General features: G+C 47.3%; 3 protein-coding genes across 6 annotated transcripts in view; 1 reads left to right on the top strand and 2 right to left on the bottom strand.

The window, feature by feature from the left end:
• Window positions 1-1,950: 1,950 nt before the first annotated feature.
• Window positions 1,951-76,289, bottom strand: Glt1d1 (glycosyltransferase 1 domain containing 1). 2 transcript variants are annotated; one of them, NM_001431732.1, is given in 12 exon segments: window positions 1,951-4,428; window positions 18,160-18,258; window positions 21,435-21,555; window positions 22,416-22,459; window positions 33,311-33,360; window positions 34,416-34,511; window positions 45,801-45,857; window positions 47,851-47,887; window positions 55,945-55,996; window positions 59,035-59,140; window positions 64,589-64,737; window positions 75,941-76,289. In NM_001431732.1, coding segments are annotated over 12 exon segments (1,041 nt in total). In that variant the 5' UTR covers window positions 76,009-76,289; the 3' UTR covers window positions 1,951-4,266.
• On the top strand, window positions 75,361-108,422 carry Slc15a4 (solute carrier family 15 member 4). Of its 3 annotated transcripts, none has more exons than XM_087577689.1 (8): window positions 75,361-75,452; window positions 96,748-97,037; window positions 99,971-100,139; window positions 100,504-100,581; window positions 100,842-101,010; window positions 102,853-103,008; window positions 104,194-104,352; window positions 107,285-108,422. In XM_087577689.1, the coding sequence occupies exons 2-8, from the start codon at window positions 96,979-96,981 to the stop codon at window positions 107,431-107,433; spliced, it is 939 nt and encodes a 312-aa protein (XP_087433815.1). In that variant the 5' UTR covers window positions 75,361-75,452; window positions 96,748-96,978; the 3' UTR covers window positions 107,434-108,422.
• Window positions 108,423-140,615: 32,193 nt separating this feature from the next.
• Window positions 140,616-143,884, bottom strand: part of Tmem132c (transmembrane protein 132C) — a 328,815-nt gene continuing 325,546 nt past the window's right edge. The window contains 1 exon segment of the mRNA NM_001431836.1: window positions 140,616-143,457. Coding sequence (NP_001418765.1) covers window positions 142,270-143,457 — 1,188 coding nt within the window. The 3' untranslated portion in view covers window positions 140,616-142,269.

The raw sequence follows: 143,884 nt of genomic DNA on the forward strand, positions 1-143,884 counted from the left end.
GTCAGGTCGCATGGTTATTTCTTGTTTACCTGTTTGTACAAAGTATTTTTTTGATTCTGTTTTCATGGTTTTAACTACAGACGCATAAACCGAGTTTGTTCCATATAAGAGACTTAACCTCTCATCAATTGGAGACTCCCCCTTCAGTGCCAATCACAGCCCAGCTTTTCTCAGAATGGCCTCACTTTCTATAAGACACTGGTCTCTGGGCCAGCAACAACACTCAACAGGTAAAAGTGCTTCTTCTCATGCAAGCCTGCCGACATGAGTTCAATCCCCAGAACCAACTCCCAAAAGTCATCCTCTGACCTCCATACACACAGAGTGGCATGTCAGCCTACACTCAACACATCCACACATCACACACGACGACAATAAATAAAGTTAAGTTTTTAAAAGATCCTGGCCCTTTGCTGGACACAGTAGTATATGCAAGTGGATCTCTGAGTTCAAGGCCTGCCTGGTCTACCTAGCAAGTTCCAGCCTAGCCAGGACCATATAGTAAGACCCCTCATCTAAAAACAGATCCTGTGTCCTGTTTAGACAGTGTGGGCTGGCAGTGGTCATCTTGGCTGTTCTGTGGATCTTTAAAGATCTTTAAGCTCTGGGCTTCTGCAGTACCCACCATGAGAAGCCAGTTAAGAACATAAACTGTATGAAGTCAGGCAGGGTTGGGGGCTATTGTTTTGAGTGGCTGTCATTGGGTTGAGCGCTTTCCCAGTATTTTAGTCCCTCTTGGGACCACTGATGCTCTAAAGCAGTAGTTCTCAACCAGTAGGTCTTGACCTCCTTTGGGGGTTGAATGATCCTTTCATAGGGTTAGCATACCGGATAGCCTGCATATCAGATGTTTACATTACGATTTTTAACAGTAGCAAAATTGCAGGTACGAAGTAGCAATGAAAAGAATTTTATGGTCAGAGGTCACCAGGACAAGAACTGTATGTATTAAAGGGTCACAGCAGTAGGAAGGTTGAGGACCACTGCTCTAAAGGGGTGCAAGGGGGACTGGCGATTTAATGACAGAGTGGAAGAGTGGAGGTGTTGCCAAGGTGTTCACTGGAAACGTGCCCCCGCAGTTTGAATATTTTGCGGAATGGGATGGGGTGCTTTTTGAGAAAGACTCATATATCCCATGCTGGCACTGAACCTTCCTCTGTAGCCAATTTTGACCTTGAATCCCTGACCCCAACCCCCTTCCCACCTACCCTCCCACTTCCTCCAAGTCCTGGAATTACAGTTGTGATCCACTCGTTGGAATCCCAGTTCTCAGTGGCGATGGGAGGTGGGGCCAATGGAGAAGCACTTGGGGCCACCCCTTAAGAAGATGCCAGACCTAGGAAAAGGGGGTCCTCTCAGAAGTGGGTTTCTTACAAAAGCTTTAGTTTAACTCCCCTCATATATTGTTTTCTGTATCTCCAGCTCAGTTCTACTTTTCCATCACGAGCCCATTCATTTCTGGGCCTTATGCATTAACTGACCTGCTGTGCTCGGATAGGGAGCTGTGGATAAATGAGAGGGAGGCAGATTCAGTCACAAGGAGCCTTTCCAGGGAGGTCATGCAGCAACCCCAAGCATTTCTGTTAAAGGTAAGATACTTCCCTATGTAACATTTGCAAACCTCCCTCCTGGGCCCACGTGGAGAAAGTGTCCCCCACACAGAGAGGCCTGCAGCAGTCTACCCTATAGGCTCACTTGAAAGGACAGCTGCAGTGTGCTGCTCTGAGGAGGTGGAATCTTTAAGAGATTGGTCTTTGGGTCATTATCTGCACTTGAGGTGGCTTCCGGGATGACTGCCTCCTCTTTCACTTTTAGTTCCCAGACGTGAAGGGAGCGGTTTTACTCTGCCAAACAGTCCTGTAGAAATGCTTCTTTGCATGGGCTCAGAGCAATGGAGCCTGATAGCTTATTTCTCCGCCGCCAGTGAAATGAGCCAATTCAAGCCAGATTAGATTATATTAAAGGCAGGTTTATTGGGAAGCTGCTCTCCCTGGTGGGCTAGTTCACTGGCCCCAAGAATCAAGGCCAGGGAAGATGCAATGGGAAAAGGAGTGGGGGGTGGGGCAGGGAAGGAGAGAGAAAGAGAGAAGGGGGTGGGCGTGAGGAGAGACTAAGTTGTTTGGTATAAGGAGGAGTCTCTGAGGGGAAGGGCAGCACCCCATTCCCTCACCGCGGGCTGGAAAGTTCAGGGTTGGGGGCAGGGTGTGCCAGGTAGGGAGTGAGGGATGCTGGGAGAACCTGGAGGCCAGATCTGCTTTGATATGTAAAATATGCACCTTAGTCCCTTGCCCTGGGGTAGGATACCAAACAGAGCCAACCAGTACAGACTAGCACTTCGAAACTGTTTGCTGAAACTGCTGCTCTTTATCTGTTCCTCAAGTGTCTAGCATGGGAAAGGAAAGGTGTCACACTTCAATATAAATTCCTGTTGAACCCCTCTGATCAGACATTCAAGTACTGTATTTGTTTTCTTAAGGGACCATGTTGGGGGAGGGGCTGCTCCTCACAAGAGGTGATTCTGGGATAAATAAACAGCTTTAAAAAAAAATATATATATATATATATATGGCAGATGGTAACGTGCTTTATTAGTTAAGAACCCCTGCTTCCCCAAAGTGCATTTGCAGATGTAGCTTAGTGATGCTGGCAGAGTAGTTAGGCAGTGATGTCATCCCCAGGCAAAGGAGGGGCAAGCATTTCAGAGCATCCCGCTCTTGTAAACAAACGTGACACCTGACCTTTGAATCCTCTACACACCTCTCCGGAGGTGGGTTTGAACTCTGGGCTCAGAAGAGCTGCTCTGGAGATTCAGGCCTCCTTACTCAACCTCCCCTCCCACCTACTTCCCCTTCTTGTGCCCAGAGAGGTAAGACCCCAGCTCAGTTCGGGCTAAGGAAATGGACACATTTCTCATTGCGCAATGCATCCGGATTGCTGCTGCCTCCGCTGGAGCCTTCATGAAAGTGACGGTGCTGGAGGTGAGGTACAGACTAGAAAGCCGAGAATTGCATCCTATAGAATCGAGCTCTGATTTCATCCCTGAAGTTCTGGTTTACAAAGTTTGCCTCCTTCCAGCCTGCTTCTCTTAAAAGGAGATGCTTGCTACTGCTAAGAAAAGCAAAAGGCCCAGATGTGCCTCTGAGTTGGAGCAAATATGATCTGGATTCGGACTCCTCCTCCGTTTCCTCCAGAGCCTGATACTTTCTATGCACGTGTAGCTCTTGGCTGCATTCTTCTTCCCTCCTCCTCCAAGCTGCTTGCTTTAGCACAGGTGGCTATTCCGCATCCTGCTCACAGTAGCACAGCCTTGTTGAAATTCAAGGAAGGGGCCACTGGAGGTACGGAGCGCTGTTGTAGGGAGATCTCATCAAAAGATATCCCCTAAAGCTGACCTCCCATACCCCAGTGACCTCTTGTCACAGTCTTGGATACCACCGTTGCCTGGAGTCTTCAAGTCAAAACTCATCCTCAATTCCCTAGCAGTCATAGGGAAGAACGCCTACACTGAATTCAAGGTTCCAGCCTCCATTGTGGGGGCCATCCAATCATCGTCCAGGCTCCTTGTGATGTCATACTGGTGGGCAGGGCCTATTTTGGAAAGCTTGCTAGGTTCTCCTGTGCACCAGTGAAAAGCAAGGCAACCTGATACAACCTAGCTACAGCCTGTCCAGAGCTTGTTAGCGTGCCAGCCACAGCTTGCCTCCCCTCCCCTCACCCCTGCCGCCGCTCTCATGCCCATCAGGATCCCGCGGTGGCCTGCAGATCAAGATCATATCAAAACTGTTGCCGGTTCCACTCCATTGACAATCCTGCCCTTTTTGTTTCTTCTTTGTGAAGGCAGGGGAAGGGTCTGCTCTGTGGTTGCTTATAAATAAGCCTCCACAAGGTGTAAAAGCAGTTCTTGGAACACTCCTCCTAAGGCCCCTGAGATACACCTCCATCTCCTGCACTGAGCTGCAAACACTTCTGGGACTGAGCCATAAGAACTTTCAGCAGTGAGCCTACAAGTCCACTGAGGACTGATCTGTAAGCACCTCTGGGACTGAGCTACAAGCACTCTCAGAAGTGAGCTATAAGTCCGTCCAGAACTGAGCTGTAAGCACAGCAGAACTGTCTGCCACACAGGAGGAGAGTTGGGGGTGGATGTGTTCCTGCAGACTCTAGGGTCCCAGTAGTCCAGGACTGGGTCCCATTTCGTGGCATCTACCCAGAGCTGAGCACTTGACAGTTACTGGGACAGATGTGGCGAGCACAGACTTCCATCACTTAATCCTCCGAGCACGCCTCCAGCTTCCCAATGAGGCGCTGGTAGGTGTCTCTTTCCACCTGCCAGGAGTGATGTGTCCTCACGTATTCCCTTCCGTTGGTCACGATTTCCTTCTCCAGTGCGGGATCGCTAACCAGTCTCTTTGCCAACTGAATAAACTCCTGAAAAACAGGAAGTGGATGAGAAACACATGAGTGATGGGTGGAAGGGGGAACCCTGGAGAAACACACTTTTGGGGGGCGGGGATCAGAGTAATGCAAGCATTGGGATGAAGAAACACTGTATATGTCAGTCAGGTGGCAAGATGGCTCAGTGGGTAAAGGTGCTTGCCACCGTGCTTAACTGAGTTGGATCCCCAGGACCCACATGGCGGAAAGTTGGGTCCTACAAGTTGTCATTTGACCTCCGTGTGTGGTACGTTCACATACACACACACACACCAGGGCATGACATGTCCACAACCATGTATTCACACTATTTTTGTCACAGCTTTGCAGTGACCTGTACTTACAACGTGCACAAACACACATCCCCTCAGATCTGTGCCCATAGCCACCTGCTGAGAACGTCCACCGGGAAACCGTGGAGCTGTCGATCATGCCCCTCCCCAGTCTTCCCTAGTCCAATGAGAGTCATCTCTTGGCCTCTCTCTGCAGTGGGCGGTGGTTACGCAGAGACTGGCACATTGGTCACAGTGAAAATATAAGTGATTCAGCCTTCTGTGGGATGTGTTCACCACACCCTCCGGGCTCAGGGAACACCATGTGGGCTGTTAAGATGGGAATAGCTGGAGGAAGGGGTACAGGGCTGTGGAAGGGTGCAGCTGTGGTCCACCTGCAGAAGACTGGGCCCAGTGATATCCTGTCATGGATTAAGGAGCCAATCACTGCCCCCTAGACCGGCAGTCCGGTCCCCGACAGATCACCCCTTCCTGACAATCTGTAATTGGCTCATGGTTGATAGGGGGTAGAGTGTCCCGATTAGATCTGTATTGATCAACGTCACATCTTTTTGGGTGAGACCCTCAGTTGAGAAAATGCTTCCATAGCCCGAGGGCAAGTTTATCAAGCATTTTATAATAGTAATGATAATATTAAGAACAAAAACTTGATGTGAGAAGGCCCAGCCCACTGTTGGGTGGTCCACCCCTGGGCAGGTAGTCCTGAGTGTTATAAGAAAGCAGGCTGAGCAAGTCATGGAGATCAAACCTGGAAGCAGCTTTTATCCGTGGTCTCCGGTCTCTGCTTCAGTTCTCACCCCCAAGTTCCCGCCCTGTTTGAGTTCCTGGCTTCCCTGACAATAAACTGTTGTTTGGTTGGGAGTCCCTGGCTTGCCCTGCTCCCAGACTGGTCCAGCAAGCTTCATCCCTCCCTCTAGATCCAACCCTGCCCACTTGAGAGCCTGGGAGTGGAAAGGGCCACAAAAAGCTGCATTCCTGACAGCTGTCCCAACCCCCCCTCACACAAAGTCACCAGCCAGCAACATCCCCCATCCCCGACACAGGCATGAGCTCAGCATGTGGCAGACATCATTTTCCCTCCCCAGCGACACCCCTCCAATCCCAATCCCACCAACATCCCCCTCCTCCACGCTCACCCCCTGGGACTGGTGAACTCACGAGGAGCCCATTCCCAAATACCCACCCCCCTTTTTGCTTTTAATTTGGCTGAATTAGCTTCTTCAGGGGAGCAAAAAAGCCTATCAACTGTGATCAGGATTTAGAAGCCAAATGAATCCTCTCTTCCCCAAGTTGGTTTTGGTTCTGATGTTACTATTATTTTTTTTAATCACAGCAATGAAAGTTGAAGTAAGAAAGATACTTTCTTTCAGTAATGTAGCCACCAGTAACCAAGACACAGGGAGAAGCGGCAGAGGGAGGGGCGGGTGGGGGAGGGGTAGGTGGGGAGGGGCGGGAGAGCGAGAGAAAACGGACTCAAAGGGAAGAGAATTAACAGGAGAGACAAGAGAGGGTAAGAGGGGAAGCAGGATGTCCAAATACATTAAATATGTATAAGTCATAACAAAACACGTATTATAAATAATATACTGTAGGAGGAGGTTCTGTCACTAACCTCATTTCCCCAATTGGCTCTTGATTTGTCAATAAAGAAGGCCAGGGGCCGGGGTTGGGGATTTAGCTCAGTGGTAGAGCGCTTGCCTAGCAAGCGGAAGGCCCTGGGTTCGGTCCCCAGCTCCGAAAAAAAGAAAAAAGAAAAAAAAAAAAAAAAAAAAAAGAAGGCCAGGGGCCAATTGCTAGGTGGAGGGAGTTTATAGGCGGGACTTCCAGGTCCTAGCGGAGAAGCGACCAGGGGGCGGGGACCGGGGTAGGGGCAGCAAGGCCTTAGACCTCCGCTATGGGCAGGTGGCCAAAGATGTTAGGCAGGGACTGAGTGGAACAGGCCACTAAGAATAGGTCAGGAAGAGAAACAGAGATAATAAATTGGTAAGGGCACACCTTTTAGGACAGGAGTTATCTGAGCCCAGCAATTGTGCCAGGGAAGGCAAGCTACAAAGTTACAAGTTGTGTGTGTGTGTGTGTGTGTGTGTGTGTGTGTGTCTTTTATCGGCGGATTCAAGGGTCTTGGGTTAGGGCTGGAAGTGGCTGATTCTAGAGCTAAGCTTTGAAAAACTACATGCAACAATATATGAATTATTATATTTAATATTATACATTTGATGTAGAATATTTAATATTATATGTAACATAAATATAACATTAATATTATACTTGATATTAATAATCACTTTCTTTGCAGTGACCCGGGAGTTACGATTTCTTCCGTTTTTTTTTTTTTTTTTTTTTTTTTTTTTTTGGTTCTTTTTTTCGGAGCTGGGGACCGAACCCAGGGCCTTGCGCTTCCTAGGTAAGCGCTCTACCACTGAGCTAAATCCCCAGCCCCTGATTTCTTCCGTTTTTTATTGCCACAGGTAGAGACCCTCGGCTCATACGCTGGGTCCAGATAAGCTCTTTACACCACAGGCAATGAATGCCTGGTGCAGAAGGAAGCTTTGGGACTTGGGGTCAATTCTGTGTTCCAGTTCTGCACCACTTCTCTCTGCTGCGTGGTTACCATAATGCTAGTTACCACCTCTGAGTTCACACTGACCACCTGTTGTAAGGGTCCATGATTCACTGAAGAATGATACCCCTGACTCGAATAGTATGTAAACACAAAGAGTGTTTTATTCTGCAGAAGTCCAGCATGCTGGGGTCTCCCATTACTAAGATAGAAACAACTTTGCAGTACCGATTTAAAACACATTAGGGGGATTCTGGGGTCCAGAACTGTTACCAGGATGTAGGGCCTGGAAACTGTTGCCAAGAAATCCCGGAACAGGTGAGCTTTATGTTACTCTATCTCTAGGCATTCCAGAACCATTAGGTGGGGTGGGGGGGAGGGGAGAGAACTGCTGCTGAGGAAGTCTGGAAACTGTTACTGACCCCATTGTCCTTGCCTCGGGCCAGGTGGTGGGGCAGCTTCTGAGGCCTGGACTTGCCTGAAATTACCTGGTTCTTGGAAACAGAGATTTAGGCCTAGTCTCCTTAACTGCCAATTTGAAGCCTGTCATGGAGTCAGCCTAGCCCTCTCACTGTGAATGAGCAAAGGCCGCTGCCCCCTCAGGTCATATGCACCCGGCAGGAGAAGGTCCTGGGTTTTGTTTTCTTGCCTCTGCTTTTGTAGCTTCCCTTCAGACCACATGCGCGTTATTAATTGGTGCGTCGGGAGCCTCCTGCTGACCAGTACTTAATTTCAAAGCCTCTCATAATTAGAAAAATTAAGATGTATTCTGACATCAAAGCTTGTTTAGGGAGAGAGCAGAGCATTCATTTTTCATTAAGCTTGCAAGGAATGCTGAGCCAGGAGGCTTGGGTTTAAGTTCAGACACTCTCCCCTTCCTCAGGGAGACAGTGAGGCTTGCAGATGGGACTCAACTGTCAGCCAGAACAGTGGTGGCAGTTACTACAGGGTCTCATGCTGACAGGGCTGGGGCAATGGCTTGCCTTGCAAACCTGAGGACCCTAGCACCCACTGGAAAGGGCTTCCATGTGGCTACACACATGTGTAGTCTCTTGGCACCAGGGAGGCAGAGACAGGGGGATTCCTGGGACTAAATGGCTAGCCAGCCTAGCTTCCTTGTGAATCCAAACCCATGAGAGACCCTGTCATAACAAAACAAACAAGCAAGAGGAAGAGCGGCTAATGTCCTCTGGCCTCCACAGGGCACCCCACCACCCACATGTGTACCTGTGCCCACAACATCTGAAAACATATACACGCGCACACGCACTCACTCACATGCTTACGCATGCACACAGGTAAGACTCTGACTCTCATGCACGAACTCATACACAATTACCATTATAACCTTACTCTGTCAGGTTGAGTAAATGCCAACCAGGAAACAGCACCTGAGATTAACACAACACACAGCACTTTCCCATCAAGAGAGAACAGCCACATATCCTCAAAATTATTGTTAATTAAATGCTGAATGCCTTTTATAGCTGGCAGTATAAATAGCAACATTTATGTGGGTGGGATTTTATTTTTATGTATTATGTACACATTTTCTAGTAAACCGCTGTTCTTTTCACCGTAAAAACGTAACATATTTATTTCCACCACGTGGCAGAACAGCATTCATATTAAAATTGTTCGACGAGCTAAGCACTCGAGAATATTACTTTACGATGCTGTCCGTATCTGTGATTTATCTGATGTGGAAGACTGGGCTAAAGCCAGGGTCCTTGCTTACTATCACCGCAGGACTCAGGATAATTTTAGAACAAAATCCTGAGTGATGGTGGATAGGCTCTGATAAAGCACCCAACTTATTTATTTATTCATTTATTTATTTTCTTAGCAGTGAAGTCTTGAAGAAGAGGATTTGAAGCAAGAAAGATCCGAGTTAGATATCAGATGTACCTTATGGCTGGCTTAATGAATGACCACTGGGAAAGAGGGGAAAGGAAAGAAGAGAAATAGCCTGACACCCCCCACATACACATGAAAGGAAGGAAGGAAGGAAGGAAGGAGGGAGGGAAGGAAGGAAGGAGGGAGGGAAGGAAGGAAGAAGGGGGAAGAGAAAGGGGGAAGAGGGAAGAGGGAAAGGGAAGGAAGAAATTCCGTGGTTCTGCAGTGACTATCTACTGAGTCTGGATACTGTCCCCGTGAGTGGCTAAGCCACTTGCCACCCACTTGTTCCTGGTCAAGGACTGTCTATAAAGTCAACAGCCACCCGTTCCTCGTCCTCTTATACAAGGGTCTTTGCTATGTAGCTCCTGTTAGAGTCGAGGCTCACTCCCCAGACCCCAAAACTGCAGGAGACACATGGTCTTGCTTTCCTCAGTGTGGTATGTCAGGTGGGGTGTTGTTTTGATTTGTAGGCAAAGCTTTGAAGAAGGAAACTTCAGTAAATTTTAGAAGTAAAGTCTAGGTTTTTTTTGGGCTTTTCTCTCTACAAGTCACCTTGAAAAATGACACGAAAACTTACTTGGGGCAGTCTCACTGAGGATGAGACTCCAAGAACAGAACTGTAAGGCCACTGCAAGAGGAAAGCCATCCTGGACGACCTAGCCCCAGCTTGGCTATAACACAACCATTGTTGGGCTGGCCCCAGCTAGACCAGCAGAAGTGCCCACAGGGGAATCCGCCATGAATACTCAGGACTGAAGGCCAGAACTTACTTCTTCCTCTTTGATGAAAGAACCAGCTTTTAATGTAATGTGGTCTGAGGAAAAGATTTCAGTGAATGACCCTGTTTGTCTATATTGACTGTTGGTATTCTGTCTAAGCTCCACCCCCACAGTTGCCTGGCAACAGCTATGGGTGCCTGACTATAAAGGGAGCTGCTTCCTCCCTCCTCTACCTCTTACTCCTCTCTAACCCCTTACTCTTCACTGCTCTTGTGCCCTCTTTGTCCCTGTTCCTTCTCTCCCCATCTCCCCTCCCCCCTCTATTCCCCCCATGTGCCCATGTCTGGCCTTTCCTCTCTCCTACTCTTCTTCTCTCATTAAACCTTTCCACATGGAACCATGTTGGCTTGGTGTACATTGTCCAGGTGCGGGCAGAGATTTTCTACCCCAACACTGACTATGGTGCTGTGGGGCGAGCCCAACATAGTCCCTTGACTGAAGAACAGAGAAAACCCAAGACTTACTCCCAACCAACAACTGGCAGAGGTCTGGAGCCATGACAAAGATTAGGGGTTATGGCAGGGGACAGAAGCTATGATGTCTGCGATTGGCCCATACTCCATGGCTTCACATGAGTCCAGACTATGTGTGTAACATCAGAATGCATGTCTGTAACCTACCACAGGCCACTATACCAGACAGACCTAGAGAGTAAAGGTTTCAGGGAGATGTCTGTGGAATGCACACACTAAATGGGGGTTGATTTACTGTCAGCCAGCCTGGAACGATCACAGGTCCCACAGAGCTGTCACTACAGAGCATGCCAGAGTGCTGACTTATGCAGGTCAAGTGGCCTTGAGGGAGGGGCTTTCTCTAGGACGAATGATTCCCCCCTTGAAAGCCACTGACGGAGATCAGTAAAAGGCAGAGAAGGTACCCACACCAAGGCAATGAGAATAAAAACCATGCACAGGGGGGCTGGGGATTTAGCTCAGTGGTAGAGCGCTTGCCTAGGAAGCGCAAGGCCCTGGGTTCAGTCCCCAGCTCCGAAAAAAAGAACCAAAAAAAAAAAAAAAATGCACGGAAACACGGGTCTTCAGAGAGCTCAGAAGTCAACAAGCATGGATACCTATAACTCAGCCTTACGAAAGCCACATGCCTCCCATCCCACAGTGAGTAGCCAGTGGGGAAGGGGCGTTCTCAGTAAGTCCCTCAGAAACACAAAGGACACAGCCAACTAACAAAATGAAGGTCCAGACCAAAGCTACCTCCTGGGCTGCAGGTGTGCAGAGCCTTGCTCAGACAACTGCAAAAAGTTGTTTGTCTTTTTTAAAAGTGATACAAACGACCATTGTTTTCAGACAAGTAAGGAACTGTTCCCAGAGTTTACTCTCTTTCTTTGTCACCCTCTATTTTGTTGGAGACTATATCCTTTCTTTCTTAAAAGAAGAAAAAAGTAACATTTAAAATGTATTCTTTGAAAGTCTTCTATATGTATCTAAAGCATCACAATCCTATATACTCCCCCCTTCCAGCCCTCAACACATCTTCCCAGATTCATCTCCTTCTGAAAGAAAGAAAGGAAAAAGGAAGGAAGGAAGGAAGGAAGGGAGGGAGGGAGGAAGGAAGGAAAGAAGGAAGAAAAGAAAGAAAGAAAGAAAGAAAGAAAGAAAGAAAGAAAGAAAGAAAGAAACAAACCACTGAAATTATTAGCAAATGAGTTAGGGTCATCCCCTGGGTTATGACCAACCCTACCAATAGCCACACCCTCCCTTGGAGTCCCTGCCCCTCTTGATCTTGTGCGGGTCTTTAGGTCACCAAGTGTGGTGGCTTGAACGAGAAATGTCCCCGGCATTGTCTTAGGCATTGGAGCACACGGTCCCCAGTTGGTGGTGCTGTTTCAGGAAGGTTTAGGTGGGGGGAAAGCAGACTACTGGGAGGCGGCTTTGAGATTACAGCCACTTTTAATTTGCCTTCTGCTTTGTGACTGCAGCCAAGGATGTAAGCTCTCAGCTTTCTGCTTCTGCCCTCTGTGCCGGCGCTATCTATACCATTATGGACACTAAGCCTTTAGAACTGTGAGCACATCGATAAGTAAGTAAATAATTGGTTGAGGTGTTTTAGCACAGCAACGGGAATGCAACTAAGATGTATATATCTGTTGCAAGCTCCTGGGCAAAGACCATGTCCTGCCCAGCAGACAGCGTTCCACAGCGCCGCTCCTCCTCATCTTCCGGCCCTGTATCCAGGAGCTTGGGACTGAGGAGGAGGCCGCTTGGCTCGTTCCCAGATGATTAAAAGAAGACATGAAGACCACAGTTCAGCTGCTATGGCGGGAACCCAGCTGTTAACCAGGGCCAAGGAGAGAGCTCTCCTGCAGAGGAGCTAGCCTGGGAATGGCGCTCTGTGCAGAGACCAAGCCCCTGTGGGCCACAACCAGTGAGTCTGGAAAAAGGAGGATGTGGTGGGTGCTATGCAGGGGCCCCAGCACAGCCTAGCACATATATCACTCCCTATCCAAGATGGGAAGCACGGAGGGTTCTCAGTCGTGTGACTAATCTCCATTATTTCAAACGGGTTCCTTTGCTCGGGACCAAGAAAGGCATGGAGTAACTGCTGAGATAAACAGCCCTAGGAGGACCAGGGGCTGCCTTGCAGAGACGGACACGGTAGGTACTGAGCTCAGCTCTGTCATCAAGACAGAACCTATAGTAAGTGGGGGCAGCCGGAAACACAAAGAGAGGCACCAGGCAGGTAACCGAGCCTGCTTACAGCTCCCACCTTCTCCCCCAGCATTACCCTTCCAGGGACAGCCCAAGGGCGTCCTCTAAGGGACACCTGAGACACCCGATGACTTCTAGGGTGCTGACCAGCCAGCACCTTCTTTACAGTGAACTCCACGGAGCAGCACTGTTCTCCTCTGATTCAGCCCAGGGCAAGGATTCCATTAGATCTGCTACACACCTGGGTACCAAAGCTGTCCATACACCTTTGTGCTTGCAGAGGGATCCTGCAGTGGGATTGGTTGAGCCCTCATAGGGTACACGTAGATGTAAATGCAAGGTCCTGAAAGGATTAGGGAAGGAAGGAAAAAGAACCCTTCCCTTTCTGTCCCTCTGGGCCACAGTTGGCCCCTTCCCTGAGTCGCAAGTCCATCCCTAACCCATCTTTGTTTCTGCAACAATGAAGAGGCAAGTTTTCAAGTCAGCAGGCGACTGTGCAGAAGACACCATGGAGGTCACTAAAGACACCATGCACCTTCTCCCCCTTGGGTTTTGGGAGAATTCTTGGCAAGCAGGATTCTCCTGATGTGGCCCTCAATGCCTTGGTATTCGGGCCTGCACCAAGCCCAGGAGATGCTGAGGTCCAGGCTGGAGCTCACCCCAGGTGCAGCGTCCATGTTTCCTGAGGCATGAGCCCCATCTGGTGGCCCTTTCTATCCAGCCACATTCATCAAGCCCAGGTTCCATGGGTCACTAGGGGCTTCGCCTCTGCCAGGCTGTGCCATCTGTCTCCAGCAAAGGGAGGCTGTGGGCCTCAGACAGGAAAGGTCCCTTCTCCTGATGAACCAGGATGAATAAAGGCTGAGAGAATTCACTTTCGTGGAGGGGAGGTGTTAGGTGAGAAAGTACAGAAATCCTCCTGAAAGGAGAGCAGAAGAGAGGGAGGAAAAAGGAGGCAGAGTGGGAGGGAGGGAGGGGGAAGGGAGGAGGGACAGAGTCACAGAGACAGGAGAGGAGGTAAGTGCAGCTATCAACATTTGTGTGTGTGTACATATTTGCATAAGTGTATGCCTGCATGCATGATAGCTTGTATGCATGTATGCATGCATGTGTGGGTGCATGTATGTACATGTACATGTATGTGTGCATGTATACATGTGTGTGCCTATGCATGTGCATAGCCATTTCTGCAACTCTCACTTGGGCTGGACCTTGCAGGGCCTCAGACCAAGGAGCACAGACCCACTCTCTCAATCTTCTCATGGTAATGTGTCAACCAGGACTCATAGGGCTAACTCTGCATGGTGCCTGTACACTGCACAGACAGGCTGGGCCGGATTCTTCTGAGGAACCCAGCTGAGGTCCAGGAGCCCTCTGTCCAGCACTGCAGTCCTGGCCTACTCTTCTGGGGCCTGTGAACATCCAAATGTACAAGGACAGGGAACTGGATGCTTGGTGATTGTTAAACTAACTTGTGGGATTATTTTGACACTTTTTTTTTTTTTTAAAAACATGAAGTCAGAGAAGTTGCAGAAGTTGGTTCTCTCCTCCCATCATTTAGGTCCCAGGAGATAATATTCAAATCTTCAGGCTCAGGGCTAAGTGCCTTTACCTTTGAGCGATCTTCTTGCTGGCTCTAAATTTAAATGTGAAATCTCTCTAGATTCTCTAGATTTAAAATCTTCTTCAAAGCAATTGGCATGGCATCTGCTATTTCCAAAAGGAAGAGCCTTACCTCCATCTTCTGGATGAAAGAGCAGTGGACAACAGAGAGTGCCTACAAGCCACTGTGGATTTCAAATGGGAGCAAGACCCCTGAGGACCGCCACCTTCCAGGTGGGACGTAAGTTTGAGCATGGCATTTCCCAGAGTATCTTGCTTTCTCCAGACACAATCAAAGCCATCCCTGACCAAAGAAAAAGATGTCTTTAAGGAAGACCTAAGCCTTGAGAAGGGGATGCAGCTCAGTAAATAGATGGCCTGGTTGGACTAAGTCTGATCCTCAGTACCGCGCTCACTCAGTGTGTCCGTGGCCATCAGTAATCACAGCATTGGGAAGATGGGGGTGGGGTGGGCAGGAGGATCAGGCATTCAAGGTCATGCTTGGCTGTATAGAGAGTTTGAAGACAGCCTGGACTACATAGACATTGTGCAGACAGATAGACAGACAGGTCTTTTTAAAAACATAAGCTGAGGATCTCACACACTTTCGGGGGGGGGTGGGGGGGGGACACGCAGAGGCAGGAGGATCTCTGAGCTTAAGGCCAGCCTGGTCTACAAAGTGAGTTCCAAGATAGCCAGGGCTACACAAGAAAACCCTATCTCAGAGAGAGAGAGAGAGGGAGGGAGAGAGGAAGAGGAAGAAGAAGGAGGAGGAGGAGGAGGAGGAGGAGGAGGAGGAGGAGGAGGAGGAGGAGAAGGAGAAGGAGGAGAAGGAGAAGGAGAAGAAGAAAACATAAGATATGTCATGTTGGGGGTTGGGGATTTAGCTCAGTGGTAGAGCGCTTGCCTAAGAAGCACAAGGCCCTGGGTTCAGTCCCCAGCTCCAGAAAAAAGAACAACAACAAAAAAAAAAATGTCATGTTGGTCGCTAAGGATAGGAGCTCGAATACAACATGACATTTATAAACATTAGCCACCCCTACCATTAGCATCCCCCTGTTTATTTCTCTACAGTTGTTTAAAGAACAAAAAGAAAACCTTCTGGCAGAGCAGCTTGAGCCGCCCTTGAAGAACCCAACCCGGGCAGCATATGAATTCTCGGTTTCTATTAAATGTCATATAGATCTTAATTTCGAAGCTATAAAACTAAGCTATAAAAACACCTAGGAAAGTCACTGGACTCCTTCCCCTTTCTTAAATGGAGAAATAACCAGATTGTTGAGGTAATGAGAAATCAATGCCGAGCTGGTTCGGGAAGCTTTGTTTAAATAGAAATTTCCCAGAAGCGAAGTGTACAAAACCCGAGATTATTCTGTCCCTACAGTGAAATATGTTTAGTCATCAACTCTCTACATAAAAAAAAAAATAGACATAGGCATAGATATGGGATATAAAATATAGAGATAATATTAGATAGATATACCTCTCCACTAGATATAGAGAGATATTACATATCAGATAGATGGAGACATGTATATAGATATATAGATATAGACTTAGAGAGAAAGGGAGAGGTAACTGAAGATGATTCAGCCAACTCTCCTTTTTTTTTTTTTTTTTTTTTTTTTTTTTTTTTTAGTTCTTTTTTTCGGAGCTGGGGACCGAACCCAGGGCCTTGTGCTTCCTAGGTAAGCGCTCTACCACTGAGCTAAATCCCCAGCCCCCAACTCTCCTTTTAAGACCCCCAAACACACGCCTCATGCCGCTTAGCTTTTGTCACCTGGGAAGAGGCAACTCTCAATAAAGGAACTGTCGCCATCTGATTGTCCTGCGGACATCTCTGTAAACATTTTTCTTAGTTGTTGATTGATGTGGAGGTTGCAGCCCACTCTGGGTGGTGCTACTCCTAGGCAAAGGAGTTCTGGGTTGTATAAGAAAGCAGGCTGAGCAAGCCAGCAAGCCAGCAAGCATTGATCCTGCTAAGTTACTGCCCTTAATTCCCTCGGTGATGAACTATGACCCGGATGCATAAGCCTCATAAAACCTTTTCCTCCCCAAGTTGCTTTTGGTCATGGCGTTTACCACAGTAATAGAAAACGAACACAACCCTTTCCTTCCAGATTGTTTTCTACGTTCCTGTCATGGGGGTGAGTGTACAAGTTCTGGCTTTCACCATTCATTGTCCAAGAATAAATGCTAGAGAACCTCAGAATGCAGAGGCCCAAGTCCTGAAAGTGGGTGGGCACCAAATCTCCATTTCTCAGTAGCAGACTTCACTTTAAAGGGTTGAGCCCTCGAAAGGGGACCTGAGGAGAAGGTTAGAGACAGACAAGTGGCAACCAATAAGCAAATAAAGGTTGAGCAATCCGTACCACTCGGCTGTCACCGAGGAAGAACTTGAACTCCTCATCCTCCCGAGTGCCAGATTTATCGTCACACAGTGCCATCTCCAGTTTCAGGCAACGCCGGTGCCTGAATCCAGAGCTTCATGCATGCCAGGCTGGCACTCTGCCAACCTAGCCTCCTCCCAGCATCTAAAGTGGTCCTCTTTCTGATGGCCAACACGGCCATGTTCTTCAGTCTCCACACCCAGGCATGTTGCATGATCCACAGGTTTCCCTCATCGTCGTCCTCCTCCTCCCTTACATGGTCCCGGGACAAATTCAATTTTTGTAGTCTGCAAACCAAGACCCCCCTTTCTTTGCTGACCGTCCACCGAGCTCCCAGACTCGGCCCAAGGTTCCTGGCCATGCACCCCCAGCCCCTTGCACAGGTCCTACCCTCCCAATCTCTCTGAACACTTCGGTCTTTTATCTCCAGCCCTACACGGGAAAACCAGGTTTTTTTATGTTCTCAATTAAGGAATAACAGCGAACGCAGAATGAGTAACTATATTTAGCCCGACTTCAAAGAGCATTTATGCTTACACATTATTTATGTGCTATGCATCGCATATGCATATTTTAACCCCCAAAGCCGGTGGTCTGACAGGACAGTTCTTCTTAATAAATGAAGTGCTGGTTCTCATACATATTTGAATGCGTATTTGAAATCGCTCTTGCTTTCCCTGCATCCAAATCTAAGTGCCGTGGTTGATTAAAACAATGCCAGCCCGGAGTTCCTTAAAGCTTGCATTATTTGTTTTTAGAGCAACGCCTCCCAGCATACGCTGGGTACGTGCGACATCCGTGTCTCGCGCGCTGTTTCGGAGTGCGAAGAATCGCAACTCTGCCCGCACAGAACCAGGAAGGGCTGCTGTTCTAAACATCCTTCGGTAAAGCCAATGTGAAAATGGTGGGTCGACACACATCTGCGAGTAAGTTCTAAGTTCTGTCGTGTCGGGGGTGGAGAGCTGGGGCTGTCTCTGTGACTCAGGGGCTGGGAGTCACCTGAGAGGACCTGAACATGAGAGAGACAGGGAGCTATGCCTCCAATCCCCAGAATACACCATGTCACAAGGCATCAGGTGGCTAAAGGACCCTTCTCTTCTGCTCCAACCTGCCCCCAGACAACTACTTAGCAGAATACTAATCGACAAAGTCCTTGTGTGTTTTTTGTTTGTTTGTTTCCGTGGGGTTAGTTATGCTTTGTTTTAGACCTTGTTCTAGACAAGGTCTCAGGTAGCTCAGGCTAGTCTCAAACTAGCTATATAGCAGAAGTTGACCTTAAACTTTGATCCTCCTGAATGCTGTGTGACAGGTGTACACCACCATGCACGCCAAGTGAATTTTTATCCAGCTGAGCTAAAATCCTCAGGTCAGAAGTTTCTTGAAAATTCTAGATGCTGCATGTCCCTTCAGGGTGAGAACAGAATCCACAGAGCATGCTGGACAGCTCTACCTCCATCAGGAACCCCAAATTCATGAACGTTCTTCACACAGACAGAACTCACACCAATGAGGCAAACACGGGGAAAGGACTCTCTTTACCTGAGGGTTTGAAAACAGCAGTCCTGTGACTCCATGCTCTACCACAGCCGAGTTCCCAGGGATGTTCCTGGCTAGCACGGGAACTTCTAAATCCATTGCCTGTGAAGACGGGAGGAGTGAGGATGAGAGTAAAACCAGGCGAGGGGGCCGGAAGACGGCTTAGGTGGTAAAGTGCTTGCTCTGCAAACATCAGGAAGGACCTGAATACAGTCTCCTGGGACTCAAATTAAAAGCAAAAACTTAACCAAACATGGTGATATGTACCTGTCATCTCAATACTGGGGATGTGGTGGGGGACACCAAGCCACGGGGATCCCTGGGACTTACTGGCTAGCCAGTCTAGCCTTCTTGTCAGGCTCCAGGTTATGAAAGACCCTATCTCAAAAACTAAGGTGGACAGGGCCCAAGAGATGGCTCAGGGGTCTTGTAGGGAATTAGGGTTTGGTTCCCAGCAACCAAGCGGAATGACAGTTTGCAATCACCCATGACTTTAGATCCGGGGTGCCAGCGCCCTCTCCAGGTCACCATAGACACTCCCACACACATGCACATACCCTGACACATGTGCACATTCCCCCACATAGATAGACACACACACACAAGCGTTCATACTTTAAAATAAAAATAAATCCCTTTTTAAAAAATGGCAAATCCGGAGCACAGACAAGCTCTGAGAACATGAACACATTGAGAAGTTGGTCCTGATAACGCTGTAGCTGGCAAAGCCGCGCGCTAGACAGTGTTTGGAAATAGACGTGCTTGCGTTCAGAGCAAATTCACAGAGCAAGCGGGGAAAGACGGAGGAGGGGCTGAGCCTGGCACTGGGGGACAGACACATGAAATGTCAGGACACGAGACACATAGCTTCCCTTTACCAAAACAGACTCACCTGGCCTCCCTAGTCTAAATCAACCTTCTCTTATGGGGCGGACAGAACCTCTCTCTCATGCTCCTTAATATCCCCATGGCCTGCCCCCCACCCTTATTAGAGCTGCCTGGGGTTTATAGAAACAGTCTGGTGGGGGGGGTGGAGGTTGGGAGGAGGCAGTGAAATAAAGTTTCTCTGTGCTTTAGCTGTCCTGGAACTCTCTCTGTAGACCAGGGTGGCCTCGAACTCAGAGCTCCACCTGCCCCTGCCTCCACACTGCTGGGATTAAAGCTGTGTGCCACATTTCACCTGCCTGAACAGTCTTTATCTTCCGTGGCACAAAGAACACAGCTGCTGGCACCCGCACCCCATAAAAAAAAAAGAATAGCCAGGCTTCACAGATGCATAGGTTACCTGCAGGTGTGGCTTGTGAAGCTTGGGTCAGACTGCCCTATCTCTATTCTCAGAGAAGGATTGGCTGCGACTTTGTGGCATAGGTGACCCCCGAGTGATCACTGCTAGTATGGGAGAACGACTTGACCTGAAGGTGTTCATACATACTCACAGAACCGAGCAGAGAGGTTTGGGTGAGTTTGGTCAGTTCTATGCAAAGACCACCCAGCCCCTTGCAAAATTCCTCACGTCCATCCGGCAGCTTGCACATCCCAAATAAATGCCCTTAGCAAGTCTTTCCAGTTCTGACACTTGAAAAACAGCTTTGGCTTTGCCAAAGAATAAGCAATGGTCCTGCCCCATGCCCCCACATAAAATCAGTCTATCCCCCCCACACGCATACACACACTTTGGCACCCAAACGGCATAAGTGTTTTAAAACTCTCTTACAGGGTCCTTCAGGGTTCTTCGATCACTGGAGCTAACATGACTGGCTATGGTCATGCAATTCTCCTTCTTGCTTTTAGCTTTATTTACATCATAGCTCTTCTTCTACCCAGGTCCCAAAACCTGGGGACCTGGTTTTGTCTTCGTGTTGACTACACTGGGAAAGTGAAGGCAGCCCTTTAGACCCTTTGTGTGTGGAGAGGTATGTGCGGATGTGTAGAAGACAGGGGATAACTTGGAGTGGCCATTCTCAAACTGTCCACCTTGTTTTTTGAGACTAGGTCTCTCACTGGCCTCGGGCTCCCAGACCCGGGGGGTCAGCCGTCTCCCCTCTCGGCCTTCCCCATCCCTGAGATTACACTCATAAAGCAATCATGCCTGGATGTTCTTGAGGGTCCTGGGCATTGGACTCAGCACAGCAAACACTGAACTGACTGAGCCATCTCTCCATCACCCTCCTTTATGGCAATTCTATTGGGGGTGGGGGTGGATGGCATGGTTCAAGTCCACAGTATGCTTGAATGGGAGAGGCCTGTCGGATCTTTAGCAATAAGCACCCGGTTGCTGTGCGTCCAGCTGACATTTGCTCTTGACACGTTTTTGGTGAGAAGTGTGTATCTTAGCCAATGGGCTTTTGTACTTGCCCGCTCAAGAAAATCGGATTCATAAAGGCCAAAAGTTCACTTCCTGGGCCAGTGATGGGCATGTGTTCTGTGATTAACACGCTGGCCATCTGAAGGGATTCTGAAAAGGGATGCTTACCACTCCTCCTAAAATCAACTTCATTCAGAGCCGTCTCCCAAAGGTTATTTTGCCTTCTCAAAGGCAGGCCACATGGACACTTCAAGAATTGCTAACAGCTGCCTTTCCTCTGAGGCAAGCCGAGTGCCACAGCAGTTACTCCACAAAGAAAGCTGGGTGTGCTGCTCAGAAAAACACTCAGCAGACTTCAGGCCCTTGACCTTTTCTTAAGAAATAGGAGTGAGGGGGTTGGGGATTTAGCTCAGTGGTAGAGCGCTTGCCTAGCAAGCGCAAGGCCCTGGGTTCGGTCCTCAGCTCCGAAAAACAAACACACACACACACACACACACAAAAAAAAAAAAAAAAAAAAAAAAAAAAAAAGAAAGAAAGAAAAAAAGAAAAAAAAGAAATAGGAGTGAGGAGGGAAATGTGTATTTACACATAGAAGAACAATTGGGCACCTTCTCTACACTGGTTTGAAAGTTAGTCGCTGGGGAGCAATGAACTTCCCCAGTAGCTGGGACTGAGCACCCAACCGAGGCTGACAGTTATCACAGAGTAGAGCTGGCTTCTTTGATGGACACGAAGATGACACAAGGCCATGTCACGCATTTTCAGAGCGATTGATGAAAATTCACACTCGCACCAGGGTATCTAGATGTCCTCTTCTGGTATCCATTGGCAACTGCACTCACTTATATGTACTCCCACACAGACACAAGTGCATACGCGTAACTTAAAATTTTTGAAATAATTCTTTTTAAGAAAAATGGAGAAGAGCAAGAGAAATCTGGTACCACATCCTGGGCATTCGAGCTGCAGTTACCTCCAAGATGGCGGCTGACATTCCCTCGGAGACTGAGCTGTTGACCAGCGCAAAGCAGCTCTTCACCACTGCATGCAGATCTTCCTGGCACATCTCTCGGATCAGTCGCACCCCTGACGCCCTGAAAAGAGCAGAGGTAGCACGGCTGTTTCAGACCCTCCTCATAGTCTCCCACGATTTTATGTGACCAATTAAGACCTAACTTGTATATCGACTGAAACTGGGTCCTTTGTTCCTGGTAGGAAAAAAAAGATGCAATTTAGACGGATACGCCGATCCGTCATTTCCAAAGAGACTATAGCAGTCTGCACCTTCATCAGCCAGACACGAGTAAGTCCCTTCGTTCTTCCAAATCCTTGTTAAGATTTATTTAGGTGTATCTGTGTTTGGCTAAACGTGCGTATGTGTACCGTATGACTGCATTGCATGGGGCATGCAGATCCCCTGGAACTGGAATTGCAGGTGACTGTGAGCCATCTTGTGGGTGCTGGGAACTGAACCCGGGCCCTCCAAGAGCAGTCAATGCTCTTAACCAACTGAGCCATCTCTCCAGTCCCCAAATCTTCGTTATTTTAAACAATTACATTTTTCCCCAATGTCATCAGCTAAAAAAATAATCGTCTTCAAGTGATCATCACTAAGTCAGTTATGGAGGCAAGCCCCTAGGGACTGTCATATAAGAGGCTTCCAGTTCCACTTCAGCCTGGGATATGCGGCAAGACCCTTACCTAGAAACAAAGTGCTTTGCTCTGGCCTTTCCCCCAGATGACTAGGGAGATACATTTCGAGTGCGGCCATTTATTGACCTCCATCTTGGAACCCAAAACATGACCTTGCAAGGTCACAGAGAACATTCTAGGAGGCTGCACTTGCAACCTGCTTAGAGCAGCGTCTGGGATTGGTAAGCTGGGACTCCTGAACTGCTCGCTGTGCCATGCAGGATTCCTAGTGTGCAAGATACCGCCTGCCCGGTACTCTTACCTCCTTACCCGGTCTTTCACTTCCCTTGTAAATACTGGATCTACCTGGAAAAAAGAGGGACAAAAAACACATAAAATGTCTGACCCTTGGGCTGGCACATGGCTCAGCTTGCTACAAAAGTGTGAGAGGACCTAGACTCGACCCCAGAAACTCACATGGTTGAAGAAGCAAACTGACTCCCAAATGGATTGTCCTCTGCCTTCATATATGCACCATGGCTTACACACACACACACACACACACACACACACACACACACACACAATTATTTTTAAAAATCCGACTCTCCAGCTGGGATGGGTTGGAAGTGGGATGGGGTGGGGTAGAGCAACTGTTATGCACAAAGCCCTAGGTTCAGTCCCCCAACACTGCATAAACCAGATGTGATAATGCAAGCCTCAACACTTGGACAGAGACAAAAGAATCATGAGTTCAAGGCCATCTTCTGCTGTGTGGCAAGCTCCAGGCCAGCCTGGGATATTTGAAAGACTTTGTCTGGGGCTGGGGTAAACCTGACCTAAATCTAAGACCTCAAAATGGGAATCCTACGAGGATCAGAGCCCACCCAATAGTTCGGAAAGGAAGAATAGATGAGAAACAGAGGAACACCCTAAGTCCAGCCCTTATACAAGGAAGATAAGAGAAGGGGGCGGGGTCTGTGTATGCCACGCCCTGTGGGCGTTGAGCCCAGGCAAACCCCAGGGCTTCAAAGGACAGTGGAGAGTGCCTACAGACAGGACAAGTTAACTGTCCAATCCTTCCTTCAGGGAAAGACTTGCTTTCTTTAACGATGCCAATGGAATCTGTCATAAAAAGCAATCAAAGAAGTGAGTGGGAAGCCTTTTCGTCACAGCAGCCCATGGAACTGAAGCTGGCTCTTAGGAGCCTTCTCAGAAGCACAGTTTTAAAACGAAGGGCATGCCCTTCAGCTGATGAATAATGAAACGTGTTTATCCATGTGAGTATTATTCAGACACAAAGAGAAAGGACTACATTATGGAGTAACATAGGCGGATCCAGAAAACATTCTGCTAGGCTAGGCTTGGCGGCGCACACCTGTGATACAGCATTGGGGGTGGAGGTAAGTGGATCGGAAGTTCAAGGTCGTGCTTGGCTACATACAGAGTTCAAGGTCAGTTCCCTTCCTTGAGGCGGAAGAGTTCTTCATCAAACTCCTTTGAACTCACCACAAACTCTTCTCCGAGATGAGGGAAGAAGCTTCTAACAGGCTACCTCTGACTGACTAAAACTCTGTCAGATTGGTTCCTGGGTGTCTCTCCTGCCTGACTACTATTATCAACCGTGAATACGATTTTCAAACAATTGGAAAATGCTTTCTTCAACACAAAATTCTAGTGTCAGCAAGCTAAAGATGGCTCAGTGGGTAAAGAGGCTTGCTGTCAAGCTTGACCCAAGTTGCATCTCCAGGACTCACATGCACCGTGGCACACTTGCCTCCTCCAAAATAAGTAAATAAATGTAATTAAAATCAGGGGCCAGGAATGATGGGTGGCATTCACCTTTAATCCCAATACCCTCGGGGAGGGGGCGGGGGCCCCCCCGGGGGTGGTGGTGGTAGGCAAGTGGATCTCTTGTAAGATTGGCCAGCCTGGTCTACGTATCGAGTCATCTGGAGATGCACAATGAGATTGTGATTCAAGAAAAAAAGAAAGAAAAGAAAACTTGTTTTAGGAGGAACGGAGAGAGGGCTCAATGCCATCTGCATGCACACACACACACAAATAAAAATATAAATACATTTTTAAAACGTAATTTTTTTTTTAAAAGCCTAGACCTTGCTTCAAAGACACAGCAAGCATGTGAACTGAGCTCAGGAATTCCGGAGGCTAGCAGTCCCTCCTGACTGTGGCTCCAGTCAGGCTGCAAAGAAAGTAGAATCAATTCCTGTTCTCATTTACGCCTTGCCAATAGCCATCATGAATTACAAGCTCACTGGCTAGCTGAAAGCAAGTGCGGAACAGCTAGCTTTGTAATGCCAGGTGATATAAGCCTTTGTCTAGAAACTCTGTTTCGCTTTCTTCTGACAGGAAGCGCTCTGTGCTGGGCCTTGAATCCTTCAGACTGCTAGGATGCCTGCTCAAGGACTGATGGTGTTGGGCTTACTGGCATCCCCGGGACCACTATGTGGCTGGAAATTTGTGGGGCTACGTTATATCAAACATGAATGCATAAGAATTTGTAATTCTCCCTAGAAAGATCTATGCAAAGAGGAGCTCACAGCTGTGAACAAAGAAATGCTACTGTTGTAACTGTTTATAATTAATACTCGGTAGCCACCTAAGCCAGAAGAACCTGTGCTAAGCCTTTCAAAGCCTTTAACTTAGTACTAGCAACAATGTCCTTACTAAACACTTCTATACAGGAAGACTCAAAGAGGTTGTACAACTTCACCAGAGTCCCAGTGTTCTAGTCTGGGCAGGCTGGAAGGCAAGCTCTCTTGGTTCTTAGTTTCATCAGATAACTCCTAGAAAGTTCAAGGGACAGAGGTTGAAGAGATGGCCCAGTTGGTAAAGTGTTTGCCTTGTAAGCATAAAGACCGGAGTTCAATCCCCAGAGCCCACATTTTAAAAATCTAAGTGTCAGGGCTGCAGAGATGGCTCAGGGATTTAATAGAACTTGATGCTTTTGCAGAGGGTCAGGTTCCCAACATCCATGCTGGGCAACTCAAAACCATCATTTGTAACTGCGGTTGCATGGGATCTGACACCATCTTCTGGCCTCCAGGAGCACCTACACTCAAGTGGTGTGTGTGTGTGTGTGTGTGTGTGTGTGTGTGTGTGTGTGTGTGTAAGTATAAACATGAATATATATATTCAGGCACACACCCATACATGTAAAATAAATAATTTAAACAAGGTATTACAGTGCATGCTCATATTTCCAGCTTGAAGGAAAGGAGTTGAACCTTCCTGGAGTCAGCAGCCCTGGAACAATGACAAACCCCATCTCAAAACAACGAGGACAAAAGCAGTAGATGGTCCTCCACAGGAAACTTCACCCATATGCAGTGAGCACATGTACACAAAACGCATATACAGACACGCATGTCCACATGCATGCAGACTATAAAATCCCTTCCTGCCACTCTTCCTCGCTCTTCTCCCTCTGACCATCCTGTGTCTCAGTCTCTAGGAGTGATCATCCTCCAGGATGCAGCTGGTGTCCTACCTTTCACTCTCCCTGACTGTCCTGGCCAGAAGCAGCACCCTCACCCAACACTCCTGCCTGCTACCTGCCACACCATCTATGAGAGATAACTCCACTTCTCTTTCCACTGTGCCGTGGTCTCCTTCCCTGCCTCTCATGCAGTGACTAGAACAGTCCTGTGCATGACAACTCTCTTTTTACTTCCCACCCTGAGGCCTCGTGCTCAAAATATTAAGCAACCAGGTCCCAGCACAACCCTAGCATATTACAATGTAAAAGTCAACCCTCCAATGGAAGCTCCATTCTGGGCTGGCAAGATGGCTCAATGGGCAAAGGTGCTTGCCACCAAGCACAATGACTTAAGTTTGTTCCTGGGGATACACCTCCCACCCCAACCTGGGATACTGTAGGAAAGAACCTTCCTGCAAGTTGTCCTTTGATCTCTAGACACATGCATCATGTTTTGTGCGAGCACACACACACACACACACAGATTTTCAAAATGGAAAACCTTTCACTCTACATGTTAATTTTCACCTTAAAATTTTCCATGGGTTTGTTTCTGCCAGCCCATCCTCTTTTTGTCTTTATTAGCATGCACTGGCTCTCAAGATGAACTATCTGGGGAAAGATAATTTGTCAAGGATCCAAGTCGAGTTCCGAGATGGCTGGAATACAAAGCCGGAATGTAGTAGCTAAGGAATGAAGAGCGAGTCTTAAGATGAAGCTACAGTTGACGCTGGCTTTCTCTGGCTTTCCTTTCCACATCAGTTCATTTCAAATCTCTTAGTGAAGCCGAGTGGAACAAAACACAAGATAAAGAGGAAAGGAGGAGTGGATGTTTTTATTTAATGAAATTTTTAAGGGGGGGGGGGGGAAGCTTTGAAAACAACAAGAGAAAAATTCTCATTTCCTCCTTCCAAGCTTGTTTATTTCCTAACAAAAGATATTGTTTCAACTCTAGGGCTTAGGGGAAATAATCTTTACTATAAGAAGGTACTGGGGAAGTCATTAGGCTGTCATGCCCAAAGCAAACGTTCCCCTTCCCCCGCCTCCAGCACGCCTCATCAAAGTGCTGGGAAAGGTACTGTACGAGATGCCCCGTGAGCAGGAACAAGTGCTTCTCTCAAACAGAGGAACTGAGAGATCAAAGGAGCAGTAATAATAACAACAATAATAAAAAAAAAAAAAAAAAAACCAAGCTGAATTCAGAGCATCCTGTAGCTAGATAGAACAGGATCTGGGCAGTCAAGAGCAGAAGGGAACATTGGCTTTAATGACCCCTATGCTTTCAGTATTCCCAGGACACTCCCCCAAGGACAGGAAGTACTCACTTTCACTAATAGCAAACCAGGAAGCTGGTACTCCTGTCTTAATCATTCCTACTTTGTGGATGGGGAAGCTGAGGCATGTGGTTACAAGCAGTCAGGTAACTATCACCAAAGTCAATGAAGGGTATACTACCCTTCAGACAAGTCACACGATCCAGCTTTTCTCACAACACAGAGGCAGGTCTGGCCCAGAGAGGGGGCAGAGTTAACCGACAGGCCATCAGGTGATGGTAGTGAGACCTCAGTAAGCACCAGGCACTCATGTGCTGCACATCCATAACTCAGGTCAAAGACTCATATATATAAAATAAACCTTAAAAACAAAATGTGTGTATACATAGCCAGTTAGGGATTTTGTTCTATTTTGTGACTTGCTGTTCAGCCCCGCATCTCATCCTGCTCCTGGTCGTTCTCCCTTCTCCCCACTGAACAGGGTCTGGTGAGTGGCCTCACAGGACAGTCCTTTCCCTATTAGAGGACACCCTAACATCATCTTCCTGAACCTGGAACAACAGCAGGTCTTTTTTTTTTTTTTTTTTTTTTTTTTTAAAGATTTATTTTTTTTATTATATATAAGTACACTGTAGCTGTCTTCAGATACACCAGAAGAGGGCATCAGATCTCTTTACAGATGGTTGTGAGCCACCATGTGGTTGCTGGGAATTGAACTCATGACCTCTGGAAGAGCAGTCGGGTGCTCTTAACTGCTGAGCCATCTCTCCAGCCCACAACAGCAGGTCTTAAAGGCAAAGTGGCAGGGACTTTTTTTTTTTAATCTCAGGCACCCAGTCTTGAGTGACAGTTGTCCCAATGAGCTGTCTCGTGCTCATTTCCAGGCATTTCAGTGTTCCCAGTAATTCCTCGTTGAGCTCTTAAGATGTCCTCTCACACAGGCTTTGGGCTAGGAACCTTTTTGTTTGTTTGTTCTGATGTTCTCTCACTGGCATATCAGTGACTCTACACAGTGTCTTCACCAGAGACTAACACTACTAACACTCCTTCCAGTAGTCCTACAGGTACCTGAGGAGAGGTTGAGAGTCTCTCAGAAACTCTAGCAGAAGGACCAGTCCTTTCTGTGAGGTTTTAAAATGGCAGGTCTCTGGTGCCTGGGATTTCTGGGACAGAAAAGTCAGCAGCGATTCATTCTGGCAACGCTGACACCTTCTAGAAAGTGGGGTCGGCACTCGGAAACTTCCTACCGGAAGGAGTCAGAGGTAGTCGCTGCTGAACATCGCAGTGACTCCGCAGTAACCGGCAGGCTGGATTCTGCTTCACCGGGTCTTGATCTAGCCAAGTTGATACAATTTTGCAACAAGCCATAGGACATGACCCGGAAAAGCTAAGTAAGCTTGTGGAGCATCCCACTTGAGTGCTATTTGAGCCTCGAGCTCTGCAGAAAGTAAGAAATGGACTAGAAGAAAAGTACAGTCATATCAGGATCTAGACAGGAAGATTCAGGAGGGTGGGGGTGGGCATTGATGCGCTGTATGCTTTGGCCATTAAAATAAGAATTTTAATGTGTCCTGACACATGGGCCTGGGAGCCCTTGATACCACGGAAAACACTCAAAGTCAAGTACAAAGTGGCTTAAGGCTCCTCCTTGTTAACAAAGTTTAACAGGATAAACTGAGCACAGGGGGCACGAGCGTTACAGATGTGTAGAGGTTTGGGAATGGCAAAGAATGAGTTTGGGGGCTGGAGCAATAACTCAGTGGTTAAGAGCACTGACTACTCTTCCAGAGGTCCTGAGTTCAAATCCCAGCAACCGCATAGTGGCTCACAACTATCTGTATGTAATGAGATCTGATGCCCTCTTCTGGTGTGTCTGAAGACAGCTACGGTGTGCTTATATAGAATAAATGAATAAATCTTTAAAAAAATATGTTTTTTATTGAGAGGTCAGAAAAGCGTATCTGAGGACCTGGACCCAAGCCAGTAACATCATCACTGCAGAATCTCATCTCAAGTGAAGCAACCAACCAGGCAGGCCTTGGGAGGAAGAGCCACTGACCTGCCTCCATCAGATTGGCATCTGGACAAGTCTGTGAGGCATTTTCCTGATTGTTGATTCACGTGGGGGAGGCCTTGCCCACTGTGGGCGGCGTCATCCCTAGGTGGGCAGTCCTGGGTTGTATAAGAAAACAAACTGAGCAAGCCGGGAAGTGGGAAACCTCGGTCCTCCATGGCTGCTGGTCCTACTTCAGTTTCTGCACCGTTATGCCCTGGCTCCCCTTCGTGATGGACTGTGTGAACTGTAAGTCAAATGATCCCTTTCCCCTCTAGGTTGATTTTGGTTATGGTGTTCATCTCAGCAACAGAAAACAAACAAGGGCTGGAATCAGAGAGCTGCATCTTGCTGGCCTTTTCCCCCCCCTTTGGTGGGAGGATTGTAGAAGGATTTGGGAGCTTTGGGTTGAAGGAGCCATTGAGTATTGAGGATTTGCTGGGCTGCCGTTGTGGGAGGTTGGAGATAAGGCTGAGAAAAGCATAGATGATGGAGACCCGGCTTCCAGGTACCTGAGGAGAGGTTGAGAGTCTCTCAGAAACTCTACCAGAAGGACCAGTCCTTCCTGTGAGGTTTTAAAATGGCAAGTCTCTGGTGTCTGGGATTTCTGGGACAGAAAAGTCAGCAGCGATTCATTCTGGCAATGCTGACACCTTCTAGAAGGTGGGGTCGGCACTCGGAAACTGTGATCCCGGAGGCCGCGGCTGCAGCTCGAGCTGGCAGTCAAACTGAGTAAGGTGTGGAGAGCTTCCCCTATGGTCCTGGTTTGAGGGTGTAGGGGACTTATGAGGACAACCTGTGGCAGGGCTGAGTCCCTTCGGAGAGTCAGGAGGCCATTGGTGGAGGTATAGCCTCAGCTATTGAGGCTTTAGGCTTGAAGGGTCATGGAGAGAATCTGAGGTTTGATACCATAAGGCAGGGTCAGAATCCCCAAAACAGCGTTCCTCATCCTGTGGGTTGAGACCACTTGGGGTTGGGAGGCGTCAAATGACTCTTTCATAGGGGTCCCTTATAACCATTGGAAAATACAGATGTTTACATTATGGTTCATAACAGTAGCAAAATTAGTTATGAAGTAGCAATGAAGAGAATGTTATGGCTGGGGATCACCACGGCAGGAGGAACTGTATTAACCCGTCACAGCATTAGGAAGGATGAGAACCACAGTCCTAAAACAGAAACCAGGGTTGGGGTTTTAGCTCAGTGGTAGAGCGCTTGCCTAGCAAGCACAAGGCCCTGGGTTCGGTCCTCAGCTCCGGGGGAAAAAAAAACCACAGAGACTAGGAAGAAAGGATTGGTGAAGGCGCAGTGGTGACCTCAGGACTGAGGGATCTATGGAGAGAGAGAGGGTTGGAAGGAAGAGGAGGGGAATGGAGTGGGGGGTACTTGGCAATGAGAGAGACCACCAGTAAGGGTGAATGAAGCCTTAAATGCAGGAGAGACCCCAGAATATGGAAGATGCCAGACAACAGACTGACCACATAGGGACAGTGGCAGGTGGGGGGGGGGGTGGCTCACCCGAGTATGCAGGTCAGGCTGTATGGCTGCCCTGACAGAACCTAGAGCTGGGACTGCTTGAACGCCTTAGAGCCTGTTTCCATGAGGGTCCCAGGTGCTGGACAATGAATGAACTGGAGTTGGAGTTTGATTTCACTCTGCTCTGATGCTAACTGTGCCCTGGTTCCTCCCGCCTAAAATGACAAGTGTGTAACTTGTTTGGAATTTGGCAGGAAGCCACAGCTAAGAGGCTTAGATATTTTAAAGAGACTTTGAACTTTTAAAGTGTTGGAATTTATTTTTTAAGACTGCGTTTAAGACATTTTTCTAATGTCTGTCATATTATGCATTATATCATGGGATTAACACAAGATCTCGTGACACTGTGGCCTCTGACATGATCGCACAGTTTTTGTATGTGTATATAATGTATATTTTAAATCTGTTTTATATGTCTGGCTGCTCACGTATTGTGGGGCAACGTTTGGGAATTGGTTTTTTTCTTCCATTATGTGGATCCCTGGGATTGAACTTGGGCCATGAGGCTTAACAGCAAGCACCTTTACCCACTGAGCCCTTTTACCAGCCCCTCCCCTCTTGGTTGTCTTTATTAGCAGCAGCTTGCCCTCATCAAGGAGGTAAACATGATTATTTCCAAAGTCTGGGAGAATGCAGAGAACAGCTGTGCATGCTGGGAAGGCCCATAGGGCACTAAAACAAGACAAATAGATGAGACTCTGAGAAACTAAAAAGCAGTCACTAGACTGTGGGACGTGTTTCCGAAGGAGCGAGTGAACACTACAAGGCCAGCCGCTCGATGAATGGGATGATGGGGAATCTGGTTGCTTCCGATTAAAGCATTTCCTCCTGGGTGGAGGCTTGGGGGAGACACAAGAAAGCCACTAGACTCACTGGGCCTCCTGAGGTCGCAGAAGCAGGGAAGCACTTGCTAGGGAAGAGGGGACTCTTTAATGGAGCTGCCTGCAAGTTGGGCAGGAGGCCCCAGGGGTGTATCATCACCCAGGCTTGGGGCTGGGGAGGTGGATGATGTATCTGGCTACCTTTGAGACCTCCATGCTATCGTCACCAATAATCTCATTGATTCACCAAGATGGACTCATATACATTAGTTTCCTTGGTCTCCGTCAGGATGTCTGTTAGCAAACACTCCCAGCTTGCCTGTTACCATCTGGCCAAACAAACCAAAGTGGGGGTGGGGCGGTGGCTCATACTGCACAGGTGAGAATTCCACTCAGCACCACAGATGATGCATCTGTCTCTGCTCACCCGGGCGCTCCTTCGATGTGCTATCATATCACTTGGGTGACCTACAAACTTAGCAGGGAGTTGCAGAGGTAAGAGATCAGGACCAGGGCATTAGCAGGCTGGGTATCCCCTGAGGTGTGCTTCCTAGTTCATAGGTGGTGGCCTCTTGCTGTGTCCATTCACAAGGAAAAAGGGAAGGTAACTCCCTGGGGCTTTTATTTGGACCCTGATCACATTGATGAGGGCTCCCTTCATCCCCTGGATCCAGTCCCCTCCCAGAGGCCTCATCTCGTCTCATTGTAAGAAAGGGTTTTAGCAGAGGAGTTTAGAGGGTACAGACACAGAGCGGAAAGCCTGGAACAGAAGCCACATGAAGCCTGCAGCTAGGAGCACAGAGGACACTTTGTTTTCCAAACCACTTGGGGCAAACGAAATCATTATTTTTGGACCATTCATAGAGTGTGACTTATGTCCTGACTTAGATAAACTTTTGTCTTTTATATTTTAAAATAAGTTCCTCTTTACACGACCCACTGGTTTTCCCATAAGAATTATCTAGTTATCCTTTGCCATAGTAAATTAGTTTGAATTAATTGTAATCTTTACAGTAAATCAGCCATGTAAGAGATCAGCAGATATAATCTTTAACTTTGGTCTGAACTCATTCTCCCTTCCCCTCCCCCTCCGACTCCCCCTCTCTGCGAACATGCATGTGAGCACATGTCACCCACATGGTTTTGGGAAGTGACTCCAAGGCCCTGCACATACGAGTTTGGGAAATGCTCCACCACTGAGATACAACCCAGACGGTTTTCATTTGTTAAACATATTTTACATGCATACATGTTTTGCACGCATGTATGCATGTGCACCACACGTACACATTGCCTAAAGAACCTGAGGGCATTGAACGACCCCTTGGAACTGGAGTTATAAGTGGTTGCGAGCTGCCATTTGGGTGCAGGGAACCAAACCCAGGTAGCTAGTGCTTTTTAACAGCTGGGCCATCTCTCCGACCCCTTACTTTTTTTTCATACTTTTCATTTTCTAAAAAAGGCAAATTATCTGCCAAAGGAAAGAGCTTAGCAATAGCGGTGCTTACCACCATGCCTGACACCCGAGTTCAATCCCTGGGACCTACCCAACAGAAAGAGTCCTGAAGGTTGTTCTCTGACTTCCATGTGTGTATGATACATGAACACATACACACGCACACCCTGCCGTGTGCACATAGCACAAAAGAGCAAACTTACTTTAGTTTCTTAAAGAGAAAGGGAATATACTCCAGGTATAGAACATGCTTTATATGTCAACAGAAGAGATGCTGGAGAGATGGCTCTGCGGTTAGAGTGCAGATTGTTCTTGCAAAGAACCTGAGCTCCATTCTAAGCACCCACATTGGGCACCTGACAACCACTTGTGAATCCAGGTGTAGGAGATCAGTGCCCTCTGCTGGTCCAAGTAGAAACTGCATATGCGCGCACACATGCGCTCGCTCACTCGCGCTTGTGCGCTCTCTCTCTCTCTCTCTCTCTCTCTCTCTCTCTCTCTCTCTCTCTCTCTCTCTCTCTCAAGCAAAGTCAAGATAAAACAGCCATCAGATAGGCATTCGCAGCCCATGAACTCACCTCAGGACCTACAATCACCATGTAAACATTGGGTGTTTCTTGATGCCATTCTTGGGAAGGAAAAGAAAAGAAGAAAAAAAAAATACTTAGAATGGAGTGAGCGTGGCTTCAAGCCACAGCTGGGAAAACAGTTCAGCTTAACTACAAATTACTCCACGGTGAGTTTTGTCCTCTTGGCTCATTTAGCATTCATTCACGCTAGCCAGGATGCGTTTCATTTATTTAGAGCGCCTCTATGTGGCATTTTACTTAAAGCATTGTTTCTTGTTGGACTGAAGCGATGGCTCAGTGGTTAAAAACACTTCCTGCTCCTGCAGAGGATCAGAATTTAGGTCCCCCCAACCACATGGCCGCTCACATTTGCCCTCAACTTTAATTCTGGGGGATCTGATGCCCTCTTCTGGTATCCACAGGTACTGCATGCACATGTAACACTGGCAAGATTTTTTTTTTTCAAAATTAATTTAGACTCATAATTATTTCCAACTTGTCTGACATCCTTCACACCTGAAGCTGCTAGTCTACACAGAGATATTAAACCCATAAGTTACCAAACCGTTACTGGCTGTTTCCAAAGCGATCACCTTGGAACAGTCTGCTTATAAGCAGTGAACACTGGTAAGGACTGGGGATGCAGCACCATTGGTGCGGTGCTTACACAGCATGCACAAGCAGCATCTATCAAATACCCGCTGTAAACAAAATGATACAAGAGTCTCTGGACAGATGGCTCAGTGGTCAGAGCACTGGCTGTTCTTCCAGGGGTCCTGAGTTCAATTCCCAGCACTGACATTGTCACAACCATCTGAAATGGTATCTGAGGGCCCTCTTCTGCTATTCATCAAAACAAAGAACTCACATATATAAAATACATAAGTAAATAAATAAATCTTTAAGGAAAACTGTAAAAAAAAAAAAAAAGCAGTGAACAAAGTGGGGGAAAGTTCCCATTGGGCAAGCTGGCTCACGCTGTAACTCATGCACTTGGGGAGCTGAAGCAGGAGGATTGAGAGTTGGAGGCCAGCTGGGAGCACCCAGTAGGATCAGAAAGCCAAGGCACATCTCTACTTGCAAATCCACACACTGAGGAGGGCCTAACACATACCTGAGAAGGCATCCACCAGGTACAAAGGATCCTTCACTGGTCTGAGTCCACATATGACAAGGAATATGTGCAGGTCGTCAGCGCTTTGGTCGATCTCTGTAAGAGATAAGAGCGTGGGTCACTTCCGTAGGCATGGAGGATACAGCAAAGTTACCTGGCAACAGTGACGACACTGAGGCAAGCAGACCAGAGGTCAGCAGTTCACACTGGCCTTCCTGTGCCTAGCGTGTTCTCTAAATGCTTTGCTGTGCACATTGGCTTCTCCAAGCCTAGGTAAACCTGAGCTTTACCCGTGCTATGAAATGCAAGGTCTCTGCCATGGAGAGGGAAGGATGAGGGTGGGACTGACCCATCCACTACTGATAGGAATCAGCAGGCCTGGGAAGGACTTGGGCAGTTTCAGTTGATGCAGCTAGAAAAGAGGCTTATGCATGACTCGGGAATTCACAGATGCACGGTAGGTATGAGCATATGTCCCTGGGAATAGGAAATGCACACATACGTCTCTCCGTCCTGTTTTTTTTTTTTTTTTTTTTTTTTCTACATTTGCCAGTTGGATTTGTCAGCTTTACCTCAAAAAACTGTAACAGTTCTAAAAGTAGACATGTATGTTTAGCGAGTGTTTTTTCCCCCCCTTTCATTTGTTTATATTTTGTTTCTTGTGGGTAGCACACAAGATAGTGTCTCCTATAATAGCCCAGGCTGGCTTCAAACTTGCCTCGTAGCTGAGGAAAGGGCCTTGAATTTCTGATCCTCCTGATTCCACCTCCCAAGTCTAGGACTCCAGGCGGACAGCACCCTGCCCAGTTCATGCAGTGCTGGGATCGAACCCAGGGCTTCCTGCAAGCTAGACAAGCACTCTTCCAACTGAGCTATCCATATAGCTTTTAGAAAGACAGAAAGACAATGGCTAGGGACATGGATCAGTAGTTGAGAGCACTGGCCGTCCTGGCAGAGGACCCAGGTTTAATTCCAAGCACCCATATAGTAGCTCCCAACCAACTGTAACTCCAGTTTCAGGGATGTGATGCCCTCTTCAGGCCTCTGTGGATACATACAGACTAAACACTCATACACATGTAGTAGTAGTAGTAGTAGTAATAGTAGTAGTAGTAGTAGTAGTAGTAATTAATAATAATTATAATTAGCAACAACAACAACAACAATAATAATACAGAGAAGGCTTAGAAATGCCATATCTATAAAGCAGGACAGCAGTAGGCACCAGTCTTGGTGACTCTTCTCATGACAAGTGAAGCTGGTTGTTTTACTCCTGGCTTCTAAGAGATAGTGGGAACTTTCCTGACCAACCAAATGCAAGGAAAGTGGCTATCTATGACCTTTAAGCGTTGGTTGTGAAAGGCCTTGATACTCCTTGGTCATCCGGCCACACAACCTTCTTGGGGAAAAAAAAAAGTCTTGGTAAAGAGACTCATCCTGGCAAAGTGAGGTCCCAGGCCTGAGGTGGGCCTCCGGCACACGTGAACATTTCGGGAACAGCATCGGGCAGGCCTGGAACAGGCGGAGGGTGCCCAGCTGAGCCCTGACCACAACAGCTCACAACCCACAAAAATCATGAGTAGCAGCCACAGTGGTCTGAGGCCAGGAAGTCTTGAGGTGTTTTATGGCAACCGGTAGATAATTGATTTAGTGGCAATTGTTAATAGACTCAGCACAAAGGCTAGTCTAAAATACCAGCATTTACAGCCTGTGTAATTGGCCATAAAACCATGCACATGCAAGGCTGTCTTTTCCAGGATGGGCACTGTGTGTGTGTGTGTGTGTGTGTGTGTGTGTGTGTGTACACACAAACCATTTTCTGAGCTTACCTAAATCTTGAAACTTTAAGTGGCATAAGGCATGTGTCATACATGCACATGAGGGACATTGTGATGGTTTGCATATATTCTCAGCCCAGAATGGCACTATTAGAAGGTGTGGCCTTGTTGGAGTAGGTGTGTCACTGTGGGCATGGACTTTAAGGCCCTCCTTCTAGCTGCCTGGAAGCCAGTATTCTGCCTATAGCCTTCAGATGAAGATGTAGAACTCTCAGCTCCTCCTGCACCATGCCTGCCTGGGTTCTGCCATGTTCCCACCTTGATGATAATGGACTGAACCTCTGAACCTGTGAGCCAGCCCCAATTAAATGCTCTCCTTTTTAAGAGTTGCCTTGGTCATGGTGTCTGCTTACAGCAGTAAAACCCTAACTAAGACAGACATGATCTGCACAGATAATAGAGTAACGAGAGTGACTCTGGACAGAATCACACTGACAGCAAAGAGTGACGGTCTTGTCCTAGGAAAGCCTTAAGCACAATCATAGGAGCCAGGGGTGTACCTCGGTGAACATCTTGGTTTGATCCCCAGCACTACCCACACACTCAACTTGCGAATATGTACACACACACACACACACACACACACACACGTACGTGTGTACATGAGGCATGTACTTTCAATCTTAGTAAATAGTAGGCTAAAGCAGAAGGAGATAGTATCAAGGTTGGGGCCAGCTGGGCTACACAGTGAGTTCAAGACCAGCATGTACTATACAACAAAAGCCTATCTCGGAAGGAAGGAAGGAAGGAAAGAAGGAAGGAAGGAAGGAAAGAAAGAAGGAAGGAAGGAAGGAAAGAAGGAAAGAAGGAAAGAAGGAAAGGAGAGGAGAGGAGAGGTGAAGTAAAAAGAAAGGAAGGGAAAGTTAGGGGAATGGGGGAAGGGAAAAGAGAAAAGAAAAGGAAGAAAATTCCAGGGGGAATCTGATCAAGCTACTTATATGTTGGGGCAGGAGAGAGGGCATGGTGGTTAAGAGTGCTTACTGCTTTTGCACAGGACCTAAGTTTAGTTACACGCACCCATGATGTGGCAGCTCTCAAGGGTCTGCAACTCCAGCCCCAGATGATCCGATGCCCCCTGCTGCCCTTTTTGAGCATTGCACCCAAAAATATCCACATACATAATTTAAAATAAGATAAAATATCATATAAGTGTGTGAAACTGTTATAATGGGTAATGTCATATATATGTATTTTTTTATGTATAATGAATATAAAGTTACTATGGTCTCTTGAATTAACTTCTGACAGTATCACTAAGCTGCATTGAGGGTTCTATATGCCCTCGCCAGTCCTTTGAATCTTGTGAGCTAATCCCAGCAGACAAACCTTAGTGAGTGCGGATTTGACTAAAGTCTGAGCCAGAAGCTACAGATGTGGGCTCAAGGTCAGAGAATTGGAATTCAGGCACCAGAATCCAAGGTCAGGAGTCAAGCGATTGTCATTAATAAATGATAAAGCTCTTCTCCTTAATAAAATCTAAGGGGAGGCAGGGTCGGAAAGAGAAGGCAGCCTAAGCCTTCGTTCCTGGAGAAGAGCGGCTAATGTTTATCTGATCCTCAGACTGTAGGTCTGCTGGGGACGGACATCAAAATTACCTTCCCTGACTTGTGTATTAATTTCAAAGGAAATACAATTCTGTACACAGGGGAAAACAGGGAGGAGGCCCCTTAGCTTAAGCAGGAGGCCACACAGGACCCATGTGTTCATATGTATGACCCACATGCCGTCCACATACATCCCACACTGCCCCATAGACGTATGTACAACAACATGTTTAGGTACAAGAGTCTGTGTACTCAAGATTTACTGTCAGCAGCAGGGACAATCTAACCAGGTCCAGAGCAAAACACAGCTCTGATCTACTCACACCTTAGATGTAGGGAGCTCAGGAGCTCTTTTTTTTTTTTTTAAAGATTTTATTTATTCATTTTATATATGATGAGCACACTGTCACTGTCTTCAGACACACCAGAAGAGGGCATCGGATCTCCTTACAGATGGTTGTGAGCCACCGTGTGGTTGCTGGGATTTGAACTCAGGACCTCTGGAAGAGCAGTCGGGTGCTCTTAACCCCTGAGCCATCTCTCCAGCCCAAGGGGTCACCTGCTTTCAACAACTACTTGAACATCTGTTTGGCCCAGTTTTAGGATTGTGCACCTGTTGCCAGGTGGGAGGTACTTGGAAAATCTAACCTTGTACCTCCTGGGACCCGGAGGGTTCGGAAAGACAGAGACTGGTCCCTGGACCTCAGCTGCCTCTAACTCACAGAAGATGTGCCCCGTATGGCAGCCGAGAAGCCATGACGGCTGAGCGTCACACACAGTGGTTACACAATGAAAAACCTACTCCAGGGGCTGGAGAGACTCCAGTGGTTACGGGGCTGCTTCTGCAGAGGACATGGGATCAGTTCCGCCATCCACATAGCAACCCACTACCACGGGAAACTCCCAGTTCTGGGGATCTGATGTCTTCTCCTGGCCTCTCTGTGAGCACCAGGCATAGATATGTGACCATACTCACACACAGAAAAACATACACAAGTAAATAAAAAATAATAAGCTTAAATTCTCTCTGTTTCTCTCTCTCTCTCTCGCTCGCTCTCGCTCTCTCTCTGAATTTCAGGTGTCTGGTGATAGAAGACCTCACCCTTGAAACAGGATTTCTACAGGTTATAGACAACCTTGCTGGTGTCAGTCATGCTGGGAGAGCCTGTCTCGCTTTGAGGGGGGCAACTCTGGAAGGCAGGGGCTGCAGAAAGGAAATCCGAGCCACACAGTGCAATTCTTTCTGTCTTTTTTTGTCCCCTCACTCTGTGCAGCAACAGCACAAGGGCATTTATCGGGAGGTTAGAATCCTGTCTCCTCCTATCTCCTGTCTCTTTAAGCTGCCTCAGATAGCTACAAAATGGGACTCGGGAACAATTCACAGAGGTCTTGTCTAGCTTGGAGGAAGGCCCTAGATTCACTCGCCAGTGAGGCCTAAACCAGGGACGATGATGCATGCCCACAATGCTAGCAGCTCAGGGTGGAGGCAGGGGGATTAGATGTTCAAGGTCATCCTCCCTTACACAGCAAATGCAGCAGGGCCATCCTGGGCTACATGAGACCCTCTCTGAAAAATAAGTTATTTAAATGAAAATCAATTAAAAAAAATGCATGCTTCAAACTGACCACGTGCAAGGTGCCCTGATATTTCCTATCCAACTTTTTAAAGTGCACTCTCTCCACACTGCCCCCACCAACTCTCTAAATTGATTTTGATCCTTCTAACCCAGAAGACCCTAGAGGGAAAGACGGAGTTAATCCTATCTCCGTTGTGCCGTTCAAATCTTCCTGCTGGGCTAGAGATTAAATGCAATGAGAATTCAGGAAACTAAATTAGAGAAATGACAGACAGGGGCATCCCATGCCCCCATGCCTCATCGTCTTCTAGAGGAAAAAAAAAAAAAAGAAAAAGAAAACTCAGAGAAGAACGTGGTGCGTCCTGCCCGTAGATAGAAGGCTTATTTTCAGACAGCTGAACACTCAGAAACCCTAACCAGAGAACCAAGGGCAAGAGTCCAGCAGCAGAGCAGGGATTGGACCCTGACCAGTGCAGGGGTTCTCAATCAGTGGGTCGCGACCCCTTGGACAACCCTCGATTTCCAAACACATTTATAATACCATCCATAACGATAAAAGAATTAGTTATGAAGTAATGACGAAAGTAACTTTATAGTTGGTCACCACAGCATGAGGTCGGTTTTAAATAGTTGCAGGAGTGGGAAGATCGAGACCCACTAGTGTGTGCGTGACCTGGTTGGTACCCTCCAGCTCTTGGTGGCTTATGGGAAAGTGTTGTTTGTTCTTTGTTCTTCAAAGGTTAAACACGAGAGATGGGGCCCGCCAAGACTTGGGTAAAGCAGAGGCTACCTAAAGCTTCAGGGACTGTTCCTCACTGTTCAAGTCAAAACTTGGGCCTACAGCCTGCCCGTGCCCTCAAGGACCAGGTTAAGCTGAGTGCGGGTGTGAGCCCAGTCCAGTCATAGACAGACGCAGGTGTGTTGTAGAAATTATTTAAACTTGACGTGGGGTTTCTGACTTTATATCACTTAATTCCTGGATAAGAAACACACAAAACCTTTATATTTACAATAAGTTTTCATTAGCACAAGAGCTGGACAGATATCTACCCTCTATGCTTTTTACTATCGATAACCCCGTTATTACTGTGTTTCACCTGTGCTGTTCTCAACTCCAATTGGTCAGTCCTCGGGGCCATGTTTTCTTGACTCCTTAACCTGTGGTGGCTGCTTCTTCCTTCTCCTGCCTTCTTCTTGTCCTCCCTCTCCAACCCCAAGTCTGGGAAACCTAAACCCCACCTATGTCTCTTTTACCCAGCCATTGGCTGTTGACATTTTTATTTACCAATCAGAAATAACTTGGGGGCAGGGTCACTGGTTTACAGGCAGACTCCAGGTCTTGGGGGGGCCCACACTCAGCATTACAATACACAGTAAATGACAAAATCTCAGCATAGGTATGCACGCATTTCATATAGATCAGTGCAGTGTGTGTGTGTGTGTGTGTGTGTGTGTGTGTGTGTGTGTGTTGGCATCCAGTGCCAGCAAGAAACTAAATGGGGCTGTCTGATCACACGTGAGGACAGGCGGGGGAATTGCTCACTAACCGTTGCTGTGGCTTCCTGCCCTGTCCTCAGTACCAGCATTTGACATAACCCTTGCTGGTCTGCATTAGACTTGAATTTTTGATAACCCTTTCCCCTTGCTTCTGGAATACTGACGTCATAGATGTGGCCATCATACCCTTCCCTGGCACCTCTCCTATCCCTCAACTATAGGAAAAGAAGAGGCTTGAAAAACTTGAGCTGAGGGTATTATGCTGACCGGAGTCTAGATTTTAGAAAAAGTATCTAACTTGTGTCTGGATAAAACTGGGTAGCCAGCTGGGCAGTGGTGGCATGCATTTAATCCCAGCACTCGGGAGGAAGAGGCAAGTGCATCTCTGAGTGAGTTCGAGGCCAGCCTGGTCTACAGAGTAAGTTCTAGGACAGCCAGGGCTAGGACAGAGAAACCCTGTCTTGGGGATTTAAAAAAAAAAAGGAATGAAGATCCAGTAGCACCCTCACCTCATAGGAAAACCAAATGGATTTTCTTAAGAATAAACAAGGAAGGGGAGTGGGTTGGGATATTAGGGTGTCCACCACATAGAAACCCCACATAGTGGGGTTAAGAGAGTTGAGAGAAGATGGGAGGAAAATGAGGCATGATGGCACATGTCTGTAATCCCAGCACTTGGGAAGGATCAGCCTTTACTGCATAGCAAGTTAAAGGACAAACTGGCCTACCTGTGGTCTTGTTTCAAGGAAGAGGAATGGGGAGTGGGAAGAGAAAGATAGGCAGAGACAAGTGTAATGGTGTATGTAGAGAGTGTGCTCACATGTATGAGAGAGTGAAGAAAGGAGGAGTAGAGATAAGTAATTAAGCAATATAAATGAAGTAAAATGGTTAGTTTAATTGTCAACTTGGCACATTGTAGTCTACCTTGAGAAGCGTCTCAGCAAGGGATGGTAAAGGCTGGCCTGTGCAAATACCTATGGGGAACTGTGTTGATGACATTAACCCAAGTAGGAAGACCCAGCCCACTGTGGGCAGCACCATTCCCTGCGCTTAGTCCTGGATTGTAGGAAGAGAAGAAAGTAAACAGAATGTAAGTGTACATGCATTCTCCACTCTGCTTTTGACTGTGGTATGAACAGCTGCTTCAAGTTCTTGCCACCACGCCCCACCTCGTTGATGGGTATAACCTGGAACTGTGAGCTGCAATGAGCCCTTTCTCGCCTAAGCTGCTTTTTTGTTCAGGGTGTTAGATCACAGCAACAGGAAATGAAGGGAGTGGAAAAACGGAAAAAGTGAAGAGGGTAAACTTCATGGATCTAAGCCTTCCTCTTTCTGGGGTTCTGGGTTTGAGGGCCCTTGAGTTCCTTTGCTTTAGATATGTGGGTATGGTATGCAAAAATCTCAGAACACTGCCATAACAACTTTGGACATGGAGGAGACTAGGAACCTCACTGACCATGTGAGGAGTTTGGTAGACACTCATATCCTCACCAGAGGAACGAGCATGTGGAGGATTAGAGAGATGGCTCAGCGGTTAAGAGCACTGGCTGCTTTTCTAGAGATCCTGAGTTCAAATCCCAGCAACCACATGGTGGCTCACAGCCATCTGTAATGAGATCTGATGCCCTCTTCTGGCATGTCTGAAGACAGCTATAGTGTACTCACATAAATAAAGTAAACACATCCTTAATCTGTGTAACCACTGGTACTCAGTTGCTCTGTTAGCATACAGAATCTTGATGACGCAGAGCTGGTTTGCTGCTTTAAATGGATGCAACAGTCATTTGTGAACCAGGGCGGGGAGATGCATGACTGAGCAGCATCAGGAACTCTGCGACATCCTGGGTGAGGCAGGGCACTGTAGAAATACTATCGGGGGATGGAGAGATGGCCCAATGGTTAGGAACATGGCTGTTCTTCCCAAGACCCAGCTTCAACTCCCAGCACCCACAAGGTGGCTCAGAAAAATCTGTAACTCCAGTTCCAGGAGATCTGATGCTCTCTGCCCTGACTCCTACATGATCTGTATGCATAAGGTTCCCAGACATGTATGCAGGTGAAACATTCATACACGTAAAATAAAAATAAATATATCTTCTTTTAAAATAGCATCAGGGGTTTAAGGTGACTTGTTGGAGAACCCTGTTATTAAGGTCGTGGTCCACCTCTCCAAACTCAGCGTAAAATGGAGGACTTCCTTGCTCAGCGTAACTTCTCTTTCTCTGCCTAACCTTATTTGGAGGGTGTCTCTGAGCAGAGATGCCTGCCCTTATCTGAAGAATGAGTTATGTGCACACACGTCCTGCTCTAGCTTCCCACCCATATGATAATTAGGTGCTGTGTTATGACCAACCTGTCTTAGTTAGGGTTTTACTGCTGTGAAGAGACACCATGACCAAGGCGACTCTTATAAGGACAGCAATTTAATTGGGGCTGGCTTACAGGTTCAGAGGTTCAGTCCATTAGCATCAAGGTGAGAACATGGCAGCATCCAGGCAGGCCTGGTGCAGGCAGAGCTGAGGGTTCTAAAGGCTGCTAGCAGAATAGTGGCTTCTAGGCAGCTAGGATGAGGGTCTGAAACCCCATCCCCACAGTGACACGCCTACTTCAACAGGGCCACACCTTCTAATAGTGCCACTCCCCGGGCCAGTCCTTTCTGTCTGTACCCCTAAGAGCCCTCATATACCCTACCCCTGGAATAATAAAATGGAATGATCTCACTGAAGCTGTCTCCAGAAGTCCTTCGGTCATACAGCCAACTGAACCCTCTACCCTACTTCTCTGCTTCTTCATGGGTGGTCGGCCAGTGACCCCAAGGAGAAAGGATACCTACTGTGACTCACCAATATAGATTGTCACATGAAGTCCTGCTCTACCAATCTCAAGTGACTATAAGAACTGTAAGATTATAAGGGGACATTTGTTCACCAAGAACCTGTATCAGATCCTAATCAGTGGTCTCACCCTGTGGGCCAAGACCCCCTTGGGGGTCGCAGATATCCCACATATCAGATATTACATTATGTTTCATGAGGGTAGCAAAATTACAGTTACGAGGTAGCAATGAAATCATTTGATGGGTGAAGGTCACCACAGCACAAAGAATGGAGTTAAAGAGTCTCAACGTTAGGAAAGCTGAGAACCACTGTTCTGTATCTTCTGTTCTCATCACCTGAGGGTCAAAGAAGTATCAAGTTACAATCTCTGGTCCCCAAAACTGCAGAAGCCTAGGTGAGCCAGAGAAGGGGTAATAGGCTATCCCCCAAGACACGAACCCAATAGGGATAATCTGTTAAACTCTCAGAAAAATCCTGGCAATTCCTCTTGCTTTACCGTCTTCCTCCTGTAATTGGCTACCCTAGCTGCAGCCAAGGTCTCCCCGCACCCATGAATACTGAACAGACTGGATTTCTAACTGTCCACTATGATACGCAACAGTAGCCAAGTCAGCCCCATAGGGAAAAATGCCTTTGGTGGAGTACTTTAAATCTCTTGGCTGTCCTGTTACTCAATCGACTACAAGCCCAAACATCAGTTCTGAGCTGAGGGGTTTGATGAAAGGCCAGTCGGCTTTCAGGAATTATGGGTCTCAGGTAGGCCTCCGTCATGTCCTGTAATATATTGGAACTGAAATAACCTTAAGGCAGGCAATTTAAAGGGCCCCCACCCCGGTCCTGAAGAATTGTACCCACATGCTGACATGAAGAAGCAGTGGGGTCTCAGGGGTTCATTTGTAAAGCCGAGAACAGCCACGTTGCTGCCACTGGGGATTGATGAATGTGCTACTGAAATTTTTTTTTTTCTGCGAAAATGCTGGGATTTTTCTTTTCAACTGAAACAGAGGCTGACACACAGTGTGTGGTGGAGATTTCCGGTAAGGCTTTTAGAGTGAAAACGAATTTGGGGTGCCCTCACAGCAGCTGGGGAGGGGGAGCTGATTTCCGATTTTGAGTCTTGGAAGTTTATAGCGAAGCCCGTATAGCTTTGGGGTGTCAAAGCACCCCACAATTTGGACCCTGTAAAAAACTACTAAATACAGGGCTGGGGAGATAGTTCAGTCAGTAAGGAGTTCTATCCCAGGAACCCACTGGGAAAAAAAAAAGTCAGGCGTAGGAGTGTGCACTTTTAATCCCAGTGCTGGGGAGGGAGAGATAGGGGTTCACTAGCCAGCCATCCTGGACTACTTGATGAGCTCCAGACCAGTGAGAGACAGTGCCTTAATCAACAAGGTGGACAGCTCCTAAGTATGACACTTGGGGTTGCCTGCTGACCTCCAAGCACACCCAGGTGCCCACACCTGAATGAACTCCTAGGCAAGCAAGCCTAAAGAGCAGTGTATTCTCTGGGAAAACATGTTGTATTAAAACGAAGGAATTCTTGTCTTCCAGTAGACAGCTTGGCCTTTATGATCAAGAATGACTGGGGTGGCAATCTCATTGGGAGTTTTGATCCAAAAAAAAAAAAAAAACCACACACCATATACTGTCGGTCTTGTGTATGGACAGCCTATATTTAAAAGACTTTTCAAGTTAAAACTTTGTCCAACCAACATCATTGAGCTCATTTTACGACGATGTGAATGAAAGCTGAAATGGTTACATTTCTCTGAATTCCACCACAGACTGGAAACAGCCCCTCCCCCATACCACCTATAGGCTGTGTGCTGACGCCAACTTGCGAGAGACAACAATCCCACAAGATGCATGGAGCTCCAATTAAGTGTACCGTCTCACACAAACCCACCCTTTGGAATGCCTCCTAAGAAAACATCTAGGCGAATGCATGAAAAGTGGAGGTCATACCACTCCATTATTGCAGATTGGAACATTGTAGAAAGAGAAGAACCAGATCCAGCAGGATGCTTTGAAACATCTGACCGAAGACGGTGACCTTGACCCACAAAGGCTCAAGAAGAGAGCCATGCCTTACCTGATTGCTGGAGGAAGGTGTTCCAGTTAAAGTCAGCATTTGGTATTGTTGCAATTCCTAGTGGACCAAGTAGGAAAAGGAAAAGAAGTTTTAGCTCTCACAAATCCATTCAACTTCTTAGGCACTGCAGTGGAGTTTCCTAGGCCCCTGGGCTCAGAGGTTGAATGTACCCATTGATTCCAGGGAAGTAACATCCCAATAACCACCATCCCAACAGACCACCTTGGTTGGTGCAGACCTTGAGCTCTTTAAAGAGACTCTGAAAGTCTTCTAAAACATTGGCATTTTTTTTTAAAGACTTATTTATTACATATAAATATAGTGTAGCTGTCTTCAGAGACACCATAAGAGGGCACCAGATCTCATTACAGATGGTTGTGAGCCACCATGTGGTTGCTGGGATTTGAACTCAGGACCTCTAGAAGAGCAATCAGTGCTCTTAACCATTGAGCCATCTCTCCAGCCCCCAAACATTGGCATTTGATTTCTACCACTCTCTGCTGTTTCCTCAGATAGATTTTTTTTAAGTTAAACTTATTTTTATTAAAAAATAAAATAAAATTCATCCCCGAGTGATGGCTGCCCCAAGTTCTAAGGAAAGCCGGGTATATACAGAAAAGGGCTCTGAAGAAAGAGAGGAAGAAAGAGGAGGGTTGAACTCATAAGTTACATTATCTACCCACTTCTAACGTTGCTTCAAGGTCATCAACACTTGCCCAAAAATGCTGCTTGGGCATCTTCTGCATAGGACCTATAGCCCTATAAGACCTGTGAGGTAGGTGCTTCCTCCATTGCAGACAGTGTCCAGACAAAGAGGTCAAGCCAGTTCACCAGGAACCCAGTTTCTTTGGACCAGAGAAACAAAACAAAGGAGCACCAGGCTCTGCCTACATGGACTCCACAACACTTTACCAGCCCTTTGAGCATATCCATTTTGCAATGGAGACTCCTATGACTAGTGTTTGAAAAGTAAGGTAGGGTCTCATGTAACCCAGGCTGGTCTTGAACTCACTCACTTTTGACCTTTACCTGCCAAGTGCTGGGGTCTCAGAGGCCCAGTGGAACCCTAGTGACATGATAAAGCCAAGAAGGGTCTGTGGGGCTGACACATTTCAGTTATTTCCTACCTCAGCCACTACACCTGTGTCCACCTAACTGAAATCAGTCCCAGGTCCTTCTTTGGATCCCTCTGTCCATTCTCTGTCACTGTCTTGAGGACAGTTGTTTATAAGGGTCAGTGGAGCCAGATAAGAGAGCTGTGTGCCACTGTCACTAAGTACTGTTGGGAGGGGAAGAAAATAGTATGGGGTAGAAGAGTCCACAGCCCCCAAATCAAGGCAAAGATTTGCCTTAGTTATTCTACAAGCTTAGTCCTGTAAATCCAGCTAAGGCTGGAGATAGCATGGCCAGGAGTTCAAGGCCAACCTGGATTAGAGAGTCTATAGAAAGAAAAACCAAATAAAACACACAGGGAGGGACAGTGGAATCTATTGTCACTGGTAGAATACATGGTCATCTGCAGTTTACTGTTTTATAATTTTTTCCCAGCTCTCTTTTAGTCTAATGTTAGAAAGCAATAGAAATGTATCCTCTCTACTTATTCTAAGTACCACTCAGAAACTGTATTATCTCAGCAGCCAGCATTCTCTTAAAATGTAGAATATCCAGGGGTCCAGCAAAATGGCTCAGTAGGTGAAGGTGCTTGCCACCAAGCCTAACTTCAATCTTTGGGATTCGTATGGTGAAAAGAGAGAGCCACTCAGGTGGTGGTAACTCCCAGCTTAATCCTAACCCTCAGGACGGAGGCAGGCAAATCTCTGAGTTCAAGGCCAGCCTGGTCTATGGAGTGAGTTCCAAGAGAAAACCAAGTCCTGAAAGGTGTCCTCTAACTTTCATGTGTGTCCAATGGTGTGTACATGAACACAAATGAGTAAAGCAAATGCAATACGTTGTATAGGTATTATATATATATACTTTAAATTTTATATACTATATGTTCTATATTAAAATATACTAAATATATATTATATGTATATTTAAAGATTCTTACCTTGACTCTGGACAAAGATCTTTCCAGTTGCATGTGGCTTTTGAAAGGGGAAGAAAAGGAGAAGTTAATTTGATGGTCTGACCATTCTATACTCTCAGAAACCAAGATAATTAAATTACCCTTTTATAAACATCTCTAAGTCACCCACAAATGGCATGTTAGGAGCATAGAGTTACTTCATTCCTAAAGGGTTTTGCCATTAATAACAGTCTCTAAAAAGAACAAAGAAAGAGATCTGGCTTAATGCAGGGGAGTTCCCAAAGCCCAGAAGTGTACCTGTTGCTGAAGAAGAGGTAGATGGACAAGTGCCATTTAGGGGTACTTTGTCACCAGTGGAAAGGGTATTGCCCATCCCTTGGGACAAAGGAAGAAGGAAAGAAGAGAGGACAAAGAGAGAATGGGGAGAGAGGAGAAAAGGGGGAGAAGGTGGAGAAAAAGGAGGGAAGGGGGAGATCCAAAAGGCACAAGTGGCTGCCAGTGGGAAGGACAGATTGACCACAAGACAAAGCAGTGCCCTCAATGTTCCCGGAATCCCAGCAGAGGCAGCTGTCTCCTCTTCTGCCTCCTCCCTCCTTCTCTCCTTCCTCCTCTCTCTGTCCTCTCCTTCACTCTTATCCTTCCTCCTCTTCCTTCTCTCCTTCTCCCTTTGTACCAAGATCCCAATTTCTTATTCTTTGTGGTGTTTCCCAGTGAGAGCACACAAGTGCCCCTAGATGGCAAAAAGCCCATTTCTCCAGATAGCAGAGACAAGGGTCTGTGCTCACTAAATGTCACAGAGCTGGAGAGGGGCAGAGAAGACTCTCAAATGCTGATGGTTGTGGTAAAAAGAAAGACGTCTGGACATGAACAGTGGAGACCGTCACTGAGTATATTTTTATCTTGTGACCTAAATATTCTGATGAAGGCAGAGGCAATCATTCTGTTATGTGTATACATACTCTACATACACTTATATGTGGGGCACAGCACCACCACTAACAAAGCAAGACTCTGACATTGTAAGGGACACATACTGGTCCTCAAACTTATCTGTCAGGTTGGGGAACAAGCTGTGGTGACAAAGCCTAGGCAGGCAGACACTCCGTGGGAGGACAGGGAACCAGCCAAGGGTATGTAGAAGAGCAGCTTCCACTCAAGAACAGAGCTGTTCACTTCCATTTGGGTTTTGCCTCAGCATCACCATTTTTAATTGAACCCTTTTAACCACTGGCCCACCAAAGCTTTCACTGTCCTACTCAAGGTTCCATTCAGCTAATACAGGTGTCCCCAAGGGAATCCCTTGTCCTAAAAAGCCCTTAATAAGAAGGTATTTCAAAAATCACTTCTCAGCTAGGTACAGTAGCGTGTGTCTATATTTCATCACTTTGGAGAGTAAAGCAGGAGGATTGCCTTGAGTTTGAGGCCAGTATGAGATACATCAAGAGCCTACCTCAAAACAAAACAAAATCTCCTGTTTGGATAATAGAGACTGTCTACAAAACCAAATGTAAAATGAGGAGTGGAGAGAGACAAGCTATCCCGTAGCATCCTAGACCTCACCAGCACATAAATAAGAGAAAAATAAGTTTAAATACATGCTAGGCGAACCCTCAACATGGGTTGTGGTCTTCAGGGACTCAGTACTTCAGAGCAAGAACTCTCTCGGGACCTTCCAGTACATACCCCTTGTACCTACAATGTCATGTCTCCATAGAACTTGTGCCATTGCCTTGAGTCTAGCTTTTGCCAGGGTTCCAGACCTCTCATCTTCAGGTTCGAAGCCTCTCATGCTAGATTCCATACTCAGGACCATATACCCATCTCAACCTTTCTGTTTGTTTGTTTAAAAGGGAGCTCCCGGGTTGGAGAGATGGCTCAGCGGTTAAGAACACTGACTGCTCTCCCAGAAGTCCTGAGTTCAAATCCCAGCAACCACATGGTGGCTCACAACCATCTGTAATGAGACCTGATGCCCTCTTCTGGTGTGTCTGAAGACAGCTATAGTGTAATATATAACAAATAAATAAATAAATCTTTAAAAGGGGGCCTCCGGTAGCTGGGGCTGGCCTCAAGCTAGGTAGCTGAGGATGACCTTGAGTATTGGATTCTCCACTTCTGCATACTAGCATTACAGAGGCAGAGCACCAAGGTTTTGTGGGGCTGGAGGATGGAACTGAAGGTTTCCCATGTGCTAAGGGGACCATGATCTACTGAACTATAGCCAAACCCAGTTATAAATGCCTTCCGCTCACAGCCATGTATGTTTTCAAAGTGACACCTCGCCTTATTTTACTATGTTATTTTTCTCTCCTTGCTTGGTAAGAGATTTATAGGAAAAAGAACAGGAGGGTAAAGGAGGTCCTTTGGAAGCGCCAATCTGTATGTAATCTGCATGGATACAAAGTATTGTGTAATCTTCATTGATACAATGTGTGAGCCTCGCGTGTAGGGGTGGTGATTTCCTCTAAGCAATTTGTAACCATTATATATGTTCTTTGAAGAAAGCTACAATCGGAAGTCATTTTTGTAATTTCAAATCAAAGTCATTATTTTTTTGCTGCCCCCGCTGAGCCTTAGACTCTGCATCTATTACAAGAACTCTTAATGTACTTTCCGCTTGCAGAAAGTTTAATATCAGAAGGTTAGCCTTTTATATTAACCCGAGAGTGAGAGGTCTTTGTGTAACTGTGGTCTGATCTTTCTTTTCTTTCGTCTTTTCCCTTATCTTGTGGTGCTCCCAGGTCAGAGACGACTGCTGTACTATTGAGCCACACCCTGGCCCTCCATCCAAGGGCTGTATGTCTCCAAAGCCTCCAAGCTAAGCCCTAGCCCCTCCCTGGTTGGTTTTAGGCAGGTGCTTTACAGTTGAGCCCATTCCTAACCTTATTGTGCCCCCTCCTACCCCATTTTATAAAATGGGCCTCTTACAAAGCCGTGCTTATTCCAGAACATGTACTTACAGGATGCTGGCTTTTCCCATTAAATAATTAGTCAAATTAAGTAATAAGTTCTCACAAGCATTAAAATGGAGTCTTTTTTTTTTTTTTGGTTCATTTTTTTTTTTTCGGAGCTGGGGACCGAACCCAGGGCCTTGCACTTCTAAAATGGAGTCTTAATACTCTCCCCCTTCCTCTTAAAATAACACACACACACACACACACACACACACACACACCCCAAAAAAACAAAAAAAACAAAAAACAAAAAACACAAACAAGCTTCAGTTCTCAGTCTTTTAGGTTTTCATTAGATCCCAGAGAAATAGCCACGAGAGATGAATGAACAGAGAAATTCACAAGTCTCCAGGCATGGCCATTTCTTCCCGTGACAGAGTTCAGTTGCCAGCTTAATTAATTTTACGTAGAAAAGGGAACGGAAAGGGACATCTTGACTTTTTCTACTCATAATAGAAAGTATATTTATTATGAGAATAGTAGCAAGGCCACTCTGGGATTAGCATTGTTATCACACCCAACTTAATTACCTTTCTAAATGAAGCTGGAGGGAAAAAAAATGCAAGTTTTAAGTTTTGAACTGGATTCTTTCCTTAAAAGCACATTGACACACATATCTATCTATCTATCTAGCTAGCTATTTAGCTAGCTAGCTATATACAGTCTCTCCTTTTTATAAATGTCTCTGGGGGAAGGGGAGTGCGGGAGGGGTATGCATGCAGTACCCACAGTGACCACTAGAGGGCATAGGATATTCCTGAGACTAGATGATTATAAGTTGCCCTACGGATACTGGGAATTGAACTTGCTGTTAGTGCTCTTAACCACTGAGCTATCTCTGCCGCTTTCATATTCTCTCTTTAGAAGTCACAAAGTGCCAGGCATGGTGGTGACTTCAAAACCTTTAATCTCAAGCACGCAGGAGACAGAGATAGGCCCACCTCTTAGGGTTCAAGTTCAGCCTGGTGGACATAGTTAAGTTCCGGAGGAGGAAGTGGAGGAAAGAAAGCCCAAGAGAAGTAGAAGCACCTGCCTGTAATCTTCTTTCTAAACTAGGATTACTGATATCTGGTCACCCTTTGGAATACTTAGGGAAGATTACTACCAAACTACAGCCTGAGTCAAGCCTGCTTCCAAAACAAAGCACAGAAAATAAAAAAACCAAAGCTGGCTTTTCCTCCAACAAGATTAAGACTGCGTCGCTCAAAGCACATCATCCGCCATTCACAGTACACGAATCGAAGTCTCTCCTCAAAAAATCTACCTAAAAGAATTCCACAAATACAGCTCAGCAAGCCGCCTTTATATTATTTGTACATATTTGTATTAGAAAAGAAATCGAATCGCATAAAGGCATTGGGCTGAACCTTATTGGGAAATCCACCCACAACCCTGTACAAAAATGCATATTAAAAACAGCTTCACTTTCAAATTTAATAACTCCCCAGCCTTTATTTTAAACTATGAAAACGAGTTAGTCTCATCTTTTATTAGGTTTAACGTCAGCATCTCCTATATGCTCATCTGGCAGGGACCAAGCCATCTTAGCTACTTCACAAGTCGTGTTTTCCTTTTTAATGTTTACTATTTAAAAAAAATAATTATTTTTAATTATATATGTACATGTGTGGGTGGCTGTGTAAGTGCACATGAGTGCAGGTACCCACAGAGGCCAGAAGTGGGCGACAGAGGTCCGATATCTGGACTTAACAGGCAGTTGCGAGCTACTTGCTGCTGTTGCTAGGGCCTGAACTCAGGTCCTCTGTGAGAGAACTATCCGCTCTTAATTTCTGAGCCATCTTTGCAGCCCTCATTTTTTAAATAGTAATATTTTTTAAAAAGCCAGTTGTTTTAGATTGATTTATTTATGTGCATTTATGCTTTGCTTATACATATACGTATGTACATCCCCTGTACACTTGAGGCCTGCAGATGTCATAAGAGGGGCACTAAACCCCCCAAAACTGGAGTTAAAGATGGCTGCTGAGCTGCTGCGTGGGTGCTGGGAACAGGAACTGGGTTCTCTGGAAGTGAAACCAGTGCTTTGACGGATGAGCTGTCTCCCTGTCCCTCGGTGTTTGTTTCAAGTGCCTAGTGGCTCTTCCTGGAAGAGGACTGGCTGAGCAAGGGTAGTGTGAGAACCTGAGCTGCTACCCTGCCTATCTCACTCTAGATGATTGCCCTCCCCCCACCCTCAAACCCTCACCCCCTACCCCACGGCACTGAAGCTTTTTGCTTCAGAATTGGAGTTCATTGCTGATAGTCAATACGTTGTTTCAGGCGCTATTCAAACAACTTATTGGTTTGGGTTTTTTTTTTTTTTTTTTTTTTTGGTTCTTTTTTTCGGAGCTGGGGATCGAACCCAGGGCCTTGCGCTTCCTAGGTAAGCGCTCTACCACTGAGCTAAATCCCCAGGTTTTTTTTTTATCATATGCATTTATTTGGGGGATGGGTGGATACACACATACTATGATATAGCCATGTATATTTGTTTTGGGGTGTGTTTGTGTGTGTACATACTGCGGGCCATGTGCATTTATTTGTTTGGAGTGTGTGCATATATTATGGGCCATGTGTATGTGTTTGGGGTGTTATGCCCAGGCTGTGTGGAGGTGACAGAGAATGGAGGTATTCAATTCTCTCCTTGCCCTATGTGGGACTTAGGGATTGAACTCAGGTCATTAATCTTAGACAGCCATCAACAACCCACTGAGCAATGCATCTTACCAGCCTCCACTGGGGTTAAGTAAAAGTGTTAATAAACAGCTGAACAGGCAATATGTCTGCCACTTTCCACCAGAAAAAAAAAATGGTGTTATAAAAGGGAGGGGCAGCCAGGCGGTCGTAACATATGCCTTTAATCCCAACATTTGAGAGGCAGAGGCAGGTGGAGCTCTGTGTTCAAGCTCCAGGACAGCCAGAACTGCACAGAGAAGAAAGCTGTCTGGAAAAAGCGGTGTGGGAAAGGGGGAGGAGGGTTGACTTTACTTACAAGATTTAAAAACTATGTTATTAAAAGGGGGAGGCCTTGTTTTGCACACTTGTGACCCAAGTACTTGGGACGCAGAAGCAGAACAATCAGGATTTTAGGCCTTACTCCATAACAGGAGTCTGTTTCAAAAACTATTGCTAATATGGCTTGTTGAAAGCCGAGGACAGAACTCGGAGGTAAGCATTTGTCGGTTCTGCTCAACAGCACAAAGGAGGCGCAGGTTTACATGTATTCCAAGCTGGGTAGACGGCGCATGCCTGTAATCCCCAGCATTTGGGAGGGAGAGGCACAAGGAGAGCTGCAAGGTCAAGGCCAGCCAAAGCAATGCAGAGAAAACTAGTTCCAGGCCAACCCGGGTTGGGGGTTTAGCTCAGTGTTAAAGTGCTTGCCTATTGGCTGGAGAGATGGCTCAGGGGTTAAGAGCAGTGACTGCTCTTCCAGAGGTCCTGAGTTCAATTCCCAGCAACCACATGGTGGCTCACAACCATCAGTAATGGGGATCTGGTGCCCTCTTCCGGTGTGTCTGAAGACAGCAACAATGTATTCACAAAAAATAAATATAGAAAGAAACAAAATTTTTTTTTTAAAAGGGCTTGCTTATCAAGCATAAGGGGTGGAAGGTCAATCCCCCCCCCCCCCCCCCCCCGTCCAGTGTAGTGGGAAGGGAGGAGTAGGAGGGTGGGTGACAAAATTATAAGAAGATGATAAAGACATTAACTACAAAAAGAGAGAAGGAAAGGGAAAAAAAGTTTAGGGACTGGAGAGGTGGCTCAGTTGTTTAGGAGCCCTGACCTCTGCTCCAGTGGATCTTGGTTTGGTTCCCAACACCCACAGAGTGGCTTCCAACCATCTGTAACTCCAGTCCCAGAGAATGTAAAACCCTCTTCTCCCTGCCACTGGCACCATGCACATATGTGGTGCACAGACATACACACAGGCAAAACACCTACACACATCAAATAAATTGCTTTTAAAAACGTGACCTGGTCAATATGCCATTCACATTTCATTCCAGGATACCCTAGAGATATTCCTGATATTTTATTCAAGAAGCACAGAAGTGCTTTCCACCTGTATAAATGTAACATTCTTACATATAGCATTTCAAAGTTGTATTAAGAGACTAGAGAGGTGACTTAGTGGCACTTTCTGCCCTTTCAGAGGACCCAGTTCAACTCCCAGCAACCACATGGCAGCTCAGGACCATCTGTAATTCCAGGTCCAGTGGATCTGACACCCTCAGACATACATGCAGGCAAAACACAATGCACTTCAAACGAAAATAAACCGTGGAGGAAGACCCAAAGCCCCACCCTTAGTTGAGGAGCTATTGACAAACTGATGGCTTCTGAGAAAGGGACAGTCTTCTTTTTACATGTGGCCCCTGGTATGCTGACACACTTTAGGGTAGTTCCCACATGAAAGGGTGCGTGTTCAGCCGACTGGATTCAAGGGACTTAAAAAGCAAAAGAAAATACAGTGCATAGGGAAGCAAGGTAGAGCTACAAAGAAGAGGAGTTGGGAAGGATGAACACGGTCAATTTATATTGCATGGGGCTGAGCCTGGTATGGTGATGTACACCTTTAATACCAGTGCTCGGGAGGCAGAGGTGGGCAGATCTCTGTGAGTTTGAAGCCAGCCTGGTCTACAAAGTGAGTTCCAGGACAGCCAGAGCTTGTTACTCAGACCCTGTCTCAACCCTGTCTCAAAACACCAAAACCAGAAAAACATTGTATGGGGCTGGAGAGATGACTCACTGGCTAAGAACACAGTTCTCGCAGAGGACCTGGGTTCGATTCCCAGCACCAAGCCGGCTGGCAGCTGTCTCTAACTCCAGCTCCAGGAGGCTCAAGCACCTGACAAGCGTGTGGTATTACACAGATACACATGTAGGCAAAAATACCCGTATACATTTTCTTTTTAATTTTAAAAAGGTTTTAGGGTTTGGTCCCCAGCTCTGAAAAAAAGAACCAAAAAAAAAAAAAAAAGTTTTATACATTGTATCAAATTCTCAAAAAAATTTTTTTTTTAAATCTTTTTAAACACCACTGAACTTTTTCAGATATCCATGCTAGAGAAATGCAGTATACAACTGTGCCATACCATGGTCTAACAGACTTCTTTCCTGTCCCCAAGCCCCACTGAAAGGACTATGGAGGAATACATACCCACTGTACCTCTGCCGTGTCCTTCATTGCCTCTGTGAAAGCTACCGCAAACCTAGTCAATGGATAGAGATAACAGCCAATTAGGTTGGAATGCAATTAACACAACTGAGACACAGCTCCTCCCAACAGCCCAGGAGAGGCAGAGAGGACCCAGCTCTAAGTCCTATCCGTTGTCATGACTCCCAGTCACTGCCCATTAGGCTTCATCTTCACCCACACCAGATAAAGTTGCACGTGGGAAATAAACTCAACGATACCCTTTCTTTTCTTTTGTTCCTTTCAAATCATGCAGTGGGAGCGGAGATTAAAACTCAAAGCCAGACTGGGGAGATGGCTCAGTAGTTAAGGAATATTTACTGGGGGTTGGGGATTTAGCTCAGTGGTAGAGCGCTTGCCTAGCAAGTGCAAGGCCCTGGGTTCGGTCCCCAGCTCCGGAAAAAAAAAAAAAAAAGGGAATATTTACTGTTCTTCCAGTGGTCCAGGATTCAGTTCCCAGCAGCATGTGAGGCGGCTCACAAGTACCTATAACTTTAACTCCGGGGGAATCTGACATCTTCTTTGACCCTTGTATGCATGTGGCATGCACGATAACATACATTTACTTGGTTTTTTGTTTGTTTGTTCTTTGGGGGTTTTGTTTATTTGTTTGTTTTTTTTATTTGTTGAGACAGGGTTTCTCTGGGTATCTCTGGCTGTCCTGGACCTCACTCTGTAGACCAAGCTGGCCTCTAACTCAGAGATCACCTGCCTCTCTCTCCCAAGTGCTGGGATTGAAGGTATGCGCCACCATCACCCTGCTGCATTTATGTGTTTAAGAAATAAAAAAAGCCAGGGCTGGAGAGATGGCTCAGTGGTTAGGAGCACTGCTCTTTCAGAGGTCCCGAGTTCAACTCCCACCAACCACATGGTGGCTCACAACCATCTTTAATGAGTTCTGATGCCCTCTTCTGGTGTCTGAAGACAGCTACAGTGTACTCATATATAATAAATAAATAAATCTTAGAAAATTAAAAAAAAGATTTAATACTATACTGTATGGGATAAAAGTTTAAATTCCTGAAAAAAAAATTTACACAGCCCCCAATAGGGAAAAAATACACCAATTTAAAAGTGTTTGATTAAAAATGCAATGTACGGGGCTGGAGAGATGGCTGAGTGGTTAAGAGCACTGACTACTCTTCTAGAGGTCCTGAGTTCAAATCCCAGCAACCACATGGTGGCTCACAGCCATCTGTAATGAGATCTGATGCCCTCTTCTGGTGTGTCTGAAGACAGCGACAGTGTACTCATATAAAATAAATAAATAAATCTTTTAAAAAAAATGCAATGTACATTCAGAGCCAGACAAGCTCAAGAGCCTCATTTATAGAAGCATGAGCCGCATGGTGTCAGACAAGGAATGCATGACTCGCGCGTCTCTCCTGCCTACTGGCCTCAATCAATACCCCCCCCCAATAAAAAAAATCAATATTTGCTTTAATAACAATGCGATAAACAACCCTAATGATAATACCGTAAGATGGATTTGTTCAATAATGTTTCCAGTAAACAGAATTACTTTCCTTCCATAGGACAGTGTAGCACGAGCCACGTTAAACGGAAAGGCAGTATGTTTTCAGGATGTGCAAGCAACAGTAAGGAATTTGTACTAATAGGCCACCTTTTTAAAAAAGACGATTTGTGTGCACATGCGTGCGTGCGTGTGTCTCCAACACGCAGTGCCTATGGAGGCCAGAAGGGGGAGCTTGTCCTCTAGAGCTGGAGTTGCACTTCGGTTATAACAGGAGCCACGTTGATGTGGAGAGAGGGAAGGGAACTCTGGTCCTCTGCAAAAGCAGTAAGTGATCTTTTCGTTGGTGGTGTTTTTGTTTTTGTTGGTGTTGTTAAAAAGACTTATTCATTTTGATTTTCTTTTTCTTTTCTTTTTTTTTCTTTTTTTCGGAGCTGGGGACCGAACCCAGGGCCTTGCACTCGCTAGGCAAGCGCTCTACCACTGAGCTAAATCCCCAGCCCCTCATTTTGATTTTCTTATGTGTGTTTTTTCTGCGTTGTATGTGTACATGCGTGTGTGTGTGTGTGTGTGTGTGTGTGTGTGTGTATGCGTGTGTATGCGTGCCACACTTACAAAGTGCCCATGCAGCTCAAGAGGAGCTGGCCACAACTAGTTCTGGAACAGGGTTTCCTTCCCACACTATCTTCACAGAACAAATGCATGTATCATCATCAAGAAGCACCAGCCGCAGCCAACAGAGCCATGCTCTGGGAGGCTCTCGGGTCCTGGATGGCTTGGGAGTACTGGATACACAGAGGACTAAGCCAGGGTACAGAATCCTCAGTGGTGGCCATCTCTCCAATAATTTACGGGACTCACAAAGGAACAGAGGCAGGAACCATCTTGAATACTGAACAGCCATGCTGACGAATAGCTACAAGGATGGCCCTTGGGCTGGGAAACCTAACTTAGGCCCGCTTTGCTCTTAAATCATCTACTCAGTCCTGCACTGTGGTACATTTCTATAGTCCCGGTGCTCAGAAGCCAGAGGCAGGAGCAGAGTTCAGGGTCATCCTCAGTTATCCAGAGGTCAAGGCTAGCCTAGGCTACCAAAGACCCTGTTTCAGCGCATGCACTCGTGTGCACGCACGCGCGCGCGCACACACACACACACACACACACACACACACACACACACACCCCAAAAGCACATGCTAGGGCTTTCTTCCTGCTACCCAGAGTCTTCCAGAATGTTCCTGGGATAATACAGTAAGCCAGGTGCATTGTAACCCTGCTTGATTACGATGAGAATTTGTAACAAAATAAAACTATGCTGAGGGCCAGTTTTGTTTTGTGGGGTTGTTGTTGTTGCTGCTGGTTTGAGACAGGGTCTCTCTATGTAGCCCTGGCTATCCAGGAACTTGGTATGTAGATCAGGCTGGTCTTAAGTCTCAGATAGCCACCTACCTGTCTCCCAAGTTTTGGAATTAAAAGCACGCACCACCGAGCCTGGCGAGGGCCTTATTATTGGTGAAGGTGACTTGGTTTCCCTGGTAAGAAGAAAGAAAGGCTTCCCATTGGGCGAGCCACAGCCTTACCTGGCTTCCTCCAGAACTTTCCCCATGACTTCCTTTTTTTCTTTGTGATTGGCGTCTTCATTTAAATCCGTTCCACCAAAGATGACCCCAAAAGGAATGCCATGACCTGCAAAATGACAACAAAAGGAACAGACTGGGCGTCAGGAGGCACCCCCACGACTGGCCCTCATCCACAGAGCAAAAGCACACGTTCCCGTAACACAGGGCTGTGAGGCTTGTTTTGAAAGAGCTCGGTAGCCCAGGTTGTCTCCAGACTGTCAATTCTCCTGCCTCAGCATACTCAGGGCTGCTGCAATTATAGGTGTGCACCACCACTCCTAGATGTGGGGTGTGTGAGTCTGTGTGTGTGTATGTGTGTGTGTGTGTGTGTGTGAGAGTGTGAGAGAGAGAGAGAGAGACAGAGACAGAGAGGGAGGGAGGGAGGGAGGGAGGAAAAGAGAGGTGTATGTGTGAGAGGCATTTGTGTGTGTATGATGAGAGGGAGGGATGCATTTGCCACAGTGCTGGTGTGGAGGTCATAGGACAACTTTGTGGAGTCAGTTCTCTCTTTCCACCTTTGTGTGTTCAGAAACTTTGAGGAGCCAGGCTTCTAGAGAAATTGCCTTCACCCGTTGGGTCATTTCATTGGCCCAACCTTGTTTTTGAGGCAGGGTGGCCATGAGCTTGTTTTTACCCTGAGGGTGACCTTGAACTCTTAATTCTCAGGAGTCCAGTAGGATAAGCCAGGGGTCTGAGATTTCCCCCAAGCACTGCCATACCCAGTTGATATCTCTCTGGAAATTGAAGGCAAGACTTTGCATGCGCCAGGAGTTATAGCCCCAGGTCCTAGGTGTGATGTATTTTGTATCAGTTTCATTCTGGAGGAGCACAACAGGTAACACTGTTAAAAAAAAACCTGGGGCCATTGAGATGGCTTAGCAAATAAAGGAAATTGCCACCAAGCCTGATGACCTAAGTCCCATCTCTGAGACCCACACAGTGGAAGGAGAGAATCATTTCCTTGTGCGTTGTCTTTTGGCTTCCACAAAGATCTCTCCCTACCACCACCACCTCCGCCATCATCACCACCACCCCATATACACAAATATATATACAAAGAAAAACTCACACTAAGATTAATCATGTCAAGTTCCGCCCATGATAGTCTGGACTATTTTGCAAATTAACTTTCCTTCACTTTTAAGCACTAAAGAAAAATATTGTTTACCACAATCTATCAGAGCCAAGCTCATCAACCCTGGGATGTGATCGAAGAGCTCATCAGAGGAAGCTGAGGATGAGGAGAGGGCCCTGTTTGTCTCTCTCTAACCTGCAGGGGCAGCACTGTGTAGCCCAGGCTGTTAGACATCGGCACCTGGAGGTCACCAGGCACAGCCCCTCCCTTATGATCACCAGCTTCTAAAGCCAGTCTTCAGGTTGGCCTTAAACTCAGAGATCCTCCTGCCTCAGCCTCCAGACTGCCCCATCCTGTTCAGCCTTAAAGTATCTTTGAATTCAGTTCCACGCACACCCAGAGTGTGGTGGCACAAGTCTTTAATCTCAGCATTCTCTATGTGTCTTGGGCTAACCTGATCTACATAGCAATTAAGTTCCAGGTTAGCCAAGGCTCTGTGGTGAGATTCCGTCTCAAAAACAAAATAGTTTATCCCACACAATATCTGAAAAAAAAAAGTGGAAATAAGATGTCATCATTCGGGGCTGGAGAGATGGGTCAGTTGTTAAGAGCATCAGTCATTCTTCTAGAGGACCCAGCGTTCCTAGCACCTATATGGACTCAACTGTATACAGCTCCTGTTCCAGGCTCTCTGATGCCCTCTTCTGGCACCTGCAGGCATGACACTCACATAAAAATAACAGGGCTGGACGTACATAGCAAAGCTGTAAACAGCACAGGCTGCTTTTGCAGAGGACGTAGGTTCAATTCCCAGCCCCTACGTGACAGCTCACAGCTGTATGAAACTCCATTTCCAGGACATCTAATACCTTCTTATAGATTCTGTGGGCACCTGGAACACATGTGGTAAACGTCTGTGTGTGCCTGCAGGCAAAATATCCTTACAGGTGAAATTGTTTAGTTGAAAAAAAAAATGTCGTCACTTGAACCTGATTTTGTGGGAGACCTGGCAAAGATAGAAGATGTTTTTACTTTATTTTAGGTAAGATATCTGAAGCTGGGTAGGCTGGTTCATATTTGCAAACCAAGGCAGAAGGATTGTCAGGAGCTCAAGGCCAGCTTGTACTGTAAAACCTTGCCTCAAAAACCTGAGTGTGGGGGTGCTTCCAATAACCCCAGTATTTGAGAAGAGCAGGGGTTCAAGGTCAACCTTACCTACATCCTGAGTTCAAGGCCAGCCTGGGCTACATGAGACCCTGTCTCAAAAACTCAAACCAAGCCTAGCAGAGGTGGTGCACATCTTTAATTCTAGTACTTGGGAGGCAGAGGCAGGTGGATCTCTGAGTTTGAAGCCAGCTTGGTTTATAGAGGGCGTTCCAGGACAGCCAGGGTTACACAGAGAAACCCTGGCTCTCGAAAAACCAAAACCAAAATAAGAAAACAAAAAACAAAACACACAACAGAAATCACAGATAACTGTGGGCCAGTGAGAAGGCTCATCGGGTAAAGGTGCTTGCCCCCAAGCCTGATGACCTGAGTTTGATTCCTGGGACTAACATGTAGAAGGTGAGGACACTATAATGTTATCCTCTGACCCCCCAGATGCACACATGCATGCTGTGATGCACACACACCCTACTAAACACATCAATTTAATTTAAAAATTAAAGACCACCAAACTGTAAGCCATAGATGATCTCAGCTTTAAAAACATGCAATGGGTGGCGGGAAGGGGCAGGGGGATCGGTGTGGGAACACCCTCATAGAAGAAGGGGGAGTGGGGAATGGGATAGGGGATTTATGGACGGGAAACCAGGAAAGGGGATAACATTTGAAATGTAAATTTAAAAAATCCAATAAAAAAAAAAACAAGGAAACTACAGAACAATTATATGGGGTGGGGCATTTGAATTGGATTCCTATCCAGTCATGGGCTACCTTCCCAGGCTGGTGAATGTTCTTAGCCGCATGACCCCCATCTGCTTCCTTATTGGGCATTAGCCTAGGTCATAGTCTTTTAACTTCATTAAAGCACTGTAGCCTGCACCGAATTAACTCCCAAGTTATATGTTTTATAGACTAGTTAAAGCACAGGAGAGAGTTCCCAGAATGCACTTTGCACAGCGCCCTGGCTCTATTCTATCTCAGGAAGGACAACTCTAATATTCTGTCATTAAACACTTGAAAAATTCATGATGGACCCCGGAGGGGGGGGTTATCTTTTACATACATCCCCAGGAGGGAGGAACAAATCCCTTGGGTTAGTTCAGGGTCCTTATGGTATGAACCATGAAGAAAAGCAGGAATTGACCCAGTTTATTTTCTCAAGAGTTATTTATGTAATTTATGGGCATAAATGTTTTTTTGCCTGAATTATGCCTGTACATTAGAAGAGGGGCCCCTGATCCCACAGGACTACAGGTAATAGATGTAGATGGTCGTGAGCCGCCATGTGAGTGCTGGGAATCGAACTTAGGTCTTCGGGAAGAGTAGCCACCGCTCCTGACTGCTGAGCCATCGTGCCAGCCTTGAACCAGTTACTGACACATTTGGCACTGTAGCCAGGGCGCGTGTGCACTGAGGCTGCCTCGGTGTTCTTCCCTGTAGTCTGCATATTTTATTGAGAAAATGTGATTTGCCTGATCGCTCCCTTGGCAAACCTTTGCTTTTTGAAAAGGGCTGCTGAGGCGGCCCAGCACGTCAAGGCATGTGTCCACTGATGTGTTCATGGAAGCAAACTTGCATGGGAGCCTGCACAGATGCACCCCAGATTAAAGAGGAAAAGGGGGGCTGCAGAGATGGCTGTCTGGTTAAAAGCACTGGCTGACTTAGCCGAGGACCTAGATTTTTTTTTTTTTTAAAGATTTATTTATTTATTTTGTATGTAAGTACACTGTAGCTGTCTTCTGACACACCAGAAGAGGGCATCGGATTCCATTACAGATGGTTGTGAGCCACCATGTGGTTGCTGGGATTTGAACTCAGGACCTCTGGAAGAGCAGTCAGTGCTCTTAACCACTGAGCCATCTCTCCAGCCCGAGGACCTAGATTTGATTCCCAGCACCTCACTGGCTCACAACATGACACCCTCTTCTGGCCTCTGGGACTAAAAAGCACATATATACATATGTATATGTGTCTACATCTTGATCAAACCCCACAATGGTCACCCTCTCATGTTGCTGGGCCACCCAGCTCAGAGTTTAGTAACTGACACCAGGATGTTGAAAAGACACTATGGATTCACTGAATTACTATTACTTCTCATTTTTTGAGATAAGGTGTCACTGCTGGGTAGTGGTGGCCCAGGCCTTCAAGTCCAGCATTCGGGAGTCAGAATCAGTCAGAACTCTGAATTTGAGCCAGCCTGGTCTACGGAGCAAGTTCTTGGATCGCCAGAGCCACACAGAGAAACTCTGTCTTGAAAATGCCATCCCCATCCCCAAGAAAAGATACCATTGAACTATCCTAAAGCTTACTTTATACTTCCTAAGTTGGACTCAAAATTGGAATCCTCCTGCCTTTTACTTCCTGAGTGCTGGGAGCTATAGGCACGTGCCTCTATGCCTGGCATGTTAGGTGACTTTAGAGGCTGAGTTTATGATTCTAGAATATTCTTTATAAGAGAAGCTAACCACTGTGTCAACAGCTATTCAATCTACCTATGACTTCATTTTCATGGTCAACTTGACACAGCCTAGAATGACCTTGGAGAGTCTCATTGAGAGTTTGTCAGGTCAGGGTGACCCACGGGCATGTCTGTATGGAGACCTGCTTAGTTTAATTGATGTGGGAAGACCCAGCCCACTGTGGGTGTTACCATTCCCTAGGCAGTGAGTCCTGAACCGCATTACTGTAGAAGGGGCCATTTGTAGGAAACATGCCCTGCGTGCATTCATTTCTCTTTGAGGTCAGATGTGATGTGACTGGCTTCTTCATGTTCGCCTCAAGGATAGACTGTACCGGGAACTGTAAACCTTTTTCTCTGAAGCTTGCATCTGTCAGAGCATTTTATCAGAGCAACAGGAAACTAAACTGAAATACCACCCATGGAGAAACACCAGTGGGGAGGAAAGAGGCCTCTTGGCCACAGCAGAGTAAATGGACCACCAGAGAGACATCCTCAATGCTCTGACCCAGAGCTTTCACAGCTCCGTGAGACCCTCTGCTGTGAATACAGGCATGTGCCACACCTGGCCTGGCCTCAGGACAACACTTCAGTAAATATTGACAGAGCGAAGACATCACCGCTATCTGTTCTGAACTGGCAGGCAAGGTTACCAAATTTAGATGATCGTTTAATAGAAAAAGACAGAGACCTTGTATAATCCTTTGGCTTGTCTTTGGGTAACGGGGCACCGTTCTTGGCATCTGGCATTTTTTTCAGCACTCCCCTCCACCCCCACCCCTTGTGTGACTTGGGAAGTGTGAGAGGGGTACCTTGGAGAAGTCTGCCTCCTCGGTAGAGGTGAAGGGCTAGTGCTGCTTCCAGATTCTCGCCCACGATCAGGTTGGCGATTTCAGATGGGCTTTCAAAGTCAAAGGCATCTCTCAGAACGCACGTGTGGCCTGCAGCTTCTAGGTGGTCCCTTTATTAGAGAGAGAGAGAGAGATTGAGATTGAGATTTGAGATTGGTTGGAGTTGCCAACTTGGTTAAGGCTTGTGATGGTTTATATATGCTGGCCCAGGGAGTGGCACTGTTAGGAGGTGTGGCCTTGCTGGAGGAAGTGAATCACTCTGGGGATGGACACTGAGACCCTCTTCCTAACCATGTGAGAGCCAGTCTTGTCCTAGCAGCCTATAGATGAAGATGTAGATAGAACTCTTGGCTCCTCCTGCACCATGCCTGCCCGTTGCTACGCCTTGATGCTAATGGACTGAACCTCTGAACCTGTAAGGCAGCCCCAATTCAATGTTGTCCTTATCGGCGTTGCCTTGGTCATGGTGCCTGTTCACAGCAGTGAAACCCTAACTAAGACGAGGCTCTGAGTAAGTTCCATTAGCAACACCTATTGTCCGAGCTGCTGGTTTGGAGGCGGTGTGTACTGAAACACAGATGGAAACTTGAAGGTGACAGTAGTCACTCATTCCCCAGCCTGCAGGACCCGGGGATCAAGGTCAGTGCAATCCCAGCTTTGAGAGACAAAAGCTTCCCGCCCCATTCAGCGGCACCGGCCTACCTCAGGCTCCATCTGCACCACTCTGAGTCCACTGTTGCCTTTATCCACTCTCCTTCCGCTCTAGATGGTGCCCGACGGGCATCTTATAGTAGCTGTCACTCATTTTTCGTTTTACGTTTCTTCTAGGTTTCTTTTATTTTATGCTTATGGTCGTTTTGCCTACATGTGTGTCTGTGTACCACATACAATGCTGGTACCCACAGAAGTCAGAAGGTGTCAGATCCACCAATACTGGAGTTCTAGATGATGGTGAGCTGCCATGTGGGTATTGGGGACCAAACTCGCATCTTCCATAACAGCCTCCAGTGCTCTTATCCACGGAGCCATCTCTCCAGCCCCATCATTCATTTCTTTTAACGATTTCAAAGGGCGAGCATAATGGCTTCGTGGTGTAAAGGCACTTGATGCTCGCCTGACTTGGTTCTAACCATCTGAATCTGATCCTATTGGGACCCACATGATGGAAGGAGAGAACCAACTGTCCCAAGTTGTCCTCTGACCTTCACAGGTATGCTGTGGCATGTGGCATGTGAGGTCACCCCCCCCAGCCCCATGCTTCCTGCTCCACAGTAAATGAACAAATGTAGTCTTAAGCGTTTTAAAGACCGTCCTGCCAGTCTGTGCCCCCACCTTGAATCTCCAGAAGTAGGTACTCAATAAACCCCGGTCTCTGTATGACGTTACCCAGCCTCAGGTTATTTTGTTACTGTTAGTGAGCAAGACTGGACTAGCATGGGTCATCTGGTATCCAATGTGCTGTGTAAACAAAAAGGCCTTAGGAGGAAGCATCAGGCTGAGTGAGTACCATGTTCACTCCGGGACGGACGTGACGGACACTCCGTCGCTGCACCAAGATGCAGATGCTAATATCTCTTTGTATAAGGTAAAGATATATATTACATAACATGCTAATGGCACTGTGTAAAATAAGCAAAACCTGCAGCTGGAGGAATGGCTCAGAGGTTAGAACATTAGCTGCCCTTGCAAAGGACCCAGGGTTCAATTCCCAGCACCTGTTTGTGCTTTACCACCGTATGTAACTCCAGTTCCAGGGGAGTCTGTTGCCCTCTCTGGCCTATGTGGGAACCTGGCACATACCGTGTGTGTGTGTGTGTGTGTGTGTGTGTGTGTGTGTGTGTGTGTATGTAAAACTTTTAATTTAAAAAGAGTGCTTTTAAAATAAAACAATAAAAGCAAACCTTGGGTCTAAAGACTTAAATGGTTTACACCACTGTAGTATGTCTTTATTTTATACTTTTTTTTTTACTTAAGTTCTTTTTTTAAAGATGTATTTATTTTATGTATATGAGTATACTGTTGCTCTCTTAATATGTACCGGAAAGGGGCATCAAATCCCACTACAGATGGCTGTGAGTCACCACGTGGTTGCTGGGACTTGAACTCAGGAGGAAGAGTAGTTGGTGCTCTTAACCATTGAGCCATCTCTCCAGCCCTTGACTGAAGTTTTTACTTCTTTTACTTATTGTTCGGTATTGGGCTTGACACAAGATAAGCAAGATTTTATCACTGAATTACATTCCCAGGGCTCAACAGGTCACCAGGCTGTCCTTGAACTCACTCGGTAGGCCAGGCAAACCTTGAACCTGCAATCCTCCCACCCCAGCCTCCCAAGTAACTAGGATACCAAACTTGTGTCACTAGGCCTAGCCCTCAGTTGCATAACTTGGCTGTGCCATTCTCATTGTTAATTGATCAGTCAGCAGAGGTCAATAACCCTGCCCTCCCCACATTTAACATTCCTCCCTCCCCTCCCCTCCCCTCTCTCTCCCTCTCTCCTTCTCTCCCTCTCCTTCTCCCTCTCTCTGGAAATACTGGTGGTGCCTGCGTAGCACCCACCAAGGAGCCTATCAACCCTACAGCTATTGCTTCTCTCAGCCTGAAACTCACATCATGCAAGAGTCAGAATTCTATGTGTTCTGGGCAAACTCGGGTAACTGCTATTCCATCTCCAGAAAGCTCTATGAAATGAGAAGCTGTTGGCAGATGGCAGCGACTCTGAATTCTACTAAGGAATGGATGCCTGAGAGATCCATGACCTCCGCTGAATCCCTACAGAAGGAAGGGAAAGGGGGCCGTTGCCGTGGATAAGGAGAGTCATAATTACGAGTTGCTCTTTGTCTACTGAACGCCTTTTAAATAGTACCGTGACACTCCTTGCATGGTCTCATGAACGTTCTAAATAAAAAATAACTTTAATCTTAATACCCAGTGGACTGAAATCTTACTCCCGTGCCTGGCTGACTTATAACACTTTCCAATCATTTTGTCCCCCTTCCCTCTCTCACAGGATAACTCAATTCAATAACAAACTCACAAAGTACTCATTAATGCCAAGAAAAGTATGGGTTTTTTTTTCTTCTCTTGCAAAAGGTTTTTAAAGAAAGGAGCTGAGCTGGTCGTGGTGACCCATACCTTTGATCCCACTGCTCAAGGGACAGAAGAAGGTAGATCTTTGTGAGTTTGAGACCAGCCTGCTCAAAAGAACAAAAGAGCTGATAATACACACACACACACACACACACACACACCCTCACACCCTCCCAGAGAGAGAGCGAGAGAGTGAGAGAGAGAGAGAGAGAGAAAGAGAGAGGAGAGAGAGAGGCTTTAATAATTGGTTCTCATCATTTCCAGGAAAAGGGAACCAATTTGTATATTCATGACTTAAGATTAGAAATCGCTTCACCCATCTCCATCCAGCAACAACGCTGTTCTTTTTTATTTTTATTGTCTTTTAAATTATGTCTCTATGCCTGAATGTGTACCGTGTGCATGCAGTACCCAGAGTTGCCAGAAGAGGGCATCAGACCCACCGGAACCATAGTGACGAGCGGGTGTGAGCCACCACGTGGGTGCTGAAAATTGAACCTGGGTTCTCTGCAAGAGCAACAAGCGCTCTTGGCCTCTGAGCCACCTCTCCAGTGCCATGAGTCATGTGTTGAATGTGTCTCAGATGGGAAAGGAAGAGGCATTTCTGCAGGAATCCTTTTAGATGTTGTAGCGCGGGCTAAGTCCCTTTCCCAGGCTGTCGTCTCAATGCACGTGGAGACCAGAGGGCTTTCACACTCTAACTGGGTAATGCTTTGTGCATTTGCATGCCAGAACCTTCATCAAAATGGTCATGCTTGGCTCTAACACACGCTCAGCTCTGGTTGCCTGGCTCCTGGCTTCAGGTATAGCAGGCAGCACCTAGCCTTTAGTATTCATTTGCTAACTGTTTAAATGTTAACTGACCTCCAACACTTGCTGCTTATGCTAAATTCCGGACAAATGGCTGAGGTGTCTTCCTCAGCTGTGTGCCTTCCTTGCTGCTGCGGTTTCCCAGTGCCACCTGCAAGCCGCTCAGGGGAGGCAGAACACAGTCCACAATAGGAGTCCCAGCCAGTGTTTTTTTCCGGGCAACAGTGTGGTCTGAGACGGATACTGTGGTTCCCAGCCTCCTGTGTACCTAGCTAGACTCCACTTTCCCTACACCCCAGGCAGGAAGGAGATAGCTGAGCCTAGGACAGGTAGGGTTGGGGGTGCGGGAACCCCATTTGGTTCCGAGTGAGTACAGAGCCCTTCTCCGGGAGATTTAGGCGCATCTCTTTACAATAAAGGTCTGAAGGTCTCCCCCCAAAGCGACCCTTGATGAAGGAGATGGTCCTTGCTTGTCCAAACTGTCTTATTTGATTTTGGATGTGCAAGCATATGTCTTAGTCTTACTCGGTGATGCCCAGGAAGGGAAGCTCATGGGCTAAATGCTCAGGTCCTATCTAGCTACCTCATTAACATTGAGAACTCCAGGTTTTGATGCTATGTAATCGATTGTCGTGGTCCTCTCAGTGAGGTGTCAGGATTGCGTGTTCCAGATCAGATAATTTGGCAGGGAGCTGGCCTTACACCTACCATTCTCAATCCTGAGATTTCCCGGGGTTTAGGCTGGCTCAACCTTACCAGTTCTTCTGCTGGGTGGCACAGTCCACTTGCCCCACAGTGCCTATTTAGCATATCAAAGCTGACCTGCCGGCCACATTCTCCCATTCTCCAGTCCCAGCCTGTTACAGGATATGGCTAGCATACCCCCTCCTCCCTCGAGGCACCCCCACTATGCAGCCCCGCTGGTCTGCCCTTCCCCCAGAGGGTCTTCCCTATATAATTCAGACATTTTGGTTACCTAACCCTTTTGTTCCTTTAGGCTCTCGGCTGCTGCACCTGGTTCCCCTCTGTGGCTCCTCTCCCTTCGTTTCCCCACTCCTCACATGGCCCAGCTCAGTTTGGCCCTGTCCACTCCGGATTCTCCCAGATGTCTCTGCCTCTAGCTATGCTCTCCCACATATCTATAATAAACCTTCCCCGCCATCCTACCTAGGAGCACTCACATCCTTTCCTTCCCTCTTTCTTCCTTCCTTCCCTCTCTCTGTCTCTCTCTGTCTCTTCCTGTCTCTCCCTCTCTCCCTCTCTCCTATTCAACTTATGCGGAAAGAAAAATAGTCATTTTCCCTGCACTTTCCAGGCACCCATGATGTTCTCTGAGTCCTTGGTATGGTTTGCATGTGAGATGTCCCCCAAGAAGTTCATGTGTTGAAGTTTTGTGTGTGCGTTGCAGTGTTGTATAGTCTGTGGTGGCGACTGACTCCTGAAAGCCTCAATGATACTAATGGATCATTCAATGGATCAATTCCTAGCTGAATGGGTTTGGAGGAGGGCCAAGTCCTCCACACTCAGAAATCTGAAAACGACAAACAAAATTCTGCTTTCCTTCTCTGATCTCTCTCAGGTATTTTGTGACAGGGAATTTAGGGGTGTGTGTGTGTGTGTGTTTGTGTGTGTGTGTGTGTGTGTGTGTGTGTGTGTGTGTGTGTGTGTATCCTTGGCTGTCTTAGAACTAACTCTGTAGACCAGGCTAACCTCGAACTCCTGGAGATCCACCTGTCACTACCTCCAGGAGTTCTGGGATTAAAGATGTGCACCACCGTAGCCAGCTTGTCACAGTTGCCTAATTTGTCGGTTAGCTAGTTGGTTCCTATAAAATATCAGTTCTGAACCTGTGGGTCATGACCCCTTTGGGAGTTGAACAACCCTTTCACAGGGGTCTCCCAAGACCATTTGAAAAACACAGATATTTTTCCATTACCACTCATCAGAGTAGCAAAATCACAGTTATGAAGTAGCAATGAAGAACATTTGTTCTGGTTGGGGGGAATCAGCACAACATTTGGAACTGTATTAAAGGGTCACAGCATTGGGAGGTTGTGACCCACTGCTCTAACAGCAAAACCCAGAAAACTTGAATTCTCCCCTAATTGATTCTCCAAAAAGCTTTCCCACCTACAGCCTGGTAACTGCAGCAGAACTCAGGAGGGAGGCGTCAGAGACGGGGTGAAAGGGAAAGTGATTCCGGCTGTTAAGGACCTTTCCCCTGGCAGTTCCAGATTGCTCACTTTCCCTGAGGTACCGTCTCTCAAGGTTCAGCCGTAAACATGTTTGTTCACTAACCCTCTGTGGATGAAGCGAGCACAGCTGCCACCCACTGCGCAAAGTCCAGCTCGCCTGGGACAATTCTGGTTCAACACTCTCTGCCCTAAACCAACTTAACCCTGACCGCGTGTGTTCTCCTGAGAGCCCAGGGTTATACAGCACTTGGCAGCATTTTCCAGTCACCCTCCGGAGCGCCACAGACACTGTGTTCCCTGGGGAGCTCAGCTGCAGGAGGTGGCACCGGACCGTAGGGTTTGAAACAAACGTCAGCAGGGAAACTTTGTGGAGGGGCGTGGCGGTGCACACCTACAATCCAAGTGCTCAGCGGGTAGAGAGGGTCAGAAGTTCAAGGTCTTCTCTAGCGAGGGTCAGACCTATTCCCGCTATGGGGTGGTGGTGATGGGGTTCAAGAGCATCCCCAGCTTTATGGCCAACTGTTTCACTAACGGATGGTGGTGGCGATGGCTGCTGCGGAAATGGCTTAGTGGTTAAGAGCACTGGATGCTCTTCTGGGACACATTCAGTTCTCGGCACCCACACCGTGATTCCCAATCATCTGTAGCTCCAGGGGAATCTGACGCCCTCTTCCAGCCTCCAGGAACAGCGGGGACAGAGGTAGTTAATGTACAGACATACGTGCACATAGATACATTCCGACAAAAACGCCCAGACCCAGAAGAGAAAAGTTAAAAGTCGCAATACATTTTTAAAATACTAGAAAAGCCAATTTGAGAGTGGAAAGCAAAATGTCTTTGGGTTTCTGGAGGATGGTTTCTTCAACCACTGTCATGAAGGAGCCACTCCCAGACAGTGGAAGACATTTTGGGGTTTCATTATAAAAGCAGGTGTTAGCGGGGGTGGGGGGTGTAGCCCAGTGATTGACTGTGGGGCGTGCATGAGTCCCTGTGTTCCCTGTCCCCCAGGTCTGTCGGAGAAGGGGGACAGGGTGAAAAGGGAGTCAGAAGCCAGCTATCCACAAAAGCAGGAATTGACCCACAAAGCTGTTTTAAATTTAACTTGAATTATTGAAAGGTTTTTGCGGATCAGCCTCCTTTCCATGAAAGGACTCTCTGAGCCCAGTTCTAGCTGGACAGAGCTACCGAGGTTACGCCTCACATCTACTTCCGGTGTCCTTTTTCTCCCACCAAGACAAAGTGAAGTTTGTTCTCTGGGTTACATTTATTTTGAGACAGGTCCATGAAACCTGTCTAACCTTGAACTCACGGAAATCCTCCTGCTTCTGTCTACTAAATGCAGGGATCAGGGGGCATGAGCCACCACACCTGCCTGTGTTCTAGACTTCTGATTACGTTTTTCTTGTAAAGTTGTGTTTTAGCCATGCCAGGCAGTGGTGGTGCATGACTTTAATGCCAGCACTTGGGAGGCAGAGGCCAGCCTGGCCTACAGATAAAGTTCTAGGATAGCCAAGGCTACACCGTCTCAAACAAACAAACAAAAAGTCGTGCTGTTATCTTTTATGTGTATGTCTCATTCATGTATGCACACAAGTGGGTGGACACCCAAGGAGACTAAAATCCCTGTCAGATCTCCTGGAGCTGGAGTTACAGCTGATTGTGAGCTGCCTGCTGGGATGGGACCTCAGCCCCCTGAAGAGAGAAGCAAGTACTATTAATTGCTAACCCATCTCTCCATCTTTTCTTTTCTTTCTTTTTTCTTCCTTCCTTCTTTCTTGACAGACTCTCATTATTTAGCTCCTGGCTGGCCTGAAGCTCCCTTTAAGTAAATAAAGCTGGTCTTGAACTCACAAAGAGCTGCCTTCTTCCATACTCTGTTTGCTTGCTCACTTATTTACTTGCTTCCATTTATTTATTTATTATTTATAGGCAGGGTCTCGTGTGAACTCTTTGCTTAGTAGAGAATTACCTTAAACTTCTGACCTTTAGGCTTCCACATTCAAAGTGCTGAGATCACAGATATGTACCACCATACCCATTTCGCACAATGCTGGCCTAATGTCTGCTAAGCCAGCACTCTACCTACTGAGCCACAAGCACTCTACCTACTGAGCCATAAGCACCCTACCAACTGAGCCACGGAACTCACTCTACCAACAGCCCTCCTTGCTTCTAAAACGCATGAGACATAGACTCAGTCCCTCTTACCTGCCATCCTATAGCTATTACTACCTTCGTTTTATGACAGTTCTTGGCCTCTTGTGACAAAAATCTTGCTCCTATTTCCAGCCTCGTGCCCAGCCCTGACTCTAGCAGGTTAGCTGCCTTGGCTCACACTCTGATCCTCTGATTAATGACCACCAGTCCTTACCAAGCCAATTAAAGGAATCAGAATCACCACGTTCTATTTACTCAGCCTCATAGAAACTTTAACACAAGTGTTTTGTTTTTCAAGACATATATGTGTATGTGTGTATATGCTAATATTTTAAATTGTGTGTACTTTTGTCTATGTGGGGATCTGTGTGAGCATAGATTCCCAAAGAGGTCAGAAGGGAGCATTGGGTCTCCCGGATCGGGTTTACAGATGGCTGTGAGCCTCTAGACATAGCTTCTGCAGAAACTGTGTGCTTTGCTCTTAATCCTCTCTTCTCTGCTCTCAAGCCCTCTTTGTCCCTGTCCCTTCTCTCCCCATCCCCCTCTCCCATTTCCCTCCACGTGCCCACAGCCGGCCTTTGTTCCTCCCCTCTTCTACTCTTCTTCTCTCATTAAACCTCTCCACGAGGAGGGAAAAACTTGTGTGCTTTTAACCTTTGAGCCTTTCTTTTCTCTACACCTGAACCCCTCTTTTTAACATGGGTGGTGGGGATTTGAACTCAGATCCATATGCTTTTGCAACAAGCTCTCTTATCCACTGAGCTATCCTCCCAGACCTGAAGATGTGACCCAGAGATGTGACGTTTGTCTAGGCACTTCAGTTCGTATGCTGCAAGCAGTGAGTTTCTTGGTCAGTTCCAAAAGAATCGGGGTAGAATTTTCAGGTTTTATGGTTGTTTTCTGGGAAAGAGGGCTTAGATGTCTATGACTACTTTGGAGAAGAGAAATTCTCTCAGTATTTTGTTGTTGTCCTTTGCTTGCTCTGTATAAGGAAGGGTTGGAGAGATGGCTCAGTGGGTAAGAGCACCGACTGCTCGTCCAGAGGACCCGGGTTCAATTCCCTGCACCGCATGGCAGTTCACAATTGGGACTCCAAGATCCGACACTCTCACACAGACATACATGCAGGCAAAACAACAATGCATATAAAAAAATAGAAATAAATTGTTTAGAAAAGAAAGGGAACAGGAGGTGGGAGCCTAGGTCAGCTTCAGAACCCTCACATGGACACATAATTTTTCTGAGCCCATATCATGAGGGATGGACAGATCTTTGTCATATCTCACCGTAGCTTTTTGATACCACCCAATAAATATTCCGTAGGGATCATTTACAGCCAACCACTGTTCTGTGAATCTATAACTTCACTCCTAGGCAATGTGAACTTCTCTAAGCCCCCCCCCCAAGACTTTCCCTAACCACATACTATCCCCCTAGGAATGGCATGCATCCTCTAAGCCCTCTTCCCCCATGGGAAGGGACATAGAAACTTCTGGGTTAGCGGAGGATTCTACTTTGTGACAGCCTCCTTGCACATAAGACATTTGGGTATGTTTTCTACTATTTAATTCATCCACGATCAGGTCATTCCAGAGCATCTTGGACCTTTTCCACCCACACAGTCAAATGTTAGCTAAAGGTTCTTGATGTTTACATAGTAATCTTGAATACAATCTCTTCCTCTTGCCAAGTGCCCATGACAGCTTGAAGACTGTCTCACCAACCTTCTGTATCTTGTATCTCAAATTTACCCTAACCTCAGGATCGGTGTATTATTAGCTCTTCCAGACCTGCCCTCCCAGACCTGAGGCCTTAGCTTATATGCTACTACTTCAGCCCAGAGCGCAGCCAGGACCTTATCACTTGAAGGAAGATAAGATCTCAGGTAGCTGAAACTTAACAGTAGCAGAGGATGACCCTGAACTTCTGATCGCCTGGCCTTCCGCTCCCAAAAGCTGGGGTTATCGGTATGTGCAATCACACCAGGGTTTATACAGTGCTGTGAATGGAACCCAGGGATTCACATATGCTTCCTTGGCAAACACTCTTATCAAATTGGCCACACTCCTAGCAAGGTTTTATTTGTTCCATAGTACCAGTCACTCTGGAATGATTATTTACCCCTGTGTTTACTCTCCTTGTAAACGACTTGCACTTTTCTACTGCAGAGAGCCCAGTGAGTGGCTCAATTAGAGGAAAGGGAAACTCACCCAATCAAAACCCCATCTCCTCCCTGGGAAACTTCAGGAGAGCATTTGCCTTCCTTCGGTTGTTCACCGTGATCTTGAGAGGAACTGTAACATTTTCTAGCCTGAAGCCTCAACGGCTTTTTCCCGTGTTGAGAAAATAGACCCACCGAGGGGGGAAACCATTGGGAAATTTCGTGAAGCAAGTGGAGGGGGAGGGAGAGATAGCGGTGGTGGGGGCGGAGAGACGAGCACGCGAGCGCAGGGCACACAAGCATCTGCCTCCCACTGATTCAGACCAGCCCTGCTCGATCCAGGCAACCAGATGGCCAGAGGTGAGTGGACCCGCCTTCCCTGGCTTGTCCTGGCTTCAGGCTTCCGTCCCAGGTAAACATACAGAGTGAAAAAGGTCTAATTAGATAAAATAAGCGGAGCGTTCCGAAGAGAACCGGGTGGGAGGTGCGGGCGTGTGGCGGGGGTGGGGGTGGGGCGGGTGGCAGTAGCCACAGAACTCGGACCCTGAATTTCCGCACGTGCTGGACCATCGGATGCACCCAGACTCTTTGCCTCTTTCCAGCCACGTGGGTCCCCGCTCCGCATCCCAGGCCACTTTGCCCAAAGCCCATGACTGCAGCGAGGCCTTTGCTGAGCCTCTTGGTTCCCCACCACCACCACCCCGCGTCCCAGCGCTGGCTCAGGCGGCCTCTTTGCGCCATCCTAGGGCACAGACAGGGCAGCAGGCAGCTGAGATCAGAGCTGCAGCCCCTCGCGCCGGCACCTGCGCCCACGACCCGGCCGTTTGTGCACGCGCGGCTCCGGTGCCCGTCCCAGCCCGGCATCCCCAGGCGAGGGATGCTCAGGTCCCCGCAACATACCGCAGGCGCCCAGCCGTGACCGCGTTGCCAGTGTGAGGCCTCAGTACTGCCAGGAACAGGAGCCGCATGTCGCTACAGCCAGGGACTGGGCCACCAGGCCCGGGCGGCGGGGTAGAGGTGGATTCGGTCCCGCCCGCTGCTCCAAGGCGGAGCCCGCAGGTTCAGGGGTAGGGAGGGGAAGAGGGGAGAGATAGGGAAGGAAGGGGAAAGGCACGGAGGAGAGGGGAGGGGAGGAGAAGAGAGGGGAAGGGAAGGGGAGGAGAGGGAAGGGAGAAGGGAGAGCTGGGGGCCAGAGAGGACCTGAGGAGACTAGCGGGTGGGGAGAGGGTCACGAGGCCAGGTGTCAGGCAGCCACGAGCTCAGGAAGATGGGGGCAGGGTGTCCACTGTTCCGGGGACCAAGAACACAGGTGACCCTGTGTCTCCCCGCATTATGATTGTGTGTTGGTCTCCTATATGCAACCTGGTGGCTGAGACTGAGACTGCTCCCCCAGACACCAGGACCGGGTGAAGTGTGGGTACAAGACCACACGTGGAGAGGGGATTTGAGTCTCACTCTGCACGATCTTATTTTTGAGAGGACCCTGGAGCTTAGGGTACCCTGGACTCTGAAGCCTTAGGGCATAGGACAGGCAGTCGGTCTTTTTTTTTTTTTTTTTTTTTTTTTTTTTTTTAGACCCTGGCATCCCTTAAACAAGTTCTGTGCACTTCTAGGGGAAGAGAGTGGAGAATCATAATAGAGAAGGCTGTTATGGGGCTGGGTTCAGGGATACGGGTTTGCAATTAAGGCCAGCAACGCAAAGACAGAGGCAGGAGGATTGCTGTAAGTTGAAGACCAGTCACAAGATTCTGAGGAAGGGAGGCAGAGGGGGCACCCAGCACTCTAGGATTTCTTGCTTGCTAGACTCTTACCCCAGGCTCTGAGACACATCTGAAACCCCAGAAAGACAGTTTTAGAGGACTATAGTGTGCGGCTAGGAAGTCAGGTTTGTGGGGAGCCCAGGGCCCAGAGGCTCTTGCATCGAATGCAACTGAGCAGGGGTGGGAAGAGACAGAGCCTAGTGACATGACATTTGGGTGACTTCATGGTGTTTTAGGAAGTTATGTGTAGTATTTAAAGTCCATCAATATGATAGAGCCAATATTCTAAGCATAATAGCCCCTGAAATTAATGTCTCCCCATCCCTAAAAACTCCCTAACAGCTTCAAAGAGGAGGAAGTAAATGCCTGGGTCCCTTGAGTAGCCTTCTCCCAGTCCAGCTCTGCAACATACTGGCCTCCAATTGTCAACGGACGAAGCCTGCTCTGCAGGGGGACACTGGACCAACCGTCCTACCTATTCACAGGGAGGAAGCAAGGGAAAGCTTGTTTTGTTTTGTTTTGTTTTTTTATTTATCATAGTGTTACTGGAATCTTCCCTCTTCAGTCAAGGCTAATAGGACTTGCTTTTTCTTTTGTTTCTCATTTCTCTTTTTAAGTATTACTGGTGTGTGAGTGTGTGTGTGTGTGTGTGTGTGTGTGTGTGTGTGTGTGTGCGCGCGCGCGCGAACGCGCCCCTATGGAGGCCAGCAGAGGGAGGGTATTGGATCTTATAGAGCTGGAGTTATGAGTAGTTGGGAGCTGTCTGATTTAGGTTCTGAAGTTCAAACATCCTGAGCAGGGGCGGCTCCCTTCTGCTCTAGCCTCCCAGAATTTATCTTTGAATCTGGAGATCTCTTTAAGGTGTCTTTCGACTGCCATAGCTCAACCCATCACATTCACATTCCGGGAGAAAGGAAGGAAGGAAGGAAGGAAACAAACAAACAAACAAATAAACAGAGAAGAGGGAAAAATGATGCCCTCGGAATAGCACGTTTCATTTTTAAAGCATATTCCTGGAAATTCACAGGAATGAATAGTGTTTTCTTCATGACTACATGAGTACTTTGAGGTGACAAGGAAGCTGGCAAATGCTGTGTGATGCCCACTGTCCCCCTCAGCCAAGCTTATTTATCAGGAAAAAAAAATGGAAGAGGAAGTCTGAGGTCACCCCTGGGATCTTAATCTAAGTCTATAGGGCAACAGAAGAAAATGTGTAATGACCTCACTTGGTGGAAACTGCATATGGTGACACATACACTTATAGACCCACTTGCTGATCAAGACACAAAAGCAGGAGGGTAGAAAGTTCAAGGCCAGCTTAGGTAACTTCCCTGAGACTCTTGTCATTTTGAGTTTGGTTTGGTTTGGTTTGGTTTGGTTGAGACAGGGTATCACTATGTAGTACTTCTGTCATGGAGCATACTCTATAGACCAGGTTGGCCTCAAACTCAGAGATCTGCCTGCCTCTGCCTCCCCAGTGCTGGGATTCAAGGTGTGGCTAACGAGCTGAGCTCATTTTTCACGGGGTCTCAAGTAGGTAACAGAAAAGGGCCCAGGGGCAACTATGTTATGGTGGGAACTGCAGAAATTATTGTGGGGGAGGGGAGGCTGTTGATACTTTTCCAGCTGCTTTTAACCTAAGGCTTTTCAAATGTACGCAAAGGGGAAAAATGTTTCTCCTTGATCGTAATGTTCGCTGAGATCGCTTCCTAGTCCCTAGCCCTGGGGAGAAACAAAAGTTTTATCATCAACCCTGAAAAGATGATAGACTGTCGTAAGGAGAGCTCTGAGGGTCTGTATGCCTTCAGACATGGCTCTGTCATCAAAAATCAACACTTTTTTTTTTTTTTATTTTCGTGCTCGTTATGGGCCAGGAAGCCGCATGGCTGTTGGTATCGAGAGTTTTGAGCCTTTCTGCCACTGTTCTTCCCCGGGATGCTGCAAGCTGTGGGTCACTGTGTGCGTGCACGCATTAGTGTGCAGTAATGCGTGACAGAAAAGGGAAGGGGGACAGACACAGAGAAAGGATGAGGGAGAAGAGGCGGAAGAGCGGAGGGCGGTGGATATTTCTGAACACATTCACACTCGTCTCGCGTAAGTCAAAAATCATGTGCAATCCCATTGCCCTGAGAAAACCACTGTTGTGGGTGTGAGAGGCTGGCGGTGTAGAACCCTTGACCCTTAGCTGGTGGCGCTGTTGCTGTTCTGAAAGGTTGGGGAATGTTTAGGAAGTGCAGTCTCTGTGGAGGAGTAGTCTCTGTGGAGGACTTGGGTGGCTGGAGGGTTGCTTGTGGGGGAGGGGTTGGGCGGGCCTTGAGTTTTATAACCTGATCTTATTTCCTGTCAGTCTGTGCTTCCTGTCCTGTCCGGGGATCGTCAGGCTCCCACTGCCATTCTTCCCCCGCCATACACCTTCATGGTCAATGATCGGTTGCTCCTGCCTTCGTGTTTTTAAGTTTTCCAGATCGTAGAACGCGTTCGTAGGGTGATGACTGGGTGGACCTGGTTTCAGGCTCTGAACTATACTCAATCCATCCCTCCAGAGCCCTGAGCTGCAGGCTCTACTCCTTCTGTCGTCTACACAGGAATCTAAGAATCCGGAAGCCCTGAAGCCTTCCGTTTACACATCCGGTCAACTTATATACTCGTTTCTTTGGCTTCTCTATGAAAACATGTATTTGTGTATATATTTTGTAGACAAGGTTCATGGAATCCAGGCTGACTTCAAACTCAGTGCGGTGGTTAGTTTTTTTGTTGTTTTTAATTTGCTTTTGCCAACTTTGAGTGCATAAGCTAGGGTCATCTAGGAAGAGGAGCCTCACCTGAGAGAAAGCTTCCATCAGATTAGCTAGTGGGCAAGTGTTTTAGGGTGCTTTCTTGATTGATGTGGGGGGTGTCACCCCATGCAGGTGACCCTGGGTTATATGAGAAAGCAGGCTGAGCAAGCCATGAGGAGCAAGCCACATTCCTTTTATGGCCTCGGCTTCAGTTCCTGCCTCCAGGTTCTTGCCCTTAGTTCCCTGCAGGATAGACTATGACGTGGGAGTGTAAGCCAAATACATTCTTTCCTCCCCAGCCGTAGTCGTCGTCATCATCATCATCAGTTATGAATTTTCAAGACAACGGTCTCTGCCTCTGTGTAGCCTGGGCTATCTGGAACTCTGTAGACCAGGCTGGCCTCAAACTAACAGAGATCGGCCCACCACCTGACCTTTGTCAGTGTTTTAAAACAGCACTAGAAAGCAAATGTCTTAGTTTCTGTTTGTTTCTCTTTCTGTGATTAGACACCATAGCCAAAAGCAAGTTGGGGAGGACAGGATTTGGCTCATACGTCCACATTGTAGCCCATCATGGAAAGAAGCCAGTGCAGAAACTCAAACAGGGCAGGAACCCGGAGGCAGGAGCTGATGAAGAAACCACGGAGGGGTGCTGCTTACTGACTTGCTCCTCAAGGATTGCTCAGGCTGCTTATGAAACCTAGGTCCACCTGCCCAGGGGTGGCACCACCCACAATGGGTTGGGCCCTCCCACATCAACCACTAATTAAGAAAACATGCCATAGGCTTTGAAAAAAAAAGGAGTGGCTCAGGACCCCCAAGACCAACCAAGTTGGAGATGTACTTGTTGGGGGTTGGAGGTGGGAGGGGTGGGAGGGAGGGCAGGGAATAAGAGACAAAGACAGGAGGTAGAGGATGAGAGAGAGGGGAAAGGAACAAGGGAGAGGGGGAAGGGATATTTGTCCCTGAGGGACAAAGGATGGACTCTGGAGAGAGAGGAGACAGGAGTGGCCCATAGACAAGTGTTGGTTTATTTATTTATTTTTTTTCAGAGCTGGGGACCGAACCCAGGGCCTTGCGCTTCCTAGGTAAGCGCTCTACCACTGAGCTAAATCATTCCCAGCCCCAAGTGTTGGTTTATAAAGGTAAAGGGGAAACCCCGAGTTAGGATGAGGTATTTAATTTTAATTGGGCACGTTGATTAGGTGAGCCACAGGGAGCTTCTGGTTGCTGGTCTTCAATACTTTGATAGCTGGACCTTGGAAGTCAGCCTCAGGATGGGGAAGCGGCCACATAAGGGAATAGACCTTGGTGGTTAACTTTGAATGTAAGCTAATGGCTTTTAGCAAGGCAGAGAGAATGAGGATGGGGAAGAAGGGCCAGGCCTGTCAGAGCCACGCTCCAGCTGGCCAGAGTCCCTTCAGGCCTGCCCCACAGCCTGATCTTAGGGAGGCATTTTCTCAACTGAGGCTTCCTCCTCTCCAATGATTTTAGCTGTGTCAAGTTGACATAAAGCTCGCCAATTACATCGAATAAGGACACTTTACTATGCATCCAAGGGTGGCCTTGAACTTGCGATTCTCCTGCCTATACCTTCAAAGCACGCATGATTTTCTGTGGCGCTGTGGCTAGAACCCACATTTGAGTTTGAGCATTGTAGGCCAGTGCACTACCCACTGAACCACCCTGCCCCTAGGCCCAGCCCCAAGGATAGAACACCTTTGTTGATGATCATTGCTCTGCTTTGGTTGGCATTTGTTCTTGCTACAAAAGGAGGAGGATGTTCTGTTTGTATTTAGTAACCACAGTAGCTGGCTTGACTGGGATGCCTCAGTGTGTAAAAGCACCTGCCTCCAAGTCTGATGACCTGAATTCAATCCCTAGGACACACATGACAGAGAGCACTGACTCCTATGAGTTGTCCTCTCACCTCCTTATGTATTTCCTGGTACAAGTAATGCTTCCCTACACACCCTAAACTAAATAAATAAATGTAATTTTATGTAGGGGTTGGAGAGAAGGCTCAGTGATTAAGAGTGCTTCCTGCTCTTACAGAGGACCCAAGTTTAGTTCCCAGCACTCACCATAGGTGGCTCACAAACTCTGTAAACCCAGCTTAAAGGGATATGTGACGCCCTCTAGGAACACCTACACTTTGTGTACATACCCACAGACACATATTTAAATGTAATTTATTTTTTTTTAATGTCTGGGAAGCTGGCTCAGTAGTTAAGAGTATGCACTGCTCTTCCACAGGACCTGAATTTAATTCCCAGCCCCCCTATCACATTACATTTTTTTTTTTAAGATTTGTTTTCTGGGGCTGGGGATTTAGCTCAGTGGTAGAGCGCTTACCTAGGAAGCGCAAGGCCCTGGGTTCGGTCCCCAGCTCCGAAAAAAAAAAAAAAAAAGAACCAAAAAAAAAAAAAAAAGATTTGTTTCCGAAAAAAAAAAAAAAAAGAACCAAAAAAAAAAAAAAAGATTTGTTTTCTTTTCTTTTTTTTTTTTTTTTTTTTTTTTGGAGCTGGGGACCGAACCCAGGGCCTTGCGCTTGCCTAGCTCTACCACTGAGCTAAATCCCCAACCCCTATTTTTTTTATGTATGTGAGAACACTGTTGTTCTCTTCAGACACACCAGAAGAGGGCATCAGATCCCCTTACAGATGGTTGTGAGCCACCATGTGGTTGCTGGGATTTGAACTCAGGACCTCTGGGAGAGCAGTCAGTGCTCTTAACCGCTGAGCCATCTCTCTAGTCCCTGAAACTGTAACTTTATTTATTTATTTTTTTCTTTTTTTCCCCCCCGGAGTTGGTGGGGACCGAACCCAGGGCCTTGTGCTTGCTAGGCAAGCGCTCTACCACTGAGCTAAATTCCCAACCCCAAAACTGTAACTTTAAATGGTGTTCTATCTCAGCGATGCCCAGACTTCTGACCTGCAGGGCTGGGTGTTCATACATCCCATTGTTCTCAGCAGCTGGAGTTGCTCAACTTGTTACATAGTGATACAAACATAAAAGCACGTATATCACCAAGATTATTTGGCTACAAGGCATCCCAGCCATCCACATTGCTAGAATTCATTGTGTCAGTATGTAGTTGTACCCAACAGCTTTTTCAAAGCCTTGGGGCTGCTTTTAGCAACACTGTAATGAAACAGGTCAGAGCCAAGTCTTTGATCCAGGTCTGCAGTTTGCAACCTGCAACTGGGCAGAGAGGGGCTGAGCTCAAATTCTCCCCAGCAGGGGTCCATCCTTAAGTTGGCCCAATCAACACACCAGCTGCCACAGTGTCACCAACACCTGGCGCTTTCCAGGTGAAATTACAAAAAAGTACAAAAAAAAAAAATTACAAAAAACCTTTGAATTGTTAATTTACTGTTGTGTTTGACTTAATTTTTCATGAAAGGCTTATTGTTTTTGCCCCCTCTGTCTACACTGTACCTGAATTACTTGCATCAATTGGAAGGTTTGTTTTTATTAGTTTCTTGAAACAGGCTTTCCTTTTGTAGACCAGGCTGGCCTGGAACTCAAAGAGATCCACTTGCCTCTGTCTCCTGAGTGTTCGGATTAAAGGTGTGCACCACTACCAGAATTTTTTTTTTAATCTCAGATAAATAGATACCTGTTTATTGTCTCCTCAGAAGTTTCTACGGGCATCAGGCTTAAAAAAGAATCACCCACTTCTTTTGCCATCCCCCTCCCCATTTTACTATTTCTTCTACTAAGAATTTAGTGGCGGGCTGGAGAGATGGCTCAGTGGTTAAGAGCACTGGCTGCTCTTCTAGACGTCCTGAGTTCAAATCCCAGCAACCACATGGTGGCTCACGACCATCTGTAATAGGATGCCCTCTTCTGGTGTGTTTGAAGATAGCTATAGTGTACTTATATATAATAAATAAATCTTTAAAAAAAGATTATAATATTAAAAAAAAGAATTTAGTGGCACAGAATGTGAAGTTGCCTTTTTCATGTTTAGTAGCTTTTCCCAGGAGAATTAAACAATCGTCCCTTTCCTCCTGGGTTGTAAATCCCTTTATAATTGTGGGCTTGGTTTTCTTTCACTTTTAAACCTTTTAGTTATTCTGTGTGTGTGTGTGTGTGTGTGTGTGTGTGTGTGTGTGTGTGTGTGCGCGCGCGCGCGCGTGTGCTTTTACCCTCTGAGTCATCATGCTAGCCTTGGGCTCACTTATTGTTACATCTATACTTCAAGTCTGACTCATCGTCTTTGTCCCCATTAACCTTTCCTAGCAGTCTTAACCGAAAACACCCATATATTTTAGCTGCAAATGATGTCACCTTTATGCTAATACAGAAATAAGGTAAACAAAAACATTTGAGACCGTATCTCATGTGGCCTAGCATGACCGAGAACCCTCTCTGGAGCTGAGAATCCCCTTCACTTTTCTGCCTCCACCCTCCCAGTGCTAGATTTACTTAGCATGTGCCACCACAGCAAGGCTAAGATTATGCTTAAGGAATTATAAAGTGATAATGAGGGAGCTAGAGAGATGGCTCAGGAACGAGACCACTTGCTATTCTATCAGAAGACCCGAGTTCGGATCCCAGCCCCCATGGCTGCCTGTGACTCCAAGTCTAGAAGAGGCAACACCCTCTTCTGGCCTTCAAGGGCGCTTACTCGTGTGCGCGCGCGCGCACACACAGAATGAGGTCAGATGTAGTGGGATTAAAGAGCCCCTTGGATCCTGGCCCTGGGAGGCAGAGGTAGGTGGATCTCTGTGAGTTTGATGCCAGCCTCACCTTCCTGGCGATGAGAAGTGATCATTGGCAGAGGGCAGGTAGGCATGACTGCACACCCATTGGCATCTTGAACATCTTGCGATACACAGAAATGGAAGTTTCTTTTCTTTCGCTCCGCCCTTCCTGCCCTCCCCTCTCTAATGATTGACATTCACAGCCATCTTGTGTGGTTTAAAGTGCAGGAGGGAGAGTGCCAAAGGAGCACTGATCTTTTTCCCCAGAGTCAATTAAAATGGGAGCTGGAAAAGACTCATCTCTCTCTCTAGGCAGACAGTCTTACACCCTCTACTAATGTGTGTGTGTGTGTGTGTGTGTGTGTGTGTGTGTGTGTGTGTGTTATCCTTCTGTTCAAGTTTTCCCAAATCTTAGTTGCTCCTTCCACTCTGGAAGAAACAGAATTCATGACAGCTGTCCACACCTAAGTGGAGTCAGAGGACAGAAAACACAACCCGAGATGGCAATGTGGCCCGGTGTAGAGGATGAGCAGAGGCTGCCAGCATTACTCCCTGGGGAAGTAGACACGTCTAGAAAAGCAGAAGTGGCTTGCAGCTGGGACATGCTATTTCTGGAACTCTACCTCACGGGACTTAAATACCCACCCCCTTCCTTTTACAGGGCAGCGTTGACAAACCAATGAATGATTCCATCAAAGTCCAACTTGGGGAACCAATGAGATTTGGGCTTGCTTACCGAACATTCGTAAGGGGTTATTGACAGGAGTGTGGCTGACCCAAATCGGCCATATGAGAAAGTCTTACCCCAGCATGGACGACAACTTCTCACAGTGTAGATGGGGGTGTTCTAAAGTCTGTACACTTTAGCAGCTCCTGAGACCACACAACCACACACAGCTAGGCCGGAAATGCACACCACTACCTGGGAGGTGTAGAGGGGAGTCTTTGGGGAGGGTTCAGTGACTCTTCCCACCCACTTCTACTGTGAGGGACATCAACAGCCAACCCCTCCTCCGTGCACGCCCTTCCAATCTTGCTCTTTCAAATTCATGGCCTCTTTGTTGTACATTGATTATTGAAGTCATTAAAAAACATTCTAAATTATGAGTACTGTGTGGGTCAGTGGGCTTCCCTTTGCAGTATGACAGCTACGCTCCTAACAATAGCTCAGGGATCTGAAGCAGGTGGAGGCTGACTGGACCTCTAAGGTCTTAGTCTTGAACCAGGCCTGTCTTAGTGAGGGTTTTACTGCTGTGAACAGACACCATGACCTAGGCAAGTCGTATAAAAGACAACATTTAATTTCATCTGGCTTGCAGGTTCAGAGGTTCAGTCCATTATCATCAAGGCAGGAACAGGGCAGCATCCAGGCAGGCATGGTGCAGGAGGAGCTGAGAGTGCTACATCTTCATCTGGAGGCTGCTAGGAGAAGACTTAACTTCCAGACAGTTGGGATAGCATCTTAAAGCCCACACCTACAGTGACACACCTACTCCAATAAGGCCACACCTCTAAATAGTGCCACTCCCTTGGCCAAGCATATTCAAACCATGACAATGCCCAAGACTCTAGGATTCTTAGTCAAAATGTGTTTCAGAGGGGTTGGGGGTTTAGCTCAGTGTTAGAGCGCTTGCCTAGCAAGGGCAAGGCCCTGGGTTCGGTTCCCCCTCCGGGAAAAAAAAAATGTGTTTCAGGGCCAGCCCTGTGGCAATATCATCTGGGAAGACTACACCGTGACTCAATCAGGGGATTGACTGGAAGGACTGCCCGAGTTTCTATTTCACTCACCTTTGTACAACAAGACGTCTAGGTTTACCTGTGAAACCTCCCCAATTTTAAAACTTAGTTTTAATTGTATGTATAAGTCTGAGTGTGGGTTTGTACACCTGAGTGCCGTGTCTTCAAAAGCCAGAACGGGGTATACCAGATATCCTGGAACTGGAGTTATGAGTGTTTGTGAGCCACCCTACATGGGTGCTGGGAACCTAATTCCTCTTCCTTGCAAGACCAGTATGTATGCTTAACTGCTGAATCATCTCTGCAATGTCAGCCTCCTTGTTTTTAATCACTGGCTCACTTCCAACTGCTAACAGCTCTACCAAGACACAGCCAACAAAGCATATAATTTGCCAACTCCAGGTGAATAAAAAGAGGGCTTTATTTTATTCATAGATCTTAAAGTCTTAGTTAGGGTGTCAGTGCTACAAAGAGACACCATGACCAAGGCAACTTTTATAAAAGAAAACATTTCATTGGGGCTGGCTTACAGTTTCAGAGGTTTAGTCTAGCCTATTACCATTGTGGCAGGAAGCATAGCAGCCTGCAGGAAGACATGGAGCTGAGAGTTCTACATCTTGATCCTAAGGGAACTTAAGCATAAAAGACCTCAAAGCTCGCCCCTCAGTGCCACATCTCTTCCAACAAGGCCACACCTCTTAATAGTGCCATTCCTCATGGGCCAAGCCTTCAAACCCATGAGTATGTGAGGGCCAAACCTATTCAAACCACACCATACAACTAATTTGAAGACATGCCTCTTCCCTCAAACCTTACATTCTGGCAGTCATACTCTGGGTTGTACAGTGCCCTGGCCTTGACTGGGAACCCTAGCCTAACATGCACTGATATCTACCTATTTCAGATATTTCAAAGAAAATAGGATCAGGCTGAGGGCTGCAAGGTGGCTCAGCTGTTAAGATCATTTATTGCTCTTCCAGACAACCTAACTTCAGCTTTAAGACCTGCATCAATGGCTCACAGCCACCAGTAACTCCAGCTTCAAGGGCTCTGATGTCCTCTTCTTGCCTTTGGTGGCTCTGCTCGAATGCACGTACACACAAACAATTTAACCAAATATTTACAAAAGAAGTAGGATTTTATGATTTGTGTTATTTGTTACTAATTTGATTTATGGTGTTGTGACTGATCAAAAACAACTTAGGGAGCAAAGGGTTCCTTTCAGGTTATAAATCCATCAAAAAGAGAAGTCAGGATGGGAACTCAAGACAGGAAGTTGGAGACTGGAAGCTGAAGGCAGGAACTGAATGAGGCAGAAGCCATAGAGGAATGCTACTTATTTGCTCAGTTACTTTCATTTTACAACGCAGGATCCCCTGCCCAGGATTGGCATCACCCACAGTGGGGCCGGGCCCTCCCACATCCGTCACCAAGCAAGAAAGTGCCCCCACAGACTTGCCCACAAGCCAATCTGTTGGGGGCAATTCACTAAACTGATATTTCCTCTTTCCTTGTCTGTAAACTTGACAATCTAAGCTAACTATGCCATTGGGTCACTCCCTACCACCATCTCCAGCACTGATCACACTAGAATATTCTGCATGCTGGGTTTGTCTCCATCCTCAAAGTATCAAATTCAGGGACTGCCTAAAATTCCTACACACACACACACACACACACTTAACTCTAAAGCCCCTCCAACCCGACAATTAGCTTTGCATTTCCCTAAAGAGACTCTCCCATCCCATTAGTACTATTCAAACTGCACATCTGCACTGTACAGTGAGTCACCAGCTCAATCAGTTCAAATGGTTTTAAAATCCTCACCATCTCACTACAGATTTTGCTTAAGTGTGTTATGCTTAGCCTAGCAGTCCTTTCTTTTCTTTTAAATTGCCTGTGGGTTTATGTGTGGACATACATGCAGAGTCTACTCTTTATCCATTATGTGGGGCTCCTTATAATGGATAACATAATGGACTAAGAAACAGTTATAGGCTTTAAATAAAGGCTTTATTTTTAGTCTTTTTTTTTTTTTTTTTTTGTAGCCCTGGTGGAACTCACTGTGTCAACTAGACTGGCTTCAAACACATTGAGATTCTCTTGTCTCTGCCTCCCAAGAGCTACGACTAGTGATATGTGGCATTAAAGATTTGTTCAGTTTTCTGTGTTTGCTTTTTTTTTTTCCGGAGCTGGGGACCAAACCCAGGGCCTCGTGCTTGCTAGGCAAGTGCTCTACCGCTGAGCTAAATCCCTAACCGGATGTTTTGCTTTTATGCAGGTTTGTGTACCATGTGTTTGCAGTATCCGTGGAGGCCAGATGAATGTGTCGGATCCCACAGAAACTGAAGTAACAGATTGTTGGGAGACACCAAACGGGTACTGGGAATCGAACCCAGAACCTCTGACGAGCAGCTAGTGCTCTTAACTGTGAAGTTATCTCTCTAGTCCTTAAAATAAAAATAATACATAATTTTAAGTAATTTTTGTTTAAGAGGAGACAGAAAGGTGAGAGAAGAGGGAGAGAATGCCTAGACTGTCAGAGGAATAAGGCTTAGTTATACTTGATTCCGGAATCCTAAGAAGATGGCAGGAGGTGGGGTAGAGTTAGACCCGGGTGGTCTGGATTAGGACACCAGAATGGATCCGGAACCTCGGAGCATAGGGCTCGAGTTTCCCCGTGGAACTCCTCCAGCAATCGGAACCACAATACCTCCACGGATCTCAACAAGCCACTGTCAAGTGAAAGGACCGCTTCGTTGTATTTCCGGGGCGGAGCCGGAAGTCCCCAGCTTGTCCAATAGACTAGCGGCGGGGACTCGCAGTATCGCGAGAGCTCAGCAACCGGGTCCTTAGGGAACCAGCCATGGAGGGCGAGCGGGCGCCGCTGTTAGGTTCGCGGCGTGCGGCGGCAGCAGCTGGGGTGTTTGCGGGGCGTCGTGCGGCGTGCGGGGCGGTACTGTTGGCCGAACTGCTGGAGCGCGCGGCCTTCTACGGCGTCACGGCCAACCTAGTGTTATTCTTGAATGGCGCGCCGTTCAACTGGGAGGGCGCGCAGGCCAGCCAGGCACTGCTGCTCTTCATGGGCCTCACCTACCTGGGATCCCCGTTCGGGGGCTGGCTCGCTGACGCGCGACTCGGCCGGGCGCGCGCCATCCTGCTCAGCCTGGCGCTCTACCTGCTGGGCATGCTGGCCTTCCCGCTGCTGGCCGCGCCCCGCTCGCGCTCTTTTCTCTGCGGGGATCCGCACCCGGAGCTGGTGCGCAACTGCTCGGCTCCCTTCCCTAACGGAACGGCGGTCTGTCCCGATGCTGCCGCGCGCCGCTGTGCTCCCGCCACCTTCGCGGGTCTAGTGCTCGTGGGACTCGGTGTGGCCACGGTCAAGGCCAACATCACACCCTTTGGAGCGGATCAGGTGAGCCGGACCCGCCCAGGTCCTCCCCGTTTTGTGTCTGCACCTCCTGCGCACCACACCTACCCGAACCTAAGCCATGACTTTGCTGCGTGTCCGCCGCGCACGGACACGGGGACTGTCCCGGTACCCTGCATACCTGCACCTGTCCCTACGGTTCTCTACTGATGGAAAGGACCCATCCCAAACACCCAAACCTCCATCCCCGCTTGACTGCACCTCACATCACTTCACATGTAGAGAAGGGTTAAGGCGAGGGAGAGGAGCCCCCAGGTCAGGTAGTGCAGAGAAGGCGGCCACTTGCCTAGGTTCTCTCCTCGTTAGTGGAGGTGAGGAAGGAGACCTATTCTGTAGTGACTTAAAGAGTGGGGAGGAAACCCATCTGCCCCAGCACCTGAGTGGGTAGGAGGAAGAGCAAGGCTTCCTCTAATCCATGTGAGGAGGAAGCTCATGAGTAGAGCCCATTCCACACCTGGCACTTGGTTCATGACTTAGTAAGGAGTGCACCTCCAACTCTATGCGCACCCCTGTCCACATCTGCTTTTGCATCTGGTAGGGGACTGTAAGAGAGGGGAGAACCACACCCACCCAGTGCTCTCGGGGAGGGGTGAAGGGGTGTGTGTGTGTGTGTAAGTCCTCGAATAGACTGGAGAGAGCTGTACAAGCAGGTGTGATTTGGGTGGTAAGGAAGGGCTGTGCCTTCACTGTGGTGGGATTTATTCGTAATGAAATGGCCATTGTGGTTATACGAAGAAGGGACGTTCTGTTGGTGGAGTCCTTTGAGTTGAAAGCTGCAAGAGAAAAGGTTGACGTTGTGATTTGGAGGATAGGCTGGTACAAAGGCTCTGTCCCTGCCCTAGCTTCCCTTTTACAGTTACGGGCAAGCACTTAGTTTCCATTTTCATTGCTTTAAGTAAGGGGTGGGGTGGGGTGGGTGGATGGGAAAGACCAGCATCATGCGGCTGCTCTGACATCCAGGAACAAGAGATGCGGAGGGAGGCAACACTTTAGAGAGCAGAAGTGATCTGCCAGTGTCTGGGAGCCACATCTGTTCTGCTTCCCTTTTTTAGGGGACTCCCATGCTAAGAATGGTTCCAGTGGTCAAATGCAAATGAGTATTTTGTAAGCAGTGGAAATTAAGTGGGGTTTGAGCGCCAGGCTCTCTGGATAAAGCTTTTTAAGGTCCTGCTTACTCATTCCCTGCCCCTGCTTCCCATGCAGTTGTGAAACTGAGTGATCGCAGAGGCTAGATAACTCCTAAAACCTAACACATGCTGTCCTGTTTCAGAGATTGCAAGCAGCCGTCAGTGTGTACTGTGTGGCAGGTGGGTGAGAGCACAGCCTGGGCTGCCGCTGGGCTGAGGAGAGAGGTGTGGCCTAGAGTGGAGGCATGTGGGAAGGAGGCTGAAGGGGGAGGGCTGGAGGGTTATTTGTGAGCAGCAGGGAAGGTGAGCCCTGGGTCTCAGTACAAAACTGATCCTTGAGTGACTGAAGTTGAAGTAAGCGGAGTGAAGTCATCTGCTCAGAGTAGCACCGTGAATGTAGGACTGGCCAGTGTTTATATGGTGCCTGTAAGGCTGGCCATTTCAGGGAGGATACATCTCAACTGTATCAGAGGTATTTAAAAAGAGTTTGAGGCAGGAAGGTTGCCACCCGTATTATGAGCTACAGAGCAAGACTGGGGGTCATACAAGTAAAATGTAAAGGAAAGTAGTTGCTACCTGAGAGTTCTGGAGTTCTGAAAGGTGTTCCTCACACTTCCAAGTCCAGACTCCTGGCCTTTGCCTCTGTTCCAATAGTGCCGTATGATGCCACAGGCCAAAAGCACATTAGCTGTGTCCTTTAAGCCTAGGTGTGGTGGTTTGCATGAAATGGCCCTCATAAGCCTCATATATTTGGATAGTTGGCCCGTAGTTGGTGACTGGAGGAAGTATGGGGTGGGCATTTTATTTGAGAGTGGAACTGCTGCTCTAGTCAGCAGTCTGCCCTGCCATAATGGACTGGAACTATGAGCCCAAGTAAACTCACCCTTCCTCAAGTTGCCCTGGTCTCATAGTGTTTATCACAGCAATGGGAAAGTAAGAGACACACTGGGCCATACTACATAAGGTGTACATGCTACATAAGGTGTACAAGCTACATAAGTACATACTACATAAGGTATACATGCTACATAAGGTGTGGACTGTGCCTCATATTTGAGTGGCTTGAGCTTCATGATGTATACTGGGCTCCTTAGACTTCTGAGAACTTATATAACTGAGTAGATCGCTAAACAAGTATTAACTGATATCAACCAAGTCAGATTTATTTTAAAACAGTTCTTTTTACCACTTATTAAAGATGAAATCTAATTTGTGTAGTAATAAGGTGCATGTTTATATAACTTGATAACAATCCAGACATAGTGACTTCATCTTTGAAAGCTCAAGTGTGATGTCTGGTAGGGAACTATTCTAAGTCTTGGCTCTTTGGAATTAAGTCCTTATGCTTCAGTAAGAACAGAAAAACATTCTCTGTGCAGTGGAAACAGTGCAGCTCATAGCATGGTCGCATCAGATGAAGCCAGGGTGTGCCAGGCAGCATTTGTTGGCATCATGAAGCGTGTCAGTATGTGGTACTTGCATAGACTCAGGACTGTCCATTGCACATTTGATTCTGAATTAAGTTTTGGTCCTTGTGCACTCAGAAGCCTGTCACTGTTGGCAAGTTTTACACACATACAGTTGGAGAAGCTCTGGTTGTAGTGTGCATGGGTGACTGTTAAGAGCCCAGCTGCTCAGCAGGTGCTGAGGGAACAGACGAGATGCTGTGTGCTCTCCAACAGATGCTAGATCAATGATTTGCACTGTGAGGGTCCCTGAGAGGGTGCAGTGTGCACACTTCATCATAGGTAAGAGCAGGTGCTCTTGCACAGCCTAAGTGCTATTGTTTCAGGTGTCTCCGCACATCTTCCTGGGATGAGACCCTTCTGGGTGCCAGGACCTGAGAGAAACTTGACAGCCACTTTGGGTGTGGTCAGTGACTTGCTCTGTAGTGGTTTTGTTTTCTGTTTATGAGGTTTTGTTTTGTTAATATTTTTGAGACGGGGTCTCAGTGTAGCTCAGGCCAGCCTCTAATTCTTCACTAGTTGAAGATGACTTTGAACTCCTGATACTTCTGCCCAAGTCCTGTCTATCCCCCATCGTCCTTGGTCATTTTGTTTATTTTGACCCGGGTTTTTCCTGTGTAGCCCATGCTGTCTCCAAACTCACTAAGTAGCCCAGTCACTTCTTCCAACCTGTAATAGCCTCTGACTTCTGCATTGAGAAGTGTGTGCCACCAGGCCTGGCCTCCAGTGTTTTTTTGGTGTAGTTTGGTTTTTGAGTTCTGTTCTTGCTCTGTAAACCAGCCGGCCTGGAATTCCATGCATAGCCAAGCTGGTATCAGACTTATTGTGATCCTACTGCTTCTGCTTCTGGAGTGCTGGAAGTTTGGGTGTGTGTAGCCCACCCATTTGTCTCTTTTAAAGTCCTTGTTTTGGTTGCTTGGGATATTTGTACTATGGCCTTGACATCAGATGTGGGGTGATGTTCTGAGGTGTGGTAGTGCCTTTGTGACATCATTGAAAAGTGGTGGTATTTTAGGAGATTCTCAGTGAGGGGGTGGGGAGAAGGAGGGAGGGAGAATGAGAATGAGTGTGTGTGTAAGTTTAAACTCCCTCATTTTACACATTTATTTGTTTAGCTGGACTGGAACTTTGCTATACAGATCAGTTTGACCTGGACCTCACAGAGATTTACCTGCCTCTGCCTCTGCTTCTTTTATACATTTTTGTGTATGTGTCCACCTATGGCTGTGGTGTTCATGTTGAGGTTAGAGCAACCTGCAAGAGTGAGTTCTCCCCTATCATTCAGATTCTGGGGATGGAGTTTGGATTTTCAAGCTTGTTGAGAATGCCTTTAACCTGCCGAGCCATCTCATCATGTTGGTCTAGGGTGTTATATTTTTAATAGGAAAGAAAAAGCTAAAGAGAAGGGTACATTCCTATTTTTTTTCAACTTTTCTGTAACTTTGAAATATTTAAATGAAAAGGTGTGGTCCCTCTGTGGATGAACAGCTGACCTAGTGCAGTCTGTTCGTTCATCTGTAACAATGCAGTTCACCCACAGCAGAGGGTTAGGTTCCCCTGGGGACTGAGCACCACAGAATGTGAGGGATGCTCACACATCCGGTGAGCTGACACTGTCTGCAGGGCAGAGCAGTGGTGGGTGGCTTTACAACTCTGAACACACAAGATGGTTGTCCACACTTAGGTTCAGTTTGTGGTGTGTAAATGATATCTTTAGTAAGTAGCTGGGATCTTTATGGAGGCACTTGCTCTCTGCTGCCTCAGAACTGCTCCTTGAGAGAGGTTTCAAGACCTCCCTTGTACTTAACATGTCTGCTGCTTTGCAGGAGAAGCCAAATGGCTGGGAGGTGCTCTGCCTATGTTTTCTGCATGGGGTGGGTTCTTGCTGGCCTTTCTCTGTGAGAGCAGTGAGTGTGCTGCTGTTTTTACGGTGCTTCTGCTTTTCTGACTGGTGCTGCCTCTTGTTTCTGGATTTAGCCCCATAATGGCTTTCTCATGTGGGAGGTGGGCCTGACTGGCTGTGAGCAGGAGTACTAGGTCAGTTCACACTGGGTGTAGAAGTCGTAGAGTCGCTCTGAAAGCGGTTTGTTTTAAGGCAGAATTCATCTGCTCTTTACTTTTCACAGTGCTTACAAAATGCCAGAGGTCACTGTCATTCTTGATTGGCGATTATTCTAAAAAAGTAAGCTGAATGCTAGGTGCTTGCCTATGATTCCAGTACTTGGAAGGCAAGATCAGGGGTTTGAAGCCAGCCTCAGCTACCCAGGAAGTTGGAGCTCAGCCTGGATTACTCGAGACCCTAAACCAAGAAGCACTGAAAACAAGATTAAAAGTAGCTGAGAGGAAGAAGCTACTAGGCAGCAGGCAGTGCTGCCTCCGTGGTTTGGTCTGACTCTGTAGATGGCGGGCATTCTTTGCTTCAGCGGAAATTCGTAGTCCTGGGATTATCTGGTAACCTTTCTCTGTTTAAACCCATTCTCCCTTCTGCCCTGCCGGCTGGCCTCTCTTCTCCTTTTGGCTTTGGTGAGGTATTGGCCGGGGCATATGAAGAGTTTGATTAGTCTTGGCAGGTCATGTGGTGATGTCATGGGACTGGTACATGGGGAAGCTGTGGCTTTTTGCCAAGGGCAGAGAGAGGCATGTGACAATCCAGTTAGCCGTCCTGTGGCTACTGAAGCACTGGGAGTAGGCCTCTGTTTATAAAGCAGCTGTGTCTGTAACCCTTGGACAGTAAAGTTAGACCAAGTTCTCAAAGGACATAAGGACTTTAAAGGTCCATATGTCAGGTCAATTGAATGGGTATTCCCTTACTGTTTGGAGAGAGAGCTGTTTCTGTGAATGTGGGAAGATGTGTGTGGTTCTGTTATGAGTAATGGGGAGGGCCTGGGACATTTCAGTTAGTATCTGTAATGTTTCCTGTAATGTGCTGAGCATTGTGGTGCATATCTGTAGTTCTAGCTGCTCCAGAGGTTGCGGCAAGGGGATCATACAAGCTGGGGAATTTGAGACCAGCGTAGGCAACTGATCCCATGTCCAAAGAGGTGTGCTTTTGTTTTTGTTTCTTGTGTAAAGTGTCCTTTTTTCTCTCAAGGTTGTGAAAACAGTGACATATGTTTGTGTATATGGCGTTTATACATTCAATGTATGAAGTGTATAAATAATAAAGTATACGTACTTTGAGTTTTATCTTCTCTATTGCTCATGGTTTTTCTTTTGGCCTGCCTCCACTGGTCATGAACATTGATATCCACCATTGGGTAACATTTAAAGACATCGTGTCCCAGCCGTAAACTAAATATAAACTGTTCTTAGTGATGTCCACCTTTAGAATGGGGCCTTTGTTCAGAACTGATGTGTAGGCCAACAAAGTGCTTGTGGTTGTTGGTCAGTTTGGGGGCTGGAAATGGCACTTAGTGGTAAAGGACTAAACATCGCAAGGACCTGTGTTCAAAATAACCCTGAAAAAAGAAAAGAACAAACCAACAACTTGGATTTTTCAATTTAATGTGATTGTAACCATCTAACTGAATTCAAACACTGGGCTTGCCAATGTAGTAGCTGTCATTGGAGTCTAATAACTGTCAGGGGATACTCAGTTTACACCCTCACCTTAATCTTAAAATACTCTGTGGGGAACCATGAATGCCAAGCAGAAGCCTTAACACTTGGTAGCTTTGTTACTGTTTAAAGCTTGTTTCTAGGCAAGAGGCACTTGCTCTGTGGACCAGAAGATAGATATAGAGCCAGTTTTTAACCTTTTCCATCCATTAAGGATGTATGTGCTCTGAGCAGTCTTTGGCTGTGGGTTTGCTCAAGACAGTTTGTGAAATGAGACTGCCCAGAACCATGTTGAGTTGGATTGGGGCCATTCTCATAGTGTTCATGGTAGATGTAAACAGTACAGGTGGGAGAAGCAAGGTTAGGGCTGCCTCTGCCCAGATACCACCAAGTGGGGTCTTCAATGTGTTGATGAGATTCTCTGTACAGCTCAGCCAGGCTCCAGCTCATGAGTCCCCTGTTTTTTGTCTCTTTAATGCTGGGTGTGCACCGCTGGGTAACCTTTCTAATCTAATGCTAGCTTGTGAGCTTCTCTTACTGTGCTTACAGCTTAGTTGTAGGCTTGCCAAGGACTCTGGTGCTTGGGTACCATGCAGGAGTTGTGCCTTGCCTCCGAGCAAGCCTTACTATGCATGGGGCCAGAGCCTGCGTGGCAGGTTCTCATAGTATTCGTGTTAAGTGCAGTAAGGTCTGGAGCTCAGGATTGCATGATGATTCTGCAGGACTGGACCGGGCCAGGCTGTGGTTTCTGGACCCTATTTCAAGGATTATTCCTGGTGGCCTCATGGTAGATGGTCAGCTTTCTTTGAGCACTAGGACTTGCTGGCATTTGGAGAGGCACCCAACTTCTCTGAAGGACTGAATGTGAGATGACTTGTCAGGAGACTGGGTGAATCTGTAAACAGCATTTTGACTGTGTGCTATAATCAGCTGAGAGCAAGAACTTGAGATCCTGTGTATCTGCTCTCAATTTATAGATGATCAGGTGCTATGTAGGTGTGGTGACAGGGCTTATAGCTACTGTGGGTGGTTGGGAGGTCATTACATATGAAAACACTATGGCTTGTCTTGTTTAAAGAGTAAACAGAAAGTGTAGAAGATCACATTTTTTTCATGCATTTCTCTTCTCTCTTACTTTAGGTCAAAGATCGAGGTCCAGAGGCCACTCGGAGATTTTTCAATTGGTTTTACTGGAGCATTAATTTGGGAGCAATCCTGTCATTAGGAGGTATTGCCTATATTCAGCAGAATGTGAGCTTTCTCACAGGCTACCTGATTCCTACAGTCTGCGTGGCCATTGCTTTCCTGGTCTTCCTCTGTGGCCAGAGTGTCTTCATCACCAAGCCTCCTGATGGCAGTGCCTTCACTGACATGTTCAGGATTCTGACCTACAGCTGCTGCTCCCAGAGAGGAGGGCAGCGGAGAAGTGGGTGAGTGACACTTGCTCCCTGCAGAGAAAGTCCCAGCTGAGGGCTGGGCTGAGTGTGGTTTGTGTTTGATCTTTAAGCTGGCTTCATTGAGGAAGTGTGTGGCATAAACCCCTCCATTAGAATAGCAGAGTCCTGAGTTCAATACTCTGCCCAACTCCTTCACTGCCAACATGGGTAAGGGTACCTTGCTGCTGGGTAGCAGATCGTGAAGGTAGGGATCTGCAGAGGATATCATGGAGACATTGTGTGCTTTAGACACAGAAATGTGTTAATGAGAACTTAAGCTGTTATGTATGTTGTAGGTACTTGTCTCAAAAGGAAGCTGTTGTCTCTCACATTGGTCAGCACAGAGCCATGCCATCTACTGTGTAATAGAGGGGCACATAATCATAGCTTGAGATGCACTTGGGAGCCCTTTACCGCTACTTGAATGGGGCTTGTATAGCCTCAGTGCCAGGGATCCCAACCTGGAACTTTCAGAAATACCCATATTCTGAGATATGCCCCCTTTTTCTGCTGATGGTGATCCATGGTCCTGCCCAATGTAGGTTAATGACGTCCAGAAATCAGCCTGCGAAGGACTTAGATGCTTCTGTGTTATGTATAGTACAATGGTTACTCGACTGTGGTTGTGACATAAGAGATGTAGTATTGTAGCCATCAGAGCAATCAAGGCATAGAAAACCAAAGTCCAGGGACCTTGGTGGTCAACTCCTTCCCTGTGATTTGCTGAACCTAAGGATTCCTGGTAGTTACTGAGAAACGTAGATTCCTTATTCTTAGGGCTTCCTGTGGGATGGCCTTGTTAGCAAAAGTACTCTGCAGGGCAGTGTGCACATCTCCTTGTGTGCTTGTCATAGCCGTACTGGAAGCCGTTTTGTGGCAGACCTGAAGCTGCACAGTGTGACTCCTGTGGCTCTGCTGATGGCACATGAGTCCCTTGGGTGAAATCTGACTGTCCCAACTTCCTTCATGGACCTACTGGGAAGTCTGTGTGCTCTGGCAGCTTTCAGACCCTGTCTGGAGGGGAACTAGCACTTGAGGAACTTGCAAAGCTGGACACCACCCAGTTCCAGCAAACCCTGGTTTTTGCTAGGGCCTTACTTTGTCAGACAGAAGCTTTTGTTGCGGCCCTTAACTGTTTCTAATCTAGATTGATCTCTGTGGGGACAGGACAGCTTTTAGCAGATATCCCTGATGAGAGCCTTTCAGTCAGGGGCCAGCATTGCTCTGGGACCTGTGGGGTTTTGGTGTGCATATGATACAAAAGTAGTGAGACTGAACGGCTTGGCTTCCTCTGAGCTTCAGCATTGGAAATCTCTGGGACAAAACTAAGCAACAAGAGTGGGAAAGGTGGCAGCTACGTTGTATGAACTTGCTGTGGGCCCTGGCTATTCAGAGACTATTAGAGTGTCTGACTTTGATATTTGCTGGGCTGCTCTCAGGATTATTGTGAGGCCTCAGTACAGTGAGGTAAGCAGCCTAGTACCTGATGAGGCCTGCCACATCCTAGGTAAGTAGGAATTTGAAGAAGTTAGAGATGTTCTCAAATGAAGAGAAGTAAGTACAGGAACCCGGGACCCAGCATCCCTCTCACCTAGTCCCTGTGATACTGCGCAGGCAGCAGGGATTCACCTCATCAGATTTTGCTAAAATACTAAATAAGTTATGGTTTTTAATTTTTCGATCTTCTCTGACTTGGAATACAGAGATTAAGAGCATCTGCTTTATAGAACAAAAATAAGGGACTGGAGAGACAGCTCAGTGGTTAAGAGCACCTGCTGGTTTTCCAAAAGACCTGGGTTTGGTTCCCACAGCTCTGGTTCCTTGGGATCCATGGTCCTCCTCTGGACTCTGAGGGCACCAGGCACGTCTGCAGTATACTTGACATATATGCAGGCAAGCTGGGTGTGTTGGCACATGCTCTTAATTTCAGAAAGACTGGCAGATCTCTGAGTTTGAGGCCAGCTCGGTGTATATTGAAGCAAGTTGCAGGACAGTGAGGGCTCCATAGTGAGGAAGACAAAACATACATCTACGCCAACCATACGTGCTAAATAGGAAAAAAATCAAATAATCTAAAATGTGACAATTCAGGGAAATCAGGCCTAGGATTATAAACTTGGATGCAAACAACTGCCATTCCAAGGTCTGGAGTTGGGAGGCTCTCAGCGGGGTTGAGTGTCTTATATTGGTTTTGGTTTTGCAGGGAACAGTGCAGTTTCCTACAGTTTCTGTTGGTATTGTGCAGCTGGGGAAGACCGTGTCACTGCCTGGAGGGTCTCATTCATTTCTTTTAAAGACTGCAGATGGAGAGGCAGGGATGTTCATGGTGTGATGTGAATGAGGTGTGGTTGTCCAGGCATACACCTGTCAGCCAAGATGGCCTCACTCCAGTGCTGATCCCAACCCTGAGGCACTGGGATCTTGACACAGCTCTTGTCTAATCTGTGTCCTAACCTCCTCTTTGAAATGGGTCAATAAGAGCCTTGCAGGACTTCCAGGCGTGTGAGAAAGATGAATGAGTTCCCCTTCCCCTCACCCTAGTGTAGTGCCCATCATGGGTCTCTTCATCCCAGAGGCAGATGTTGCTTTTCCAGCCATCAGAGCACCCTCTAGTCCCTTGAGTGTCTACCTGTTTGATAAGCCAGTATAGTCACAAGAGAAATTGGGATTGCTCAGATTGCTGTCGGCTGGCTAGAAGTCCAGGTGACACTGCTGCTCTGTGGAGCTGCGTGAGGTTGACATGCCCTCCTTGTGGGTACAGTGGACACAGTTATCTTTTCCAAGGGCCGGTGCGGAGTACAGTTAGTTGTAGGAGGACTTAAAGCAGGCAGTGCACAGAGCCGCTTTCCCACCCCAGACGTGATTTGTTACCGGGCATTGTTGCTGGGGATGGAAGTAAACTAATTCCTTCATTTTGTTTCCCAAAGTGAAGGCCTTGGAGTCTTTCAGCAATCTTCTAAACACAGTCTGTTTGATTCATGTAAGATGTCGCGTGGAGGGCCGTTCACAGAGGACAAAGTGGAAGACGTGAAAGCCCTGGTCAAGATTGTGCCCGTGTTCTTGGCTCTGATTCCTTACTGGACAGTGTATTTCCAAGTGAGTGCTGACCCAGCCTTGTGGCTGATGTCACAGTGCAGGGCTCAGGGTTGTCCATCAGTTGCCATAGTTTCCAGTCATGAACTCAGGTTGGCTGCTTTGTATGGGAAAACCGTTCTGAAGAAGCAGCAGAGAATGGGTGTACTTCTGGTTTCCTGGCCCCTCCAGCTTCTCACTTGGTGGCCTGGAAGCTCTTCTCAAAGAGGCTGTATGGTGACTCAATAAATTCCATGTCTGATTCCAAACTGCAGCCGCCATCTGATTCTAAGAGGAGTTGCCACACCTCAGCTAGAGGAGGGAGGGTGTGTGACGGACTTGGAGAGGCCCTGCTGGCTCACCTGCAGCATCTGCTTTCTTTATCCAGATGCAGACCACATATGTTTTACAGAGTCTTCATTTGAAGATTCCAGAAATCTCAAGTATCACCACCACCCATCACACGGTAAGAGACCTGGAGGTGGCAGGAGTTGTTTCTGCAACTGCAGCAGGTCGCTGCGACTCTGTCACTAGAACTAGTTCCTACTTAGTTACAACCTGCTGAGATTGGGTTGTCCAGTGCCATTAAACACTAGCACTGTTAGATTTAGCCCTCCGCCAGCTCAGAGCACACTTGCGGCCAGTCTCTAGTTGAAGCACCTCAGAGGCCGTGCGTGGGTGGTGTGGGGAACTGCTGTACTGAAGCTAATGCCGCGCTCTGTGCAGCTGCCTGCAGCTTGGCTCACCATGTTTGATGCGGTGCTCATCCTCCTGCTCATCCCACTGAAGGACAAGCTAGTGGACCCGGTGCTGAGGAGACACGGCCTGCTCCCATCCTCCCTGAAGAGGATTGCCGTGGGGATGTTCTTCGTCACATGCTCTGCCTTTGCTGCAGGTGAGCCAGCATTTCTCTTGGCCTCTCCTCCCTTCCGTGTCCCAGTATGGCTTCTGTATCATGCAGAAGCTAGTGTACTGTGCTGAAGACACTGGGTAGCCAGTGACTTCATCTTTTGATGAAGAGTGTTTTACAAGTGTCATTTTCTTCTCAAGGACAAATCCTCATCCTAGGACTGAGTAGACTTACCCTGCGCTGCCCTAGCCTGCAGGCCAACACTTGGTGTGGAGTGGGAATGAGAGGAGGAGATTCTGTGCAGGCTTCTGACTTCACAGTTGGTGAAGCCGCCACTGTCCCAGCATGGAGAAAAGGGGTTTATGGGATTGGTCCAGGCTCCTCGCACACTCCCAACAAAAGTCTCAATAGCTGAAGAGCTAAACTAGTCAGTCACTCAGGTCCCACACCACAGTCCAGCATGGGACAGTGTCCTGAGACACTCCTGTCCCTCCCATTCTTTGTGCTGATGAGGCTGGGGTCTGCTAACCTTTTCAGGAACAGCAGGTGCTCTGAACTGCTGAGCCATCTTCCCAGCCCCTCTTCCTTGTTTAATGGTAAAAAATAACAAGGCCAAGGATTTGCCTGTGGTTACGGCTATACCATGTTTATTGTGCTTAGTGTAGGGTTTCCGCTTTTTATTACTTTACATTTTATTTTGTGCATGTGGGGGAGGAGGAGTCAGACCACAGCACATGTGTGGAGATGAGAGGTGAACTTGCCTGAGTTCTCCCCTTCCACCATGGGGGTTAGAGAGAAAACCCAGGTCATCAGACGGTGGCAGCGCCTTCACCCACTGAATTGTCTGGCCCAGAACCTTGATTTCCACTTGATCTGAAAGTCACTTGGGCCTTTTTAGCATTTCACTTTGGTACTGAGGTTTGTTTTGTAGAGTTGAGGGAGATCGTTAGTCCTGTGTTGGGGGCATGGAGGTTTGTTACCATGGCCCAGTGGTGCCAGCTTGTTCCTGAGGGTTCCAGGTCTCCCTTTCATGTTCCTGCCGTGCTGTCCTTCTCCTGGACCTCCGCATTCTGTGCTTTATTTTAGTTCTGCCCACAGCCTTGGTTTTATTTTCTTGGACTGAGGCAGGTTTTGGAGCTTTGTCTAGAGAACTGGGCCCATTTATTTCAAGGGCTGCACATTGGATAATTCAGCATTTTTTTTCACGTGTATACCCGTGGTAGTGTCTTTGAAACTTTGGTTGCTTACAGGAGCATGGGTAACTTCACAGTGTCTGCACTCATTCTCCCTGGTGACCATTAGTTATAGAGTCTCACGCATCCTCCCAGTTTTAAAAAGACAGGAGGCTGGGGCTGGAGAGACGGCTCTGCGGTTAAGAGCACCTACCCGCTGCTCTTGCTGAGGTCCTAGGTTCAATTCCCGACAACCTGTGGTGGCTTCCAGCCATCTGTAATGAGATCTGATCCTCTTCTGGTGTGCAGGTGTTCGTGCAGATAGAGCACTACTGCTTAAACTAGATAAATACATCTTAAAAAATGAGCAGAATGGGCTGGGGATTTAGCTCAGTGGTAGAGCGCTTACCTAGGAAGCGCAAGGCCCTGGGTTCGGTCCCCAGCTCCGAAAAAAAAAAAAAAAAAAAAAAAAGAACCAAAAAAAAAAAAAAAATGAGCAGAATGAATACTTGAGGGTAAAACTGATCATAGTGAGTATCTATAAAATGCTCTAGTGAAGAAGAGGTGGATGGCATGACTGGGACCTGCCTAGGAAGCTGTCACGGTCACCTTCCTTGCTTTCTTGCACCTTTCAGGATTGTTGATAAATTCCTGTAATACACTGCAGACTTAGATTAATGTATTAAGTGCTACACTAACTTGATTCTTTATTCAGGAATCCTGGAGAGTAAAAGGCTGGACCTGGTGAAGGAGAAGACCATCAACCAGACCATTGGTGGTGTGGTCTACCATGCTGCTGACCTGCCCATCTGGTGGCAGATCCCACAGTATGTGCTCATTGGCATCAGTGAGATATTTGCAAGTATAGCAGGTGAGACTGCGTGAGGTGGCATCTGGGCCTGTCTGTATCATACCCTGCACTGTGCCGAGCAGAACCATGGTGCTCTGGTGGGGAGAGTTGTCTCTTAGAGCATGACCCAGTAGGTGGTGTCCCTAGTCCTCAGGCTTAGGCTGCCCTTCCTCATGCAAAACCAGTGTTCTTAAGATATTTTCACAAGTCCATCATGGCCTGCCCTGTGTGTCACTATGGATGGCTCCTGCTAGACCTTTTTGTCCCCAAACTTTGCAGAGCACAGCTGTGCTGCTGGTGCAGGCTTACATACGTGAATAAGCAAATCTGACTTAGAGCTTTTTCTCATGGGCCTCTGTCGCTAGTGATACCCTGCAGGGACAAGGCTTGGGGCAGGTTGGCTCTTGCAGCAGTGGGAAGAGAGGAGCTGGTGACTCCCAGGAGGGGGAGGGGAGGAGGAGGAAGAGGAGGAGCAGGAGCATGAGCATGCTGCCACCTTCTCTTTCAAACCCTGGCAGCTTTCTGTGACTACTGACATGGGCTTTGCTTTCTCTTTGCCCAGCCTGGTCCCTGGGAATATAAGTTTATAGGTACTTGAACCTATTATGCTGTGTTGGCTGTGAAGCAGGAGCCTTATAGAGGCCTCCCCTTAACCGCATTCAAGTCTTGACTTTTTAGGATTTGTTCATTTTATGTGTTGCCTACATGTATGTATTTATACCGCATGCATACAAGTACCCATGGAGGGTAGAAAAAGGAATCAGATTCCTTAGACCTGGAGTTACACACAACTGTGAGTCTCCATGAGGGCTCTAGGACTAGAACCCTGGTCCTTTGCAAGAGCATCTAGTGCTCTTAAATACTGACCATCTCTCCAGCCCCCTAACTCTTGAGCTTTTGAGAAAGGAGCTAACACTGCAGCCTCATTGGCTTCAAACTTGTAGCAATCCTCTGGCTGCAGCCTGTTGAATGCTAGGACTTCAGGTATGAGATACCATGTCTATCTTGTGACAAAACTTGTGGATATCTGACAAGTGAGAGTGCCTTTCTTCCCTGGTGGGTTTTAAGAGCTCATGGGGTTGAGTGGCTGCATCTAGTGTTGACTTCTCCAACCCCGTGTCAGACCCATGTGTACTGGGAATCAGGGCACTGGGACACAGGCTCAGGGTGACCCAGGTGATCTAAGTGTGACCTCCTTTTCTCTAGGTCTGGAGTTTGCGTACTCGGCTGCCCCCAAGTCCATGCAGAGTGCCATCATGGGACTCTTCTTCTTCTTCTCTGGCATTGGGTCCTTCGTGGGCTCAGGACTGCTGGCCCTGGTGTCTCTCAAGGCCATCGGGTGGATGAGCAGTCATACAGACTTTGGTGAGAATTAACTTGTGGAGGGGAGGAAGCCAGAGTGCTTGCTGTTGCTGTGGGTTGTGTGAAGATTTAGTCTGTCCCAGAGGCCACTAGCCCAAACCCTGTTGAAGTTTGTGTTGAGTAGCCCTGCCTTGTCAGCAGCTGCTATATCTAGCTTAGCACTTTCTGGAGAGCTGGGTGAGTGGTCAGCCTGCTGTTTGTTTTGGGTTTCAGATGTTAGAAGGTGGGTAGTGCTTTGTGAACACTGTCCTTGGTCAGTCTGCTGCTCCTGGAGGTGGCTTCTGGCTGTTTATCTGGGCAGCTCTGCAGTGCTGTGTGTGAACCAGGGGCTACAACATCCTTTGCCATTTAGATAAGCACAAGTTCCCTATGCAAAAGTCTGTACCCTGAGCATTTGCCCAGCTTTGTAGCATTTAATCCATCTTTATTGTATAATTTCAGGAAAGTCTGGAATTTTTGTCTAGAAATTGTGGGATTCCCAGCGCCTTAGTTGGATTCCTTTAAATCTTGGGGTAATACCCAGAAACCCAAAACCCCCTTCCTCAACTTCCCTGGGTGCCTGTAACTGACTCTATAGCTGTGTGAGGCCAGTTGTAAAAATCACCCAGCCCCCTGGGAGAGTGCCATCCCTGGAGTAGAGTCTGTCTGCTTGGTGCAGACTTTCCCAAGTGGTCATCACAGGAGTCTAGTTATTGTTTAAAGCATTTACTGTTATATGTGCACATGGTATAGGCATGTGTGGCAAGTGTCTTTAATGCTGAGTCCTCTACCAGTCCACAGTGGGGCTCACTCTGTAGCCCAGGGTTGCCTTAGAGCGCAGGAGTGCCATTCCTCCTTAGACAGTGGTGAGACAGTCGTTGGGAAGGGGTTGCAACCTCATGTGGACTCTCTAAGGGATACTGTACCGACCCTGACCACCTCATCTGCGGAGAGCGCTGGCTCTGGGATTGTGGGTGTGAACGGCTTCTCCAGCTTCGGCTCTAGACTCTCTGCTTTTGCTTACTCCCACTTCCGGTCCACTCTCTATGTACCTTTTGCTGTCCTGGATCTCATTCTTTAGACCAGGCTGGCCTTGAACTCAGAGGTCCACCAGCTGCCTCCGCCTCCCAGTGCTGGGATAAAAGGCATGAGCTGCCGCCACCACCCCCAGGTATAATTTAGTGTCTTAGTGTCCCCAGCTGTTTCCGATAGGCTGCACCTAATCCTCCGCAGAGTTCCTTTGATCGCTGTACAGCCAGTGTGAAAGGTAGCACTTAGCCGTGCCCAGCAGCTTCTCACTTTTAGTAGGGACTGGAGTCAGGCTGTGCAAAAGCCTTGGTAGAACCTGGTCTCTCCAGAAGAACACCTTCTGCAGAAGGGACAGAAGCTCCAAGCCAGCACCCCTTCCTCCTGCCAGGTGCACAGCCACTGGACCTTCCCCTCCCCCTTCCATGTCCGCATTCTTGCAGAAGAGGAGGTGACTAGAGCTTAGCTTGGTGGGCTAGGGAATCCTTATGAGGTTTCAAGGCTCCCTAGGCTTCCATTGTACACTTTATGACACTCACCACTGTTCCCTAAGTGGGAATGACATTCCTGCAGCCCAGTGCTGGCCAAGCACAGTCTCCATGTACAGGTCAGTGCAGAATCCTGTCCTGTCTCCTCTCTCTGACCACCTTGCCCCTGACAAGACATTCTGTTCCTATTGAGTCACCATGGGGTTCTCATCTGAGAGGCCCCCTGTTGACTCTGAGTGTCATTCTCTCACAGAATTATGTTGCAGTGTCTCTTGGGTAGTGGGTACATATTTGAATTCTTGGCACATTCACAAATGAGACTAGACCTGGTAAGCTGTGGTGTGCTTTCTGCTCTGGGGGCCAGTGGTGTGGACATAACCACACAGCCCACTTGTCTTCCCAGCTTCAACACTGCACATAAGATTACACCATTGGTACCTTGTCACAGTGGTGGACAGGTTCTGGAAGATGGGTGTGTCACTGACCATGAGGGAGCAGGACAGAGCTGGGAACAGAACAAAGGCAAAGTTACTTTCCATTTGCTGACTGAATCATGAAGTTCAGGATAACATGGCTCTTCCCCTTTGGAGCCAACTTCCGGCTTTTGTCCATGTACTGTGCTTCTTGTAGGACCATGCATTGTGCTTGCCCATGTTGCTTGAAACATTTGCTCCTCGTGAGTATCTGCATAGGTACTAAAGGGTGTTACAATAACCCAGCATTAAAAGACATCAGGAGGAAGAAGTCTCACCTTCTCAGTAGAACATGCTTTTGAAGTGTCAGAAAGTGCATGAGCCGTGTGCCAGTTCCCTTCCGTGTGATGAGTCACCCAGAGTATGGCTGACGAGTTCCTTGGCAGCCACTGGGAGCTATGAATGATACCCATGGAGACTCATGGGGACAGGAGGCAGGCTTTATGAAGAGCTGGGTGGCATCTTCAGGGCCATGATCACTTTGGCATGATCACTTCTGTAAACCGCTTGTCCTCAAGGATTACTCCAAAGATCACCACTGGTGAGAGGAATGTGGTATGGACTTAGTCCATCCTCAGAAGTGTCACTCAGTGATGTAGACAATGGCTTTAATTGGTGTGACAGAAGAGCACCTCAGAGAAAGGCAGAGGTGAGTCCCAGATGCAGACGCAGAACAGAAAGCAACACAGGAAGCTTCTCTCATACTGTTGGTATGGAGGAGACGGTGCAAGTCATGAACATCTCTGAGAGACCTGAGGTGACAGCCAACCTCACAAGCCTTCCTCAGTGTCAGAGTTAGGGCTGGGACACCTGCTCCCCCTCCCCACTCTCCCTCCCTCCTTTCACTGAGGATGGGAGAGCCCTGGGAGGCAGGTGGCTAGTGCTCATTGCCTTCTCAGGTGGCCAAGAGCCAGTAAGAAGGCGCCCTGTTTGAAGTATCCTCACCAGGAGTTGTCTGCTCTTTCCTAGGGAACATCAACAGCTGCCACCTGCATTACTACTTCTTCCTGCTGGCCGCCATCCAGGGAGCTACGCTGCTGCTCTTCCTCATTGTGTCTGTGAAGTACGACCGCCAGCGAGCCAGGACAGATGGGGGGACAGCCAGCACGAGGACCTGATGCAGCCAGCCAGCATGCTCACAGGTTCTGCAGACTATAAGGCCTCAGGGCTTGCTAACTACCAGGGCACTGCCAGCAAGCAGGTTGAGGCTAGATGGTTGGTGTCCCAACTTCTGAACTTGCATGTTGTCTGGACTGGCTTCTCCCTCCCTGTGCCCAGATGATGGTGGTGAGTGCCTTACTGTGGCCCGTCTCATGTGCACTGGGCCTACCAGGAGATGAGAATGTGGCTTCTCTCACTGAAGGTCTCTGCCCGTTCTGAGCCAGCCATGCTTTCTCTTTTAGAATCCTGAGCAGCCCCTGTCCTGCTGCTGGGCATCCTTATTCCTTACAAACACTGTTACTTTCATAGCATCTCCTGTAAGATTAGCAAGCATTTCCATCAAGCGGTAGGAGGATTCTCTTCAGAGATCAAAGTGTGGTTGATGGCGAGAGAGCCCCATGAGCTGTTTCTGCTCCATTGATGGTCTCTTGTCACAGATCTTGCTGATGCCAAGGCCTTTGTGGGTCAGTAGTGTAGACTCATCTGCTCAAAAAGTAGTTTTGTTGGCTAAGGTGAAGAAGTGTTTCTTATTACACTAGGCTGGCCTCACTAGGCTGACCTCAAACTTGGTGCTGCCTCCTGTCTGCTTCTCAAGTGCTAAGATCTCAGATGTCCATCACCATGGTCAGCAGGACTTAGGTCATGAACTACTGATCTGCTTTAAGCACATGCATCAGTGGTGAGTGAGGACACCATGTTCTCACTGAGACCAGACAGCAGCTGGCAGGAGATTGGCATTTACACCTGGCAGATCTTTTCTGAGAACTTGACTTTGTGTAGCAGTAAGATTGGAGGCAGGTGGTGAGTGGGGAAAACACGGGAGCTGTTGGGCTGGTCGCCCACCTTTGTATTGTTACTGACATATCTGGGGTTCTGAGTGTGTCAACTAAACCATTTTATGTGTTGCTGTGTTTTGTATAATTTGATAAAAGCTTCTCAGACATGATATGAAGAGCTTCCTGGATGATTTCTCCATACTCTGCATCAGTTCAGCGCCCCCTACAGGTTTCTTTTCATGGCAGAAGCTGCTGCCAGCTCAGCCTTTTATTCCCCTGGCGGAGCGTTAGAGCCACAGTGCTCAAGTACACTTCTGCCAGAACCTGACTCTGCCTCTGTCACACACCAGGTAGAAAGGCTTCAGGATAGAAACCATCTGCTGTACCCCGTTCTTGGCTTTAAAGGGAGGTAGTTCTGCAGAGGTTTGCTTATATCTTAAAAAGAGAAGGTGGGTACTGAAGTCATTAATTTCCTGCTGTCATGCTGTAGGCTTTCTTGGGTTGGTGAGAGGGCCCAGCAGGTGAAGGTGCCTGCCACCAAGCCTGAGACCTGGAGACATTATGGATGGAAGGAAGGAACCAGTTGTCCTGAGTGTCCCCTGACCTCTACACACCATCATGGTGTGCAGCCCTCGACCTCACGTAAAAAAGTAGGTTTTCTTCACAGGATCTTCTGTATTTACATGAGAGCAGGAACTCTGCCTCCCCTGTGTGTGCTCCGGACACCCAGGGTGTGTGCTGGCCATAGGCACCTCGGCTTTGACAGCGCACAGAGCACCCTGAGTGAGACAAGAATGGCAGCTGGGCAAAAGACCTGGGTGTGATGGAAATGGCCTACAGGAACTGTCTCAAGCTCCTGGGGCTGAGTGTGGTGAGAGCATCCATCATCCAAATGAGACTACATCCAATGGGCTGGCTTCAGTTCCAGCCACACTCAGTGAGTGCCACCTCCACCTGGAGAAATGCAGCCGCTGTTGATGGAATCCCACTGCACTGATGTCTCCATAGCATCCACAGGATGTGCCAGGTGCTGAGCAGACTGAGTGGCTTTCTCTCGCCTTGTCTTCCGTGTCTGTTGCCTTTCATTTAGCTGCCCAAGTTTGAGAATGATCCTGCATGTTTGTCAAAACCCAGGGAAGACTGGTGGGTACCAGATTTACCTCCTCCAGTCCTGTGTGTCTGCAGATCTACTTGTAGTTGGATCCTGTGGGAGCACACTGTGGAGGAGCTGGTGTTAGTCCAAAGCTTTAACGTTTGCATCTGGACAGACCATAGGTGGTCAGTTTCATCTACAGTTCTAAACAGGGAGTTGAATAAAAAACACACAAACGGAGATGTACTGTTTGGGGTGTTTAAAGCTGTTGTGTGTCTTGGCTATGTTAACTGATCTCCGTGGCCTGAGGCAGAAGAAAGGATTTTTTTCCTTCAAGACATGCTTTTTCTGTGTAGCTGTAGCCCTGGCTGTCCTGGAACTTTATTGGTAGACCGGGCTTGTCTTGAACTCCGATCCACCTGCCTCTACTTCTCAATTGCTGGAATTAAAGGCCTGCGTCATCACTACCTGGCAACAGAAATTTTTATAAAACCAACTTCTTCCAAGGTACTTGGGCCCCCAGGGCTGCAGTTGGGGATACTTGAGCAGGTCATGGCCCTCTGTCGGATTTCAGTTTGCTAGAAAGTTCCACAAATACAAGGCTCCAAAGCATGTCCTAATTTAATGTCCATAGGTTGCTGTTGCCTCTTGGGGTTACAGGTGGGGAGCAGATAACCATTGGCTTCTGCAGGTTTAAAGACCCTTCCTTCCAACACATCAGTCCCTTCTTAGTATGAGGCAACAAAATGCCTCAGTCACACTGCAGCTTGTTCCACTCGGTGCCAAGTGTGTGCTCTCCATGTTACTCGTGGTGAGGGGTCTGTGCTGTTGATGCTGTAAGTATCTTTTGTGGATTCTCACAAACTACTTGTGTGGCTATTTTAGTGTTACGATCTAACACCTTTTTCTTTGCAAGTAGGGTCTTTTAAAGGGAATATTAGACATAGGTGGTGTGCTGAATAAGAATATATCAGATATACAAAAGAGAAAGCAGATACCAAGCTGGGTCTGTAGCATGTACCATAGGTTTGCCCATCTCTAAGTCATTGCACAGTCAGGGTCTGAGAGGGGCCAGGAGCACATCTCATCTGTTTTACTGACTCTCCAAACCAGCTGGACCTGAGAGACAGCTCTGCTCTAATGCCTGCAGCCCCTGTGGTAACTGTCTCTGCCATAGCCCCAAAGGCTAAGGTCCATGGAAGCCATATTTGCCTTTTTGTGTCTACTGTCTGGCCACGAGAACACTGAAGGGAGCAGAGGGCAGCTGCTAGACCCTTCTCCAGACCTTGTCTCTAGCTCTGCCCTCACTGATCATGCCAACACTGTACATGTTAACCACCCCCCACCCCCACCCCTTGGGTCATTTATTTCTAATTTTTCTTCTAGAACTCAGACCTGAATTTCTCCCAGACATTTCACAGGGCTAAAAGAGATGTCTCCTACCTGGTTATAACGATGTATGAGTAAGTGCATTTAGTGTCTTCGGGCCCAGATGCCCAACCTTCATCAGTCTTTCAGTATCCAGCACATGTCGCTGCTGGCATGTAGGGTCCTGGGCAGAGGTTGCAGCAGCTAGAGGAGAGCAGAAAAAGCACTGTGGTAGTTTGAATGAGAATGGTTCCATAGGACCTCTTGCAAGAAATGCTTTTCGAATTTGTTTTAGGAGCAGAGAATGGGGGCCATTGAAATGACTCACACATCCTATACCACCTGACCACTACGTGGGAATTCAACTTTTTGCATCCCAAGTAAAAGGATTGGATCCTGTGGGTTCCTAGCAACAATATGGTGGGCTCTCAACCATCTGTAACTTCCAGGGAATCCGACTCCCTCTTCTGGCTTCCTTGGATACTGCATGCATGTGATGCACAGACATGCAGGCAAACTATCTGCATTCTACATGCAAGTTTGAAAAGACAAATCTTGGCATCAGGACCATCTAGGCAGAATGGAGTCTTGGGGCACAGCTTGCTCTTCTAACACTAACACTGTGTAGGGGCAGGACAGCAGCCACTGGTTCTCTATTTCTAAGCAAGGTCATTCTGAGGTTCCATTTGTACCTCAACTTTCAAGGTTGAAGGATTTTACATTTAAAAACCTTCTGAGGACTTTGGGAAATTGGTCAAGGTGGCTTCCAGAGGCCAGAAAAGAAAGAAGCTGGGTTGGATTGCAACCCTACCTTTTTCATGGGTATCTCATATGCCTTGCTTGCTGTTTAACTCTTGAACATGTCTGTCACTTGCTGCAGCCGGTGACAGGTGTCAGTAGTAGCTGCCCCCGAATAGACACTCAGTGTAGAGCAGAATTGGCTGGCAGCAGGAAGAGCCTTCGCTCATCTCCCTCCAGAGCCTGCCTAATGAAAGGCCTCAGCTCAGCATATACCACACCATGATGTTTTGGGCAAACAACTCACATTATAGTAATTTATGTCACTCCAACCAAGTAAAAATGGCATCCCACTGTTATTAGCACTGACTGGAAAGTTCATCCAGAAGCCTCCATTTTGTGTGGTTTCATTTTGTCTGTTCCTGTCCCCTGTGAATGATACGATCCAAGGGCTGAGATCAGAGAGCCAGCTCAATGATGAAATGCCATGAGCATGGATACTAAACACACCTTTTGCCCCAAGTGCTGGCATAGGCTGCACCATGGCTACCAGCTGTGCACAAGACAGGAGCTCAGACTGCCTGCGTGGCTGCAACAGAAAGCTAAAGAGAGACTGAAGGAAGCTGGCTCACCAGGGTCTGGTTCTAGAGCATTCCAAATAAGCCAGGACCCCTAGGTGGCTTTGACCAGACTGGTTTGATCTGGCTGAGGCTAGACTACCCCTATGGGCCCAAAGGGAAATCTAAAGTGTGGGGATAGACTGCAGAGTGAAGGGGAGCCTGCACCCCCCAGTATACGGCCGTGGAAGCATAAGCCAGCTTACCACACTGGACAGAGCTCAGGAAGAACTCAGTGGAATGGGTCAGGGACACAGTGCTTAGCAATCTAGTCTGAGGAGGAGGGGCTTTCTAACCCTTGTTTTGACTGTCCAAAGGAAGATGCCTTCCCAAGGAAGAGCTTTGAAAATAAGAACAATCGCAGAAACTGGGGTTTTTTTTGGGGGGGGGGATCCCTCTGTAGCCCAGGCTGGCTTGTAACTTTGTAGCAACTCTTCTGCTTCTGCCTTCAAGAACCATACTCAATCTGTCTATATTTTTATTGGTTATTTTACTTACATTTCAAATGCTGTCTCCCTTCCTGGTCTCCCCTTCGAAAGCCCCCCTCCCATTTGTCTCTATGAGGGCGCTCCTCCACCCATTTTAAATCAGAATTATTCTAGTCCACACTGTCCAAGAGAGCTTGCTAGGTAGGTAACCTAGGATGGCCTCTAGTGGCAGCCCTATTCTTTCACACATCCCAACTTCAGGGTTACAGGCAAGAGCAGTTATGTCCTGCCTATACCTGCTGTGTGTTGTGTTTTATTTATTTTTTTTTCTTTTTTTTCGGAGCTGAGGACTGAACCCAGGGCCTTGTGCTTGCTAGGCAAGCGCTCTACCACTGAACTAAATCCCCAACCCTTTTATTTATTTTCTAAGTCTTACTATGTAGCTTTGGGTTGCCTAGAGCTTCTATGTAGACTGGCCTCAAATACATGTGTATCTGTGCAACACATGTGCAGTGCCCATGGAGGCTGGAAGACAGTGTCAGATCCTCTGGATCTGAGTCACGGGTGGTCTCGAGCCACCTTGTGGATACTGAGAACCCAGGTCCTCTGCAAGAGCAGCCAGCGCTCTTAACTGCTGAGCTTCTCTCCGGACTCCCCACATCTCAGTTTTATGTGTATGGGTGTTTTTCCTGAATGCCTGTCTGTATACATGTGCATGCCGTGCCCTAGGGCAGAAGGCGGTGTCACGTGCAGTTGTAAGCTGTCACGGGAGTGCTCTGGCAGTGTGCTTCACCACTGAGCCATCTCTCCAGCCCCATACCTGGTAATGTAAGAGGTAGAACCCATTCAAAGGACGTTTTCAAAAATAAACATTTGAATCAAATCTTATTTGTACACATTATACTGATGCTATTTTGTCATCAAAATGTTAATGTTTATATTGATGTCATATTTATGTAAATTTATATAAACTTTTACAGAACCCAAGCAGGCTAACTTACCCTTGGTGTACATGTGTGTCCTCTCATTATTTCCACAGTTGTCTGACTATAACAGTGCACCACGCTGTTTGTATAAAGAGCAGTATGGACAAGCCTCTGATGCCCTCACTCAGGATCTCTGAGTCTGAGTCTGCCTGGTCTGCAGAATTCCAGGACAGCCAGGGCTACACAGAGAATTCCTGACTTCAAAGTTTGGGGCACTGGAGAGATTACTCAGAGATGAAGCGTGTGGTTTTTTTTTTTTCTTCAGGGGACCTAAGTTCCTAACACCCACATTTGGTGGCTCACAGCTGCCTGTAATACCCACTGGTGCAGGTTCCTGACACACACACACACACACACACAGAGTTTTTATATGTAAATTCCTTTTTCTTATTTTTTCACAAATCACTTTTAACTGAGCAAAGCCCATCAGGCTCATTGCCTCTCTGTGAGCAGATTGAGCTACAGCAAAATTAGAAGCCATCTTAAATGTAGGAACTCTGCCCAAGCCTCTTGCTGGAGGACTCAGAGTAGGACCCTGTGATGTCAAAAATAAATCTCACCCATTGCTTTGCTGGAGTGCTGTGCTTAGCCCCATGTCATTCTGTGTGCCTATGTGGAGAAGTTTTAGTACTACCCACTTTCCAATCTCTCTCCCTCTCCCTCTCCCTCTCCCTCTCCCTCTCCCTCTCCCTCTCCCTCTCACACACACACACTCTCTTACACTTTAACCATTACAATCTGCTAAAAGCTTCTGAAGCCCAGGGTTCCTGAAGATCCATTGTCTGGATAACCTGATTAAAATTCTCATCTGACTGAGCAGAAACAGTATGATCTCCATTTTCAAAAACTCATTCAGTCCCATATAGGGCACTTAGAGTCACACAATAGTTCTTCAAAGACTCTACAGTTCTGAAATCTGATTGCATAAAGGCACCAAACAAAAGGAGCCAAGGCTTTTTAAAAGTTTTGACATATAGCCAAAAATCTGTGGTGGAACTAACAGGCGTTCTGCATGTATGGGAACACCGAAGGTTCTGGGCTGGGTTGCTGTTTACTTACTGCCATGTAATGGATGTCCAGGTAGTTCAGCACCTTACAGGACAAACAACCGCTTCTGTGGGCTGGAGACACTGAGTAGCCTTGGGAGTTAGGTCGCATTGCCCACTGTGTCTGGTTTCCCTGCAGAGAGGTTGTTCTCCAGGCTTCCTCAGGGAGTGACTGAAGAGCCTCAGAGCCGCCTTGGATTGGAAAGACACAGAGCAAGAAGAGGAGAAACAGACAGCAGTGAGAGGCAGAGCCCCTGTATCACCCATGTTAATTAGAATTTGTATGGGGGACAGAGAAGGGGCCCAGAGGTTAACAGTACCCCTTCTCTTGGAGAAGGTCAAGGTTTCATTCTCAGCATCCACATCCACAATCATCTCTAAGTCCAGACGCAGGAGATCTGATGCCCTCTCCTGGATTGTGTGGGTATCTGCCCACGTGGCATACACTCATACATACTTATATGTAAAAATAACTTATTTTTAAAAAGTTGTGTTGGAGCTGGAGAGATGGCTCATCTGTTGAGAGCACTGGCTGCTCTTCCATTGCCAGAACCCACACGGCAGCTCACCTCTGTCTCTACTTCAGTTCCAGGGGATCCGACGTCCTCACAGAGGTATATGCAGGCAAAATGCCAATGTACATCAGTAAAAATAAATCATTTTTAAAAGTTAAAAAATTGTGTTCGTGTGACTGAAAAACCAAAATAAGTATCTTTAGTATTGATTTTAAAAAATAAACAACTTGCAGTCATATTTACAACAATGCCAGCGATTTCAAATTCAATTGAACAGCCTTTCAAAAGTCACATTTCGATTTCATGAATTGAGTAAATCATAACTCTATAATACCTGGTGCCATATCTAAAGCACGAGTCTAAAAGCCAGTGTGCTAACAAAGGCAGTGCTTCTCTCTCCCCTCGAGATAAGGACTCAGCTGGCTGGGTGAGCACACCTGTGGTTCCATCACTCAGCCGGAGGCAAGGCAGGAGGATTGCAGTAAGTTCATGGTTAATTTGGACCACAGTGAGTTCCAAACCAGAGTGGACTATCGTGTGAGGTCCTGTCATAAAACTCTAAATAGGGGCTGGACAGGTGGCTTGGCAGTTCGGAGCTTGCTGCTCTTGCAGAGAATCTTGAGTTCAGTTCCCAGCACCTGCATGACAGCGCACAGCCTCCTGTAACTCTACCTACCAGGAATCAGATGCCGTCTTCTGGCCTTTTTGAGTACACACAAATATACTATAAAATAAAACTTAGAAGAAGATGTGATCCAAAGACCCCATGATGCCCATAATGACTTCTGGAATAATCCATGCTAGGCCCCCAGTGCCATTAAAAGAAAGAAAGAAAGAAAGAAAGAAAGAAAGAAAGAAAGGGTTGGGGATTTAGCTCAGTGGTAGAGCGCTTGCCTAGGAAGCGCAAGGCCCTGGGTTCGGTCCCCAGCTCCGAAAAAAAAGAACAAAAAACAAAACAAACAAAAAACCCAACCCACTGACTATCCCAGTTTGCAATTGACTCAAATATTTTGTGTAGGTTTTTCTTTGAGACAGGATCATATGTGGTAGCCAAGGCTGGCCTCAAACTGACTGAGGATGACCCTGAACTCCTGATTCCCTTAACTTCATGTCCTGAGTGTTGGGATCACAAGCACGTATCAACACACCGTGTTCATGCAGTGCTGGGGATAGAACCCCTAACCTTGTGTATCTCAGGCAACCTCTCTGTCAACTGAGCCACAGCTCCTAACTTCCTTTCCTTTGTACTGTCTTTGTTTCTGCCAAGACACCTATAAGCCCCACATTGAGACCGAGAGCTGTATCTAGCTTTCTATCCCTAGATCTGCTTTCTGTGGTTCTCTGGGTTAAGGCCATACAGACATGGCATTCACTGGCTGACACTGACTCAAACTTTCAGGACATACGAGATACTTCTCATGGCCCAGTTTTCTGTTCCCCTCCACTAGTGTGTTCTCTCTTAGCATCTTCGAAGAGTTGTCAAGGTAATCACCCAGTGCCTTGGTTTAGGATCTCGATGGCCCCTCAAAAGTGTGTATGGGTGTCAGCCTCTATTTTTCTTGGGTGGTGGTGAAATCCTCAGGAGGTAAGGCCTAGAGACAGAAAGCTGTCATTGGGGTACGCCCTCAAAGAGGTACTGTAATCTGAGTTCTCTCTCTGCTTCCCAGAAATGATCTGAGCAATTTCCCCAAAGGGACCTAAAGGAAACCTTCAGACATCACATGCTTTGTCCCAGTGACAGCAAACCGACTAACAGCTGGGGTTTCTCATATCCCATTCCACATTTGGTAGAAAAGCCAGCATGTTTCATTGAGGGGCTTCTGCAAAGGCCTAGAGCTTGATGGGGTGGCTCTCTGAGTCACTGGTTCTCATTCAGCCCTCTGCTGTCTGGCTTGTGCTGGGATCTCGCAGCCCCTAAGCTTGAAGGTCCTGCTAATTTATTTCACCACCCACTCCATCAGGGGATGCACGATCCTGGGCTATTTGTGTTTTGCTTTACTACTGTCAAAATATTGACTTCCGGAAGCGGCAGACACTGGTACGTCCTTCAGAGGTTTCTTTGTTTGTTTTAAAATTACTTCGGTTGAAGAGAGCCCCAAAGGAGAGCGAATGTTTTGTTGGAAATAATAGAGATTGAAGACAGAGAGAGATGGACACTGAGAGACAGGTTCCTTTGACTACTGGGCATTTCTCAGGGGACTGAGGAGAGGGACACTAGACTAATTTTGAGTATACACAAGGGGTCTGCACAAGAGGGAGCATGGCTCGCTGGCCCTTCCCATTCAAGTGGGTTTTAATGAATAAGAGAGGATGGATTCATAATGGGAAAAGTTTTCTTTCAGAGAGATTAGAAAATGGTAGCCCTAGTGCTGAGGAAGAAGGGCGGGTGATGGGACACAAGCTTCACCTGCTCCTCATATGCACCAGGCTTGGCACTGATTGAAATCACAACAGCCGCCATTTTTGCCCAGTGACAGTGGGTGGGAATTATTACTCCAGGAAGCAGCAGAAGGTGGTGGGTATGAAGTGTCCCCAGCTGATGGCACCTTTTGGGGGAGACTGCAGAACTTTTGGAGTGTTGGGGTGGGGCTCTAGGGCGATAGCTGGATTCTACCTTCAGTCCCTCTGTCCACGCCTGGTGTGGCCATGTATCAGGTAGCTTCCACACACCCACCCCGTGCCATAAAGCTGCCCGTCTTCAGGCCCTCTGTGATAGCATGAATTATCTACTTGACAGGATCTAGAATCATCTAACAAATAAACCTAGGATTGTGACAGATTATTTAGCCTCTGGCATGTCTATGGGGGACTATCTTGATTAGGCTAATTTAAGTGTGAATGAAGACCCATCCACTTTGGGTGGCACCAATCCCTAGGCTGAGAGCCTGGATTTTACAGAAAGAAGAAAGATAGCGGGTGGGGGATAAGATGGCCCAGTAGTTAACAGCACTTGCTGCTCTTGAAGAGGACCCAGATTTGGCTCTCCACACCCACATATAGGCTAACAACCACCTGTAACTCCAGTTTCAGGGAATCTGATGCCCTCTTGTGGTCTTCATGGGTACCAGGCACATGCCTATTGCAAATACATCCAGGGAAATGCTAACACAAAAGTAAACCTTTAAGGCAAGTAACTAGCTGAGCACAGGCATTCGGCATTCTCTGTTTCTCAGTCTGACCAGCTTTTTGAACTCCCACAACGTGACTTCCCTGCCATTATGGACTTCAGTCTGGAACTATGAACCACAATAAACTCTCCCCCCTCCCTGAATTACTTGGGTTATTTTATCACAGCACCTGGAAGAAAGATCAAGACACTTTTCCCACTGTGAAGTAGAGCCAAGCAGATGACACATGGGGACTTTGTGACGGCAAAGTCACGCAAATGTTCTTTTGATGGCCTTGTTCCAGCCCTAAACAGCTGACTATATGAAAAAGCAAATCCACAGTGAGATCCCATCTCACCCTAGCCGGAAGGGCTAAGGGCTATCAAGAAAACAATCACTACTGGTGAGTATGTGGAGACTGCCCAGGGGGATCTGTTGGGGGAGTCATTCTGGAACTCTTTGCAAACAACTGTAAGCAGATTTGGACTTTGCTGATGGGCTAGCTTCAAGTGCTTGAGACAGGACACTCTGCCCTTTGAGGGATGGGCTCATGGGTTGAGGTGACCCTAGTAAGGAACCCTAAAGCCTCAAACTTCTGGAGTTCTGAGTCCACTACAAGGATTCCACACTGCCCTTGACGGCCATGTGTCTATGTGCCTGATGGTGGTCTTTTCAAATAGAGGGACAGAGGGGTTCCCATCCAAGCAATGAATGCCCAGAGCTACCCCTCGCCCATAACTGGGGCCCTAGCAAAGACTATTTACTTCACTCTTGACTGTATAGCTGCAGTTCAGTAGGGAGAACATATACTGAACGGCACTCAGCACTGCCTGAGTGAGTCTGGGTGCTCTGCTGAGGAAGTTATGCCTGGAGGTTCTGAGAACGAGACAGCTCCCAGACAGGGGCTGGGTCTGTCCTCTGCATCCCGGCATCTAATTCCACCAATCACCATATCAACAGCCCTCCTCCTCCCTGCAAAGGAAGCCCCGGGCCTCTTTAGCTGATGAATCACCCCTTTGCCTACAGAAACTTCTGAGAACTGCTTTCTGAGGTTCTCCCTCCACAACTGTGTCCTCAGTACTACACAGCCCGTAATTACTTTCCCATTGATTTCTCTTCCCGGGAGCTGGTTGCAGCTAAGGTGAAATCTCAAGGCTGATGGAAAATTCGATGCGTTTCGAATGCTCCCTATCCCAACTAAGGACTCAAATAGATAAGAAAGTGCTGCCTTCTGGGTACTTAAGCTAAGTAATGGAGAAGTCTGGACATCCCATCAAAGTCAAGAAGTGCTGATCACAGCCAAACATTTTGCGATATTGGTCAGGGAATGCAACCGGAGCCTTCAAGTTGAGAAGGCTATAAAAAAAATCTCAGCCCACGGCTGGCATGGTGGTGTGCACCCAGGGTAGAGGCAGGTGGAGCTTGGTGAGTTCCAGGCCAGCCTGGTCTACACATCGTGTTCCAAGTCAGGCAGGGTTATACAGTGAGACCCTGTCTCACCACGAGCTCATTGTCCGAGGATGCTGGCTCCATGGAGGGCTTATTCTGTGGGGTGGGATCAACTGCACATCCTCACCTCCTGAGTCCCGAGGGAACTTAGTTCAAAATCATCCTGAAAGGCTTGCTCTGGGCCTTCCCATTCCCTAGAGAGTGTGTATATGGCTTGGCCCACAGAGATGCATTTGTTGAAGGCTTAGTCCCCAGCAGATGGCGCTGCAGAGAGACAATCTCACCGTGAAAGTGCTAACTAACATCATGAGGGGTTAGCCCAGTGAGCTCACAGCTGAATGGGATGGAAGTGGGGATCTTCCTACTGCTAGTATCTCTGAGAAACATCTTAACCGTGGACCCTGCCTCTTTGCCTTTGCCTGCTGTCTACCACAGGTTGACAGACTGTAACAAGCATCCGCTGCTATGATGTTGAGTGTCACCATAGGCCCCTAGCACTGGAGTCCACTGACCTTGGAATAAAACCTCTAAGACCAAGAGCCCAAATACACACACTTTTTCTCCCTTGTTTTCCTCGGGTACTTTTTTTCATGGCAGTGAAAGAGGACCCCCAGAATAAGTTGAACCTCAAGCCTTTTCCCTAGAGGCATGGAATTCCCTGGATGGCCAAGAAAGCCTATTTAAAAAAAAAAAAAAGATTTATTTTTATTTCTAAGCATTTGTGATGTGTGTATGTAGAAATCTCAGGGTATAGTCATTCATTTAAAATCTCATTCAGCTCCTACCCAGAGTATCCCAAAAGCCTCAACTATGGTAATTGAATGACTCCCTGTGATCCAACAAGACTCTCTCTGTTGTCCTTGACTAAAAGCATTAAACCCTTTCCCCTAGTATTAACACCCTTTTTTTGTAACCTCAAACCAAACTGCTCCATAATAAAAAAAAAAAATGAAAATTACTTTATTGCAGTCGGCTCTCAAGTTATTCACTTCCATCCCTCAAAAATTTTTATATGCTCTTAACGTATGGAAAGCAGGCATCGATGGCCCATTATCCCTTAAAATGAGAAATCATATATTTTCTTCCTCACGATAAAAGGGCTTGGCTCTGCAAGGAGAGGGGAGAGTGATGGCCGCTTTCCTTCAGCCATTTCAGTGAAGGTCACTTCCCTTCAGGGAGGGGGAGCCCGGGAAGGGTGGAGCCTGGAGACTGAGACGGTGATTGTGAGGTTCAGGGCTTTGACCATGGGCCTGTGCTCCTGTTTTATATGTTTGTAATCTTTCTTTATCTTTGCGAACCTAAAACAGGCCTGGCCAGGAAGTAAATGTCTCAGGAAACTAAGAGTCATGATTAAGACCCAGGGGAAGGCTGTCCCAGGAGGCAGGGAGGAGAGGATTTCTTTCTTTCTTTTTTTTTTTTTTAAACAGAGTGTGCTGGCTAGTTTTATGTCACCTTGACACAAGCTAGAGTTATCTGAAAGGAGGGAGCCTCAGTTAAGAAAAATGCCTAAGATAAGAACCAGCCGTGGAGAATTTTCTTACTGTTCGATGGGAAGGACCCAGCCCATTGTGGGTAGAGCCATCCCTGGGCTGGTGGTCCTGAGTTCTGTAAACTTGGCTGAACAACCCATGAGGAGCAAACCAGTAAGCAGCACCCCCCACCCCCACCCCATGGCCTCTGCATCAGTTCCTGCCTCCAGGTTCTTGTCCTGTTTGAGTTCTTGCCCTGACCCCCTTCAATGATGGACTATGATTTGGAAGTATAAGCAGGATGAACTTCCCCAAGTTGCTCTGGTCATGTTACTCTGGTCAACACAACAACCATGGTTGCTACAAAGAGTGGCTTTCATTGGATGAGCAGAAATCTTCAGTTACAAACCTGCTGTGATAGGTTAAGCAATTGGTTAAGTTCCTAGCTGGAAACTGCTGACTTCGGAGATTTGTCCCTGGGAACTTGCAGGGCCTTGACCTGCAGTGGGTCAGAGCCTAAGGTCTCACAATCGACTTTCCAGCTTCATTTGGAAAGTGAGGCCTGAATTACCACATTTCGTTCACATTTGCTCCACCAACCTTAATGTTTCCCCACACTGGTTCTCAGGAAGGCTGAGGGCAATGTTCTTTCTCCCACCCCCAAACTGGTTTCTTTTACAAGGCCTGATTATATTTTACACGGTGAGACAATACATCGAGAGAAAGGACCAGAAACAGTATAAGACAGCAGAAATACACTCTCAATTCTGGAGGCTAAGGATCAGAAACCAGTATTCAGGCAGCATTCTTTGGCTTATGGACAAAGCACTCAAATCTCCACTTCTGCTTTCTCATGCATTTCTCTCTCTATTGGAACCCTCTGTTGTGAGAGGGGCATCGGTTAGCAGATCAGGGGGATCCATAGTCAAGGGTGAGTCTGTCTGCATGTTACCCAAATCTGGAAGGACCCTGACTCAGGTTCGTATCCTAGGATTATAAATGGATGTGAGATTTGGGTCAATACGGATGGAGATGGTGGTGTGGATTAAACCACATACCATTGAAGAGACAAAAGATCTCTGCGTACAGTTCTTATGAGGAAAGAACCCTTCAGGTACGCCCCCAAACAGTATTCCTTTATTGTCTTTGGCTAAAATGGTGCTGCCTCCCTATTGTGAACCAGTCATCTGCTCTCAGAAGGGAACAGCCTTCCTTGTTCATCCCCTGGGGTATGGGACACATTGTCACACATTGTCACACGTGTAGAATTGATTAGTGTACACTGCTAGGTACCTTATTCACAAAACTTGCCTCAGTCCCTACTTCCTATATCCTTGCTCCTGACAAGATGACCCTGAACCCCACCCCCCACAGGAGGTGGGCTATGCCTTCAGAGTACACCCATCCCAAGCATGGACATTATGCAATGGGGAATGATGTGGCGATTGAAAAGAATGACGGGCCGTCCATGCTACAATAAGGGATAAAGGGGTTTCTAAGCCAAGGCCAGCACAAGTCCCCAGTCTATGTGATTCCATTTATATGAAATCCATGGACTTGGTAAATCTGTAGAGACAGTAAGGGGCCGAGTGGGGAGGAAGTACTGAGGAGTCAGCCAATGGAGAAGCGTTTCTAACGGGGTAATGAGAAAGCACTAAAGTCAGCTGTAATGGGGGCTGAGGATGTGGCTCAGTGGTTAGGGTGCTTCCGTAAAGCCCTCTGTTTAATACCCAACAGGGCATAAGTTGAGCCTGGTGGCCATGCCTGTTCTTAGCACAGGGGAAGTGAAAACAGCCCTGAAAGTTGGAAGTTGAAGCCTTAGCTATGTAGAAAATTCAGGGTCACCCCGGACTACATGAGATTCGGTCTCAAAAAAATTAATTTACCATTGTGCATGGATCATACAAGCAATAGCTCCTAACAGTTCAAATATACACTTGAAATGAACCAACCAGGTGCTGTATGAACTGCATCTTGATAAGGAGATTAAGAATGATCAACACTGGTGGCTGGGCATGGTGGTGTGCACCTTTAATCCCAGCACTCTGGAGGCAGAGGCGGGCTGGTGTATCTATGAGTTTGAAGCCAGCTTGATCTACAGCGTGAGTTCTAGGACAGCCAAGGGCTGTAACACAGAGAAACCCTGTCTCAAAAAACCAAACCAAACCAAACCAACAGAAACAGAAACAGCAACAGCAACAACAACAATTACACCTGTTTGATTCAGAGCTTTGGTTGTGACTTGCTTTTGTCTAAAGAAAGGACTGGCTTTCAGCACCAGCCTGATGAAAGAGGGCTTGGAGAGATTACTATGCTTTTCCCAGAGGGCATCGAGCCACCACAATACATGTGTAGTCACTGTATTATCAGTCCTCGGAGCCATCCCTCCAGATGCTCAGACACAGGAACCCTCAGCCAAGATCAGTCAGCCACTCAAGCCATCTGATTCTTGATCAGTCGTTAACACCATTTGCTAAGTCATCGGGGCCACTAAGGACGGACCTCAATTGTCTGCTCACAACTCTGGAAGCTACCTTAGGGAATCAAACTCAGAGGCTCTCGGTGTATTCATAGGTGGGTGGCCATCACCACAGGCAACTTTAGGACCCTCTCCTCAGCTACCAGCTCCTGATTCTACTCCTGGCACCCTCCAATCCCTGGGTTCACCCACCTGGCTTCTCTCTGTGTCTATCACAGGCATTTCATAGAAATAGAATCATTCCATGTATTATCATGTGAGTTTGGGGGCCATTTTCACGTTCCTGTTGCCATGCCTTCCCCGCCATGATAGATTGCAGCCTCGACACACCCCTCTTTCCTTAATGTGGTTTTTGTCAGATGTTTTGGCAATGAGAAAAGTGACAGATATAGGCACCGAGTCCCAAGTTGACCTGAGCCAGGGTGTCTCAGGACTTCTAAGTCACATGGCCTTTCAGCCACCTCCTCTTGCTGCTGGGAGACTTCCCTCAAATGGCGCTGTGACGTGTTCCAGCCCTGTGTGTGGGGTGGGGTGGGGTGGGGTGGTGGAATCTAGGGCTCCCTCTCTCCTCCTCTATACCTCCCCCCTTCCCTCTCCTCCCTCACTCTGTCGTTGCATAGGGACACAAGCATGTCCCCCTTTTGCATCTATCAAAACTGACAACTCTGATAAGGGAAGACAAGGGAAATTTTCTTACCTGGAACCACATAGGTGACCGTTTTTCGCAGACTCCCCTTACCACCTTCCATCTAAGGAAGCCCGAGCAGTACCAGAGGAAGAGGGGAGGCCGAGTTTCTCCTGCCCTGTTTTAATCTTCCAGTCTGCTTTAATCCTCAGGTTCCGAGGAGCGAGTGACAACGAGTCCCAAGGTCGTTTGAAACCAATTTCACCATAAACAGAGTCTTCTGTTGAAAATAAAACAACGGCAAACCAAAAACGAGACGCCCTTCATTTCTGAAGCTCGCTGTGGGTGCTGGCGGGCCCACTCTGCAATCAGCTTTCACCTCAGCGTTCTGTTCCCGTGAGACTGAAAACGTGGTTTTCGGCATTGCTTTGTTGGGCAGGGGCAAGAGGGCTTGACACAAATCACCTGGATGAGTCCTTGGCTGCAGGGTGTAATCACATCAGAGGTAGACCTGGGGCCTGCGGAACATTTCAGAACTCCTTCTGGAAGGTTCCAAACTTTTGGAAGTCAGAGCCTGCCAGCTGAGGAGTGTTTGCCCCGGCAAAGGGTGTGTGCGCATTTGGGGAGATTAATACTTTTCAGACCCCAGGAGATCCATTTAAAAGCCCGGACCTATCTTCCTGCTGGGGCTTGCAGACAGGATTTGTTACCCATGCGCCTCACACAGCCTTCTGAGGAAGTCTCAGGGGCCAGGGAAAAGGCACAGGTGCGAGATGTGTGGACCAGAAGCTGATAATTCACCTTAATGGTGTCAGCCCCAGCTGCAGAAGACCTTTGAAGGAGAAGCAAAGGGGGGGTTGAAGGTGAGGGGCCAGCCTTCTGGTCCAGGGTTGGTGCCAGTATCCTTCAGCCCACCCTACAGCATCTTCTGGGTTGGAGGGTGCAGCTGACGACATTGGCCAGAAGAATGCCCCTCAAGGGCTCCTCTGTATTTATAGGACTGTTTTGGGTGGTGGGGGCTTTCCTTAAACTCACTATGTAGTAAGGCTGACCTTAAACACCTGACTCTTGTTCTGCATCCCAAGGCTGTTTCGTGCCGCTACTCCGGGCAGAATTACTACTGCGTTTTGTTGGAACATGATATCTGCTTACTGTGAGATTCAAACAATTCAGAGATATGTAAAGGGGAATTCATCCACACTTCAACAGACCTAGGGAGACCGAGGGGCTGTCTGGGGTTCCCTCTGGGTCTGTTTCTGTCAGTGGATGAGTGGACTGCTGTTTGTGTAGTAATCGTTCCTGCTCAATAAAAATGGGGTTATAATCTCCATATTGTTATTGTTGTTGTTACATTGCATTGTATTATATTTCAATGTATTATTATATCACATTGTATTATTATATTGCATTAAAATTTTTTATTCCATGGATGAATATTTTGCCTTCTCCACATGCGTGTGGTGCTCTCGGAATCCTAAAGAGGGCGTGTCAGACACACGTGAGTGCCGAGACTAGAACTCAGGTCCCTCTATAAGAGTCGGAGATAGTCTCATCCTCCAAGCCATTTCTCCACGGGCCTTGCTTTTAAACACCCTGCTTCTCGTCAGAGTTTTCTCACAGGAAGTAGGACAAGAGACAGGACGGGTGCCCTTGGTCATTCAGCCTCCACATTTGCTGACACTGTGTACTTGTGATCTTCTGGGGTTCACATTTTAGAAATTCTGTATTTCAGACACTTTGGTATACACAGGTGGAAAGAACTGCCTTCTGAGCTCTCAGAGTTTCCCACCAAATATCAGTAGTCTTTGTCCTGAGCCACCGGAAGCCCTGCAACTTACACTGCACCAAGAACCTCGGTAAAACAAGTGTTAGTCCATTTTTTCCACCTCACTCTCTCCAGGCTGTCTGTCTATCTATCCATCCATCCATCCGCACATTCATTTGTCTATCTTTTAGGCCCTGGTTCTTCCTCCCAGCCCCTTGCTCACAGAAATAAGACTCATACTCAAAATGTAAAAATACTTTGCCATATAGCTAGGTTCTTCTCTGAGTATTTATAATTTAAAATATCCCATTATTCTAGTCTGCATTGGGCTACGTGGCTGGTTACCTGTACGCAGGTACCAAGCGTCTAGCTAGTCACATCTTCCTCCCACCTTCTTTTTCAGAATTCCTTCTTCTCTTCATGTCCCGCCGTCTATTTCTTGCCTAAACTATAGGCCACATGCTTTTTAATTGACAGGTGATGCATCCATACAATACACAAGATATTCTCTCTACATCCACCTATCTACCTATCTCTCTATCTCTCTATCTATCTATCTATCTATCTATCTAATCCGTCTCTCTCTATCTATTCATTTACCTACATATCTATGTTATTTACCTGTCTACCATCTATCATCCATCTATATAATCTATCAATCTCTTTACCCATTAATCTATTATCTATTCATTAATCTATATTATCTGCTTATCATTTATCCATCTATCTATATAATCTATCATCTACCCATCCATCGCATGTATGTATGTATGTATGTATGTATGTATGTATGTAAGTATGTATGTATTGGTCTATCTGCCTACTTATCTATGTACCAATCTATGATGATCTATCAATTGTCTGTCTATACTGGGGTGGAGCCCAGAGTCTTGCTAACACTAGTCAAACATTGTTCCACTGAACTTCATGCCCAATCCCCCCACCTCACAAATCGGCTTAACCACACCTGCCTCTGTGGGGCAGGTTTGGCTTCTCTCCAAAACCCAGCGTCTCCCATGCTAGCTCTCATAACCCTGTGTCTGCAGCAATGTACAAGGGTTTGAGAGTAGCTGTGTTAACAGCCGCTGTCTCTGAGCCAAGGGAGACCCCACATCACCTCTATTGATCTGCTTTCTGTTTGGAGTGCTGTTATCCACTTTGATGAGGGTGACAGAACACTACTTTATAAGATTCCTCAGTGCTCCAGGCCAGAGCATGCAGACCTTCCGCCCCGACAATCTGACAATCCAATGACATCCTGGAAGTGTCCATCTCAACGTCCCATGGATTTACCATTAAAAACCTTATCTGTTCCCAGCACCTGTGGCTGGCAAGGAAGTCAGGGGGAAGGGAAGGGAAGACGAAAGAGGGATTTGGCAGCTTCGAAAAGACAAGATGTCATGACTGCAAAGATATCAACGAATGCCAAAACACGTAGTCCACTCCATCCAGTGCTTTTGGACTCCCTTTCTAAACCCACTGGTTCTGTGTGCAAAGGACCAGCGGGTTTGGTGGGGGGCAGTGGTGAACAAAGATGTTTAACCTTCCTTTCGCCCCAAGTGCAGCTGAAGCCAGTTTCAGAAAGGAGTGTGGGTTTACCTAGAGGCACACTGGCTCTACAGGAGCTGAGTCATCTGGTAAAAGCCATACCATCCTCTTTTCCCCCTTGTCGAAGTCCTGAATTCATTTTCTTTGATTAAGGGTGAAGAAAATATTAATGCTCAGGGAATGCGTTTGCGAGGCTGACTTTTGACCTAGGCAGTGATCCAGAGATTTGAGTGGGCAAAGTAGAACCTGGCTTTCTTTCTAGGAGGACTGAAAAGCTATGGTGTCTCTTTAAGGCCTCTCCCTGCTGCCTAGGGCACAGACAGTACAGAGAAAGGTAGAGTTAGCAGATACATAACCAAGACGTCGCACGAACACCTGGAGCTAGTAACACCTGCAGCTTCAAGAACTCATATGCGGGCCAGAGAGATTGCTCAACAGCTAACAGTGCTTGACGCCTTGCCTGGTGGCCTAAGATCAATCTCCGGGACCAGATGGTGGAATGAGACACCTGAGTCCTGTACGCTGTCTTCTGACCAGTATACGCACCCCTGGCACAAGCACACACACACACACACACACACACACACACACACACCATACTAGACATACCACCATCCCTCACCCATTCACACATACCAAACACACACTACACCCCACACATACACAAACATACACATAACACACACATATACACAGGAACACACACATCATGTAGACACACACACACACCTTGTACATACATACATAAACACACACACAAACACACACACACACACCATACTAGACATACCACCATCCCTCACCCATTCACACATACCACACACACACTACACCCCACACATACACAAACATACACGTAACACACACATATACACAGGGACACACACACCACGTAGACACACACACCTCATACATTCACACATAGACACACACACATCTCACACATAGACACACATACCACATGCACACTAGGCATACCACCATCACACACACACACACACACACACACACACACACACCATGCACACTAGACATACCACCATCCCCCCACCTTACAACCACATACACAGACATACACATATCATCATACATACACATACCACATACACACACATATACCATACATACACACATAGACACACTACACACTACACACTAGACATACCACCATTCCCCACACATACACATCCCACATATGCAACCATACCAGACATACTACCATTCCATACACATAACACACACACACACACACACACACACACATACACACACAGAGAGACTAAATAAATGTAATAAAACAGAACATGTGTACATGTGTGTTTAAACACATGTGTGTGTTATGGAACATGGGTGGAGGTTGGAGGACAACTTTCAGGAGTTGGTTCTCTTCTCTCACTGTGTAGATTCCAGGAATTGAACTCAGGTTATCACAAGCACCTTTACCCCCTAAGCCATTTCCCCAGTCACAAGAGATACTAAAACCACTGAAAGATAGCATGGGTGGGTACTCCAAGGAGAGTTCAGGCTCCATATTGATTTCTTCTCTCTCCTCAGCTTCTTGGGTTCAAAACCCAGGAAGTGGTCCTGATACTATAACCTTGATCCAAGCACCCAGGGGACAGCACGTGTCTACACCTCCTATGACTCCAGAAGAGGAGGAAGAACAACTTCGGCCTTCCAGTTGGGAGCCAAGCCACAGACCTACCTGTGAACTTGTCTTCGAGAAGGATGCCATGGTATTCTGGACAAAAACACAGAGAGAATTGTGTCCATTGGTGTGATCCATGAATCACAAGGGCAGCAACTTGGCAATATTCAGAATATGTCACAGTTTTTATGGAGTACAGAAGTAGACGTCATTGGGTGAGAAGTGGCTGAAGGTGGGCCTCAGAGGCAGAAAAGGGTTTCCATGGCAACGCCACTGGGATAATACCATAGCCTAACTGCTGCCATTGCCCATTGGATGTCTGCTCATTTAGGGCATCCCACCTCTGTGTCTGAAATCCCCTTTGGCTGGTTTGCTCCTGCATGGGCCATCTCCAAATACCTCTTCAGATTAGTCTTCACAAACATCACTCGTGGTTCCTCCCTTGGCATTCTTTTTTTTTTTTTTAAGATTTTTATTTATTTATTATATGTAAGTACACTACACTGTAGCTGCCTCTAGATACACCAGAAGAGGGCATCAGATCCCATTACAGATGGTTGTGAGCCACCATGTGGTTGCTGGGATTTGAACTCAGGACCTCTGGAAGAGCAGTTGGTGCTCCTAACCACTGAGCCATCTCTCCAGTTCCCCTCACTTGGCATTCTTGTTTCAGCTCCTGTGAAAGAGTTGGCTGGCACAGACTCTGCAGCTCCCGTTTCTTGGCCAACGTTAGTAAAAATGAGAATACAGCCCCCCAAGGGCCAGGGGAGCCCCAAACTTTCATTCTCAGTTGTACCCTATTAGCCTTACCCTCAATCTTCGGGGCTCCAAGTTGAAGTGTGGAGGTTCCAACGCATATGGACACATGGCTACTGCCCAGGCTAACAGAAGCACCCTGACCTTGACTCTTAGTTGCCACAACAACCCAAGAAGATGAGTTCTAGTGATGGAGACACTGTCCTCTTAGAGTTGTCTATGAGACACGGCAAGATAGGAAACATCAACCTCCTGTATCAGCTTGGCCAGATGTGCTTGCTCAGTTGCTCTGCAAACATCCATGTCCCAGGCTCCTCTCTGGTCCTAGGCCAGGCACATGCATGGCTTTCATCTTCACTGTTGGGAGTCAGCCTCAAATAAGAGGGCTCTAGTAGCCTGAGACTTGACCATGTGGTACTACTGTACAGAGGATTCTGGGAGGACAGGGCGAAAGGAAAATCAAAGGCTGGTGACATGTCCTGTTGGCTTCTTTTGGGGTTGCCATAATGGAACGCCACATGCTGGGTAGCCAAAATAAAAGAGAGGGCCTCTTCTACAGTCCTGGGGCTGAAGAATCCAAGCTCAAGGTGTGAGTGGGTTGGGCTTCACCCAAGACATCTTTCCTGGGAGTTCAGGTGTCAGATTTCTTGCTGTGTGCCCACCTGGCTGGTGTCAGATTCTGTGTTCACATTTTTTTTAATTAAAAAGTGTGTGTGCACATGCACACATGCACATATGTGTGCGTGCATGCGTGCATGCGTGCATGTGTATTCGTGTGTGCACGTAAGCATGCGCACATGAGCATCTGTGTGTGTATGTGCATGTGAGTGCAATACCCACCATGCCCAGAGAAGGCCATTATCTCTCCACATAAGAACATTGGCCACATTAGGTGGAGGCCATGTTAATTATTCCTCTCATTAATATCCGACAAGCAATAACTTAAAGGAGAAAGGGCTCACAGTTCAAGGGAAATTTCAAGGGGGACAGAGTCCATCATGGCACAGAAGGAATGACAGTATGAGTGGAAGGTGACCGCTCGGTTGTGTCCCCAGTCCGGAAGCAGAGACAGAAATTAAGCAAGCTTTACAAACCACAAAGGCCCATCATCTCAAGTGGTGGCTCACTTTGTCCAGTGAGGCTCCACCTTCTTCCCCCCCCCCCCCACCCCGGAGCTGAGGACCGAACCCAGGGCCTTGCCTAGCAAGCGCTCTACCACTGAGCTAAATCCTCAACCCCAAGGCTCCACCTTCTAAAGATTCCAGAGCCTTCCAACCTAGCACTGCTGTGGCCATTTAAATGAGAGAAGACCCCGACAGACGGTCTTGGGTACTTGAGCACTTGGTGCCCAATCAATGCTGCTGTTTTGGGAGGTGTGGCCTTGATGGAGGAAGTACGTCACTGGGGGGTTGGGCTTTGAGACTAAAAGCCCTTCGAGGTTGAATAAGGCAAAAGACCAATTGTTAGATGCTGACCTAATGATTTATTTAGTAATTTAATTAAAGCGCTGCTTTTTCTACCTATTTGTCAAGCATGACTTCACTTTCTACCTGGAACATAATGACCCCAGGGAAACAGCCGAAAAATGGGTCATTGCCCTCCACAACCTGTTGCCGGCCACATAAGCTTCTGTAAAGTCTCCCTCGCTTGCTCACCCTACCTCGAGGTCTTAGCGTATAAAAGAGTGTAAACTGGACATGAGACTGGAACCTTTCAGGAGCTGCCCTGGCTTTGTTCCCTGACTGCTGACATCTTCCTGTCACTGTCGATTGCCGCGAGCTTATATTCTGGAAAGATTCCCACAACACCTGCACCTCTGCCAGTTCGTGATTGGCTTTTCATTGGTGTTTTGAAGATGTGTTTGTTTTCTCAGCTTCCTGCTCCTGCCACCATGCCTGCCAGCTGCCACCCTTCCCCACCATGCCGGACTCTTATCCCTTTGGAAGTATAAGTCTAATATAAACTCTTGCTTCTACAGATCGCTTTGCTAGTGGCGTTTTATCATCGCAATAAAAAAGGAGTTAATATAACCACCATCAGGGGATTACGTGTACAGAAAGTGACCCAGTAGGAACATCTCACAGAATACTGCCAAAATTCCTTCCCAGGGGGAGACATCATCAATGGTAACCTCTTCTCCTAAGGTCCCAATATCAAACTGAGGCACGATTCTGCCAACATTCACTCCAGAACTGTGTCGGTTTGGATAGGAATTCCCTGCACTCCCTCACAGTCTCAGGTGTTCGAAAGCTTGGCCACAGGGAGTGGTACTACTAGGAGGTGTGGCCTTGATGGAGGAAGTACGTCACTGTGGAGGCGGGCTTTGAGGTTCTAGATATTCAAGCTATGCCCAGTGTGAGATATGCTTTCCTGCTGCCTGTGGATCCAGATGTAGAATTCTCAGCTCCCTCAAACCCACTTCTGCCTGCATACTGCCGTGCTTTCCACCAGGATAATGGACCGAACCTCTGAGATGGTAAGCCAGCTCCAATTATATATTTTCCCTAATAATTTTCCTTTATTAGCATTGCTTTGGTCATGGTGTCTCCTCACAGCAATAAAACCCTAAGGCAAGAATCAATTTGTCTATTGAACTTCCTTACAGAGTGTGGGCGAAAGTTACTTATAGGGGTGTGGGTGTTCTGCCCTCAACAGGCTACAACTGGAAAACCTTACCTAGTAGGAATGAAGAATTCCCCCCCCCCCACACACACACACTAGTCTTCCTTAGCTATATCTACTAGTCCCTTCCTGAGCCTAGCATACAAGAGATGGTTGAGAACTGCCATATACTCTAGTGAGAGTCTCATATTCCTCTCCAGCCCTCCATGAAGGGATATAAACAGTCAGTGGATGGATCTTCTACAAAGGAGCACAGCCGAACTCCTGAAGGTAGTTGTTGCTTGGTTCAGAGGACAGTCACTCATAACATGCCCACAGGAACATCCTTGCTTTCTTATAATCTCCTCTTTTAAAAGTTCCATCCCTAGACACACTCCATGACAGGAAGTTCAGGGAAGGACACAGGGAGGCAAGAATACATGTGGAGGAGAGCAGAGCCATGCAGGCCTTCTGATGTGGGGGTCCAGGCAAGTGCCCGCCTTGCCCAGGTGGACGGCACCGTGGAAGATAAGCTCTGACCTCTCCTGCTTTTGCAGACTTCTTTTTTTCTCATGATAGCTACGCCCCCAGATCCTCCATGACAGAGAACGTGGTCATACCTGCCTGGCACACAAATTCCACAATGAGCTTTGGTCTTTATATAAAAATGATAATGTCCTCTTCATGGGTTCCCCACCAAAGGCATTTTACTGACATTAATTGGATATAGGGGCAATTGTGGCTCTTAGAAAAATCACCATATCTCTTGCTCAATGAATCATTTTCAGAACTAAAAAAAGAAATTCTGCCTGTGACCTGAGTATGAAAGCAGAAAACTGTCTGTTTGTCTGTTTTTGTTTTTGTTGTTGTTGTTGTTTTGTTTTATTTAAGTGGAAAAGTCTAGATTGATTAGAGTCAAGAGTTCACAGTTTGTTTCCAGGGTGCCTTGAATGAAGCTTGATATTTTTCCTCCCCCGGGGAGGGAGGGAGGGAGGGGTGGAGAGAGTGCAGATTGTGATCCTTCGCTGATACAAACCATTAAGAAGGAGTTGATTTCCTTAGAGGTGCTGGGTGGGCTCGACACGGGTGTTCAGATCCTCTCTGGTTTTTGTCAGTCTGCCCTGGTCTTTTATGTACCTCGGAGTCACATCTCAATTCACCTCTCTTCCCAGGAACAAAGGCATAAGGAGACCTTGCTGATGGTGTCCCCCAGTCCCAGTGCTGGGGTCTCAGATCTCAACAGAACAAGGAAGGATGAGGGAGGGGTTCTTCACCATAGGAGTTAGCAACAAGACCAGAAACTCTACTTCCCCATGAGCAGATTTACAGAGCAGCATGCGACCTGGTGCGGTGTTTTGCTTCCACCAAATTAAAAAGTCTCAGTGCTATTTGTTTTTATATACATTTTTTTTTCCGGAGCTGAGGACCGAACCCAGGGCCTTGCACTTGCTAGGCAAGCGCTCTACCACTGAGCTAAATCCCCAACCCCATCTCAGTGCTATTTTAAGTCGAGCATCATCACCAACTGGCAGAGGAAGGAATGGGGTTATGAATGGCTTTGCCCGCTGTCACTCACAAGTACCTGAGCTAACCAAGCTTTATTCTCAAATATATACTGTCGCGATTTTAGAACAGTTTGATCGCCCAAGAAGAAAGAGACTTGGTTGTCACTTCCGCAGTCCCTGCTGTCATCCGCATTAAGCAATGATTACTTCTCGTCCTAGCTAGCTTCGGCTGTCAACTTGACATAGCCTAGAGTCATTTGAGAAGAGAGTCTCAGTTGAGGGATCATCCAGGTCAGATTGGCCTGTATGCGTGTCTGGGGTTGGGGGAATTGTCTTGATAGACTCCGGAGGGCCTGGCCCACTGTGGGCAGCACCATTCCCTGGGCAGGTGCTCCTGTGCTATATTAAGAAAGCCGGCAAACTGAGTCTTCCATGGTTCCTGCTTTCCTTCCTTGACTGTGAGGGAGTTGCCTGCTTTCAAGTTCCTGCCCCAGCTTGTCTTAATGATGGACTATATAATCTGAGTGTGGAAGACAAGAATCAACCCCTTCAGGTCATCCTCAAGCATCCACTCTACTGGATTGTCTTGCACCCAGCCTACATGCAAGTTTTTGTGTGAGCTTCTGTTCCCTCTTCTCCAGGGTAGCTATAGCTGGTTGTGGAAACTGTAAAAGCCAGGGATGTCTATCCGGAATGCCAATAGCCAAAAACACGGAGCAAAGTAAATCTCTCTATCATCTGAAAAGCAGTCATGGCGACCAGTCTCCTACATTTCTCCATCACTTCTAAGACATGTGAGCCGGGGTTGGGGATTTAGCTCAGTGGTAGAGCGCTTGCTTAGCAAGCACAAGGCCCTGGGTTCGGTCCCCAGCTCCGGAAAAAAAAAAAAAAAAGACATGTGAGCCACCTCTGGCCAGGTATGACCCTGAGGTGGGGGTTGATTCCCTTAGAGTATGTCCGTTGTGGCTTCTGCTGCCACCATCTGTGATATCTTCAGGAGTGTGATCTCCCTGGTTTCCCCAACCCTTCTGTTTCTCACTCTGCTCACCCTGTCTCTATCTTGCCATGGAGGCCTTCACTGCCCAGATGTAGTCCATGATCCACGCACTTCAATATCACCAGGGAGCTGATGAGAAAGGCAGAGTCTTTAAGCCTCAGCTTCCCCGGATGCTTCACCAGACTTCCGCTGGAGCTGTGCACAATGGATACAGAGGAGCCAGTGCAAGCATCTAGGTCTTGATCTTTGTGCGTGTGACTCCCAAGACAGAGATGTGTTCAGAGCAGAGAATGGGGAGTTCACACGAAAAGCTCACCTGTAGGCTGGGTGCAGTCTTCTCTTGGGACCTCTGTGTGAGAAGCCTCTGTGCTGCTGCTTCAGTCACAGTATCTCACCTTCCCTGCTGTGATGGACTGAACCCCAGAAGCTATGAACCAAAATAAATATCCCCTCCAAATTGCTCCTGACAGGTATTTTGGCACAGTTGTGAGAGACATAGCTAACAGAGATAGGAACAAGGCTCCTGTTTAAGCACGTTTGACAGCAATAGCTGTGGTCAGTGGGGACCGTTCCTGCTGGAGTCTCAGGGAGAAGGGAATCGTACTTGCAGGTTAATCTGCTAACACAGTCCTGCTGTGTACGCTACCTGGCTGAACATTGCCCTACCTCTAGTTCAGGTCCACCCAGAGCCTCGGCCTGTGACCCTATTTGGAATTTTGGGCAATGTAGGTATAGTGAACACAATTAATCCTGCTGGATTAAGGGAAGCCCTAGACCCATGGAATCTCATGTCTCTTGATATTTGGGCTTTTTACACTGACATCATTGCCACAGTATGGGTTCTGTATTTCACCATTTTTATGTCTTTGCTATGTCTGGACGCACCCAGTGTACCCCTACACCCTCACTATTGGTGCAGTGGCCCCTTCTCTCCATGGCTGAAGGGAATCTCAGCTAGCCACACAGCCCTTTTCAGTGAGCCCATAGTTTCCAGAGCCTTCCAGAACATTCCAAGGTCAGCAGAACTGATAGAAGGGAAATCTTGACCCTCAGCTTAACCTGGGCTTAAAAAAAAATCAGTGAAATTTCAGAGTCAGGTCATTTCCTTCTTCTTAGTGACTTTTTTTGACAGGGGAAGAAAAAAGGCTTTTTGGAGAAAACTTTTTAGTTGGTAGGAAATAAACTGGAAAAAAATATGTTATAAAGTGTCTCATTCTCTGAAACATAATCTAAGGTTTTTCCCGGAAAGCAAAGTGGTTCTGGGAGAAATTGGCCTCTGTCTCTGGATTCTTCAAATCTCTCTCTCTCTCTCTCTCTTTTTTTTTTTTTTTTGGTTCTTTTTTTCGGAGCTGGGGACCAAACCCAGGGCCTTGCGCTTCCTAGGCAAGCACTCTACCACTGAGCTAAATCCCCAACCCCTCAAATCTCTCTTGACACAGAGTTCCCAGTTAGCCTGTCTGCCTGTAAGCAGAATTCAGCCGTCGGAGCCTCGAGTTTCCCAGGTTTGCTTAAAGTTTTCACTGTCCAGAATTAACTAATAAGCCTCTTGAAGCGAACCCGTTGGAAGCTCAGTGTAGCATCTTCAGACTCATCGTGGGATGGCTGTCGCCAAATGGCTGGGCACTGTGCAACATGGGGCAAAGGGGCCCACTTTACAAGCTGCCACTCAGGTGCCACCTGGCCTCTGTTCTCTTACAGCAGAGTTTTCCAAGGTTGCGCTGCAGGGAGGGAAAAATGGATGGTGTGTGTGGCCCAGTTGTTTCTACTGTGCACAGGAAACTCACCTTCGTATCCCCCTTGTGTTTGTCCAACGTGTCCTGGCCATTTCCCTTTCTATTGGTCTTCACGCCTAGACTTCCCTTTGAGTTTTATGTGGAGTGGCCCCTATCTCAGAGGCTCAGGTTCAAAGGTGTGCCTCTGAGTGGCCTTCGCTGACCTTGATCAGCTCACAGCTTCATTAAAACTTCACTGAGTTTTAATAATAAATAATAAAATTCATAGCTATAAATATAAAACATAAATATCATCTAAAGATTTAAATGTAAAAGATAAATTTTAAATAATAAATCAAAAAAATTTGTTTTATTTACATATAAGTACACTGTAGCTCTCTTCAGACACACCAGAAGAGGGCATCAGATCCCCTTACAGATGGTTGTGAACCACCATGTGGTTGCTAGGAATTGAACTCAGGACCTCTGGAAGAGCAGTCAGTGCTCCTAACCACTGAGCCGTCTCTCCAGACCCTCCTTAATATTTTAACATTAATTTTCACACATCCTTTGAAAACTTCAGACATGTATATACCTATCTTGATCAATTCACCCCTCACTCTGCATTTCAACTCTTCCCAAGATCACCCATAAGACCCCTCTCTAACTTCTTGCCTTCTGTTCATATTTGCTTATTTAACCCATGGAGTTAATTAGTACTGCTTTAATGCTCATGGGTGTGGGGTCATCCACTGGGACATGGGGAACCTACTGGTGGCCATACTCCTAAAGAAAAGTGACCCCTTTCCTTGGGAAGCAATCAACTGTCAACATCTCGGCTAGGGCCATGGCCCCAGGAACCTCTTCCCCCTTCGTGCTGGGGTTTTTAACTGGCTTGATCTTGTGCAGGTGACCAGAGCTGCTGTGTGCTCGTCGTGTGTGTAATAGTCACATCATGACAGAGGACAGCATCTCACAGCTTCCTCCCATCCTGTTTTTATATTTTTTCTGCTTGCTCTTCCTCAGTGTTCCCTGAGCCTTGGGGGAGGGAGGGGCTGCTATAAATGTCCCACCTACGGTTAAGGGCTCCCAATCTCTTATTCTCAGCACTTCGAACAGGACTGTGTCTCTGCCTTAACCACGACGCACTGCAGTAGGAAGCCGCTCTTTGCAAGGCTGGGAGCAAAACAAACCGAAGGGTATAGCCATAACCATATAGAAGGAAGTCTGAAAACACGAACATTTAGTAAAGCGTCATTGGTAGGTCCTCCGTAGGACTTATGCCTTCCCAAGCCGTGGTTTTGGAGCATCTTTATGGTGACTGATGTGAATTACCTTCTGTGGAGCAAGCTTCAATCCAGTCAAGAGAGTGTTTGGTAACCCCATTAACAATCTTGTTACCATTGCACCAGTGACTCATCTTGCCTGACAGTTCAGTCTTGTTGAGGATAAGACCTTTGGTGACCTTTGGTGACCTTGGTGACCTTTCTCCCTCAGCGTCTGCCTAGCACCTTCTCATAGTATGGAAACATGGCATGTTGATGGAGGTTTGTCATCCCAGGCTTGGGTGTGTGCATGTGTGTGTGGTAGGAGGATTGGTGCAAGTTTGAGGTCAGTCTGGGCTACATATTGAATTCCAGTCTAGCCTGAACCACAGATAAGACTTAGTCTCACGCAGAATGTCTCTAATAAGCAATGTTTATGGGCTCCTTTAAAATTTTAAAGCAAGCTGAGGCTACCGTTTATAACAATTAGCTTTGAGAATTCAAACGCGCCCAAAGTTATGTACAAAACCGTAAATGAAAAATAACACCCTCATCCGGACGAGGTGGGTAATTCGTTTCTCTTTATGAAAGGAGAAGGGAGGTTTCTATGATCTCTCTCTATTTCTCCGGCTTTTCTTTGTCTCCCAAAATGCCATGTAGTGGACCTGAATTTCTTTTCTATAGCTCCAATTCCATTTTTAACCCAGGATAATATATGTAAAGCTTGCATTCACATGGTAATTAAGACCATCTTCTTTGGATACTGAATCCTCGTCCTGTCACATTCTAGCTGTGATCTTAAAGAGGACGCTTTGAGCTGGACTCCTTGTTATAATAGGGTTCACTCCTCTGTGCTGCGGCCATAACTGGACAAGGTTTAACACAGGTCATGACATAGAATAAAATCCCATTGAACAGAGTCTCACTACTTCTGTAGTGAATACCGGTGTTAATAGAGATACGAAGGTCTCTGTGTTAACTTGAGAAGTATTCTATTCCTTTATTTTGGTTATGAGAGAGGGGGGGAGGGGGAGGGGGAGAGAGAGGGGAGAGGGAGAGGGAGGGAGGGAGGGAAAGAGAGAGGGAGAGGGAGAGGGAGAGGGAGAGGGAGAGGGAGAGGGAGAGGGAGAGGGAGAGGGAGAGGGAGAGGGGCAAGCTCAGTGTTGAGACAATCTCTCCCTGGCCTCCAATTTGCCCTCATGTCTAGCTTTTTCTGCAGGGGCAGGGGTGGGGGGAGACAAACACAGATCCTCATGTTTGTCTGACAAGTGCTCTATACCAACTGAGTCATCAGCCCAGCCCAGCTCATTTCTGAAAGACCATGAAAAGACCAGGTAAGTCTGTCAAGGAGTAAGAGGTGATACTGGCTTTGTAGCTCACACCTGCCTACAGTTCCCCATTTCCGCCTTTGACGGACAGCCTCCTAGTCTGGCTCATTACCTCACCTTAGTAATCGAAGGTACAGCTAATCAGCTGGTGCAAAGTAGATTGTTGGTCTAGCAACCTCGGGATTTTATGACTAGAACCAGATTTTTTTAAAAAAAATCTAGCTTCTGTAGGCTCCTGTCTGCATAAAGAAAGATACGTTTGCAAGATTAGCTGACACTCAGGTCCTTGGGATATTAGGTGTCCTATGCTTGCACGCAGTGACGATCAGAGTTCACCCCAAGGAGGAGGCTGGACAGAGCTGGTGCTCAGAGAGAAGGGGGTGAATCCTTGAGGGCAGATCTGACTGATTGGAGGGTCTGACGATAGGCCATATTTGAGTCTTAAGTTTGCATTATAAGAAGTGTTTGGTATAGTGAAAGATCCCAATGACTGTAATAACCAAGAAATGTTGACCTCTTTGTATTTTCATGAGTGTGTGTGGTCCACAGGGGTGTGCTTGTTTGCATGTATGTGGACGCTCTGGGATGATGTCAGGAATCATGCTCCATTACTCTTTCACCTTATTCAAAGAGGCAGGGTCTGTCAATCAAACCCAGGGCTCACTGATATGGTCTGGTATGGCTGTCGCCATAGCCAGCTTGCTCTAATGAATTATGTGTCTCAGTCCACCACCCAGCATTTACTTGGGCTCTGGGGATCCGAACTCTGCTCCTTAGAGTTGTACTGCAGGTGTTTTAGCCACTATCTTCTAGAACGTTTTGACTGACAGTTGGCACTGACCTCAGTTCCCTTGCAGTGGTTTCTGGGATATGGACTGTTAATGGTGACTACTGATGACCCATTGGGCTCTAGTCGCTTAGGGTGAACTCTGGGTGTGTCTGTAAGAGTGTTTCTAGACTGGGTTAACTGAGGAGGGAAGACCCACCCTAAATGTGAGTAGCGCATGAATGTGGGCTGGGATGCTGGACTGTGTACAGAGGAGACAGTGAGCTGAGCACCAGCATCCGTCTCTCTCTGCTTCCTGACTGTGGATGTGACCTGTTGCCTCAAGCTGCCCTGCTCTGACCCTGAGTGGGTAAGGTATGTGATCAAAACTCCATCATCCGAATAACTCTGGATCTGCCCAGAGCTGAAGCAGGGGAGGGGCAGGTGTTGTATTGCTTCTTCCTTAAAACGTGACCTCTTCCGCAGGTCTGTCCCTGTCAGGATTGGAAGACAGGAAGTAGATAAAGTAAGAAAGTCCCAGGAGACACTGACTTGTGAAGCATGGCAAGTGTTTTAATGACAACTGCCACCACGGGTATAAATAAATAGCCTTTTTAAAATCTATTGTAAATGCTACAAATATATGTGTCAAAGGTCCAACCAAGGTCACTAGGGCTTCTGAGACCTTTTCTCAGCTACTGACTTTAGTAATAGAAAAAAAAATCAAAACAATGGCTATCCCCTGGTCTCTCTGTAAACGTTGATCTGCTGAGGGTCACAGTACCCAAAGCCCTCTCCCCCAGCTGATGGATGGAGAGCACCAGTCTCCAGACACCCCAGCTCATTTTCCTCTTCCTGCTTTTCATGCAAACACTCCGTTTTGAGTGGATATCCTACTGCATTGGGCAGTTACGCAGCCACACTGTTCAAAGCCACAGTTCGATGGACAATCTAACGTAGATTTTTTTTAAAAAAAAAATTATTTTGAGTGTATGCTGGTTCAATCTGCCAATAATAAAAAAAATCAGATAACTCAATCCTGCCTCCAAATGTCTTTTCTGTACTGTGTTGGCTGTATCTTGTGGCAGACATGGCCCGTCTGCCTGACTCTGCCCATCTTGTGCTTGTGGACTTGGTGACAGCTCTTCACATAGAGATATCTTTAGGCCCACACTGATGGAGACACTGATTGAGGCTCTGACTTTACTGGGCCTGGCCAGGTATCACAGGCTGCATTCTACTCTCTTGGCCACATTCTATTCAGACAGCTGTGAAAGCCGTTCCACTCACTGGCCTGACCCAGCTGACGATGGATTGTGGGGTGTACTCTCCCCATGGAAGGAACTGCGTACTTGCTAGATTGTTAAAATAAAAAATTACAAACAAGCCAGAAATATATTAACAAAGCAGGGGATATATCATATTAAAACCAGGTTAATGTCACGACGTACAGACTGGACTCATTGATGGTCTTCCGTAAAAGAGGGGACAAAAGCCTAGCTAGTGAATAGAAATATAATTTACATTTCATTTAGGAAAATATACCACTTGGTCCTCGGAACTAAACATGGCATTAAATCTGATGGAAGCCTAAGACCCTAGAAAGAAACACGGAAGCAAAGAGAGAATCTAATGTAAAATTCTCATCCTTCCTAAGAGGTGACCAGCGTTCAGATGTGCCTCTCCTTGGGCACCAGGCTGACAGACGCGGACTGTGTCCTCAGAAGCGTAAAGATTGAATTAAAATGGAGGCCTTCTCTTAGCAAGCCCTATTTTTTTTTTTTTTTTACATTTTGTTCCTTTATTAGAAATATAAACCGACAGTCATTTGTGTGTTTTTTTTATTTATCTTTTTGTATTTTTTTTTAACAAATATTTTTGGTAGCTTGTCTGCAGTGTATTTTGATTTGTAAAATAGCTCTCTCGTGTCTGAGCAGTTCTCTCTCGGATCCACTCTGCCTCACTGCAGGGTCAGAGACTCAAACTTCTGGAAACCTACCATCCTTAGCTGCTAAAAAAACAAACAAACAAAAAAACCCACTTTAGTATAAAAACATTCCTTCTCAACTCCTAACCTGCTGCCTGGTATTTTGTGGAGCCCCAGCCTTCCTCATTCAGTCCACTGAGAGCTCCTTCCATCCAGTTTCTCTGCTGATGGAGGGAGGAAAGGAGGCTACGGTCCCAAGTTGGCGAAGAGGCCAGGGCACTACACGCTGTCTTGGAATTTCTCCAGGTAGGTTCTGAGCTCCTTGGGTGCGCCCACGTCTAGGTCTTGACAAACCCACTTGACGTCGTCTTCCCCACTTAGGATGGAGTTCACTGTGGGGCAGCTGTCCTCAGGTGGGATGGTGAATGTGGCAAACTTTACCTTCTTCATCTTGGAGGTGGGCGAGTTCGCAGGTTCCTGCCTGGGCTCCCTGGTCTGCCGCCCCCCAGAACCTGGTGGCCTGTGGACCTGGCTCTGCATGTGCTTTTGGGAGCCGCCATTGAGAAACAAGTGGTTGTTCTCCTCGAAGCCTCCCAGCCCTCGGTCTATGATGGTCGTGTGCTCGTCTTGGGGTGGGGACAAGTCCCCAATGTTCTCCAAGAGCTCCGCCTCATTGCCCAGCCAGACCCAGTCATGAGAGTGGGTCATGGATGCCTGACCTTCTAGAGGTACCTGTTTGTGCCTGTATTTGAAGGCAAAGGTGGCGCAGTTGATGAGAAAGACAAGGATGGCCAGGCAGAAAACACCCAGGAGGGCATACATCCCAATCTCTAGATCACTCAGGCCATGGGCTGTCTGCATCAGACCATTCTCCTCCAGTGTGCCCCCGGCCTTGGCCTTGGGGAGGTCCACATGGGCCGGGAAGTTGGTGAAGTCTATGGGGATGCTGTGTAGCCTGGCCCCGTCCCGCCTGCCACTCTTCCCCACGTTGTTATCTAACAGGGACTTGGTAGTGGTGGTGGCACTCAGCAGGGCCCCTTCCTCACGATCCCCGGGAAAGTTGCCATGGTGTAGTTCATCTTGGCCTGGGCGTTCCAGGTCCTGAATCTTCTGCCGACGATCGCTGGCATGGTTCTTGATCTCCTCCTCATCCTTTTCTCCAGTCTGGCCGGAGTCAGCATCTTCCCACCCAAACTTGACCCCCACGTGGCCAATGCCAACAGCCAGCACGCTCTTGCGCTTGGATTTCTGACAGGCCTCAGCGATGGACATATCGACCCGGAGCAGTGGGCCCTGACCCTCTCCTTCAGCTACCACAGTGGGCCACCAAGGCGAGAGGGGTTGTGGGATGGAGATGACAGCCTCGTCCAAAGAGATGGCAGTCAAGGAGAAGTCCTTGGTGTCATAGATGTCCAGGGGTGTCACTGAGCCATCACTGAACTGGAGCCATGTGCTGATTATAGCTTCCTGCAGGGAGAGAGACCGTGAGAACCACTTGGGAGGTGCCTTATCTCCAGGAACCTCTCCTAAAGCACGACTAAAGCAACAGGAAGGGTGACGTGAAGCCCCGATCTAGTACAGAGGTACCGAGGAAGCAAATAGGCTGTCAGAGAGATACTGTAACACAGCTCAAATATAAGGCATACGCTGGAGTTCATGTAGCTGGCAAATTCATCTAATCCGGTCCTGGGTCAGCTTTTTGTTATCTGCCAATCACTTATTCCTGGGTTCTATTATCCTCATAGGAAAATGGGGCTTTGTAGAGGTGGGGAGCAGAGGCAGGAAATTATGTCAGAGCCAAAAACCTAAAACCGGAAACTACAGGCTGGGAATGTGTGGCAGTTGTTAATGAGCTTGCTTACAGTACGTGAAGCCCTGGGTTTAACTCCCAGCG

This window comes from Rattus norvegicus, chromosome 12 (assembly GCF_021556685.1).
Source record: "Rattus norvegicus strain SHRSP/BbbUtx chromosome 12, alternate assembly SHRSP_T2T, whole genome shotgun sequence".
In the NCBI taxonomy this organism is placed as follows: domain Eukaryota; kingdom Metazoa; phylum Chordata; class Mammalia; order Rodentia; family Muridae; genus Rattus; species Rattus norvegicus.

Coding starts and splice junctions, on each gene's coding strand:
- Slc15a4 (XM_087577688.1), top strand. CDS start 90,710: ATGCTGTCCTGTTTCAGAGATTGCAAGCAGCCGTCAGTGTGTACTGTG. Junction 97,038..99,970: donor GGAGGGCAGCGGAGAAGTGG/GTGAGTGACACT, acceptor TGTTTCCCAAAG/TGAAGGCCTTGGAGTCTTTC. Junction 101,011..102,852: donor ATGCTCTGCCTTTGCTGCAG/GTGAGCCAGCAT, acceptor TTCTTTATTCAG/GAATCCTGGAGAGTAAAAGG.